Genomic DNA, 142,478 nt, shown 5'->3' with positions numbered 1-142,478 from the left:
AGAGAGAGAGAGAGAGAGAGAGCGAGAGAGAGAGAGAGAGAGAGAGAGAGAGAGAGAGAGAGAAGAGAGAGAGAGAGAGAGAGAGAGAGAGAGAAGAAGAGAGAGAGAGAAGAGAGGAGAGAGAGAGAGGAGAGAGAGAGAGCGGGTAGAACCAGTCTATCACAATGGCCCCGAAAGCATTTTATACCACAATTTTTCTTAAGCAATGCGCGCTTTTCGCATTTTGCAAGAGTAAAACTAATTATATGACCAGAGTGCTTTCCCGAGATTTAGTTTGCCCGTCATCCTGGCGCCCCCCCCCCCTCCTCCCATCCTTCTAATCTCAGAGATGCCTACGCTCATGACCGACAGCTTAGATTTATTCTCCATTTTGGTGGTCGATCTGTGCTGGGGTGTCACGAACTGAATCAGAGAGTGCGAAGGATGAAGATCGCAATGAGTAATAACACAAAAAAATCTCCATTTCCCAACCGCATAATCTTATCAAAACCAATCGGACAATCCGACTTTACAGGAGCGAACCGAATCGGACCGAAGCCAACCTACCGAGCGAGATCTACCCGAACGGAACCACATTGATCCGAACCAAACAACACTAAACCAACCTGAATAAAATCAAATACAACCAAATAAACAAAACAAGATAAAGCCAAGCCAAACCAGAGCAAACTAAACAAAACCAAACGCTTGCAAATCCAACCTAACGGAACCCGATGGACTTATTTTAGCTTGAGGCTGTGTCTGATAGATGTTTTTATGGTATTTGTGGCCAATCTAATTTCTGTTCATAAATCTTGAGTCCGAGCTCAAACCCAGAATAGATTCGTGCGTGCTGAGTGGGATTCTTGGCTCAATTCATCTGTGAAATGAATCGGTTAATTTCTACGTAAGGCCATTGCTTCCCATTTGCCTGTAAATGTAGTCTAGCTCGGGCCTTGCCTGCTCACAAGAGAAACGAGATTCAAAACCGTCTTAGATAAGGAAATTGACACATGAGCGCTGATTTCAGAGTGTCTATTTCCTAAAATAGTGCCGAATTTCCGAACTGCTGGATCTATTCGAGTATTTTCAAGCGTCGGTATGGTATATATAGGATAGACATGTGACAATTCTGATTCCTTTACCTCGAGGCCTTTTGATGAACTGTACAGTTCATTTTAGCACTTCATCGTACTCGTGAATTGAAATCAAGCGCGGAAGTCTTCATCTATTTCCAAATATAATTGACGACCAGCTCCACGCATACCGTGCTGCCCCCACACAGCTCGGCTCTGCGAGTGAACTGTGGCGATTACTCCGGTTAACAGATGGCGCTGTAATTTTGGTGACGCGAATGGAGGGGCGATGGTGGTTTTGATGGTCAACGGCGTTTCGGCTGCCAGGGCCATTTTGCGTTGAAGGCGTAGTGCGAAGCACATGACAAAACATGATATGATTCATGATGAGTCCATACGCATAATGATACATATAATTATTATGCAGAGGCATGCATACACGTGAATCATTTACATCATACATTTTACGTAACACCGGATTCTCCGCAAGAGTTCTCTGAGGAAGATTTAGCGTTCAGTATGTTGTCAGTAAGATTCCTGTGTGTGGCACCCCATCATAGCATACATGAGAGTGCGTGCTGTATACCGGACCAAAACACGTTGTTGACGTGTGAAAATGAAAATGCATTGAATGAACATACCAATGCCGATACCTGTGCCCAATGATACGACGCAATGGTGTGATCGAATGTCTGTAATGCCATCTTGTGATTGAACATTGCTAGAAGAGAACGACGTGCTGACAACTGCTGGCTGGCAGCAATGGCCTTCAGCGAAGACATTCTACGGAATTAAAACGTCTGGCAACAAAAATGTATTCATTGCACCATTCACAGAAATGATATTTCGAAAAGTACAAGAAGCAGCCATAAACGGATGCAATGTTAATGACAAATTTGACTCTTAATGTCAGCAGTCTCTCATAAATAGCTTAAGCTAAGTAAGAGCAATGGATGGGAATAGCGTATGGTAGTTGAAGCAGGCACCACGCTAACGCTTGCTGTTATAAACACCATTTTAGTCTCATACCGTTGAAAGTTATTTATTCCGACGGCTCCGACACACTACCCTTTTGCCCACGCAAAGAAAGTTGTATTTCACGTCCATGCCCGTACGAAGTGTATGTATTTCATGGTTTGGAAGATTCCCTAAATCAATGGAATCAACTCAATTGAGGACGATTCCAGAATCGAGCCAGCGATATGTGGATAAACATGTAAAGTGATTCTGCTAAAGCTGAATCAAGTGCAGTCCAATTAATGGTAACCTGAAGCAGATCTCTGACTTCTTGTGTGATAGTTAATGCTAGTGGAGACCTCGCTCGTGTCGGTCTTTCTCGTGAGTACCATAGAGAGATCTTATCAAACCGGGGTTCTATTTTCTGGTCACTTATACGCAGTAATACTCACACCACAACGTTCACACACACACACACACACACACACACACACACACACACACACACACACACACACACACACACACACACACACACACACACACACACACACACACACACACACACACACACACACACACACACACACACACACACACACACACACACACACACACCACACACACACACACACACACACCACACACACACCACACACACACACACACACACACACACACACACACACACACACACACACACACACACACACACACACACACACCACACACACACACACACACACACACACACACACACACACCACACACACACACACACACAACCGACAGCGATTTCGCGTCTTGGAGCCTGGAGAGAGTAGCGAGCTCTGCAGGGTCACCAGAGATACGGTTTATATACGGTGCGCGTCGGAACTGATTCATGGCCGTAGGGTCCAGAAATGACGTGATGTCAGTCAATGAGATTCGAGTGTGACGTCGTCCGTTGGTCGCCTAAACCAACCAAAAAGGAAGGCTTCGCCTTGCGATCCCAGAACTGGCTGATGCAACTGACAAGTAGTAAGACGCTGAGGGCGACTTTTTAAAGGAGGTATCGGATAGAATTTCGGAAGACAGACATAGTTCAGGCCCCGATGGAACAGATGAAATGCGGTCAGTGCTCATGCTTGAGCTCGAACAAAGGCGAGCCTAATAGCTGCGCATAACCCATCCGGCCGCTGTCTGGCATGACGCAACAGTGCGCCACTCGACCGAGGATGAGTCATTCGGCCGGCGAGTGCAACGTATGCAACGTAAATGCAACGTAAACATGGTAGCTGGTATCTGTCACAAAGGGGCTTGTTTTGATAATGAAAAGTGGATTTGTGGTACACACCCTTTTCTCAAAGAATGAATCTTTCTGAAAATAATCTGGAAAATGGCAACTTGAATTCAAGAGCATTTCCATCCAGATAGCGTTCACATACCTTGTTCCAAAGTTCGGAATGATCGGAAAGCTGACTTTCCAAGTGGGTTGCAGTGGGTTAAGCCCGTGTCTCTTTCCATTTCTCATGTACCTTTAAGTTTGTAAACCGTCCACGATCAGGGATAATGGCTCCGCGATGAAACAGATAAAGTACGCATTTAATGGCACCTGACCTCCGAGTTTCCTTCGCGATCCGTCGCTGCCCACCACAAATGGGCCCCGCGGGGGGGGGGGGGGGCGCTTGAGGCCGCCTCATTTGGCGCCAGCTGCGGATGGCGTCAGGTGGGTCGTCGATCGGTCGTCAGCCGGCAGAGGGCGCTGCACACCCCGCCCGCAGGTAAACAGACGCTCCTGTCCGCTGCGGACGGAGACCGGCTATACATAGCTGGCCTGAGCGAGTTCAGCATTCGGATACGGACCACGCCCGGCCCGCGCGGCGAGGACGCACGTCAACACTGAGTAAAGCTCCGCACGTGGCTTCCGCCCGTTTGGTCCAGCACGTGGCTTCCGTCCACCTGGCCCAGCATGTGGCTTCCGTCCGTTTGGCACAGCACGCATCTCTAGACAGCGCAACTACAGAACAGGAGCCCGATCGCCGCATGTTGGCAGCAGATGTAAGATCGTGATCAGTCCGGCAGTATTATTCTTTTTTTGTCGCTGGTCTCCAAGCGCAAGTCTCGTGAGTGTTGGGGGAAGGTCACAGAATCCCGCAGATGAAGCTATTTTGCATTTGTTTAACCTATTCATTATACTTTCGTAATCGGCATTGTAAACCGGGTAAGTCAGTTCGATTCATGGGGATCTATATCTTACCTACATCTGCAACCTTCCAGGGACAAATCCAAAATGCGATGGGGGGGGGGTAGGTCCATCTCAATCTTTTGTCCCATTCAACGTTCTTCATATTTCAAGGACATTTGGTGAGGCAAAACTATTGCAAAGAAAGTCATACAGTGGCGAATCAAAATCTAGCTCAATCCAATATCCAATATCCTCTCCAACGTTTTTGGGGAAAGTCTGTGCACGTAAAGTGACCTTCATCCAAATCGTCGCACTGTTAACATGTCGCCATTGAATGGCTTTCGTTGCGGCAATTTTTCATGTTTCCGAAAATTTTCATTTTCATCTCGGCCGACCCACTCATCCGATTTCACCTGCCCAGATTTAAGAAATCCATGGGCTTATCTAAAAAACCTTGGCGTACTCAAGCAAGCGATCCGCATTGTCATAGCGGAACACCGTCGGGTGCCCGTGCTCGCGTGCCCTAGGACGCCAAGAGGCGTGTGTGCCACCATGCATCTTGAATAGAAAGGAAGGCAATGGGACCAAGGGCTTTTCAGCGCCACACACGGGCGAGGATTTCATTATTATATGTGAACACATTTATCAGCATCATCTTGCAGACTGATACGCATATTGTTTCATTTGAGTTCTGGGTAAAGAATCTGTGGACAATGTGGTATTTTTGGGCCCGGTACTATTATTAGTACACTGCATGCTCACGACGAAAAATGATATAATCGTGCATTGTTTACAGAACATATCATATGTATAACTTAGGTCTAAATCATACGTACGACTGGTATGAATCAGTGCCTGTGACGCACGCCTCAGTATGAAGAAATGTAATTGAGCACGGGTATGTCTTTTAACAATGGTATGATGAAAGAGCGCCATATGGTGAAAGTTAGCAACACACAAAGGTAAGTTGTATCAGTGACGATCATTGCAACCTACATTAGCACTCATTCCTAACAAGCAATCATGTTTAGATTGGTTTTGACAAAGTGGGTCTGGTAGTGAGGTCAGCGCTAAAAACTATAGGCCGTTCGAGAAAAGGTCCTTACAGTTTACTGTCGGTCAAATCAGAAAACCGCACGATGACCGAAAATCGCGAATATATTCGGACAGACTTAATGCTATAAAAAGTGTTTTTAGTTGTTTAAAGAGTGGTTGCTCAGATGATCCGCTGTCGAAAATAGCACCATAGTATGCAGACCGTAGGGATTGACGGAGCTAAACAAGCATACGCGGGCATTTGAGGCCTGTAACACACCGACTGTGTGGCCTAGCTCTAGTGGTGCGAAATCAAGCTTTGTTTATGTAACAGATCACTGGTCTCAGACGCGTCAAACATATAAATCAGTGTGATAAAAACTCCCTTCTCATTTAAACCAACCTGTTTATATACTGGCGACAAGTCTTTGGCCTTTGATCTTTATCAAATTTGAGCATTGATAACGATGCACTGCCTTATAATAAAATTGATTCGAAAAATCACGCTCCCTTATCGATGGTGACTACTAGATAATAAATCGTGTTTTTGAACATGGTGTGGCACTGGCAGATTAAAAAGAAATATTACGCTTCGACTGCTCATATATTAAATCTAAATGCCCAAAGCACAGAGAAAGTGACCTATATGCCATTGCCTTTCACTGATGACAATTTCTTAAGAAAAGTGCAGGCAAAAATCAAAGCGTCTGACCCGCCCGTTAAGATAGCGCGCGAATCAGGTAGGACCACACCGGACATCCTGGACCGATCAACTCCACCTCCACTGCCTTGTTCATCCGGCAACGAAGCACACATGCGTCCAGGGCAGCTGCAAGCAGAGCAATGTATACCAAACTCCATGCAAGTTGTGCCACAAGGTTAAGCACTTGGAGAAATCAACCACTACCCCAGATTATGCTTCAACGAACGTGTTCGTGACGCTAAGAACGAACCAAAGACACATCTTTGGACGCCACGTACAACAAAGCTATCCCCACGCAAATTTTTCGGAAGCTTCACTTTATGTCAAAACCCTTCGTGAACGAAAGTACGTGGTCAACCTCGCAAATGCGGAGCCTCAGGGCATCCGAGATGGAAAGCCTATGCTGAACAACCTGACGCTTTCATGGAAAATACTTGCACCACCATCGCATGGTTCCCAGTAGACATTGTCAATCGATACCTTGAGCCCTGAGTGTCGCTCCATCCATGCATTCTGCGATTGCTGCTTTAGGCTTTTAGTACTGCGTACCGCACTTAACGATACTACGCTTACGGAAAACGAGGGAATTGTGCGTCGATGAGCGATATGGATTATAGTTGATGGACTTAAAACGGTGTGCTGCGTTGCAGACAACCACGGTTTTAATTTTTCTGTGAATTTTGTCCTAGTGGACGCTGAATCAATGATTGTATATTGGTTGCACTATATTATGTAAAGCGTTCAGGTGTCTATACAATCAGCCAGCACGTTATATTTTTGTTGAAAAAATAAAAGCCTAAAATATTTGTTTATGAATACTCAACATCGACAGATTGCCTGGTTTTTATGCGCGCAAATTTGGTTGTTTGACAGGAATGTTTAAGTGAATGCATACGCTTAGAAGAATGTTTCGCATTTGCAGACATTGAAACAAACACCAGATATCATGGAATAAGCGTATCCATAAATACTGATATACTTTTAAGCGGAAAAGGCTGCTCTATACGACACAATGTCTCTGTTTAGCAAATATGCTCCTCAATACGCAATTGTTTGATTACGTCATGGTACACTGCACAGCACTCATTGAGAGCCAATTGATGGCTCTTATGTCAGGAAATTGTGCTCACGAAAGCCAGATATGATTGATTCGACAATCATATTTTTATCGGGCTTGATCACCGCTTGGCTAATGGAATGGCGTATTATGGCGCTTGGGTGCCTGGGTAACCTTAAGATAGCCTCCCCGAAAAGTCCGCATATTTTCGCCGGCGTGTACCTCAAAAACTGGAGACATTAGGTCTGGAGAAGGGCAGGGATGTGAGCGACACCGAATGATCTTTAAGGTGGCTATGTCAGCTCAAAACTCCATACAGATGTGGGACACTCCCTTCAAGGAAGGCCAAGGGCATGCTTGTTCTCAGTATAAAATACGAATGCTTTGGGACTGTTTTTTACATTGTGCTGCCGCGTGCTACTTATTTTACGCGTTAGCATCATATTTTTATCTGTTTTATTCTTATTACTTATCTGACATCGCAACAGGCATAGTCATTATCGGGCCTCGCCACATGGTTTTAGTAGCAAGCCAAAACAAAGCTGCAAAACAGTCCCAACCCAACCGTCTCTCATCAAAACATCCGGCTGTCTGGTAGAAATGTTTATATAATCTTATGAGCCCTTTGGGCTCAAGGAGAAGTGACACTGCTAGAGCGGAAGCATGCCATGACTTCACGAGCTTTACGGGCACGTGGGCCGAGCAGCGGGTGTTTTCAGTCATGGAGACTGACAAACGTCTCCGCGCGGCAGCCGGTCGGTCGGCAGCCGGGCCCGAGCAGCTCGCCGCCACTTACCCCGACTCGCGGCATGCTGCGCCTCCTCGAGCGGACCACAGGAGTACCCACTGGCTGGCGCCGGCCCGCTGGCAACGGAGTGGTGCTGGCGCTCGGCACGGCCACGTCTTATACCCAGACCGGCCACCTGCACCTGGCTATTTACGGCTGTGGCCGCCGCGGTCCGAAGCTGACCAGAAGGCGTTCGGCAGTTTATCACAGCGCCGACGGCAAGGTCCGGACATCGCCCGTCAAACTCTCCCGGGGCGACACCTGGTGGCGCCAGCTCGGTGTTTGTGAAATAACACACCGGCTCGCGCACTACCCAAACACAACCAAACAGGCCCGTGCAGTCTCCGCCCAGCGGTCCTGACGTCACGAGATCCTGTGATTCAGGGCGCTGACGAACCAGATGATCGGTCCTGCGCAGTCACGGCCCCAGAGCAGTCCTGCATAGCATGGGTGTGAGTAAAGCGCCGAGTCGGCCAAACTATTTACCTTTTCAGTTTTATTTACTCTGTCATTTAACTCTTCAATATCCCCAGCGCTTCCTGTTCGCCACCGACAATCACCGCCCTGGAATTTGACGGGTGTTCATTTGGGATTGTTTGCTTTGTAATCTGGATGCAGACCGGGATATTCATGGCATGCGTGGAACGTCTTAAACAGATATTCATTCCGATGTGCACTGCAGGGCCACACAAAATTGCAAGGCAACACGGTATGTACCTATGACTTAAGAGTTGGCATTGAACAGCCATGGGCAGCGACAGGTCTTGTCGGCTGTGGGAGACAGGGACACACAGCCATGTGTGACCTAGGTCATCTCGCACTGCGGAGCTTCTGAATCTAATCTTCCATACCCTTGCTCGCATTTATGTCCTGAGTACTTCGTTTATCCCCTCAACTGGTATGATGATGGTTATTATTATTTTCTGCTGGCGATGCGAACAAGCACAATTTCATACCGACATGGGGCACTCTAGTTTTGAAACGCGTTCTGCCAATTATGACGAACACGTGGTTCTATGGATCGTAGACGATCCGGTTACGATGGAAGACAGGGAGGAGACAGGGCACTGAAACGGCACCGAAAGCTCCACAGGCACACTGCATTATCACATAGCGCTGCTAAACTGCAAGCTACTGAATCGCGTCAAGTGCGCAAGTTTGGAAAACCGAGCTGCGATAGTAAAAAGACTTGGCCATCGCTGAATTCCAGTCGGTGCTTTAGCGCTGTGACAGTTTAAGGTTCAGGTGCAGCTCCGCCGGTCCAATCCCATAACACGAACACCTCCCAAAGCGACCTGCGCTAACGTTTCCTGCTATTGCCTTCCGGCACATCTGACACATTTAAAGGGAAATTTACGTAACTCAACTCGTTTGTGGTGCAGGTGCAAATTATTGCGCGTCTTTGCAGTGTTTGCCTTTTGGGGCGCCTAGAGCCCTGACCAGTGAGCTGCACGGCACGATACGGTACGAGACAATTGGTACCGAGTAGACCGTAACCGTATGGCGTCCACAAACACGTTTTAATCACGCCGTCGCAGGTGCGCCGATTATGAAGACATGCCTCGATTTACATTTGCCTCAAATGCGGTCGTGGTGCACAGTGGGATATGCAGGATTCTTGCCACGGGGACAACAACTCGAAACTTTCAGTGGCAAGCTTAATTTAACTCACAGGAGGCGCGATACATTTCTTGCTTTGCGTTAAACATTACGTGCTCTCAATATCATCAGTTCTACGTTTGCCTAGATTTCTTAACTATCGCGACTCCTACATACACATATCAATGCATTAAACAAATTGGTAGGGGGTCCCACATGCCCCGATGCGCCTTCCTTTGATTACACTCATGTTTTGGCATCATTGCACGTAAAAAACACAAGCACACTTTGCTGAAATGTGGCTCATCCAAACTTTTTGTAGCAGGCCGATCCCACTAGCGCCTGTGCATGCCAAGTCTCATCAGAACCAGAGCAGCGTGCGATTCCGTCAGAGCCAGCACGGAGGCCGGGCTCACATGAGCCAGCTTAGCGATCGATCTAGCGATGATCACGGAGCTGGCAAAGAGCCGAAGGGGCCCAAAGACACATGGAACTATGACTTGTATGCAGTAGCGCAGGCAAGGGGGTACAGGGGGCGCGTGCTCCCCTCTCCTAGGTACGAAGGGGCCCTTTGGGCTCCTCCGAACCTACGATTAAGGCCCGAAAGGTCAGGTACCACCGTACCACATAAGCTCCGTGTCGGTATGGGCCTGAGAACCCACTTCCAATCAGCCATAAAGCCAGGGCCAATGATGTACACTGGTCTGGGGCCTTGTATTTGTCAGGGGCCCCCACAGTAGCCTAAGAAAGGGCCCTGCGCTCACAAGGGCCCTGAGCCGACCAAGAGAAGTGTTCGATGAAGCCCGAAGAGTGACCCGGGCGGCCCACCAGAAGCCAACGATGAAAGGCCCGGTTGGAGGGCATAAAGACCCAGGGATTGGCTATAGGGTACAAAAAAAAATCGCGGCCCATAGGGCCGTGACCGGAAATATTAGTCAGAGGTCCTCTTGCATCGTTCGAGGAACCCCTGAGATAATGCGGGTGTCTAAGCCGGTCAGAGACCACTTGCATCAAGCAGCCGGCTCCATGTCCACCTGAGACCTTGAAACCCATTTCCCGAGCAGAAACAATGCCGGGGCTCGCGATTTGCAATGTTCTCGGTCCCTGACACAATGGGGGGGGGGGGGGGCTCCTGTGTCGGTTAGGGGCCACAGTGCCGAGCAGGGGTCCTGTGGCGGCAACTGACCCCGAGTTGGAGCGGTATTTGAGGAGGCCCGAAGAGGGGCAGAAGGGTCTCTCGAGACCACAAATCAAAGGTCCGGTGGGGTGGCTGAATGGTTTGTGGGTAACATTAAGGACCCCCGCCCATAGGGCCGTGATCTCAAATGCCAGTGAGATGATACATTACACCGATAGGGATCCCTGACACAGAACGTTCCTCTATTTCGGCCAGAGATCACGAACAACGAACAGTCGGCTCCACGTTGGTGTGAGCTCTGGGGGACCATTTTCCAAGCAGGGACAAGGTCGGGCCTACGATTAACATTGGTCGGGCCCCTGTATCGTTCGGGGGCCCACAGTGCCTAGCAGAGCACTGTAGTCATTCTGTTTCAACAAGGGACCTCGAATCGGTCAGGGGAAGACTTGCTCAACAGGGACGGAGACAGGAGCTCGAATGGCAAAGGGTCTCTTGCATTGGTCGGGGATCTCAAGGAACTTGTAATGAGTGCTCACATTGAGGTAAAAGAAGAGTCCTGTGCCATTCAGAGCCCCGGTACCGAACGGTAGGCCCTCCAACCCTTGTCCAGCATGGGTCCGTCAAGCCCAACTGGAGTCTACGTATCAATGATTCGATCACCTGCGACGAACAAGGATGTCGCCAGGGCTGAAAAGTGTCTTTTCCGTCACCAACGAAATTTTGAGCCGCCTTAATTGTCAGCTAGAACCAAATTTCTCAGAAACCATTGCAACACAACTCTAACTGCAATAAACCACAAAAACAAAAACAAGTTAAATGCAATGCGGCGTAGCAACCAAACATTTTTGTTTTGGGAGTTCATTTTCACTAAAGCATCATTTACTGGCCATCAAACACTGAATGATGGTTGAGACTAGACCAATAAAATCATCAGATAAAGTCGTACTTAACATAACCAGCCTAGAGGTGCTTTGTTTCCTTTTCAGTTGAGGGGAGGGTGAATTTAGCCTTCTAACCAGTGATGAAGGCTCCTAATTTTAGTTGGAATTTTACCCATTATGTTTCATTATTCACAGTTTTGAGGTTTAGCCCCACAAAACCAATTTTGACATATTATATCACTGCTCTCAACTGTGGAAAGAAAGCGCGTCATATTTGGGGAGAAAAATGATTTACGTGCATTTCTGAGGAAGGCTCAGTCATTTTCTTTCTTCTGCACCCTCCTCTCCCTCCCGACCTTACCCCTATGCATTTTGCAAAACTACATCCCTGCAGCCCTATACTTACCGACAGCGTGGTTCTTCAAGCACCTGACAACATTATCACCTTTGGTTTTGTGGCGTCACTGCAAAATCAGCTGGAAGCATTCGCGACCTTCACTATCTTCGCATGATCATTACCGGTGCAGAACTGCCATTTCCTAACATGACCCCAAGCATTTAGAGCAATACATATGCATATTGGTATCAAAAGACGTAAACAACATTTTTGAACAGCCCGAACACCTTAATTGATGCATTAGGACGAGAGTTAAAAGCGTTTTATCTTACGTGTGGCCACCGATCAGTACGCTAACTCTGAGGTGCAACGGGCAATGGGAGGGGCCTACACCCGCGATGCTCGGTCTCTTACCTCAAAGACGCTGCTCCTCTCAGCGGCAGGAAGCCGCGGATGAATCCTCGACGCGTGTCACTCCAACGTCCTCCGTTTATCTCTGCAGCTATAGCTCAGGTATCCACAAACAGCAATCCTCCTAGGTCAGCAGGGCGTTTTACGCCATTGCGTAAAAAAACTGACGACTAGCTATGTTCTTCTAGCTTTTCAGCTCCTCACAACGTGAACACAACCTACAGCAGACCGCAGGCCGCAGGCCTTACCGCGCTGCGAGCATTCACGTACATCTGTCTCAAAATGGCACGACGCTTTAAAACGCTGCGTGGCAAACTGATCACATTCGTTGCAAGATGCTGGGGCCAGCTGCAATTCTTGCGACTAGTGGTAAGCCTAGTTATTTGGTATGTTATGCTGTTTCGTATGTCAAGTGAATCTTGGCTGAAAATTTGTGAAAAGCACGGATCTGAGGGCCATTGGAAATGCACGGTGTCACAGTTGACCTGTGGCGTCAGCACTGATATAGTATAATTTGTATCATATTTCTGTCAGCTACTGAAAACCATCCGGATTAAAGCTCCAATGTTTGGCAGCATATTTTAACCCAACTTGCTGATAAAGCGAAATGTCAACATTTTGACATGTGCTCTGCACATGCTCACGTTCTGAGCGTTAGCGAGCAAAGACCAATACTAAACTTTGAGTTTCATCTCGCTGAGGTAGTCTGTTGTAATCTGTTCTGGTATGTTGATATTTCTTTTCATTCTCTAAATTTTGTCAACAATTGGCTTGCAAAAGTCTAAGTTTTTGTCATCTTCCATATGTGGTAAATCAGAGGCTTTTCACCCCTGCTGCTAATGCTGATGTCGGATGTCGCTGCGCTAATGACGGCTCATGCGTCAATCTAAGGTCAACTGTGCGAGTCAGAGAGCTCCCGCGTCAGGGAGCGGACCAATGTGAGGTGATGTATCCCTCTATGGGCAACCGGATCGACCAGGGATGCCGCCCCGCGTTGCCAGGATGTCGGCCGGAAAACACATGGCGGTGGAACAGAATGGCCTTGCCCTTGAGCAGTTTCAGCTATTGACCGGGAGTGGCAATGTGCTCCGTAGTGATGTACTCACGGGGGCCTTTTTACCGGAAATGAGGGATCTTATCAGTGTTGAATGGAATGTGTCGAAATGAGTTCGAGGCGCACAACGCCACCCCATGTTTTCCTGAGAACGTTCACTATTTTGCAGAATCGACAGGTGAAATAAAAATAATCAAGAGCTTTGATCCTGCGCGCCGGGTGCTGATAGTGTAGTCGTTAACATGACTGCGTTAACCACGACGCGTCTGGGAAACCACAGGTACGGGGTTCGATTCTCCGCGGTGCCCACCCTTCCCGCCAGGGGTGGGAGGCTGGCGGTGCCATGTAACCCCAGCAGCTGAGTCTGTCATAAGGCGTCAATGATGCCCCGTAATCTCGGGGAGCAAGGATAGCGATGGCTCGGTTCGTAGCTTTTGTAAAACCGAACCGCATTAACCACTGCAAGTAGCGCCAGGCGACGGGCGCCGAGCGCCTAGCAATGGCCATCGTAAGCTTATGTTTCTGAATGTCTTTCAAAATTAATTAGTAGAATTTAAAGATTAAACTGGCGAGTCTTGTCTAACAAATTTGAAGTTTTCCTCCGCACAGAATAGGGCTGCTATTTTTCTGTGCACATACGCCCACCAATGTTCACACCACAACCTTCACACATACGACCGACAGCGATTTTGCGTCTCCGAGCTTGAGGGGTAGAAGCCTCTCACGGTCACCAGTGATACAGCTTACATACGATGCGTGTCGGAACTGATTCATGGCCGTAGAGTTGACGTGATGTTGCCCAATGAGAAACGACTACGACATCGTCCGATGGTCGCATAAGCCAATCAAAAACTAGGCGCCACCTTGCGATCCCAAAACCGGCTAATGCAACTGGCAGGTGGTGAGACGCTAAAGGCGACTTTTTAAAGGAAGTATCAGATAGCATTTCGGAAGCCAGGCATAGCTGAGACTACGATGGACGGTTGCAATGCGGCCAGTGAGCTCTTCCCCAGGAATTTTAAATGTCTTCTAGTGCTTTTTCGTCCTTGACACTTTTGTGGATACTAGATGCCTTAAACTCTTAAATGTCTAGAGGTTTTTCAAAATTGTATATATTTACTGCTGGGAAATGTAACTTACGGTCGATATGCAGTCGACACAGTCGATACGCATTCATAAAGGTGACGTAATACACTACAGAGCATTCTCTTATTACAATATGTCCCTTAACAGCATTAAGATGTGAGACTCGTCCTATTCTCATTCACGGTCAAACTTTCCAAGCAAGCGGTGACGCTTGTTGCGCAGGTCACAGACTGTGGCGAGGGCGTACCGACTTACACCACGGAATTAGTTTCGTGGCATATCAGTGTAAAGCGTTAAAAGGTCATAATTCCTATCCCATTGTGGTAAGACGACAAGAAACACATAAACATGCTTATCAACGCACCAACGTTAATGGGTCATTATATCAAACGCATTTACTAACAATGATCGTTACATTGTGTGGCCGTTTATAATAACTAGAAGCACTTTTCATCGCAGGCTTACACCCTTGATTACTTCAGTGCAGACTAAGTGTTCATGCACAGCCTGAGCGGCAGGACTGTGCCTGAGCACACGCCCCCTCCTATGACGATAGTGCGGGCGGGCTCACTCGGCGCGCGACGGGCCGGTGAGGAATGCTGGCGCGGCGGCGCGGTGCGGGGCGGGGCGGCACGACGGCCAGGCAGAGAAGCGCGGAGCGGCGCCCGGGTGCTGATTAAGCACTTGCGCTCGCAGCGGCGGCCACTGCGGCCTCTTCAGTTGAGTCAGTTGATGCGCAGTTGAACAGTTCACTGGAAATGCAACGCCTGAGCAGTTGAGATGGCGTTAAGAGCAGAGTGCCCACTGACTGCCGGGGACGGGCTACCTGAGACGGTCGGTGATGCAATCATTGCAGGGGTCCGTTTCCGCTTGCTCGGGCCGGCGGCGGTCGGAGTCGACTCGGTCGAATCGGCCACGGTGAGTCGGTCTTCAGCTGATGTGGCGACTTGGTGATCCGCGTGATGCTGCATGATACTTGTGATGCTGCGTTGTCCCGTGATACTGAATGATCCGTTGGCCTAGGTGAGCTTTTCCCAAGCTTGTCGGATGTTCTGTCTGTAGTGAGACCTGAGGCCAGTGCAACTTCAACACAAGGATCGGGGCTGCATCCTGGGTAGGGCTGATGCCGGCGGGCTGTACCCAGTAGCCCGATCGGGTGAAGCGGCGTAGCGATGGTGCGATGGAAGGCGAACAGCCACTGCCCTGATCCAGGTGCGGCGTTCGAACCGTGGGACCAGAGCACGATCATCGGCGTTCTCAGGACATGTGACCCTCTTTCGTCAGGCCCAGCATGGATTACATCATTTGCTGGTCTTCTTGGAATGTCAGAGCCAGGTGGGGCGTTCGGATTCCGAAAGGATATAGGCGGTATGGGTCTCATACACCCCAGCCGGACGCTGAAGCGACAAGGAGCGCTCTGGAATGGCAGCTGAGATAGTTGGCACCGCGGTCAGCGTGTGAACAGGAAGGTATGGTGCTGTGCGTGGAGTGCATGTGCAATTATGGAGTTCGGTCAGTGTAGCTCTATTGTCCGACAGACGGAAGCGTTTGTATCATCATGCCCGGTGAGGTGCTGTGTCGCTTGAGATCGGTTAGTACATGACGTTCCAGAGATCGACGGAAGCTAACTGGGTGCGATCCCATGCCTCGAACGTATATAACGCAGACGGGCTGGAGTGCTGGCAGAAGCCACCTAGCCTTGGTAAGGGCTGGTGAGCTTTTCATGCAAGGTAAATCGTGCAATGCTTATCCAAGAGGATAAGTTACGTTGAATGCTATTTCTTAATTGTTACGTTGCTCATCACTGTTCACGAATGCGCAACACCTTTTTCAGCAATGAAGGACGTTTATACATTTCACTTTTTCGTCAACGTCCGAAGTCGTTGCATTGTCGAGTTAAGTCAGAGGAATGTGCCCGACAAAAGGCAAGCTGTGTTGTCTTAACCTACGGCGTGTTACCCTGTATGTTGAGAGGCGCGAAGCTGTCGTTCGTTTCCAAATGAAGAGTGTTTTGATACTTATCGGAGTGTGCATGTCCCATTCATCAAAGAAATGGTTAACATATGTACGGTGTAGGACAGTAGATTGGGTTAGAGGCCAAGGATGGGAAGGACGAACGTTTGAGTCTGCATCGTGTGTAACTTACAGCATTTCATGATAACTGTGAGTTATTCCCCACTGCACACGGGCAGTGGCTGCCCATCGGCTGATACTTGAATGCTACTGCTCGCGGGCGGAAAGTAATTGATGTTATGGTGGTGAGAGGTTATTACGGTGCGCATGCAGCGGCTAACCATTAGCGAGTCTTACAATGTATCTGCTCACGGGCAGAGTCAGAGTGGTGGCAACAGGTCAAAGGGTAAAACGTTATCCTTCTCACGTGCATTATCGCGAACGTGTGCAATGTGTGTTTCGTTTTCAGGCGCATTTACAAAGCTAAGAACATTTCCTTTTGTTTTTCTAGCATTTGTGCCACAATTTCAATCGGCGTTGACAGCATGTGTTTGAACACATCTACTTTACTATTTTCCCTACTGTGTGCGTTGCGAGTGTTACATGTCTGAACTCTATCGACGTCAGACGCGTCTGTGTCTGAATCTCGGCAAGGATTTTGTCCGGAGGACGTCCTTCGTCCGAATTATCCGCTCGCAATCCTTTTTAAAACTCCTCCCGTGAATATTTTGTGCCAGGTGTCTTATCCTCAGAATCCGATTCTGGGTGAGGTCTCTTCAGTGGTTCGACTTCGTTTTGGTTTCAAATCTGTTTTGTCAATTCAGCAAGAGGTATATTCCCTTCTTCGTCTTTCAGCCGACGAGAAGCTCCGAACACGGAATAGCACCTTCACCGTTATCACTTGGACAATCTGACAGATGACCTTTGGTTTTTGGAGATATTTGACAACTGGGGTCAGAATTGCAGCTGGGAGCTGATACAGTTGGTGGACTCGGATCCAGGCGTTCAAAGGAAGGTTCATAGTCCGTTGACAGTTTTGACTATCTGGGTGGTTAAACACGGAGGGGAATGCACGACTTCCGCATCGTTTTGAACTTTTGAGTGATATGACCAGGCTCATTGGACACGTTTTGCCATGGAGTGTCTGGATGAGCCAAACGCAAATTTTGAACGTTGACTACTTTCGTTTCGTTTGACAACTGTTTTTTAATGAGGAACTTGACATCACTAATGACATCACGAGTGTTAAAATGAATTTTAACACTTGATGAAAGGGGTTCCAGTGAGAGATAGGCTTTGTTGAAGAGTTTACAGCAACTGAAGGATCCTTGAAAAATACAATGTCTCGTCCTTTAATCTTTACTGGCTTTGCCTTTTGATCGTAGGACAATTTGCTTTTGTCATGGCTTAAGGCCAGGTTACACCGAACTTGGTGATAGGAGCGGTGAAGATTTTCCAGCATTGTGGGGACGTACTCATCTCCTTGATATTTGAACTTTGGAGATAGAACTGTGTCCATGGGGGGAACTGGATCACGACCATACATGGCGAAGAATGGACTCAATTTTGTACTATCGTTTTCGCTGTTCTATATGCCGAAAGAATAGCGGGAATTTTGGTGTCTCAGTCTCCTTAAGAGGGGCTGATGAGTTTCGCCTGCATGTCGTTTTGGACACGATTAAATCGCTCATACTTGCCGTTTGCTTGAGAATAATAGACTGAAGTGCGAATGTGTTTAATGTTGAAGAATGCGGAATTTGCTCGACTACTGCACTACAGAATTCAGCACAGTTGTCAGATACAGTGACACGGGGACAGGCATGACGTGGGATAATATTCTCAACGAGAATTTGCGCCACGGTTTCAGCACTTTTTGATTAGGTGGCAAAAGACTCGGGCAAGCCAGAAAACATGTCAATTATGTTAATGATGTACCGATTACCGTTGTGGCTTTGTAGAAGTGGTCCAGAAGTGTCTATCGCAATTATTTCAAAAGGGTATTTTGGAACCTGCATGTTTTCCATAGGAGGTCGTTTTTTTCGCAATTTTCGGATGTTACAGGCTACACAAGCTTTCAAATACTTAATTACGTCTCGGTACATACCACACCAATAATAACGTGAACGGAGTTTATCATATGTCTTGTCGATGCCTACATGGCCCACAAAGCATCCTAAATGTGTCTCTCCAATGAGAGGGCTTGGAAGGATCCGAGGAATGAATAACTGTAAGCCAGAAAATGGGGTACACTTTTGAGTGTCTGTAACACGGAACATTAAATCGTCTAAGATCGGATATTTTTCAGCAAATTTAGGATGTTACTGATTCGTAAGATTGTCACGAATCGTCATGATATCCGTGCCATTCCCCTGCAGACTCTTAAAGTCGGAATGCTGGACAGAAATTTCATAAAATTTTCCGGATGATACCCCTCTTCTGTTGGACACTTCTCCACTTCGGCGTCCATCAGTACCCTAGGTGTCGTGTTGGAATCTGTAATAGTTACGTCTGATGGTGGTTTGAGACGTGAGAGTGCATAAGCGACAACATTTTGTTTGCCAGTAATATACTGGACATCGCAACCAAAGTCATCGAGAATTGTGGCCCAGGGTTGCATTCTTGGGTTTCTTATTTCGCTTGTAAAAGATGTTTTAACGGTTTGCGGTCAGTCATTACAGTGAATTTTGAGCTGAGAAGGCAGCGTCTCAGTTTTAAGTGCCGCAAACCATCGCATATCCTTCTCTTTCGATAACATGCCACGTTTGTTGTGTAGCTTTCAATCGATGCGAGAGATACTGAACCACTCCTCACCTTCTTCTGTGTCCTACCTGAGAGCAGCACCAATAGCGTGGTTTGACGCATCTGTGTAAAGCTTATATGACTTTGAGATATCTGGGTAAGTCAGCACAGGGGCCTCAGTGAGAGCTTCGCGAATGCTTTCAAATGCCATTTGACATGTTTTTCTCCAAAAAAGTGCCTGTTTTTCTTCGTTAGCTCTGTGAGAGGTTTTGCAATTTTCGCAAAATTTGAAATGAAGCGGCAATAATACGAGCACATGTCAATAAATGAACGCACGCCTTTCACATCAGAGGGATGATTCAGGCCTCTAATGACTGCCACCTTACCAGAAGCTGGCTTGATCCCACTTGGCGAAACTATATGACCTACGTATTTAACTTCCTGTTGCAGAAATTTGCATTTTGATATGTTGAGCCTGCTCCTGAGAGCCTGCGTTACATAGGCGTTCAAACACTTTCGATGTGACTGAGATGTTCTTCAAAGATTTTCGACATAGTTGCGATGTCATCTACGTACGCAATTGCAAATTTATGTTACATACCTGCCAGAACTTTGATCATAAGCTTAGAGAACAGTCCTACTGCATTACAGAGACCGAATGGAAGCACTGAGAAGGAAATTAACATAGAAAACAAGTGAAAGCTGTCTTATCTATGGAATCAGCGTCCATAACAAATTGCCGATAACCACTTTTTAGGTCCAAACAAGTGAGATGCTTCAGGGGCGAATCCAGGATTTCGTCAAGGGGGGCACGCAACATTGTGGGCCCCTGGAGTTTGGAGCCCCCTCCCAAAAATTGTTGTACTTCGATCATTAAATTCTAAGACAAGTCGTAAGTAACATATGTATATATATATATATATATATATATATATATACATATGTATATATATAATGTACATGTATGTCTATATATACCTGCATATATACATGAGTACATGTATTTCGCTATTCATTTATTTAATAAACACGGAAACCCATCTTACTGTGCATAGCCCCTAAAGCTAGGCGTGCTACGCATGCATACGCATGGGGCTCACTCATTTTCTACGGATCACGTTAAATGCTGTGATTTGGGGGCTAAATGTTTCAAAACAACAGGCAACATAAACTGAAGTTGGCTACTAACAACCATTAAAACCAAGCGTGCACTCTATTCCCTAGTTTATGTGTTTACGGCTAGCCGGCTGGGCGATGTAATAAGCTAATGGCTGATGACTAATGCAAAATTTTTGCTTTGCTTTAAAGGAGTACAGCATATCCTAGCATCCAAAATGTGTTAAGAACATGATGCACTAGTACAATGAGTGCCATACGCTCAATGGCCTATGGAAATGAGGTATACGACGTCGGCGGCATGTAAAATTACGTTCGGCAATTGCACATAAAAATTTATCGGCGCATATTCCACTGCTGCGAAGGCATTAAGGCCAATAGGGACGGAACCTGGGCGGTCATGGGTGCCGCGGAACGCTAACAAAGTGGCTCCCGGCAACCAGTATAGGGCCGAGGGCAAAAAGAACCCGACACCAATATGGTGGGCCCTAGACAACTGGCCCTGCCAGGCTGACATATAAGGCACCGGCCAGAACACTGGACCCTCCGAGCAAAGGGGAATTATCCAAGGCTTATCCAAGGCCATGAATTAATTTTCCTGTGCCATCAAGAGTGTGCGAGCAGGCTAACAACACGAGCCTCGAGAGGAGTGAAGAGCCCCCCGTGAATGAGACCATAGAGAGAGGGTTATCAATCAAAGTAGAGGGCCCCTGAGCATCGTTTGTCTCCGTGCCCTACCTTATAAGAGCCCTAGCAACAGCACAAGGCTCTCCAAGCAAGTGGAAAGGACCCGAGACTTATATGAAGGGCGCCTAAGCAACTGAGTATACTCTGGCATATGGAGCCCCGGAAAAAGCGTATAGAGCCTCTCGGGCAAATGGGAAGAATCCGTGGAGGAAAACCTGGTCGATCAACAGTGCTCAGACGGGGAGGCAGACAGCGTCCTGACAGCACATAGGGCCCTACGAGAAAATGCAAAGAGATCAAGGGAGACGTGGAAAGACCCTTAGCGATCAGATTGGCTCGGCAAGTGAGCAAATAGCGCTAAGGCAACCAACGGTGTAACGCCTCTAGACAGCGTAATGAGAGCCAAAATTTTCCCCCAGCAATACTTTCTCAATCAGCAAAGAATGGATTTCGTCTGCTTACGAACTCTTTACTTTTGCTAACAACTTGTTGTCTGTGGGCCAAAAGGCATCCAATTTTGTCGTGTTTATGTAAGAAACTGCGTGCGTCCGGGTGGTCACGGGCCACTTTGGAGCCTTTAGGTGCCTTCGGCATGGTCCATGGGGCATGATAGCGTGACTCACACCCCCAATCGCTCCACATCCGCCACCGGCCCGAGCAGCCTGACAGGTGGGGTCCGCCAAGAACATAAGGTCATCCATTCAAATAAGAAATACCCGCGACGCTATGTGCAGGGCTCTGAACGATCGAGTGCACCCGAGCAGGTTAACATATAGGGTCCCTGTCAAGAGCGTGGGGCCCTCCATTCAAATAGGAAGTACCCAAGACGCAATGTAGACGGCCCCGAATGATGGAGTGTGCCCGAACAGGTTAACAGATAAGGTTTCCAAAAAGGGCGTAGGACCGTCCAGTCAAAAAGGAATTATTCAAGACCCAATGCAGAGGACCCCCGAATGATTCATTGCCTCAGGGCAGGTTGGCATATAGAGCCCCCGTCAAGAGCGTAGGACCCTTCATTAAAATAGGAGGTACCAAAGACCCAATGAAGAGGGCCCGAGTGATCAAATATGCCCGAGCAGGTTAAAAGATAGGGCTCCCAATAAGAGTGTTGGGCCCTCCATTTGGTTGGGAAACACCGAAGACCATATGTGAATGGCCCCCATGATGAAATGTGCCCGAGCAGCTTATCAAAGGGGGCTTGACAACAGCGTGGGGCCTTACATTTAAATGAGAAGCACGCAAAACTCAGTGTGAAGGGCCCCCGGAAGATGAAGTATACGCGAGCAGATTATCAGGTGGTCCAGACAGGAGTCCAGGGCCCTAAATTCAAACACCGAGACCCAATACATAGGGCCCCCGAACAACCCAGTGCAGCCAAAGCGGCGAACAGATGGGGTCCCCAAATGCGTAGGGCCCTCCATTCAGGTAGGAAGTACCCAAAACACACTGTGGAGGGCCCCCGGATATTCGAATGTGTCCGAGCATATTAACAGATAGGGCCCCGGCAAGAGCATAGGGCCTTCCGTTCAAATATGAAGTACCCACGACACGATGTAGAGGGCCCCGAATGATCGAGTGCGCTAGAGCAAGTTAACAGATAACCCCTGAAAAGAGCGGAGGGCCCTCCATTCAAAAAGCAAGTGCCCAAAACCACATGTAGAGGTCCCCACGATCGAATGGGCCCGAGCATCTTATCAGAAGGGGCCCCGGCAGGAGCGTAAGGCCCTCCATCCAAATAAGAAGTACGCAAAACCCGGTGAGGAGGGCTCCCAAAAGATGGAGCGTACCCGAACACGTTATCAGATGACCTCGGTAGGCGCAAAGGGCCCCAAATCCAAACACCAAGGACCAATATGCACGGCCCCCGGCACCCCAGTGTGACCAAGAAGGCGAACAGAGGGGGGGGGGCTCCGACAAGCGCGTAGGACCCCATTCAAATAGCATGTGTCCAAGGCCAAATGTAGAGGGCCCCCGAACGATCGAATGTGCCCGGGCAGGCTATCAGATAGCCCCCCCCCCCCCACAAGAGCGCAGGGCCCCCATTCAGAAAAAGTACCCAAGACCGAGTGTGAAGAGTCCCCAAACGGCTGAGTGTGCCCAAGCAGGCCATCAGGTGCCCCCCCCCCCCCCCTCGACAAGAGTGTGGGGCCCTAAGCAGGTGATAGAGAATTGGAAGCGCCCTAGATCAATGAAGAGGGCCCCTGGGCATATCGCAAGTGTGTCGGTAGGTAAATAAGACCCACGTTAAGGGCCCCTGAGCAACCGAGAACACACCGGCAGGCTAAGATATGAGACCCCGACTATAGCCCAGAGCCCTTCTGGCGAATGGAAAGGATCCGTGGAAGGGCCGGTATTTGACAAGAGTGCCCCGGCACGCTAGCAGGAAGGCCCCAACAACAGCGCAGGGTCCTCCGGGGAAACGCAAAGAAATGAAGGGCAACGTGGAATGCTCATTAACAATCGAAATGGTCGTGCAAGTGGACATACAGGTCCCCCAGAAACAGCATGGGGCAGCTAGACAGTGTAGTGAGGCTTTAAATGACCAACTCACAACTTTTCCAATCATTGCATTTTTTTACTTCTCATAGGCATTCACTTTCGGATACAACCGTTCTTGGTCAGTCGGAAGTCCAGAGATATTCAGTTTTGTTGCGTTTTGTGTTAACAAAACTGCACCTGTTCGGCCAGCTATAGGCCCCCTCGGAGCCAGTGGGCCCCCTCGGGGCCAAGGGGGCGGCCATGGCCTGTGACCCCCCCCCCCTCCCTCCCCGCTCTGGATCCGCCCCTGAAATATTTTGATCCTCCACGCGAGGCGAGGATGTCACCAATGCGAGGGAGCGGATGGCACTGTTTCACGGTTACTTGGTTCAGTTTTCTGTAAGATACAAAGCATCTTTTTCATTCATCTTTCCTGTCAATTATGGCAAGCGGGCTAGACCACGGACTTTGAGTGGTTTGAACGATTCCAGCCATAAGAAGTTCAGTTATGTGGTTTTCTACCATCTGTATCTGACCGAAAGGAAGCCTGTAAGGATATTGCTTCATAGAAGGATGATCCCTTGCATCTATCTTCACGGTCACTAGGTCTGTACGGCCAGTATCCGAATTGCTTTTGGCAAATATGTTCGAATGTTTATCCAGCAAGTTTTACATCTGCTGCTTTTCATAGCTAGGTACGTGAGAAAGGTCGGCCTTTTGAATTTTGGAGATGGGATCCAGAGAGGCCTTTTCCTGCTTCGAGTCCTCGTTCAATTCTACGCTGCGGATTTCAGCCTCTTCTAGACTTTTAGCAACGCCTATAACATGTCGAGCTGCCAAAGTGCTGTCTCTGGTTGAGATATCAACCAGAGCAGTTGGGATACGTCCACTCCTATTCGGACACCCCACAGTATTCATCAGAAAAAGGTCTGGCTGTTCACTGGTGTACGGAGCGTTGCTCAGCGGTCCGATTGAACAATCTTACCCCGTAAGCTGTACACGGTTGGTGAAAGCGGGCAGTTCTACGTAAGACTGCGCGGGAATTTTTGTTTTCTGGAGGTCCTAACTAGCAATGCCACTGGCTGACATGTAAGCTGCTGAGGACGTACAGGAATGACGTTATTATGAATGTTAAGAGTCTTCCTGCCAAAGGCTAATTTTGCACAAAACCAACTGAAAAAATATTTTACCAAACTACAACGGTTTTACCAACCTTGTATAATTTGGAACCGAAATGTTTATGAAACTTTAATATCGCTATCGGGAAAACAGCAGTTCCAAAAGTGTTAAGCCTATGTCTATAAACGTACTGAGAGGGGGGTAAAATCCTTTGTTGAAAACTCATAAACATTTTTGCGCGAGATTTTGTCAAAAGCTCCGAGGGGAAATAAGAGATATGTCGGCGCCCGCATCTACAAGAGAATACACTTCGCGATTGCCAAGGTATATCCAGCAGATCGGAGTGTCTGGTTTGATAAGGACCTGCGCAATTTTGTCAGCGGGACCATTTTCACCTTGACTTTCCTTCTGCTCGGCTCATGAACAGAGAACTGATTTAGTTTCCCTTGCGGGTATTTTGGAAGTTAGAGCCCTGGGGGCTGTTTCAAGCGCAAAAATCACGTTGAGTGTGGGCTATTTTTGAGCAACTGGTGCATATGGGGCAAACATCACTTGTCCATTGATAACGTGAGCGCGTTTGATATTGCCTCGTGCTGCAAGTTTGGAGGTTAACGCGGGGGCTGAAATGAACGTGGGCCGACATGTTGGAAACCCCGTTGCTGGCATTTATTATTTTCAGGCCGTTCAGACGGCTGGAAGTGACGAGTTGGTACAAAATTTTGTGGGTGTCTCTGCGACCGTCCATTTCGCGGGGTAAATTCTGGATTTTGTGGAGGATCTTGACCCTCGAGGTAGTGTGGATGCCTATTCTGTTTGGAAACTGACGCCTGATTCGAGACTTTGTCCAGTTTTGAGTTTAGCTTTTTAACCGACTCCTCTAACTTTTCAACTTTTCAGAACCAGTTACGTCACGGACAATGTCAGTATCCTTGGGTTCCTCAATGGGGCTTGTTCTTCCTCTACACATTTGAAAAGTGCGGTCCGTTTGCTGTTCCCGCACACGCAAGATTAACAACTTCTTGAAGCGTATGAAATTATTTGCGGATGATGCCGCGGGCTGAGATGTCGTCAGCTACTCGTTTTTAGAACACTCCCACTAGAAAACGCTGAACCTCCGGACTAGACACATCCTCAGAGCCCCCAGATATTATCGCCTGAAGCCTCTCCGAAAAAATTGCACAAGTTCTAAGGAATGTTGTCTAACCCGACGCAACTTCATTTGAGCGCAATACGGATCCTGTAGCTCACTGCCTCGTTCACGCAGTCACCTACGGAGATCTTTCCAGCCAATATATGGATTTTCATTAACAAGCCTACTGGCGAATTTTCCGGCAGGTCCACGCAGAGTGCGGGTTGTCAAAAGTCGCCTGCGTTCATCGTCCCTTGAGCAAAAGATGCTGTCCATATCCCGTGCCCAAACATGTCATTTAGACGAACTTTCTCCACTGGATGTCCTCAACTGTTGTGTAAGCCCTTGTACGCTAATTTCGTGAAGGATTTCCTGCATGGTTTGAGCGGTAATCTTTCCCTCAGTAGGTGAATGTGTAGGTGTGGTCACGTTTGTCGGGACGCAGCAACACACACAAATACGAGTAACACTCCGTCATACGCTGATACAGGCTCAAGCGTTCAAAGATGGGTTGAAGATGGATTGGTTCACGATTCCGATGATTCTCTAAAAAAAAACTTCAAGTCCGGCGACTTGCAGACAGATGTTTGCGAATCCGGGTCACTTGGTGCCAGTTTGTAGCAGATTTATAACTGCTGGTGTGATAGTACCAGTGGAGACCTCGCTCGTGCAAGTCCTTCTCGCGAGTACCAAAAAGGGATCTTGGTAAACGGTGCTTTTATTTTTCTGTGCACTTACGCTCGCCAACACTCACACCACAACGTTCACATATTCACGACCGACGGTGATTCCGCGTCTTCCAGCTTGGTAGAGTAGGAGCCTCTTACAGTCACCAATGGTACAGTTTACGTACGGTGCGCGTCGGAACTAATTCACCGTCGCAGGGTCCGGAAATGATGTGATGTAAGCCAATGTGAAACGATTACCACGTCGTCCGATGCTCTCCTGAACCAATTAAAAAGTAGGCGTCCCCTTGCGATTCCAGAATTAGCTGATGCAACTGACAGGTGGTGAGACCCTGAAGGCGACTTTTTAAAAGAAGTATCGGATGGCATTTCGGAAGCTAGGCATAGTTCAGACTCCGATGGATAGTTGGAATGCGGTCAGTGAGCTCTTTCCCAGAAGGTTTAGATGTCTTCTAGTGCTTGTTTCGTCCTACAGACTTTTGAGAATAACAGAGACTTCATCTTTTAAAACATCTGAAGTTTTTTTAAAAAAATTTGAGATAATTACCGCCGAGAACTGCAACTTCTTTACAAAAATAGAGATTTTACCTTTTCTAATCCAGTTCCACCACCAGATTGATGTACCACTTGGCGGTGCTATAAACGCTGTTGTCATCAATCTAAGAACGGCACAGGTAAAAGATAGGCCCGAAATATTTCTAAATGAGATACTTTTCAAGATGTGTCACCATTTTCATTCACCTGTTGGCCACAGCCTAGTATCAGCCGCAGGTTCAACGCTGTGCGGCACAAGGAGACTGCATCGCCTGTCATCGAATTTTTGTTGCCGAAATACGCAGGCGCGCATGCACAAAATTGCGTTGCATAATTTGTACCACTAATCAATTGTGACTAAATGTTGAACATACCAAAAAAACATGGCTTGGCTATGTTAATGTAAGTTGTTGACCCATTTTTACCTTCAATCTATATTCGCGGAATCCTTGCTATCTTTGTACAACCCAGTTAGGAATCCTGACAAAGTTTCTGAGGTCTTTCGGTGTGGAAGGAGTCCACTAGACCATTGTAAAATGAAGAGCGTCGGAGATTTATTTCATGCCGCCATTCAACGCATGATGTTGTGAGTTCATTTAATATCAAGTTAAGGTAGAATTGATCCCGCGGTAGCGTCTGCCCTATGTTCAATTAATAAAAGGTAAAAATGTTTAACATACACACACACACACACACACACACACACACACACACACATATATATATATATATATATATATATATATATATATATATATTTGTGTATATATTGCATATATATTATATCTAAGTATACATGACCTCAATAAAAATCGCCCATATCCGGCGATTTTTGGGGGGTCCTCTTACTATCAGGGGGCCTTTGCCAACACTGTGCCCCTTATGCCGAGGCTCTGACTGTACTCCTGCTTGTATGAATATATGACTCGCTAAGGTCTCAAGTATAAGATATCTAAACACTCCAAATTCACCGGGTAACTTGGCCTGTACGCAAACAAAGTTGTGCCAAAATTCACGAGGCCTAGCCTCAGACCTTGGGGTAAAGTAAGGTCGAATAAGTTCAAACTCCAGATTGGTGTCTCAAGGGCCACAGACAAATGCAGCCTGCAACCTCATGCAACCACCCTGAAGATAGATACCTGCTCTAAGGCAAAAGGTTATTTATGTTCAATTGAGCTTAGCGACGTTATTTGGCCATCTTAAAGGCAAGGTGATTAAATACCTACGGGTTTACTACTATTTTGCGCTTAGAATAAGCGCCAGGAACAACGTTAGGTGGTATGCTCCTAAAAAACAAAAATGACCTGGGTCGCTTTAGGTTAGTGACCTATTCTGACCGCTACATGGTCAATGGAATATTTCAGCCGCGCCCCCTGTGATAAAAATCTGCGTTATTAACTTAAGGAGATGTTATCTTCAGGAGAGAGATCCATCTTGCACTTAGATAACTTAAGATAAGCAGAGAGAGATATCCTTATCTTAAGGAGAGATCTTAAGGAGAGGGGCAACTTAGACCCACCCACACAAACCAAGCGTGAAAAACTCCTCGGCGGAGAAGGGATCTTCACTTTTTTAACAGAAATTTGGTACGCCAAAGATATGGCAACATTAATCGCAAAATGTGATGATACCAGATACTTGGTTCCGGAGAGATGAGCTTAGACCGTTTCACGGACAAAAAATCGCCCCTTTTCAAAAAAGGAGAATCTTATTGTGTTATATGTCACTAGATGCGGAAATGCATGGCCCATACGATGGTGTGATTAAACATTTTTTCCAATTTCGTAGACCGACAGTTATTTCAGCAAAAACTTGAAAGATAGAACACAAAAGGCACTTCTCACAGAAAATGGTAAACATGGACATAAAAGCATGCCACTTGAGACACGCACTAAATGTACTACGAGTTTCAATATGTAATTATTCCCAAGAATGCCACAGGTATTACACATACCCTGTCAAAAAGCTCAAGAGAATGCCTAAAAACCGATGCATTACTCTCTGTAGAGGCCACTCCTAACGACTGCGCCAATGTTAGGTATGTGGCGCGCTCCGCCACCTCTGTCCGCCGACGTCATTCCGCACACGTCCAAATCTCAGGCCAGAGCGCATTTTCCCCGCGAGCCGGCCGGCCGGCCGCCGCATGGTCCATAGCCCCAGGCGGCGGGCCGTACGGGCAGGTCCAGGCCAGCTGGCACAAGTGGAAAAGTTCAAATCACACCATCGTATTGTCCGTGCAATTACACGTCTAATGACTTAAAATACAATGAGATTCCACCAAAATGAAAATAGACCATTTTTGCTTCCCACAAATTTCAGAGGTTTTCTCTCCGAAACCAGCTTCGTTCCAAAACAATTTGCGCTTACAAACCATACACAATGATGTAATACACATTCATTGCCCCTGTTGTAAACATGGAAAAGGACACGCATTTCACCACGGCCACTTTAAGGCGGAAAATGTCAATATCTTGAAACGGATGTACTTTGATTTAAAATGAGAGCCAATAGAAATTTCTGTGCGTATACTAAGAGGGATAATTTTCTGTCCAGTTTTACGCTTTTTTGACGAAACGGCAATTTTTGGACATGATTCCAGGTTTGTGTTATCTTACTCAAAACTATCAGCATTATACAGTTTCGGTCACACCATGGCATGTGCCAGGCAATTTTGCCTATAAACAGGCATAATGCAACAACATTGGTAGGGTTTGAAAGTGGCCGATTTTTCACCTAAAATGGCCTGAGTTCATGTCTCTGCAACCAATTAAATTACAATGCTAATTTTGCTTACAAACTATATACAACGATGTTAAAAGTTGTTGACTGCATTCTTGTTCACTGGGTAATGAGAAAAAATAACCATTACTATATTTTTGGGAAAGGAAAAATTTTGAAACTAAGACATCTTTGTGTAAAATGAATGGTCGTGGCTCAAAGCAGTTTCTTCAGCAACTGAAAAAATTCATTTAAAGACTGCTGTCTTCTAAGATTCTCCAAGAAGAAAGACTTCTAAAGATTGTTTTCAAATAACTCCAAAACTATAAAAGTGAGAAAAAACCAAATCACACCATCGTATTGTCCGTGAAATTACTCGTCTAACGACGTATAATACCATGAGACCCCATCGATTTGAAAATGAACCATTACTGGTCCGCGCAAACTTCCAAGGTTTTGTCTGCGTAACCAGCTACGTTCGAAAGCAGATTGCACTTGCAAACAATACACAATGACCTCAGAAACATTCATTTCGTTGTTGTAAACATGGAATGGAGCACAATGTTCACCACGGCCACTATCTCGCTCAAAAGGTCAAAATCACGAAGCGGCATTATAATAAGCGGCAAATAGCTATGGTTCAACAGCATTGGAAAGATTTGGAACCGGCCGATTTTTTGGCACGTAAATTTGTTTTAATCCCAAATCCCTCAAAACAAGTTAAAATAGAAGGCGGATTTTACTTGCAAACAATGTACAACGATATTAGAAGTCGTTGACTATATTCACGTTAGCGGACCGATGAGAATAATTTTACCATAACCATCTTTTTGGAAAAAAAGCAAAATTTTCAAAGTGAGATTTTTGTGTATGGAACAAAAGATCGAGGTCCATTTGGCGTGTGCATCAAGCGGCAAGTGATTCTGTGCACTAAACAGTGTAGCAAGTAAGGAAAATTCAAAGCACACCAGTGTAATGGCCATACAATCTCGCCTTCCATGACGTGTATTACAATGTCAATCCACCAAGTTGAAAATGGACAATTTATGATCCGCGCAAACGTCTAAGGTTTTGTCCCTGAAACCAGCTACGTTCGAAAGCGGATTGCACTTGCAAACAATACAAAATAGTATTACGAGCATTCGTTTTCGTTGTTGTAAACATGGAAATGAACACAACCCACACCACGGCCGCTTTCTTGCGGAAAAGTCAAGTCTTAAAACGGATGTATTTTGATGTGAAATTACAGTCAATTTTGTGTCCAATGTTTGTGCGAAGCGGGAGCGTTTTCTGTCAGGTTTATGCTTTTCAAACGACCCGACAATTTTTGGACAGGATTCCAGGTCTTTCTCATCTGACTCAAATTCTATTAGCATTAGACAGCTAAGGTCACACCATCGCATGGGCCAGGTAATTCTGCGTCAAAACAGGTGTAATGCAACGACATTGGCAAGATCTGAAAATCGCCGATTGTTGGCACATGAAGTGGTCTAACCTCAAATCTCTCGAAACAAATAAAATAGAAGGCTGATATTATTCTCAGACGATGTACAGTGGTGTTACAAGTTATTGATTACATTCTTGTTCACCGGGTGATGAGAGCAAAGTTGACGATGGCATTTCTGTTCAAAAATAGTCAAAATTTTGAAAACGAGATTTTTGGGCAGAAAATTAAAGGCCACGGTCCACTTAGTGTGTACATGAAGCGGCAATTGTTACTGTACATGTAAACAGTTTCTAGAACAAGTGCAAATTTTAGCGCGGCTTCTGAAGGTTTTTGTAACATAAATAAAAGCACTGCAGTTGTGAAAAACTGAAATCACACCATCGTACTGGCCGTGCATTTACGCGTCTTGTAATGCATATAATAATGAAATTCCACCAAGTTCAAAATAAACCACTTTTGAAGCGCAAAAAAATTCCAAGGTTTTGTTTCCGATACCAGCTACGTTCGAAAGCACACCCCACGTGCACACGATACACAATGATGTTACAACCATTTATTGCCGTTGTTGTAAAGATGGTAAAGAACACACATTTCACCACAACCAATTTGTTGCAGCAAAATTCCATCTCGGTTCGGATGTTTTTTGGTGTGAAATGAAAGCCAATAGTAAATTCAGTGTGTGTACTAAGCGGGAACATTTCTTTCCGGGTTTACGCTTTTTAGACGAAATTACTATTCTTGGACATGATTCCAGGTGTATTGCATCTACCTCAAAAAGCACCAGCATTGGGCAGTTTACGTCACACCATCGCAAACCCCAGGCAATTCTGCGCCTAAGCAGGCATAATGCAAATGCCTTTGCAGGATCTAAATATGGGCGATTTTTGAAGCGTAAATGTTCTGAGCACGTACCTCTCAAACCAATCCCAATACAAAGCTGATTTTAGTTTCGAACGATGTGCAGCGATTTCAGAAGTTATTAACTACAATCTTGTTCACCGGGTAATTAATTTTTGTTTACCATGACCATTCGTTCCGAAAAATGTAACAGTAATAAACCTAGCATTTTTGGGCATAAAATGATGGCCGTGGTTCAATTAGTGTGTGTATAAGCGGCAAGTGTTTCTGCGCATGTAAACAGTTTCTGGAGCAATGGCAAGTATTAGCGCAGCGTCTGAAAGTTATTTCAACTAACTCTAAAATTATGCAAGGGAGAAAAATTGAAACCACTCCATCCTATTGGCACTACAAATACGGCTCTAATGACATGGAATATCATGAGATTCCATAAGGTTGAAAATGGACCATTTATGGTCAGCGAAAACTTCCAAGGTTTTGTCTCCGAAACCAGCTACGTTTGATGGCAGATTTCAGTTGTAAACGATACACAATAATGTTGCAAAGATTCATTGCCGTTGTTAAAAACATGGATAAGGACGCAAATTTCACTCCGGCCACCTTGTTGCGGAATATGCCAAGGTCATAAAAGGCATGTTTTTCGGCGTAAAATGAGAGTCAATAGTAACTTTAATGTGTGTAAAAAGCAAACACCTTTTCTATCCCTGTTTTAGACGAAATGGCAGTGTCTTGACATGATCTCGGATTTGTTGTGTCTAGCTTAAAACCTATAGCATTACACGGTTTAGGCCACAATATCGCATGGGCCAGGCAAGTCTGCGTCCAAACAGGTATGAGATAACGACATTGCTTGAAGATGAAAATGGCGGAGCATAAAACGTCAAATGTTGTAATCTCATCTCTCTTGACCCAACTAAAACAGACGGCTCATTTGACTTCTGAACGATGTCCAGCCATGTTATAGATGTTGACTGCATTCTTGTTCGACGGTTCTTGGGAAGAACATTTGATCATGACCTTTTTATCGAAAAAAATCGAAAGCTTTAACATGAGATTTCGTTGCATAGGGTGTAATGTTGTGGTCTAGTTGGCGTGTGCATGAAGCGGGAAGTTTTTCAATGCATGTAACCAAATTCTGTGGCAATATCAACTTTTGCGCATTTCTGAAGGATTTATTTTTCAGATTACCCCAAAGCTATGCACTTGAGAAACATTCAAATCACACCATCGTATTAGCCGTGCCTTTATGCGTCTAATGGCGTGTAATATAATGAGATTCCAGTAAGTTAAAAATTGACCATTTTAGGTCGTCTTAACCTTCCTAGGTCTTGTCTCCGGAACCAGTCACATTTCCAAGCAGATTGCATTGGCAAACGATGCACAATAATGTTACAAACATTAACTGCTGTTGTTGTAAACATCGAAAGGAACACAAATTTTACCCCGGCCACTTTGTTGCGAAAAATGACCATGTCTTGGAAAGGATGTTTTTGGTTCGAAACGGGAGCCGACAGTAACTTTTGTGTGCGTGAGAAGCGGGAGCATTTTCTGTCCAAGTTTATGCTTTTTTAGCGAACTATGAATTTTTGGACGTGATTCCGGGCTTGTTGTATCTGACTCAAAACGGATCAGTCTTAGACAGGTTGCGCCACACCATGGCATGGGCCACGCAATTGTGCGTCTAAACATGTGTGATGCAAATGTTGCTATTTACTAACATTTGCATTACACCAGTTTTATACCTAAACATTGCCAATATTTGAAACTGGATATTTTTGGGGCGTGAAGTGGAACAACATTTGGCCATGACAATTCCAGTTTGAAAAAATGCAAAATCTTCAAAACGAGATTTTTGAGAAAAAAACGAAAGGTTGCGGTCCACGCAGTGGGTGCATGAAGTGGCAAGTGTTTCTATACATATAAACAATTTCTTGAGCTGGTGGAAAGTTTTGCGCGGCTTTTGAAATTTTTTTCAACTTGACTAAGAACTATGGAAGTGAGGAACATTCAGATCACACCATCGTATTGGCCCTGCAATTACGCGTGTAATGAGGTATAATACAATGAGCTTCACCAAGACGACAAAGGACATTTTTGGTAAGAAGGAACAACATTTGACCGTGACCACTTTTTTTCGAAAAAATGTCTAAGCTTTAAAACTAAGCTTTTTTGTATAAAATGAGTCGTGGTCCATTTAGTGTTTGTATAATGCAGGAAGTGGTTCTGTGCATGTTAGCAATTTCTAGTGCAATTATAAAGTTTATTGCTGCTTCTGAAATTTGTTTCAACTACCTCCATAACTGTACAAGTGAGAAAATTGCAAATCACATCATCCTATTGTCCGTGCAGTTATCCGGCTAATGACGTATAATACAATGAGATTCACCAACATGAAAAACGACATTTTTGGTCCGCACAAATTTCCAAGGTTTTGTCTCCGATAACAGCCACGTTCTAACGCAGATGGCACGTGCACACGATCACAATGATTTTCCCAGCGTTCATTACCGTTGTGGTAAACATGGAAAAGAACGCAAAGTTCACAACGGCCACTTTGTTGCGGAAAGGTCAAAATCTTGGAGCGGATGCCTTTTGGTGTCAAATCATAGCCAATAGCAACTTCAGTGTGGGTAAGAAGCAGGAGGAACTTCTTTCCAGGTGTACGTTTTTCGACGATGTGGCAATTTTTGGACATTATTCCAGGTTTCTTGTACCTAATTCAAACATTCCAGGTTTATTGTATCTGACTCAAAACCTATCAGGATTAGACAGTTCGAGTTACGCCATCGCATGGGCCGGGTAATTATGTGTCTATACAGGCATAATGCAACGACACTGGTAGAATTTGGAAATGGCCGATTTTTAACAGGTAAATTGGCATAAATTGGCATTGGTAAACAGGCATCTCTCGAACCAATTAAAAAGATGGCTGATTTTACTTGCAAACGGTGTGCATGGACGTTCCAAGTTTTGGGCTACATTCCCATTGACCGGGTGATGAGGAAAAAGTGTGACGATGACCACTTTTTTCAAAAAAGATAAAAAAATTTAAAACGGACATTTTTTTCAGAAAAACTAAAAGGTCGTGGTCCGGTTATTGTGTGCGTGAAGCGTTAGGTGCTTATATGGACATAAACAGTTTTCGGAGCAAGTGCAAACTTAAGCGTGGCTTCTGAAGGTTTTTATAAAATAACTCCAAAACTATGCAAGTGAGAAAAATCAAACCACACCATTGTTTTAGCCGTGCAATTTCGCGTATGACGTATCATACAATGAGATCCCACCATGTTGAAATTTAACCATTTTTGGTGCGCGCAAACTTCCAAGGTTCTGTCTCTGAAATCAGGTAAGCTTGAAAGCAGATTGCATTTGTAAACGATACACAACGATGTTGGAAACATTCATCGTCGTTTTTGTAAACATGGAAAAGAGCACAAATTTCACCACGGTTACTTTGTTGCGGAAGATTTCAATATCTCGAAAGGGATGTTGTTTGGTTTGAAATGGTAAGGAATAATAACGTCAGGGTGGGTAAAAAGCGGGAGCATTTTCTGTCCGGGTGTACAATTTTTAGACGAAGTGGCAATTTCTGGGACTGATTCCAGGTTTGTTGTATCTAGCTCAGAACTTATCAGCATAAGACAGTTTAGGTCACACCATCGCATGGGCCAGGCGATTCTGCGTCTAAACAGACATATTGCAATGACATTCGTAGCACCTGAAAAGGGACAAATTTGTGCACATTAAGTGGTCTAAGCTTCTACTCCTCGAAACAATTATGATAGAAGGCTACATTTTCTTTCAAACAATATATAACGATGTTACAAGTTGTCGACTGTAGTGCTGTTCATCGGTTAATGTAAAAAACAATTTAACCGGGATCATTTTTTTCCGAAAAACGTCCAAATTCTTAACATGAGATTTTTGGATACAAAATGAAAGTTTATGGTTCATTTAGTGTATGTATGAAGCCGCAAGTAGTTGCAAAGGTTGAACTCGGCTTCTCGAGGCCTTTTCAGTTAACTCCAAAACTATGCAAGTGAGAAAATTTAAAATCCCACCATCGTATTGGTTGTGCAATTATGCGTCTAAGTAATCATATGACGACGAGATTCTGCAAATTTAGAACAGTACGATTTTTGGTCCGCGCAGATTTCTATGGTTTTGTCTCCGTAACCAGGTACGTTCGAAAGCAGACTGCACTTGCAAACGACAGAAATTTTACCGCAGCCACTTTGTTTTTTAAAGAAACGTCAATATCTTGAAGCAGAAGTTTTTTGCGTGAATTGAGAGCAAATAGTAACTTCGGCGTGACTGCGAACCGGGAGCATTTTCTGTCCCGGTTTGCGCTTTTTAAATGAAATGGCCCTTTTTGGGCATGGTTCAGGGGGTTTTGCAACTAGCTCAAAATCTATAAACATTAGACACTCAACGTCACACCATCGCATGGGCCAGGCAGTTCTGCATCTAAGCAGGCATAATGCAACGACAATGGCAGGATTTGAACATCACCGATTTTCAAAAACGTAAAATGGCTTAAGGTCATATCTCTCCAACCGATTGAAACATAAGCCTTATTTTACATGCGAACGATGTACAACGGTGTTACAAAGATATATATTATTGTTCACCGGGCAAAGATAAAAATTTTTACCATGACCATTTCTTTTGAAAAAACTAAAATTTTGAAAAAGAGATGTTTGGTATCAAATAAAAGGTCGTAGTTCTTTTCGTGTGTGTTTAAAGTGGCAAATGTTACTGTGCATATCAACAGTTTCTAGAGCGAAGGCCAATGTTTGCGTGGCTTCTGAAGGTTTTTTTAAAAAAAACTCTCTAAGACTATGCAAGTGAGAAAAATTCAAACCACGTCATTGAATTGGCCGTGCATTAACGCATCTAATGACGCTTAATACAATGAGATTCCACCAATTTGAAAAAATGTCATTTCTCTGCGCAAACCTCCAAGGTTTTGTCCCTGACACCAGCCACGTTCAGGGGAAGATTTCACTTGCAAACGACACACAGTGATGTTGCAAACATTCATGGCTGTTGTTGTAAACATGAAACATAACACAAATTTCATCAGGGCCACTTTGTTGCGGAAAATGTCAAAATTTTACATTAAATGCAATTTTTGACAGGGTTCTAGGTTTGTTGTATGTAGCTTAAAACCTACAGCAGCAGGCGGTTTAAGGAACAACATCGCATGAGCGAGATAAGTCATTCTCTAATGCGGTATAATGAAACGACATTGATAGGACTTGAAAATGGGCGACTTTTTGGACGTAAAATGGTTTAAGCTCATATCTCTCAAACCAATGAACATTGAGGGCTAGCTTTACTTGCGAACGATGTACATCGATGCTACATGTTTTTGGCTACATTCCTATTTACTGGTGATTTGCTGGATATTTTTTTAATTCAAAATTTTGGACGTACAATGTATTGGTAGAAAATGAAAAGCTGTGATCCATTAGTGTGTGTATGAACCGGCAAGTGTGTTTGTGACATTTAACAGCTTCTACGAGTGCCAAGCTGAGCGGAATTTTTCAAGGTTTTTCAAATATTACGTAAACTACAAAAGTGAGAAAATTGTGAATCACATCACTGTTTTGGCCGTACCATTTCGCACCTAATGACATGTCATACAATGCCATTCAGCTAAGTCGGAATTAGATCGCTTTTTGTTCGCGAACTTTTCTGCTGTTACGTCTCCCGAACCAGATACGTTCCAAATATAATTACCCTTCCAAACGATACAGAACTAGGCTAGAAATTTTGATCCAATTGTTGCATACTTGAGAATGAGAAAACTAACATGGCCACTTGTACGGAAAGCCAAACCTTTTAACCTGACTTTTGGTTGTAAAATGAGAGCCCATGGTTCCTTTAGCGTGTGTACGTGGCCGGACCATTTTCTTTCGATGTTCAACACTTTTTTTTAGAGAAAATGCTACTTTTTGGAAATTTATGCGTTTTTGTATTTAACGCAAAAACCGTAAGCGTCAGAAAGTTTTAAGTCACACCATCTTATGGGCCGTGCAATTCTGCGTCCAATGACGTATATTGCAACAGGATTAGAATTAGCTGAAAATTAAAGATTCTTGGGACGCAAAATTGTCTACTCACATCTGCCGAACCAACTGATATATAAATCTGATTTCACTTGCAAACGATGGACAATTTTAGTCGGATTCGGAACATTTACCCGAACGCTAGCCAGTTCGTAGCTACGTTCCAGCAGCGTGAACGGACGCAGCAGGAAGCTCACCGGGCTGGATCCCAATCCATTCTAGCTGTGGATTACAGTCCCAGTTAGCGGGGTGCCGTTGGCACGCATGCACCGACAGCACCGAGGCGCTCGATATACTGGGCGATCATGACTACCGACCGCGGCTGTCCTTTGTGGTCGGCAATGCCGTTTTCCATATCACCGTACTCGTCGTCCGAAGGGCACTGGACAGAGCAGGATGCCCCACCTGCCAAGAAGCGCTGGCGAGCCGTCGGGCGTCGGACGAGCCCACATTCCACATTATGACGCCGTCTGTAGCTGAAAAATATTGACTGGCCGGTAAATCGCTCCGCTGGAGTGGTCAAGAGGTCGTCTTGAGTGCTCAGGAGGAGCTCCGTCGCTACATTGTGCAGCTGGACGCGGCTTACCATGCAGTGCCCTGGCGGCTGCTGGGGAGTGCAGTGGCGTGTCGCGTCGGTACCGGTGAGGTGTGGGATTGCGGCCGTCACCTCCTGGAAACTCAGCACGGTTTGGAAAGCCACCACACCGAGCTGATCAGGATACTGGTGGCCCCCTATAATGGGTGTGTCTTCATCACCAGGCAAAGCTGTGCAACGCACGCCTGTAGTGGAGCAAGATCCGGCAAAAAAATAATAATTAAAGCATTGCTGTTCATACGCCATTAGGTCACCTGTGGACAGCGTTATCCTGTATTCATTTGTCCGGTGGCGTATTTAGTAGTTACCGTTTCTTACAATTATCACACCTCCCCGATCCTTGGGTTCGTCCAGCCTGCTCCCTGTTCTCTGTTTAGGCTTTCGTTGTGTGATAATTGTTGTGTGACGTTTCATCGATGTTTTGTACCAGTTAGCGTTAAAATTGTTCTAATTAAATTTTAACTGTGAGTTCGCAGAAAAGTGTGCGCGAATCCTTGATATTTTTCTTAGAGGAGTTTGCGGCGCCTTGTGACAATCCGATCGTTGGCTCGCGCGTACCTGGGAGTTAGTCAGGCGTCGTGAATAGCTCGTGAAGGACACTTTTGGGGGGACGATAAACCGCTGCAGGTACCTTATTAAATGATTGATGAATATGTTGATTCAATGAGTTTTGCGGCATTATAAAGTATGTGAAAAATGAATCCCATGCATTGTCTGGCGCTTGATACGTGTTAAAATACAAGACATCATGATACTGTCAGATAGTTGGAAGTGGACCTGTGTTATCGGGTTATTCTGTTATGTTATGACTGTAATTATCTCACCGTGTAAGATTCTAGCTGGTCTTGAGTGCTTGAAAACATTCATTCCATTTCTTAAGAGCTGGCTTACCAATCCCTGATCTAGATGGGCGCCTGCTCGTACGCCCAATTATGTTTGAGCGTGGCAAGTTCTTGTGCTTCTCATCTTTCTGCGAATACCCTGGAACTGACGTAGGTAGTGGAGGACAATATATCACTCCCCACACGATGCACATCCGGCACTGACTCGTTCGTTGGCGCCACACACGCGGCTGCCGACCCGTGGACACCGGCAGCATCGCCGCAGCACCCATCACGGGATCCGGCACAACGGCGGGTGAACCCTACGCCATCTGTCACACGAACGCCAGGGAGAACGCCAGTCCCGCCGATGTTTGACGGGAGCGCGGCGGAACCGCCCGAGCCAGCGGCGGCGCCGCGGCGACCGGCACCAGCGACGGTCTCACGCTCCCCAGACTCGCCGAATTTCTCCATGCAGGTAACTCAATAAACAGTGAAATACAAGGAATAGGTATGTCAGGACCGTTGACACGCGACCGTATCTGGTAAAGGCCGTTAAAATCGGCTCTAGCTTTAATCTTTGCTTCCGCCATCTCTCACGGGAACCTCGCCTCAAGCGTTACAATGGTCCTGCCAGAGCGAGTCTGTCTATTGGCAATATAAATAAAGTGACCGGCTTTACGTTCTATGTCCTGCCCAGTCCTGTATGGCTATGGATACAGTGTACAGCAAACCCTACTGGTGCTTTGATCAGCCAATGATGTGGCAGTCTTCAGTCCGTATGAAGCCACACACTTTGTTGATTGGACCCATCACTTGTTAATGAAGTAGCTGTGCGAGATTCATCGTCAAAACTCTGTTTGCAACACCCACCAACGCTGATTGTGCGGTGTATCCTTCAACGGTACCACGCACTAATTCAAATACAACCGCCACTCAAATATTTGTTTTCGCAGCACTTTTGTGGCGTTCCTAGCGCATTGTTGCTACCGTATATATACACGACTCGTATATCTGGACCGGAAGCCGAGACTACCAAGACTAGTATGCGGTTAGCTTGCAATATAACGCAAAGTTGGGTCTGCCTGTTACTGGATCCAGGCCCCGCTTTCTTCAGCGGCGTCCATGTCGCGCGCCGCATGCGTGGCGACACTGGTTCTTGGCGGTCAAAAGCAACAGAAGACAATTGCAGGGCACTCAGGCGTCCGGGTCGGCTTCCGTGGGATAGCTTACTCAAAAGTGACAGTAAACACCAGAGCTAATATGCGCGCACTATGCCGCACGCTGCGCCCGCGGCCCCTCTTATCCATGTGATAAGGCTGCGCTAGTCACCGACGTATTGCATCGTTGCAGATTCACAATGGATCTGAATGATTGTTCTTGCTTGAGCATCAGTCTAAGAGGCAAATTTACATAACTGCATTAACCATTACAATGTCCATTTGCTCTCTAGTAGGCACTTATGGTTTAGAACTTGCGGCCAACCCCTGAAGTTATCATTTCCAACAGTGACAGAATTACTAAGTGCAGAAAATGACATGAATTCATGCATTGCACATTGCAGACATGTCACTAAATGACAAACTAAAGTATGAAAAAAAAGACAGTTACAACTGGCTTTTGAGCTGCAACTTCTGGGATGCATACACCACACAAAGCCCAGTTATACATGTGCATGCTGTACTTCATACCCACATGCAAACAGACAGTATACATCGTCAAAGATAATCTCCACAATGGGCCGCCCAAATAATGTACAGCTTTCACGTTGCCTTCCCCCTCCCCACGCAGCTAAAGCCTCATAAGATCAATATGCACCTTAACAAAGCAAAGTAACATACTACAGCTCTTAAGCAGCAAAATACATGAATAAGCTTGCAGTTTCAGGAGGCATAAACATAGATACTGGGTTTTTCGACTGGTCAGTCACCATCCACTGCAGTTTCGTATTTCACAGCGATAGTTACATTCAGCTCTAAACTCGGCGGCCCAACAGCGATCCACGGCCCTCTTTCCCTTCTGCATACAAACGCAATACTATAACAGGGCACCACTCCCAGTATCACTTTCCCAGAACCGTTCCACTGCGCGAAATCACCTTCACTTCGCTCCGAAGTGGGAGCAATGGCATCAGCCAGTTTGCAGCGACGTAATAGGCACTGTAGGCCTCAGTTCTCCCACAGATGGCGATCCCTCCCTCCAGGACCCCTCACTATTTATCCTTGAACACTGCCGTGGTGACGCTGCCAGCACACGTCACCAGGCACACGTCGTTCTCCGTCTCCATGGCGACCAACGGCGGCCGGGCCGCGTCTGGCTCGACGCGGCGAGCGGCGGCGGCCAGCGCCGCCAGCTGGCCACTGGCCGGCTCCCTGAGGCTGCCGTCGGCGGCCAGACAGAGTCCGCTGGCGTCCACGGCCAGCAGGCCGGCCACGCCGGCCGCGCGACCTTCCTCCAGCGCCGCCCTCACTGCCGCGTCCATGGTGACTGGCGGATGTACTGGTGCAGAGATGCTGAAAGAGATGACCCACTGGTATGGACTCGCTGATGCCAAAGCAGCAGTGCACTGATACAGGCAGGTGCTGAAGCCAGTGGCATGTTGGTCAGATAGTAAACCTGTACAGGAAGTCAGCTCCACAGGTCGATACTGAAACAGATCGTACGCTAGCAAAGACTATGACTGGAATGCGTTACACTCTGGCACATCTTGATGCTTCCATGGATGGATATGATTCTCAAATTAGAAGTAATGGTAGAGGTAATGGGGCTTTTGGGTGTGTCAACTGCACAGCCATGTAGCGCCCATTATTCTCACTTTGTGGCACACCTGCAGTCTGAAATCAGCCAGCCAGCCGGCTCTCTAACGACACGTCTGTTTTGGAACATGAATCATCCATGGGTTCCATGGTTTTTGGAATGAACCGTGGGCTTCCTTCCCTTTCTCAGCTCGCCAGGGTCATGCATGGAGACCAGTAGCACGGTCTAGATGCTGGATGACTGCTTCAGTATTTCCCACTACACCAGTTTGAAAGGATGCAGACATCAATGACAACCGCTATCTGTGCTGTAAAATAACCTCCATGCTAGTAAAGCACGGGGCAAACAAGGTTGCATTCACATAAAATAACAACATCACTTCAATGTACTGAGACTTACAAAAGCATGTATTCAGACCTTGATTTAAGCCTACACAAGAACATGCTGGGTCAATAGGCATTGGTAACACCCTGGAAGCATCATATTTGGTCATGTTTATTCAAGTTACCTTACTGAGCAGCAGTTAATATTCAAGGGTGCCAGAATTGCCATGCAAGTGCAGATTCAACCTGAATGCTTCCATGGCCAGCATCCCCAAAAAATTACTTCTAGCCAGATTTGCCTACCCACGAGATTTGATCTATCCCTTGAACAGGCCTTACAAGCCCCTTGTAATCTCTTGTATTGTACTAATCCCACGATTTTATATGGCGTCAAATAGCAGGCAGTATTGCATGAATTCAAATGCCAAGATAATAGAAATATGATTAAATATGCCCAGGAGTTTTTAAACTTGTTTTTAGATATTTGTCAGTTGCATGCACACATTTGCCTTACTTTACCTCATGGTGATCGGGAAATACAATATGCCACTTGGCCTGTCAGTCCCGGTCTCGTCAGGCTCCCGGTCCGGTAACCAAACAGTCTCAAATTATGGGCAGGTCCAGCGTGGGGTGTTATACATGACGTCAGCCAAGTGCATAACAAGCCTAGACTTGAACTGTTCAACCGAGGTTGATGACACAACTAGGTGTGGAAGAACGTTCCAATCGTTGACGGACGGACGAGAGTCCCAGCTTGAGGCTTTCTCAGCTTTCATTAGTGTCCTCTTGTCACCTCCGAGTTGTCTTGACAGGAACTCCTCTTCCGACGGCGACAACAGCGACATACCTCCATGACACAGCTGTTACACTGTTACCATGTCTTCCCTGCGACGACGGTAGTACAGCGAGGGCACCTGGAGGAGTCTGAGCCTCTCGGTGTGTGGCTGGTGCCTCACTTCATAGACAAGACGGGTAGCTCGTCTCTGAACGCGCTCCAGCTGCTTTGGTTCAGTTTGCCGAACGAGCCCCAGATGACGTTGCCATACTCTAGTACGGACGTGCTAAGATCTTAAAGGGCAATGGTAACGTGTGAGCATCGATGTTGGCAAAAGGCCGCCTCACGACCGCCAGCATCTGGTTGGCCTTGGAGATCGCTTCCACCGTCTGCACATGGAGCTTGGACCTATAATCCACGAAGATCCCGAGGTCCTTCTCGGTGGACTCTACCGCGATTTCGGCGCCGTCCAAGAAGTTGGTCAACCTCGGGTCGCAGTTCCCATATGCATTACTTTGCACTTTGCTGCACTAAAGGGGAGCAGCCACTCCTTCGGCCACTTGGCCAGGGTGTCAAGGTCAACCTGTAGAGATGATACCGACAGGGGTCTCGGGACACGACAGTAGACCCTGGTGTCATCGGCGAACATCTTGACCACGCTTCGCACTTGTTCTGGCAGATCGTTCACAAATATTATGAATAGCGTTGGTCCAACCACTGACCCTTGCGGGATTCCGGTGACGACGTCGATCCAGTCCGACTTCCGAGCCCTGGACCCGCACGCCCTGCATCCGGTGAGTGAGAAAAGCCCTGATCCAGAGTAGTAAGTTACCTCTCACACCGTAAGCATGGAGTTTGGAGAGAAGGTGGTTATGACGCACAGAATCAAAGGCTTTGCTTAAGTCCAGATATGCCACGTCCACCGGCTCTCCATCCCATACCGCAGCGCTCCAATCTTCCGTGACTTCTAATAGCTGGGTGATACAGGACCGCTTAGAGCGAAACCCATGCTGGGTTGCATGCATAAGTCCAGACTCCGAGAAGTGATGAATTAGGGCATCACGGACAAAAGATTCGAGTATCTTGGAGGGAACGGCAGTAAGGTTGACTGAGTGGTATCTCACTGGGGACCGTCGGTTACCTTTCTTAAAGATCGGGACTGCCTCGCCAAGCTTCTACTCCTGGGGGTTTTCCGGCTGCCAAAGATTTTCAGAAAGCGTGCTAAGGGGCACTGCCAGGACGTCTGCGGACCCACGAAGAAGCCTTGGGTGGATATCGTCTCGCCCAGAGGCGCTCGAGGTTTTTAAGGCAGCCAATCTGTTTGCCACTGCCTGGGTGGAGATGTCCACGTCATCCCGAGACGGTCCAGTAAATTTGCAAGGCATCACAGGCATGGCGCTATCCATGAAAACACTGGCGAAGAATTTACAGAGGACATTGGTCTTTCCTTCGTTGCTGCTGGTCAACACCTCATCATCGTCAAGAAGGTTTTCTACCCCGTATCTTGTGCATAGTCAAGAGTTGGCATACCTCCAAAAGGCCTTAGGGTTTCCTTTGAGGTCTGTTACTTATTTCATCTTATACTATTCCCGAAGTTTTCTGGTCAACTTCGGAGGGTCATTGCGACACCGCACAAATATGGCATGGTCCAGAACATCCCGAGTCCGCGTGCACATATGTCACAGTCTTTCCTTAGTCTTCTTAAGCTGCATGGCCCTTGGGTTCATGTACAAGTTCTTCTTAAGTTTAGTCCTTCTCTTGATGGAGCAAATCTCAGTAGCCCTAGTGATTCTCTCCTTGAAGAACTTGTAAGCATCTTTGACGCTGAGGTTCTCCACCGGGGACCAGTTCATTAACTTGGGGGTGTCTGCCAGATGCTTGTAATTTGTGTGTGTCAGCTAGCCTGGACAGGGAGTTTGCAGCCCAGAGAGACAGACCAATGCACATGATGACCACATGGTCGCTGTAACCTAGCCCAGGCAGGTATTTGATTTGGCTCACCATCTCCTCCTCGTTTGTGAAAATAAGGTCCGGAATGCTTGGGGCTTTACCCACCCAGTAACATGTCTGCTGTTGGACATACTGAAACAAAAAACAGCCCTGGATGGTGTCCATCAGTGAGTTGGGTGATATTTCAAATGACTTGAATTTCTAAACCCAAAGAGTCTGCCCAAATCCAACACTAACCATGTCAGTGGCTACCTTTTTTAGCTGATGTGCTGATCAAACAGTGGTGGCTGAAGGCAGTCCAAGCCCAAGACTATTACAACTATAAATATGTTTGTGGGTACCCAAGGCAAGAACAGCATTGCATGGTCAGAGGGAGATCATACCTATGGAATATGTGAATTGCAGTTATTGTATGTGACTAGTGAGTCTACATCTGAAGAATGACAGAGCATTATAAGAAGACCAAGAGCATGAGATAGATGAACTTTATTCTTAGTCATTATTACTGATTATCATTATTTTCAAGTCACTGCAGTATTCTAACAGCTTTACCAATAACTTATTTTCATCATGCTCGAGGAACTGCACTGAAGTATAACCATAGACCAGCAAACTTGCTGGATTAAAACCCCAAAAATGCAATTTTAAAGCTGACTTCCAACAAGATACATACACAAGTTCACAAATATACAAAAGACTACACTGAGATTATTTCAGATCATGTGGGCCAGACTAGAAAAGAACTTCACAGGACATGTCAACCACAGCAGCAGCACTGCCACAAAACTGCCTCATGCCTGCAGTAAATTTGAGCACCATGAATGTACCAGAGCACTCAAGGTTTCCAAAAACTGCTATTGCAAAGTGAGTTTTTAACAGAAATGCTAAAATATAGAAATGCCAGCATTTTTCCATTCAAATGTAATTTAAAAACTCAGCACAGCTAGATCTGGCCTGAACTCTGTGGACAAGCATAAATGGTTCAGGATACGGATGTTGCACAGGGATTGGGAATGGTGCATGCTTTTCAGGCTGCCATGTGACCAGAGAAAAAGCAGCAAACTTAAAAAAATGTGAATTACCTTATTGATGACTGGCATAGCAGTAAAACCATGGTAACAATTTCAGCCATGCACTCTGTAAGTCTAAGAACCCAGAGCTTCAACAGATTTATGTAGGCTTGACAAGGCAAAGACAAACATAGCTCCTTTGACATGGACATAAATATGAGTCAAACCAACTTCCATGATGAAATGAAATTGCCAGGCAGCATGCATTCAAACAAAGCACCTCAAGGCATGTGCAAGCAAGCAAAGTACCCTGTACACCAACAACCTCACATAACATAAAGACAAAGATATCTGGCCAGTGAAGAGCCACAAGAACCCATTGAGGTTGGTCTACCCGAAGTTACATGCACATCCTCAAAACTAATTACTTGGCTTACATCAATTTAGTTATAAATAAGATCTTTAGACCAATAAAACATCTAGATAGAACTTGCCCAAACAGTTTTTGAATGTTGCTATAGAGGGACTTCCTACAACTTTGTTTGTCAGCCCATTCCAATGGTTCACTACCCTTTGACTAAATGACACCTGCCTCTTCACAGCTCTTCTCCTACCTTTTAATAAATGAAAGTGGTTTCCTCTATGTCTCGCCCTAATTTCCAGCGCTCTATGTAGATCTACCTTGTCAGTCCCCTTCATAATCTTGTAAACCCCTACCAGATCTTCTCATCTGTGATATTTCACCAAATACAAATCCAAGACCCAAAACATATCCTTGTGTAAGTTACCAATCACCAATTACCAATAAGTTGCCAACCCCATTGAGCATCCTAAATGCTTGTTGCTGTACTCTTTCGTCATCTATATATTTTTGGAAGCATGAGACCAAGCAACATTCCTACTCTTGTAATGGATGCTCCTGCTTAGCCTTAACCCTTGCAGCCCCACAGTGTTTTTCACCATCAAAAACCCTATAAATTATAACCCTTCAGTCCCTTTCTTCTCTGATCTGGTCAAACTCCCATCCATTCAATAGCTAGTGCCCTCACCGCTATAACTATCCAAATGCATCACCTGACATTTATCATAGTTGAATGACATCTGCCACAGAGAAGCCCAGTTCACTAACTAATTCAAGTCAAGTTGAACTTGGTTCGGCTATCAGTATTTTTCGACAGCCCTTCTTATAAAAGATCGTCGGCTAAATTCAGCACTTGACTAATCCTATATCAACATAATTCACTGAAATAAGAGCGTTTTCTCACAAAAATAATCACGTTCCTCCGCCGCCGACACCTTCATATAACACCTTTATTCCCAATCCCTTACTCAGTAATCAGGGATAAGACAACGCTGAAATACAATGTTGATGACTTACACGTAGAATTTAAAACTGTCGTAGGTGCGGTGCAAACGTCTGTTATTTAAATATCTCTCTATGATGTCATAACTGTTTGGGCCAATTGCTTGTCTAGTACGAATTGCCTCTTGTCAATATCCGAAAAAGCTCAATAGTTTTTGACATGGTGTTGATAAGTCATGTTTAATGATACCGGAGACATTAAATTGTAGTCGATTTCTCGAACATAAATCAAGATGTCGCCCAAAATGATTATTTTGTGTGGCAAATAATATCGTTTCTACATTTGGCAACACTGCGTAAACAGCGTCCTTTTTCCGGTTGCTTGTGGTGAGGGACCGGACGGTAAGAAAACTGCTGAATTGATTGCATGTGCCATTGGTGTTACGTCGCTGGCTGGATGTGGATATAAAAAGCGATAAAACTTCAGAATCCCGTGAGGCGTTGCGTACTGTTGACGTGTTCATGTGTTTGAGTGGCTGTTAACGAGCATTTGTAGAGAGCGTAGTACTTTACTTTGAGAAGAAATCATGTTTTTACGGTCATTTCCTCACACAATTCATTTCTACAATATTCAGCTTCATTGAGAGGAAAGGTTGTGTGTGATGGTGCAGATTCCACTAAAATTCGCAAGCAGTATCTCGTTTAGTTGTGTGAGAGGCGCCCGATGCTGTCGAGATTTCAGGAACAGGTTGCCTTCGTCTCACATTGCTCACAGAGAACAATTTTTTACATTTTCCTCAGTGGATATTTGTAGAGAACAAAATTTATTGTTGCTAAAACCGCCTAGAAGGGGGTCAGGCAGAGAACCCTGTAATGTTAAGCATTTGCCTTGATTCAACTTATGTGCTGATGGGCTCAGAAAAGTGATGGGCTATTGGTCATCAGTATGCTTGTCTTCACTATTCAGAGCATAGTATTTGTTGTACATCATTGTGGGCTGTATGATAGGTGAGCCACTTTTTGTTTTGTTTCCCTGGCCTTGATGCGGGCTAACAGGCTGTTAGCGACACAGGCTTCCTATGTTAACAGGCAGGGGTCAGTCATTCAACTTGTGTAATGCCCTTATAAGGTGATCCATGCAGCAATAAGTAATGGTTAGGTTGAGCTTTATTACTACTATACAAGCTTTTTTGTGTTATTAAGAAAAGTCTAGTAGTCAAAATTTAGGTGCATACATGTGACAATGCATGTGGTACACACATTTTAGCGGGGGCATGGAAGTGCGCTGTTTATAGGTGGCTGGTGTGAAATGTTGTCAGCTAGGTATCAGAGTTCAGGTTGGAACCAGGGGTGCAGTTGTTAGTCCCAGGTTTTAACCTAATGGTACCCCCTGTCCCGAACTTTGAGAAGGATGTGTGCTGAATTTGAGGACAACCCATTTTATATGAACTTGGGGGGGTGGTCGGAGCACTTTTCTGCACTTGGTCCCCACTCACCTGCCTTATGACTACAATCCTATCAGAATAACTCCAAACCTTTTGGTTACACAGATGCTGGGGTGTTTAACCCTCGCCATAGAGCACTTATGTGAGGCATGATTCTACCATCTAGCATTTTGGGGCAATTTGATGTAATTCTTAGTGCAGTCTTCAACATTGTCTGTTGTCACCTGACCTGTAGCCAGGCTGCTATCGCAGGCCACCATTTCCTCGGTCTCACTTACATGCAAATAATTGTCCATAAGCAAAATATTTTGTGTGCACATACATGTGATTACTGTCGAAGTAGTGCAGTGAACAAGCGGTTAATGCTGTCAGGTTTCACATGGGAGGTCTGGGGGCCAAATCATGGCTGCTATGGACTGATAGCCAGTGTGGCTCTGCAGTTGCAGGTGCTTTGTTAGATGCAATGCAACGACATGTCACATTTCTTAAGAAAACAGAGAGGTAGTGAACAAATTTGATGCAGGATTTAATCATTCAAAATTATTGTCCATTATGATTGTGTTCATCACAAAGTTTGAGGACTATGTCTGTCATACCCATATCCAGACCATATTTTCAGAGGTTTGCATGGTGATACTGGAGGTGCCCTGTGTATCTCAAGGCTGCATCACTGTTGGCAGCCTGTATCAATTAAAATCAATGTCACATCAGGTGATTTGGCAAACCTTCCTGCCATTTGGCCTCCTCACACATGCCTGCCTATATGTGTTCACCTGAGGGGTGAACACATATAGGCAGTGTTCACATATGTGTTCACCTGATGCTGAGCTCTGTTGTGACAGTTACAGTCATGGCCGATTGGGACGAGGAGACGGCGGCCGACACGGCCGTCGCCGCCGGAGATGAGGAGATGGCGCCGCCCACGGCCGACATGCCCGAGATCCACCTGTTCGGCAAGTGGTCGTGCGAGGACGTGCAGGTGCCCGACATCTCGCTCCAGGTGGGTCGCACGTCCGTAGGGAACAACTGTGGCATTGCTGTGATATGTACTGCAAACAATATGGAGTAGTGATGCCCGGGGTCGGGCTGGCGGTCACGTGTCCACTCAGTCGAGGATCGCGGAAGCGTTGTGACTGGAAGCGACAAGCGCGTGGGCCATAGGTGCGACATATATGTTGGTCTGTCAACGGCGCGCCCCCGCCAGCCTGTCCGTGACGCGTGATGTAACGGTGAGCCCGGCCGTGCCACAGGACTACATCGCGGTGAAAGAGCGTCACGCCCGCTACATGCCCCACTCGGCCGGCCGGTACGCGGCCAAGCGGTTCCGCAAGTCGCAGTGCCCGATCGTGGAGCGGCTCACGGACTCGCTGATGATGCACGGCCGCAACAACGGCAAGAAGCTGATGGCCGTGCGCATCGTGAAGCACGCTTTCGAGATCATCCACCTGACCACGGGCGAGGTACGAGCGCCGGGCACAGGCGGCGTCAGGCAGGGAGTGTACGGGGACGGTGAACGAAGGAGCTCAGGAGATGCGCCTCCGTGAACGGAGACGGACGGGGAACGTCGTCAGTGTGGCGTCACTTGGGCACCTGGTTGGAAAGGATGTCGATATGTTTGCATGTCACTGTAATCGTGGCTCGGTGCCGACTGCCTTTTGCTCCTCCCGTCGCTCCAAATGGGCCAGTCGGCAGCCAGCTAGATGGTGGTCACCCGGCGTGTGGGCGCCTCTGACGGGGTGAATGGGGCGTGGTGGTTAGAATGCCAGTGCTTGGGGCCCATAGGGCAGTAGATTAATAGTGAATCGCTTTGGTGGCAAAAGGGGTCTTGGAGCCATAAGTGTGGCGGCATGGACTGATATTTACATCTGTGGCACCCTGCTGGGCAAATTAGGGGTGCTGGCAGGAATGGCTGAATGTGGACTGTATGGACTTGTTATGGAATGGTAACTTGGTCATCATTTCAGTATGGTTATATGGGCATCATGCATTTATGTCATGACTGGTACTTAATTTATCTTTTTTATTTATTTGCAGCATTTTGTGTATAAAATGCTGCTAATTTGTTTGCTCCAGTTTGTGTGGACATCTATATCACATGTTATTTATTTGGGTCACTCCAGTTTATGTTCATTTCAACTCAGCAATGTAGATATCCTTGAGGTAAACCTTGGCAGTGAAAATGGGTTGAGTGATGATAAGAAAATTTTGTCTCATCATGGTAGCATTTTAAAATCACCCAGTTGGATACCACAGATGTTTGTATAAATTTTGGTCTGTCAGACTTAAAGCTCCCGAACCATTCCAATCCCACAGCATTTTGTTGGCCGTTAACCTGCTGCCCTCTGACCCCAAATGCTGACCTGGCTTGCCACCTGATTAAGGCATGCCGAGCTTGAGGCGCCCGAATGCTGTACGCCTCGTTGCCGATTCGCCAGTCACGGGTGATGGGAGGAGAAACAGGCGGTGAACGCCAAGCTGGGCTTGCATGACAAATATTGACATCCTTGTTCACCCAGTGGGCTATTGCTGCAACTCCGCGTAGCCATTGTGGGCGATTCATGTCCGGATAAGTTATTAGCGATGATCCTCGCAAGTCGCTGCACAACGCCGTCATGATAATGTCCTATTGTCTGATCGCGAGCCAGCGCGTCCGGCCTCTGTTCACGTGTCCGCTGTGGGCCGCTCCTTGGCCGTGCGGGGCGTGCCTGCCAGACCTGACCCGACCCCGCCCTGGTCCGGCAGAACCCGCTGCAGGTGCTGGTGACTGCCATTGTCAAGTCGGGCCCGCGCGAGGACTCGACCCGCATCGGTCGGGCCGGCGCCGTGCGTCGTCAGGCCGTGGACGTGTCGCCGTTGCGTCGCGTCAACCAGGCCATCTGGCTGCTGTGCACGGGCGCGCGCGAGGCTGCCTTCCGCAACATCAAGTCGATCGCTGAGTGCTTAGCCGACGAGCTCATCAATGCCGCCAAGGGCTCCTCCAACAGCTACGCCATCAAGAAGAAGGATGAGCTGGAACGTGTGGCCAAGTCGAACCGTTAGCTATACGCGCTGTGTCGCCGCGGTGCGGAAATACATCGGACTGCGGAGCGAGGCTGTCGCGTTTGTTCGGGACGGGAAGAGCTGAGAGCTGGAGCTGATGGCCGGCCGCTCACGGTTGGGCTGGGGCTGAGGGCCGGGCCGGCTGTGCAGTGCCGGGCTGGGGCCGGGGGCCGGCTGTACAGTGCCGGGCTGGGACCTAGAGCCGGCTGTGCAGAACAGGGCTGGGGCTGAGGGCCGGCTGTGCAGGGCCGGGCTGGGGCCGAGGGCCGGCTGTGTAGAGCCGGGCTGGGGCCGAATGGCGGCTGTGCAGAGCCGGGCTGGGGCCGAGGGCCGGCTGTGCAGTGCCGGGCTGGGGCTGTCGCCCACGTAAGTCGCGCGCCCGGCATTGCCCCCTCTTGGGGAAATGGGCCTCCAGAGCTCAGACCACCACGGCACCCATTGCCCGTTGTTCGTGATCTCTGGCCGAAATAGTAAAGCGCCCTGTCTCAGGGGTGCCAGAGATGCTCTTACTGATATTTGAGATCACAGCCCTATGGACAGGGGTCCATGATGCGACCCACAGATCTTTCAGCCATCCAATCGGGTATTTGATCTTTGGTCTCCAGAGACCTTCGTCCCCCCTTAGGACCCTTCAAACGCCGCTCTGAATCGGGGCCACTTGCCGCCACGGGACCCCTGTTCGGCATTGTGGCCCATAACCGGCGCAGGAGCACCTCATTGTGTCAGGGACCCTGAACGTTGAAAAGCGTGGGCCCCGGCCTCGTTTCTACTAAGGAAATGGGTATCAAGGGCTCGACGGACATGAAGCCGCCTGTTCGGTGTTCGTGGTCTTTGGCCGACTTTGACACCCGCATTGTCTCAGGGGTTCCTCAAACGGTACCAGGGGAGCTGTGGCTCATGTTTCAGGTCGCGACCCTGCGGACCGCGATTTTTTGTGCGACTTACAGCCAGTCTTTCGGGCCCTGATACCCTGTAACCGAATCTATTGTAGCCGTTCCCAGTGGGCCACCCGGCCTGCTCTTCGGGCCTCATCAAATACTGCCTTTGGTCGGCTCGGGGCCCCTTGCTAGCACAGGACCCTCTGTTAGACGCTGTGGGCTCCTGACAAATACAAGGGCCTTGACCAGCGCAGATCACTGGCCCCGGCATTATACCTGATTGGGAGGTGGGTCCTCAGGCCCATATCGACGTGGAGCCGACTGTGCAGTACTGATAGTACCTAACCGACATTTAGGCCCATATAGACCCAGGGGTTCCCGATCGGCGTAGAGGGCCCTCTGACCGGTATTCGAGGGCCCGTCTTCGTAGGCTGGGGCCCTTGAAAATACTCCGACCAGCCCTTTGTGCCCTCAGACGCTTCAATCGGGTCATCGATCGTCGGGCCCGGTGGGCCCTCTAGGCTCTCTGGCTCTCCTCACTCACTGCCTCTGGCTGACTCGGGTCCCTTGCCAACACAGGGCCCCTGTAAGGCTCTGCGCGGCCGCGGGCAATGTAAATCGCTGGCTCCGGCTCAGGCCCTGGTTAGGATATGGGCCTTGGATATGGGCCCGTGTTAGGATATGGGCCCATGCCGCCACGGAGCCGACTGTTTGTTGCTGGTGGTGTCTGACCGGAATATAGACCCGCATCAACTCGGTGGGTCCCTGATCGGCGCGTAAGGCCCTCTGGCTGGCACTGGAGTGCCCGGCCCTGCGGGCCGGGCCCTTGAATGCGACCTCTGGCCAGTCTTTCGGGCTCTTCGGGCTCTCAAATCTGGCCCTTAATCGTAGGTTCCTAGGGACCCAAATGGCCCCTCTGAACCTAAAGGGAAAGGGCTCGTGCCCCCTGTGCTCCCCCCCCCCCTCCGTCTGCGCTACTGGTCTGTATCATATTGTCCAAGGTGCAGAATGGCAAAATGTACAGAACATCCAATGTACAGAATGTCCGATGTACAGAATGTGCAAAGTCCGTAATGTCCAAGGAACAAAATGCCCAAAATGAGAAATCACTTCCAAAATGAGGGGAGGTGTTCATAACGCCCAAAGTACAGAACGTCCAAAGTACACAATGTTCAAAGTACGAATGTCCAATGCACAGAATGACCAAGGCTCATAATGTCCAACATATGTGATGTCCAAGGTGCGGAACGTCCAAAGCACGCAATGTCCAAGACACACAATGTCTAAAGTACAGGATGTGCAATGTATTGTCTGGGGCGGCCGTCAGGGCGCGAGTCCTCGCCCTTATTGACAGGCAAGAGCACACTGGGCTGCGTCGGCTGTGCATATACAGTCAACACCATTACTGCCACTCGGCGCGCGGTCCGCCGCCTGCTGTCGGCCGGTGACGTGGGTGGTAGGCAGGATGACGTAGGAAAGTATTTATTCAATGAAAGAACGGCTGGTGACGGGGGGCACACCGTGAGCTACCGCCGGCGATCGGCACCGCGACGCTCCCGACGCCTGCGGAGCCGCTGATCCACACAGCGCCGCAGCCCTAGCGTCAGGAGCAGATCCGCTCTCAGTGAGCGCCTGGGTGGTACCCAAGGCCCTGTTGTACCTAACGTCGTGCACTGTGCGTCACGGTCTCCTCCGCCCCTCCACCCATGACTACTCGGCTTGCGCTCCCTCGTCATTAGTGCCACGCGAAAAACTACAAGTGCACAGAAATCCCGCCACGCGGTCCTGTTTTTCATTCCCAGGGTAATAGATCCCGAACGTTTACCTTTCGACTCTGCGTCCCTGCCATGCTGGGAAGAGGCCTGTGGCGTGGCTGCGCCTGTGTGACAGCAGTCGTGGGATCGGCGGCTGAGAAGAGCACAGCGCCGCTCCACGCACGCTGTGCAGGCATCCACCTTCGCCCGATTGTGCCGTATGTACGTGTAAGGCCAAAACGTTATGCATGTGCAGTGAGGAATTCAGATTCCCAGCTCAACGAAGCCACAGTTAACGGCGGCTGGGTGTCTGGTACCAACGCGGCGGCAGGAGGTGATGGAGTGTGAAAAGCGTACGTTGCAGCCCAGGCATTGTCAAGCTCTGCTGAAAGCAGGAATGATGCAATATTGCTGACATGTCTTAGCTAAGTTGACTGGTGTCTTTATTTCGGACATCAACATCCATATCATGTAGGTGAAATATTCCTCTTGCATTTGGAGCACATGCAACATTGCTGTCCTTGAACCTGTACATTTTGTGACAGTTTGTTCATTGTTTATGTTACTGATGATGACAGCTTATGTATTGAATTGCTCTCAGCACAGGGAAGGTGTTCCAGCAGCATCTAGACCAGCTCCCAAACCAGAATCTAGATCAGTCTATTTTGGAGGTTAGGTTTTGAACGTCAGTTCACTTTGTCGACAATAAGCTTGAACTTTGTCTAGGCAACAAGAGTAATAAGACATGAATTAATAGGAAAGAGGTGATTAAGTCAGCAATAATGAGTAATATTGTCATCACCCAAAAAATGATATTGTTTCACGTCAGACACAAACACCAGGTTGTTAGCAAGTCAACCACGACAGCGACGACGGTGTCAAGTTGCTGTCAGTCAGACTTGCTTCGTAGCATGCCCCTGTGTGCTGTGCTTGGGCCCCCTGTGTTGCCTCATGCGTTTCCTGGTTTCTCTATCAGTCATGTGTGTTTTACAAAATGCAGAATGACCATTTTCTTCATCACGCTATCCCAAGTTAACTGGGTAGTTAGTATCCCGGGTACACGATTATCACCAAAATACTTTTTGTTCCACTCCCATAAATTCAAGCCCTGTCCCTTACACTGAAATAGCTGTCACGTGTCGGATCGTTGGCATGATAATCGAAGTCGTAGGTGGTGGCGCCGCCTGCGGCAGTGCCGCACCTGCAGGTGACGTCCCCTACATAATTACTTTCATCATTTTAGGGCAACGTCTACCAGAAGCACAGCATTCGTATGACGTTTCGCACGCTGAAAAGAACGACGCGAAGCGCCTGCGCAAACATGCAGCGAGGGCTAAAAACCGAGACCATGAGACCATGGCTGCGCCACGTCAAAATCACGGCTGGTGGTGCGCCCAAACATCACATGGAGATATCGACCTGTTCAAGGTGACGTCAGTAGCAGCATTGAGTATTGGGGCCATCAACTGAATACACTTGGCGCATGCCAGATAAGGAAAGCGACACGATATTGCATACGGGACATGGCAACGCGTGGAGGCCGGGGCTGGGGAGTGATAGCCATACCTGACCGGGGCTGGGGAGTGACAGCCATCCCCAGCCGAGGCTGGGAGTGACAGCCGTTCCCGGCCGGGGCTGAGAGTGACGGCCGTCCATGACCGGGGCTGGGGAGTGACAGCCGTCCCCGGCCGGGGCTGGGAGTGACAGCCGTTCCCGGCCGGGGCTGGCAGTGACGGCCGTCCGTGACCGGGGCTGGCAGTGACAGCCGTCCCCGGTCGGAGCTGGGAGTGACGGTCGGCGGGCTACCCGTCAGATGACGTCAGGCGACGACTCTCAGGAGTTTGGCTGGAAGCTGACGCATCGCGACATGTTCCGACCGCCTGGGCACGGCACGCTGCTCTCCATGCTGACCGGCTCCGGTGCCCAGGTGCTCTCCAGGATGCTCATCACACTCGATGGGTGACTGGCGGCCGCTTTGGTGGCCCTCGCGTCTGAGCCGTGTTTGGGCCGGCCCAGCGGTGATGGTTGTCCGTGCCATGGTTGACATCGCAGCAACACTGTCCTCACGCCTGGCGCTCTTTCAATGTGTGGCACTGTTAGCGGGACTGTACGGCACCCGTCGTTTGAAGAGGATTGTTTTGATTTAGTGGTCCCTGTAGCGGTTTGAGCAGGGCGGCTGTGTGTTTTAATGTTGCTGTTAAGGCCGCTTTGATTTTCGAGAAGGTAGTTGCATCATGCAATGACGTGGGCACAAACCGTTCATCGTATACTAAAAAAATCGTTAAAGAAATTTACATCTCCCGCATAATTCACTCAATTAACTGCTTTGGTCCTGCCTGTGCTGCGTCGCTGACCTTCTGTACCAGCACCGGGGCTGACTTCTGACTGCCTGCACCAATGTCGATGCTGACCTCCGACCGTCCATATCAGCGTCTTGTGTTGACCTCTGACCGGCCGCTGCAGTGTTCGCGTGCCTGGCCCTGCTGACACCGGTCAACTGCGGCTCACTGATGACCTGTGGGCTCGTGCTGTACGTCTGCCTGGGTACGCCCACTGGTTACGTGACCGCTTGAATCCACAAGCCGCTTGTTGGCGAGAAGTGGGGACTCTAGCTGCCGGCGTCGGGCCGCCGCTCTCTCCGGACAGAGGGCACCGGCGCTGACGAGTCGGCTTCGACCCGCACCCACCCGCCGCGCTGGCACAGAATTTGCATCGCTCATGCGTGCATCCTATTTGCGCTATTTCGGTGTCGCTGTAGATTTAGAACGTGATGGAAGCACTCCCGACCGTGAAATGCACCAAGCTGGGAAAATCGCCACATTTGAATTGGCTGATGATGCGGTGTGTGCGGGAGGCTGTGTCGTTGAGTCCTGCTCCCAATCGCAGTGGAGTCGGTGAATGCAGCCAACGTAATTGCCATTGGTCATTGGCAAGGCCTGTGCCCAGAGAAAAGAAATCACTGCTGTCAGGGTCGGCTGGGACGTCTGTTCCGCTAGATGCCGTGTCTATCTTGGGTGCAGTCAGACTGCTGTGGAGTGTGTCGACAGCGCTCCCGCTGAGCCCCCGCCCGCCTCCCGCCCGCAGCATTGTGTTCAGCACCACGCTGCTGCTGAACTTGGTGCTGTGGGCGCACGGCTCATCGGCGGCGCTGCCCGTCCTCACCACGCTGGCGCTGATCGGGCTCTGGTTTGACCTGTCCGTACCACTCACATTCGTCGGCGCCTACTTCTGTTTCAAGAGGCGCGTGCTGGAGCACCCGGTGAGCGCTAGGCGCGGACGGAGGGCGGCCGCGCGGCGTTACCGGCAGCTGCCCTCGAGCTCCCACTTTGCTTTCCAGAGGACCGGAAGCTCCTGGTGAAATGCCACGTGATATTTGTGGGCAAGCGCAATGCTAGTTCCCATTATCGCATGTGGAATTTTCCAAATGCGTGCTTGCGTCTTCGTCACCTTCGTTTTGTCTAAAAGTGCAAAACGGGCTGAGCAAGTGATGCCACTTACTTGTTGTGTGCCTTGCTGAAAGTGATTTGTGCATTGCCTTATGTCTTTTTGGCCAGTCACATGCCGTATGCAAAGTTGGTACAATAATTTACGCTCGACCCATCTTCTCACTATAGAATTTATTATGAAAGCAGCAGAGATTGCAATGCAAAAACTATATCATTGGTTATTATGTCATGCTACAGTGCAGCATTGAGGTAGTGCCATAACCATGCTGTTTGCATTGACCAGTGCCATTATATAACGTGCCACCTTGGTTGACTAGTATATGTCAAGCCCTTGAGTAACGGTTCATAAGTTACGAGAGACCGCTAACAACTTATTGAACACTGCCAAAGGAACATTTTCAGCAAGAATGTGCTTGCATCACAGTGGTTATGTCGGAGTTAACTAGTGATTTTATAACTAATCCTGAGCAAGAAAAACATTCTTGATGGCTCAATGTTCTCATCTTTATGGAAGCAATAACAATGCTTGGGCAGCCAATGCATGGGAATGTTACAAATTATTGCTAGTTTTTGGATGTGATCCCATTTCCAGCTACAAATAATAAAGCAACCATTGTGCACACCACAAGATAACAATGCCAGGACTATAGCACTGCACGCAAAGATAGGTCGAAAATACAGCACCAACATCCTCGACAGTCCTTGGCAGCTCACGCCGTTACGGTAAGAGACCCATATGACACTATATGACAGCTTTTACAGCATATCCTGCTTAGATATCAATAATCTGCCACAAAAACTGGCGATTGCTACATTATGTATGTCAAACAGTCCCCCAAAACTTTTCCTACGGACAGTACCAAGACCCAAAAAATCCACAAACAACCCAGCCATCCAACCGCCACCCGGCGCAGCACTCGCCTCGAGAACGGCTGGCTGGCGTCAACCAAAACCCCATAACCACGTCATCTTGCACGCGTTTCAAAGTGTTTTGCACGCTACCCATTGACCACTAACCGACGGACCTTGCCACGCCCTAGGAAGCAAGTCGCATTGAAATGGGCATTGGGATCCCAAAATGATGAAGGTTTTCTAGGCTCATCGAGCGAAAAGAAATTCACGACGCTTACCTCTAAACAACCTCACTTCATCTGTCGAGCCTCGGGTTGCCGGAGCGCGTTGTTTTACATCTTTGCGTGCTGAACTCCGCCGATTTGAGTATAAATCGGCGCTGAGCACCCCTTTCCTCTTAGTAAGGAGAACGGGTGCGGATAAACCCTTTTCAATCCTCCACCTTCCAAGAGGTTTTATATGGGTGAGGTTTTAAGACAACATAAAGTACATCTCCGGTAAGAGGGCGTACCGGTCGGATACTTTATACTCATCATGCTCAGGAGATTAAACTGCATTTATAGATAAAATTTCAGGCCAACCCGAAGGGTCCGCTGATTATCGAGCATGAAACTGGGTCAAAGACATTGACCTATAAAAGACCCGGCTCCTCTGCTCGCTGGAGTGTTGCAAAGGACCACATCCGGATGAGGGTTAAGAACAACTGTTTCCAGCGTTATCGTTATGGCGTCTTTTCTGTCTAACAGAGGCCGTCTGTTTTCTTCTGAGACCAGATATTACCCCGACTCCACCCACCTCCCCCACTTCTGCTACGACGCAAAATCGCAAAATCAATGTGCCTGGATGAGTCTGTTCAGCCGCTACCCAGGCCTTCAGAGCAAACTTTGCTGTGCCGTATTGCGTAAAATTGATGTCTTTGACAGCCTCATAATTTCCAAGGCCCTCGCTCCCATCATTTCCTAATCACACGCCTCCGAAGGTCGGCCATCCGCCATAGGATTGTCATTGCGAGGCCAACTTTCGCCCCTCTGCGTGGTGGCGCTAGTGTCGCAAGACAGGAACAACCGGCCGGTCGCGGCGGCAATGGAAGCAGGCTGTCCAGACTTGTAAAGGTCAATGGTCAAGGATGATAAATGCAATACGTGCTGGTTCACGACCTGGACATTAGGATAGCCATAACTTTTTGATGCGGCGTACCGGTTCAAGATTTTGTGTTAATCGTTACCAAGAGGTCAACGTCTACCGGCACACGAAGTTCAGAAATAACCTGCCTTTTTATTGTGACCTTTCGTATTAATATAGGTCCCTTAATAGAGCGTACTGGTCCGAGATTGTGTGCTCAATGTGCTCAGGAGATTAAACTGCATCTGTATACAAAGTTTCAGGCCAGTTTGAGGAATCCGTTGAATCCCGAATATAGACCTGAATCTGAATGCGAATGTGGTGCCAACTAGACGAATGTTGCTGTGGGCCTTGTCCGCTGGAGATTGCACCAGTTGTCATCAGCTGGCATGATGGGTTATAAGATTACTGGTTTATAAAGTTACAGGTACATTAGCAGTCTCCAGCTGCATCAAAAGCTGTAGCTGTTTTGTATTTCTTTTGACGGGCTGCTCCTCTGCTTTTTTACATTGGGTGTTTGCAGGAGCTTTGCTGAATCACTTTCTCTTCAAAACTACGAAATGTCTATGTACCTTCAGTGCAAACAGATCAGTACGATGATGGCGCTGCGTTCGTGGCAGGTTGGTGTATTGTAGAACATTGTGATCAAGGGTCATAATTGCTACATGATTCAGACATCTGTCCATTTCTTGTCAGTCTGTGTTTGTTCAGAAAAGTAGCAATGCTTCCAGCCCATGGACACATATCAGCCACATACTTGACAGAAAGTGTAATGCTTCATGAATATATTGCAACCTATGGTGAAAAAACTGGCATTTCTCCTTAGTTTGAGCATGTATTCATATATTACAGTGGTGTTCACGTGAATCAGTGTTTCAAACCAGTATGGATGGCCAGAAAGAATAATGCATTTTCAGATGAGGACAACACTTTGGGCTGCATTGCTTACCTTGGTCCATAGGAGTTTTATAGCTGATCTTTTATTACAGATCTATCTAGTGTATTTGAACATGTGTTACTGCCCTAAATCAAATGCATCTTTGAATTCTCAGTCCCTAAATGTTGCTCCACCCACATGGCACAAGAGATGTTTTGCAATGTGGCCTGTTCCTACCCTCTTCTGCTACTGTCCTCCATTGCACTCTTCTGCTGGGTGTTGTGTATCCTGAGACTTGAAAGGATCAAACTCTGGAATAAGAAAATATAATTTAATTTATAATCTTGTTCCAGACAGTGCACCCACATAGACCCCTCATCAGATTCAGAAATGGACCCATGGCAGGTAAGTGGATATAGGGAAGTTTGTGTTGCACACCACATGTGTTTTGTGCATTTTCCAGATATTTATGATCATTCTGCCATCATGGAGCCTATTTGCAAAACAACTGAAGGTTCATATTTTGATTTTAAAATGGTTGATGCATCCCAGATGGCATCATTTGAATATGGAACTGAATGCACTGAAATGTGCATTGGGTTGAATTTTTCTTTAGATAGACTATTTGTAGCATGTATGATGGTGCTGCATGAGACAGCATCACTGTCTTGCATGTTTTATATTGTATTAGGTTTTTCAGACCTTACTGCCATGGGTGCTGTTCTTACACTGCCCCCACCATGTTTTGTTGTTTGGTTTTGGAGTGAAAAAACAAAACAGCTGTCATAGTTGCTTGAGTAGTAAAAAACAGTGCCATAGGGTTTCAGAAGGGGGGATGACAAGCATAAATCCAGGAGGCCTTCACATGGCAGGCCTCCCCAATGTTATGGGCTCCCCCTGAATGATACTCTGCAGTGCCAAACAGTGCCACAGGGTTTCAGAAAGGGGGATGGCAAGCAGAAATCCAGGAGGCCTTCACATGACAGGCCTCCCCAATGTTATGGGCTCTCCCTGAATGATGCTCCACCCTGCTTGAAGTGGATATAAAGTTAGTAGCTTAGCCTGATTTGTAAGTTTGATGGAAGTGATCACAGCTTTATTGAATAGTAGGACAAAATTAAAGTTTCACAGCTGAGCAAAATAAGGGGGACTGAGCAGAAAATGATGTAACCAATCTACAAATGGGTTTTTCCAAGGACTTAACACACTGTCTCCTCAGTTGGGGTTTTGTGCCCCTCTGCTACAAAGGTGGGTAGGCAACTATACCCCCAGTTAATGCTCTGTCACAAACCAAGGAAGTTTGTTGAAAATTGGGAGGTACATGTGTAAGTTTCAAGATTTAAAAGCAAAGATTCTAACTTGATTGCAATTTTGAATGTGAATCTGCCCAACACAAAGAGGATTGGAATCCCAAGATGCAGTGGATCTCATCACCAGAAGAAATAGAGGAGGTCTTGTTCCATGTTAGCTACTGGGCTTGTAATGCTGTGTTGTTCGGAACTACTGAATGTGCCAAGCTGATGCACCTATTTTTGAGTATTGAGTAGGAGCAAGATAATTTTTCCTGCTTGGTGAGCTGACAGCTGTCTGAAGTTATTCAGCCCCAGTCAGCGCCCATAGACCCATTGCCAAATTTTCAGATCAGCTTTCCCCTCCCCCTCCCTGCAGGTATCTGCTCCCTGAGATTGAGACAGAAGTGAGACCAGTCAGTTTTATAATCATCCTTTTCTGGGTACATGTTGAAGTATATTCGGGCTGGTGGATCAGCTTCTGGGGTTTGCTTTCCAGTGTCTTCAGAGCGCCCAAGTACCATCTCATCTGTTCAGGTGGCAGCGCCACCCAGCGCCCCTAGCGCCCCTAGCGGCGGCAGCAGGAAGTGGAGCGTGGTGCACGCCGGCCCCGTGCTGGAGGAGTGGCAGGTCCCGGCCCGCTACCGCCGCCTTCCGATGGACGAAAAGGAGATGGAGGCTATCAATGTAAGGAAATGGCGCCTGCGTTACGTGATGCCTTCCGTTTTTCCTGACGAAGCAGCGTTGGGTTTTGGATCAGATACGGCTGTTGGCATTCTGTAGTTAGTTATTGGATTTAAGGGCGCCAACCGTGGTGGTTACCGCGTGATGATTGTGACGTTTCGCGTTCGTGAGTTTCACTGTCGTCAAACCGGAGAAAAACAAACGGTTGGGCCGGTATTCCAGATATTCTCCACACATTGTGCGAAATGTGTCTGTTTTGTGATGGGACATTTGGGCGGCTGATCCGTGCTGTCTGCGTGCCGACGCGCCTACCCGTCCCCTCTGCGGTTCCGCACAACGGCTGCTAAGCGTCACATCCGATAGTTCGCGTTATCCGCTCCGTCCAGCCAAATCTGCAGCATATGAGAATCCCCGGAGCCTCCGCTCTGGAGATGTCGGACTCCACCACCACGCCACCGCCGTCCGGGTTACCACGTGCGTGATGACGACCTGTTGACCCGCTGCTGGGCCGGCCATCGTCACCCGAGGGCTCGTTTCAGATGGGAGGCTCCGCGTAGCGCCGCGGTCGGCCGGCGGTAGCAGCGACGGCGCGAGAGCGAGTGTGAATGACGGGTCGACTCCGAGTCGACCGGGCCGTCAGCGGCCGCCCGAGGCTCACCTCTCCCCAGGGTCCGACGGGTCACTGGCGCCGCGGCCGGCCGGCCGGCGGTAGCAGCGACAGGCGCGAGAGCGAGTGTGAGTGACTAGTCCACTCCGAGCCGACCACCGACCGGGCCGCCGTGCCGTCAGCGGCCGCCCGAGGCTCACCTCTCCCCAGGGTCCGGCGGACCACTGGCGCGGCGGGCTGTTTGCGCGAAACCAGAACTATTTGTAAATAGCGTGCGAATGTAATCGGGAACGCGCTGGGCTCGCAGGCGACAGCGGTCGGTACTCACCAAGCCTGGGAGAGGGGAGGGGGGTCCTGTATTCTGGAAGCCTCTTGTTGAAAGTACTTCGTACAAGCTGCTGGTAAAAACGACCGGTCATACTCGTATGCATTGTAGCTGAATTGCTGGTGTTTGTTATTCTGCGTTGAGTGTGCTAGGTCACGTAGAGAATACACGCGCATTCGGGAATTATTTTTGATGTTTGGTAAGCGCTAATCGATACGGGTGGCAGTAACGAAGGCACGACGTTTGTAGTAATTTATTACAATCACCCTGCGGTCCCCGTGATGCCCCGGACCGTTCGAACCTACTGTCTAGGCGGCGGTTTTCAAAACAGCCGTCCCAGCGTCCGGTTGTGTCCAGTTGTGTACGGACGCTCTTCAGACCTCACCCAGACGCCCGGCCGACACGTATTGACCCACCCCTGCAGAAAACACTGCTAAATAGGCGTCCACGCAGTGGTGCCTTATTAATGATTATCTTATGCGGTGGTGCCTTATTGCTATTACGGTACTTAATCCGACGGTTATCCACCGAGCGCTAGTCACGGTCCCGCGACGGGGCGATTTGTTATTCGGTAGACTCACATGACGCACACACACACACCCCAACACCAGAGTTGCATTGATAGATGACAAGGCATGCCAGTCAGGTCCCTAAGCTACAGCCAAACAGCATCCACGACCGAAGTCCGTCTTAGAAAACGTCGTAAAGTAGCACAGCACAGATCACCATCCATTGTTTCATGGCCCGACGGACGCGCCGCATTCCGTGAAAAAGTTCATTCCGGCGCATCGCTTCACAGTTTTCCCCACAACATACTATTTGGAAACTGCAATCACTGCTCAAAAGCAGTGGCACTTGGAGAAAGATAGAGCAATTCATCTTGCATGTTGCAGCAGAAAACGATTGCGAGCTTCTAGATATACTGGACGCGTAACGTCTTCCGCGGCAAGTAATTTGTTACGGCTCCCAAATGAAAGCGCTAGCCAACAGGTGCACGATGAGCTTCGTATAAAGGAAGCTGCCCAGAACAAGTGGGCATACGAAAGATCACTATGCTGAGAAACGATACAAATTCGTTATATCTTCTGAAGTCAATAAAGGACTGTCCGTCATAACCAAGTTGTGCGTGGCTATTATAGTGCTCACATCGATATTGTCGCCTTGTCGCCTTCACAGTTCACCGATAGACACCTCCGTTGTTTTTTGTCGTCGTCACATGCCGCGATCCGCCCGTAGACGTTGCCGTCATCAGTTGCCGCGATCCGCCGGTAGATGTCGCTGGCATCGCGTTCACATAGCCAGCAGGCGGCGGTCGCTGGAGCCGGCCGCCTTGCCGAGCAGCACCCCCTCGACCTGACGCGGGATGTCGGAGGAATACTTGGAGCCGACCAGCGACGACAACAGCTCCGGGAAGGCCGACGGCAGGATGGAGCGCACCCACTCGGTGCCGGTCATGTCCTGCGGCCGGGCGCTGTCATCAGCGCTCCGCTCACGCGGCATGGAGCAACGCTGCCGTCACAGTCGACAGACGCACCACAGAAGCACAGGTGCCGGGGCCCAACGCGGCGCAGAGGCGAGCCAAGCGGGGATATCGAGACGGGGCAGAGTACTCCGGCGTGGGGCGAGCGCCGTCGCGCGCGCGACCTCGGGTGGGCTCGGGTCGCTCGCGGGGATGGACGCCACAATATGGCCTCCAGCGATTGTGACTGGTCGTCTGGGTTTGCTGGGAAATACTGGAACGTTCTAAACAACTAGGATTTATCATTGAAACCCAAAGGATTCGAAAGGCAGTCGAATTTGCGCTCGGTGGTGACGCTTTTTCCACGCCGCCACCATAAACGCCCAGCCCAGAATGCCACTCTGGCGGCGTACCGACAGCCACATAAAAACTGAATTTTCGTGTTCAAGCCCCGAGTGATCATGTTGTTGGTTCTCAAACCACATCAACCGCTCAGGCTAAAAAACATTGGCGCACAATTCTGCAGCATCAGGTTCAGCATGTTCCGAAACCAGGGCCCGCGACTGCAGTCCTGCATCGCTCACTTCCACCGGCACACCCTTTGAGCAGGTACAAAGACGACCCCTTCACGACGCTTCATGCGAGCGCACGCTCTCTCCTACCAAGCACGGCAAACCCGCGCCCCATGCGCCGACGGTCACCCCGTGGGCCCGACCGGCGGCGTATCACTCACGGCGCTGTTGTCGGGGCGGAGCGGCTCGACGGCGGTGACCAGGCCACCCTTGACCTCCACCCGCACCTCGACGTCCGAGCAGGCGGGCAGGCGGAACGTGTGCCAGAACTGCGGCGTCTTGCCGTACACCCAGGCCGGTGCGGCCAGGCCCCGCTCCAGCTCGGTCAGGCCTGGCAGCGCACGTCAGGCAGTCAGGAATCAGGACCGGGGGACGCGGGCGGCAATGGACGCCAGTTGCCCCGGCCACGGGTGCGTTAGCAGGCGACACTGGCGCGTGGCCAGCCGTCTGGCAACAGTCACCGGTCGCAAGAAACAGAGATGATCTGAGAACCACTCGTCGGTGGGGCTGACCTAACCGACCTGGGACCCACTCGTCGGTGGGGCTGACCTGACTGACCTGGAACCACTCGTCGGTGGGGCTGACCTGACTGACCTGGGAACCACTCGTCGGTGGGGCTGACCTGACTGACCTGGGAACCACTCGCCGGTGGGGCTGACCTGACTGAACCGGGAACCACTCGTCGGTGGGGCTGACCTGACTGACCCGGGAACCACTCGCCGGTGGGGCTGACCTAACCGACCTGGGAACCACTCGTCGGATGGGGCTGACCTGACTGACCTGGGAGCCACTCGTCTGTGGGGCTGACCTGACTGACCTGGTAACCACTCGTCGGTGGGGCTGACCTGACTGACCTGGGAACCACTCGTCGGTGGGGTTGACCATCTGGAAGCCGCGGCTGGCCTGGCGGCCGGCCTGCTTCAGGTACAGCTGGCCGATAGCGGCCACTATCTTGTCCATGCTGACGCTGGGCGCGCCGTCGGCCAGGTTACGCACCTGCGCCGGCACCGACTCGGTGGCACGGCTCTCCAGGCCGTGCTGCCGGGCACAGGTCAGCGGGTCAGGCGCGGGTCAGCGGGTCAGGTGCAGGGCAGGTCGGGGAGCCGCTGTCATGACGTCAGCCACTAACTGCCGCGGCTGTCTAGCGCAGGGACAAACAGCAGGCGGAACACCGACGGCAAAAACAAGACGAGGCCATTCGTGCCAACACGAGAAGAGAAGGCCATGTATTTGGGACAAGGATGAGGGGAGAGGCTTATCACAGGTAGCGTTAGTATAATGTTTCTGCACTCGCACTGGTCGCCGGTCAACAGTCCTCTTTTCGTTGACGCTGCATCCGTGCGCGCGCCTTGTCTTTCCCGCCCCCTCAACATTTTTTTTTTTCAGCGAGCGGAGTTCACGCGGCACGGCCGCCGGTTGTCCGTCGAGGCCGCGCGCCGAGCCTGGTCAATGACCTTGGAGGAGCGGCGCCGTGATCACGATCCCGGGCCGTGGAGTCCGCTGGCGCGCCAACATCAGCCGCGCCCGGCGCGCCGAAATAGTGGCTGGCAGTGGTCCACCGGAACGCTGCTGGAGCCCGTTCCAGGCGTCCGCGCGGTCACGGCCGGCCGCCCCGGAGCGAGACCGTGACCGTGATAGGGAGGGGGAGGGGGTACCGTCGCGGGCCGGGGGAGGGTCCGTGAGGGGGACGCTGGCCGGGCGTCCGAGGAGGATCCATCGCCGGGGAGGAGATCCGAGGAGAGCACCGGCCAGCTTGAACGTCTAACCCACGCAGCATAGATATTTCTGTACATCTGGCACGCCACCTCTGGCTTCGACTTCGAGACAACACTCTGCTCCAGCCAATCTCCGGCTGGGACTGGCCCGCTACACCCCCCCCCCCCCCCCCGCCGTGCCGAACTGAGCCGAACGCGGCCGCTTTGCCAATGAGCCGTCCGTGCAGTGAGTTGCGTATCTGGCTATTTTCGACCCTCCCTATCCCCTCATAACGCACTGGTTACGCTGCGTTAAGCGTGACGTCCAGAGGGTAAAGTTCGCTTGGCCCCTAAATGGGATACGAAACAAACAACGGCGCGTCCCACGTCACGCTTTAAAGTTGTAATTGTCTTCAAAGATTTCAGCGCGATTGGCAACCATACCTGAGCGCAACGTCACGCTGTCCAAGACTTCCCTCCATGCCACGTGGCACTTCCGTTCCACTTATCACAGCCTCCCTCCCCCTCCATGCGCAGCGTAATTTGTGGACGGCCCCGGCGTGGCGTTGCTGGGGCGGGCGGCCGACGCCGGAGCGGCAGGTGGGCGGTTTCGTCACCCAGCATGGCAACTCCCCATCGCTGTCGTCCGTTACCGGAGCTCGGTCCGGCCGGCTGGCGGCCGACCGTCCCCCGCCGATCCCATCGCTATCGTCCGTTGCTGGAGCTCGGTCCGGCCGGCTGGCGGCCGACCGTCCCCTGTCGATCCCATCGCTATCGTCCGTTACCGGAGCTTCAAGCTGCGTGACTGTACGGCAGCTTGACGCCGCTCAGACGGCATCAACAGGCTGGATCGCAGCGACAAAAAAAAACGGCGAAATAAAAATACACGCAGACGTCGGGTGGCCTTGGCTGACCGGGCGCACCTAACCAGAACTCTGGTGTACATGTGCTTGTCAGAGGTGCCTGTCACGGCAAGTCACGTGACAAGGCCGGGCCGTGCAGAGTCGGTGCCTGCCGTCCCTGGTGCCATGACCAACGGAGAACGAGTCGGTGCACACCCGTGACTCAGCCGATCAGCTCCGCTCGAGACCGACTGACGAAAGAGCCCGCCCGGCCGGTCGGCTGCGCCAGGCAGCGCCCTGGCTGGCGCCCAGAGCCACAGCCATGTCGCTCCGGTCCTTCGAGGAAGCGCCCGTCCAGCGATCGCGGCGAACTTGGCCAATCTGACAGGCCAGCCGCAGCGGCGCGGCGCCGGGTCAGCTTCGCGCAATCCACAGGGTGGGCTCACGCGAACGGTACCCGGCGCAGCGTCCACCGGAGCTTCCTCAGTCCTCCCGCAGCTGACCGGAGCCTCCGCAGTCCGCCCGGAACCTGCCCGGAGCTGACCGGAGCCTCCGCAGTCCGCCCGGAGCCGACCGGAGCCTGACCGGGTGGCACGGGCAACGTGTCTCGCGGTTGGTGAAGACGTCATCAGCCGGTCTCGCGGTTTGTTGGCCGCCGTTCTGCCCGTCCAGCCAACTCCAACGGTCAGAGCCGGGGACTTGCTCACTGCCCCCCCCCCCCCCCCCCCCCCCAGGGCGAACAAAGGCGAGAACAGACCCATAACGGCCGAACAAAGAGACGGCCTGACCTGCCGCTGACGCCGGCCGGCCGAGGCCAGCTTTCGCGGTGCAGTTTCCATGCCGATTGCCTGCGGCCGCGCTGGCTGCGGTACTGCCCGCTGCAACCAGCCTTGATAAGGCGACCAACGCTGGACGGAGTCAGGTGCGGCGTTCGCAAGACCTGCCTCCGACCGACACTGGACGGAGTCAGGTGCGGCGTTCGCAAGACCTGCCTCTGACCGACCCTGGACGGAGTCAGGTGCGGCGTTCGCAACACCTGCCTCCGACCGCGCTGAACGGAGTCAGGTGCGGCGTTCGCAACACCTGCCTCCGACCGACGTCCTAACACCCAGAGCTGCCCGGTCAGCGAGCCATCCTTGCCACCCAGCAGTCGGAGGCTGTCAGGAGTGAGCCAGCCGCGTCCGCGCGCGTCCGGAAGGGTCCTGACGTGTCCGACGGGGAGGGGGGCAGTTCCTGTCCTGACGTGTCCGGCGGGGGGCGGGGGGGGCAGCTCCTGTCCTGACGTGTCCGGCGGGGCGGGGGGGGGGGGGCAGCTCCTGTCCCGACGTGTCCAACGGCGGAGCGGTCGAGCCCGGGCCGTGAGCCGGCCGTGCGCGGACGTACCGGCGGCGGCTGGAGCGCGGCCTGCAGGCTGTCCGTGTCCACGTTCACCATCAGCGTGCAGTGGTGGTAGGCGCTGTCGCGGGTCAGCTTGGCCGCCGTGCCGGAGATCTGCCGGACACACACAGGAGTTCAGCGGGGCCGCATCGCGCCGGCGCGAGCCACCACAGCAGGCGACCACACGGCGTCAGGCGCACAGAGCACAAGACGCGGCAGGAAGTGCATGATCAACGTGGGAAAAGCTGGAACATGGGCTGGCAGTCACGAAAAATATGGTTTGTCAACGATGTGAGAGCGTCATTTACAATAACAAACGGCCGGTGTCTAAACAGGATCCAGCTAATACAGCCGGCCAACTCGTTAAAATTCTACGCTGGCTTATACTCAAAGCACGACACAGTCAGCCAGTTAAGGCGCATCAGAACCACACCAAAAAACGGAGCCGTTGCTAAACACTATGTCGGCGAAGATCCTCCGCCACAGCTTTCACGTCCTGCGGCTCCCGCAGCCCTGTGTGCACAGTTCACTGAGCACGGGCGTCACTTCCAGGCCGCAGTATAATGAGGTCGCGATCAACCGCTTCTGCGCCGCCATTTACATCGCGGGTGACGTCATAACCAACAAAAACAGCGAGGCCAGCGGCAGCTGAGGCGCAGTAGCCGTCGGCCGCCCGACGCCACACCTGCCGTTCACCGCGGGAGGGGGAGGGGGAGGGGGAGGCGATCGCCATGCTTCAATGTAACTGCAGAGGGCACCCCGTCCATCGGTCCAACCAACGGCAGTGGGCAGTGGGCAGTGTTGTCAGAGGGCAGTGTCACGAAGGCAGGACTCAGGTGTGGCGGCGGAGGCCATGGTCCTCCACACGGAGGCTTGCGGCAACGAGGCTCACGCCATTCTAGGTGTCCGGCCTCAGTGCATCAGCTCAAGCTCAGGGCATCACTTTGTCATCCCCTCCCCGAGCACGAGACGGTCCTCCCTTGCGTCAAAGCCTGACAACGCTCCTGACGGAAGCCCGTCCGCGGCGGCCATTACAGCGCCACGCCACGCTGTCCCGGCACGGGCGTATACTGCGAAGACAGATTGACGACTTGACGCCAAGTTAACAAACGAGTGGTTCATTTCATATGCCCGGCGGGAGAGAATTCCACGTGTCACTGAAATTTGCAGTCAGGCGACTGTGTTTTCATTGCAGAACCGGACTGATAACATACCTGCACGAACTACAGGAATTGTGAATACAGCGTTCCCCCAGTCATTCCACGAAGAGTTTGGTCGCCAGCGGCACGTCATTCCACGAAGAGTTTGGTCGCCAGCAGTACAGCCATCTGTTTTCCTATTTAATCTTTTTCAGAGCCCTGCCTTGAAACCACGTTACTGACACCAAGTGATCCCCAATGGCCGAGCAAGCGCCAGGGCCCCTCCCGACAGCTGTGACTTGTCCTGGGACGGCACCGCCCGCCGCATCGGCAGGCGAGGTGTCCGCCGTAGGCCGGAGCCAGGCCAGGGCGCACACCGGCACACCGGTCACAGCCGGGCTGTGGGCGAGCAACGAGCACTTGTTGTGCCTTCAGCGCTCGTCTCAGGCTGTGCTTGAGATCCGTGCAAGGGCGATCTTTTGAGTTCGCTGAGGACTGTCTCGAGCTTCAGTCGGCTCGCCACTGCGATCAAGGTTTTCCGTTGATGCATGGAAACACCCGACGTTACACCATTCACCTCCTAGTCGTAACTTCTCGGAACGTCAGCCTGGCCGCAGCACCCTGCCCTGGCCGCCAGTCATGAGCCGCCACCATGGCCACCCTGGCATAAACGCCGCTCGCGCGCCCCCACAGAGTGCGACAGAGGGGTCCCTGCGCAGAGTCAGGCTCAGCAGCTGGGATCCCTCAGACGGCCACAGTATTGTCCTCTATCCTTAACCACATAGCTCTGAAAACGCCATGCTGACCAAAAATAATAATAAAACCAGACCATACACAACCACAGTAATCGGCTATCACACCTATGTATCAATTTGCCGCGAGGGAAATGGGCGCTACATCATTTAGTTCCGCGTCGTAGCCAGCCCGTCAGACTGCATTCAGCACGGGGAGACTCTCGCTGCCAAACTACGCCACGCCCTCATTCAAACGAATGAAATAATGAAATACAGGGGACAGCCGTGCCTTTAAGCTCGCGGTGACCACGGATGATCCTCACTAGCCGAGCACGAGGAGCTCAAAACAGCGCGTGGGCGGGGCGCAGTCTGCTGTCGCGTGCGGCGTCTGGCCGGGTCCAGACTGGACGGGCGGTCAGACCCGTCGTTAGTGCGGGCCGCCGCGTGGACCGCGCGCCGCGCCGAGGACAGCTCAGACGGACTGAGCCGGCGGCGCCGGCGGCGGTAGCGGAGGCGGAGATCTGGACGGGGCCGGAGCGCCAGGTGGCGCCAGGGCGAGCTCGCCTCCCACAGGGGAGGTCGGCGGGGACAACAGCGCCACACGGCGCCGCCGCAGCCCGCCGGGGCCCTGTCAGTCGCAAACAGTCTGCAGCCGGACCGGCACGTACGAGACCGGTCGTCTGTCGCCCACCAAACTGACGAGAGACACTCAGCCATTCGAGCGGCGGAGTCTCCGCTGCTGACCGGCTCTCAAACACGCACCGCGGGCGGGCGGCGACAACGAAGAACGGGGCGTAGCAGGCCAGTCTCCGACTCTGGCAGCGGGCCAGCTCGGCGCCACAGGGCCTGGAGCGTGATGTTCCGTCGCGTCGCGGGACGGCGCCGGTCAGCGCCAGAGTTAATGCGGACGGACCAAGCGTTGGCCGTCACCAGTTCCCGGTCAGCAAGCGTGACGTCAGACATGACGTCAGCAGGCCAGTTTCACCCGCGCTCGGGTCACAGACTCCATATGGAGAGTGGATTGGGCCGCCGACGGTGCGGCGTTTACTCTGACACTTATTTTAACACTGCGGATGCCCGCAAACACGCTGATAGAATACCAGTCACCCTAAAACGCTGCCAACGTCCTGTCCTCCAAGAGGAGGGAAGGGCAGCTCCACCCGGACAGCAGCATTGCATCGTCCGCCCGGAGAGGCGGCCTGACGGGACATCCCACCGCTCCTGGCGCCGGGAGGCGAGCGATCTCGGCGGCCAGACCTCGACCGGCCCGGCCGCCCTGGCAGCCGCCCTGATCACGCGCCGGCCGCGTGCAGTGTCAGTCGGCGGCCGCAGCCACTGTTGCCACCCGGCCGCACCTGACCTCGCCCTCCGACGCCACCCATGCACGCGCGCACCGGCCTCGGTGTGTTGTGACGGGCCCGTGCCGTCACTCTGGTCGGGCCGAAGCGCTTCGCGAAGCAGACCTCCCAGAACAGTAGCCACCCAGGCAGACGTCAACGTCATGCAGCGGAGGCCCTCGGGAACCATCGCCAGTCCGGTCGGCGCCGGTGCAGGGCCGGACAACTCACAGGCCCCGCCTGTGACGCGCCCCTTGTGTTGAACGCCAGCCTGGCCTTGAACGGCGTTCGGACCGAAACAGAGGCACACAACTGCAACTCGGTGCGCCGCTGCGCCGGGCCCGATGCGCGGCCCGCGGACGACAGTTCACACGGAAGTTGGTGCTTAACCACCGCTGTATCTAGCATCAGTCGATTAGAGCTCGCGTTCCCCGGCGCATTGTGTTCCCGAACCAATGACCCGAGGTACGTTGCCGCTCTGGGCGCGTCGCTGACGCCGCCCCTGCTTGCAGCCAGCGGTAACAGAGCGGCCGACGGCGTCCTTCGGACGGCGGCAACGAACCGAGCTCTGCGCGGCCGGCCGGAGGAAGCGCCACTCGGCAAGGAGGAGACGGCATAGATTTCACACCGAGAGGACCGGAACAGCGCACTACCAAAGGACAGACGACGAGCCGAAGGCTGCAGAGCGGAGGTGACCAACCGGGGCAGGTGGGCGGCGGGGGAGCGGGGGAGCGGACAAGCGGTGCTCGCCAGTCAGCGACGGCGCTCCGCCGGCCGCTGGCCGCCTGCCCGGGCCGCGGGCCTGAGTCCGCCTCTGCGCCCTCGGCGTCGGCACCCGGCCGCTTTCCCGGCCGCGGTGCGTGCGGGCCGGGAGCCGCCAGCTGGCCGGTTCAGACACTCAGCTCGCAGCCCCTACGCGTGGACGGCGCAGCGATGCCGGCCGGGCTGAGCCATCAGCTCCGGATGCCAATGTGTGGGCAGACTGGGCGGCCGGCCGCCGGCCACCGTCTCGCGCCGCGGAGGCCGTGCGGCTCCTCGGGCCCGGAGATGTTGGGCAGGTCAGGTCCTCTGTCAGATGGGAAGGCAAGGGGACCGCAAGGTGGTGAAGCTCCCCCCCCCCCTCCCCTGTTCTTCCCACGGAAGAGCCAGTCACCTTTGATCAGGGAGGAGAGCCACCAGCGCCTTTAGTACGCGTCATTGAGGCTTTAAGAAGCACTTAGCTGCTGCGCCAATGTGGCGTCGCCCGCCTTTCACCCTGGCAGGAAGGGCGGGCATCGCCCGGAATCCACCCCCTTACCTCTGGTTTCCCAGACGCCGCATTCAGTACAGCCAAATGTTCTGTTGGCGTTTCCTGGTACTCAATTCACATCGGCTGACAACATGTAACAATGCATTCCGCCTGTTCGGTGGCCACCCTCCACCGCGGCAGCGTGATACAGGGACATCGGCTCTCTGACGCCTTGTCCGACGCCTCGCCCTCACACCTCCCGATGTCGCTGACGCTGACTACAGGAGCGCACACCGCTGCCGCCCGGCCGCCCGGTTGGGCGCCAAGCACGCACAAGGAAACGACCTTGAGCACGCACTGTCCTGAGAAGTGCGCACACGCATCAACCGCTGGCAACCGGTTTCGGCCCCGCAATTTCCTGGACGGCTCACGGCCGACGCATCGGATCCGGGAATGGTCATCATGCAGCCCTGCAGATCAGGAAGGCCCTGGTCATCATGCAGCCCTGCAGACCCGGAAGGCTCTGGTCATCATGCAGCCCTGCAGACCCGGAAGGCTCTGGTCATCATGCAGCCCTGCAGACCCGGAAGGCTCTGGTCATCATGCAGCCCTGCAGACCCGGAAGGCTCTGGTCATCATGCAGCCCTGCAGACCCGGAACGCTCGGCGACGCAAGCCTCCACCGTGTTCAGGAGGCGTCCGTACCAGGCAGGCAGGCCAAGGCCGTGATGCGGACCCTCCCGCGCGCCCACATCGAGCCTCGCCCAGGCGTCTGCGGCGCTTGCTACTGACCTTGTACACGTTGTCCAGCAGGATGTCGTCGCGGCCGCTGACACTGATGTCGAAGCCCCAGCCCTGGCGGAGCGCCTCGGCCACCAGGGCCAGGTTGGCGCCGCGGTCGTACTGCTCCCGGCTGGTGAAGAACGTCAGGTTGAGGTTGCCCATGTCGTGGTAGACGGTGCCGCCGCCGCTGTTGCGGCGCGCCAGCGGCAACGAGGCGGCGCGCAGGTACTCGGTGTTGACCTCGCGCCACGGGTTCTGGTGGCGGCCGACCACCACGCATGGCGAGTTACGCCACACCATCAGCACGTTGTGCCGGCCGAACCGGAAGTTCTTGTAGAGCCAGTCCTCCAGCGCCAGGTTGGTGAAGACGTTGTTGGACTGGGAGAGGAACACGGAGAGCGCCTCGGGCGGCGGGCCGGTGGTCAGCGCGCGCCGGCCCAGCCGGATGGCAGGCGCGCCCAACACGCGGCGCACGCTCAGTAGGGAGGACATGATCCGAGACGGAGCGACGGTCGTGGAGAGCTCAAGCTTAGCAACGAAAGACTGCCGTCTTATTCTAGACTTATGCTAGGTTTGCCAAAACGCAAACAATTTGTTGAGGCAGGTGGAGGTCTGGTTCAGTACTTCAATCCGTCAAAGGACATGTAAACAAGGTAGGAATGGAGGGCCACTGTTAGGTGAAGCCACTTGAATGTCTGATGGAGGCCGTTCAGCTCCCTGTGGATGCCTGAAAAGTGTAAACAGTGGCATTACGATGGATGAAAATACACCAAAATGATGCGTTACTCGGCTTTACTAAATCACAACTGTTTTAAGATTTGGAAAACTCTCATTCTCATGCAGTAATGGCAAAACCACTACGCAGTATGCCTAAGCTTGATGGCAACAATTGTTGAAACAAAAACATGTAGTGAATACGTTTTTCAAGATGCGAACTGCTAAGCAACCACCGGGTATTTAGGACAGGCAGTGTTGTAATTAGGCAGTACGCATACACTCTCCAAATTGGAGGATGGTTACGCACTGGGCTTAGACACCCTCCAAGACAGAGGGCGGGTACGCACCTGGCTTATACACCCTCCAAAATGGAGCAAGACTACGCACGAGGCCTTTACAGTGATACACCCTAAAAATCTCCAGATTACGATTTCCGATTAAAAAAATATCCGATTCAAAATCTCCACCCCAAAAATCTCCACTGTTCAAAAAATTCTAAACTACACAATTTATTCACTGAAATAATAAAAAGCTAGAGTTGTGAGTAAAAGAAAGCAGGTAATATTGGCTATAAACACGAGGCGGTCATCAAATTGTCCCCATCTACTTCAAACCAATTTTCTGTGTTTCTGCACTGTACAGAATTGAACCCGAGGGTGCCCTGGCCGGGTGATTACTGCATCTGGCTCTCACGCAGTAAGCCCGGGTTCTAATCCCGGTGGCGGTACGGTCTCAGAACGGTGATGTGATCAATGCGGACGCCCTCATCCCATGACATCTGAATGGTGACATAAGTAATGGCCATATCACACCTGTCTGAAAAGGAAAAAAGCTGAAGTCCATAGCACTGGACAGTGGCGCAGATTTCTGTCATTGAAGACCCCCATCCCCCTTTATTTGGGCTCCTCCAAGAAAGTAGACCAAAGTCGAGGAGGAACTGGCTTGTTAGCGCAGATTTGGGGGGGGGGGGGACATTCTTGTTCCTTCCACTTTTTGAACCTCCCCAAACTCAGTTTGCCCTCGATACCGGAATGTCGTCAGAGAAAGTGACTGATTCCAGGCCTGAAGTGCCATTCAGGTGACCACGAAGAAACCTCAAATGGGAGCACCGTAAATCCGATTTGAGGACCCGAAGGCTGAAGTGAGAGAAGGCTGGCTGGAGGTCATTAAAGGGGCGCGAATCGGACCCTCAAATATCAGTCAGGAGGCTCGTCGCACCGACTGGGTCCCGTGGGACGATGAGAGCCTCTATGTCGCTAAGCCTCTACCAACACTGAACAGTCGGCTCAGTGTCGGTCTGGGTCTGGGAGCTTATTTCCCCAGCAGGGACAAGGCCAGGACCCGCAATTTTGATTGGCCCGTGCACCCTGGGTCAATGAGGTCCCCTGTGTCGGCCAGGGGCCCACAGCGCCTAACCGGAGGTCCGGTGTTGAAACGGGCTCCCGATTCGGTCCTGGAGAATGTTCGAGGGTGCTCAAAGAGGAACCGATGTGCGTTTCAGAACTGACGATCAACGGCCCGATGGAAAGGCTGAAGGGTCGTAAGGGTCGAAAGTCTGCAGGTCATCCCGGCCCGTATGGCTGTGATGCCAAATGACAGTCAATATGCCTATTTCACCGACTGTGGACCCCTGTGAACAATACGGGCCCTTATTCCGGCCAGAGATCACTTCACCGTTTAGTTGACTCAGTGTTGTTCTGAGCCCTGGGGCCTCCATTTCCTTAACAGGAACGAGGTCGAGGCCCGCGATTTGCATTGGTCAGAGTCCCTACAACGATGCGTGGCCTTTTCACGGTGAGGCACCCAGAGTGCCCAACATGGGGTCCCTGTGACGCAAGGAGTCCAGAGTCGGACAGAGGTGACCCGGGGCCCTTGCGGGGCCCTTCACCCAGTTTCAGCCAAGGGCCCGTCTGCCAAACATGGGTCTCCGTGCCAGTTATTGGACCATCTGCGGTTATCAGGGATCTTGTTGCACTAATGAGGGCTGTTGCGCCTATCCCGGGCCAAATGCCCCGGCCAGAGGGTCTTCCACGCCAGGGAAGGCACCAATGTAGGATGCAATCTGTGAGGGCCTCCGGGAGAACCCACCAGACGAACCCGTCTCCATGTCGCCAAAATAGCAACCTGCCGACACCCCGCGCTAGGACGGAATGACCTTTAAGCGATCGACCGAAACAGAAATGTGCACCGAACTTTTCACTAATTGATTCTGATTTACGGTTCAACATTCTCAGGTGAAATAGGACTGCCTATGTTGCACAAGTTGCTGGCCTCATTTATATTTACGGCCAACGTTCACAGGATTCTCACTATCTCTATTGAGTGTGGACTTCGGCATTATAAACTGCGCTGCTGTCCGATATAAAAAGCCCAAGTTAGCATGTACTGCGTTTAAAAGTGAAGCAAGCGTCATCATCCCACGCCGATACATCATAGTCACCCACTAAACAGCTGCTACCGTCGGGATACCAACTCGGATCTGCAGCGTGTGAAACCGGGGCGCTAACCACCCAGCCATCGTGGATCTGGACCCTGCGGCTGATAATTTATGACCAGAGAAGAACTGGCTCAGCGTGGGTTGATGAATTTCACGACCGTCTGACGCATATAATACACTGAGCTGAGTTTTCGCACGGGATTCTGCATACTCGCCTCTGCTTGAGTTAAAGACCAGCAGTCCGTGTATGCTGGCGCGTGCAACCCTCTGAAAGCTTTTTGGAGGGTGTGTGAGCCCAGTGTGGAGCCACCCTCCATTTAGGAGTGTGTATAAGCCAGGTGCACAACCGCCCTCCGTTTTGGAGGGTGTACACATGCAGCCTTGCAATTTAGGTATGGTGTACTTACGCAAACAATCACAGAACCACGGATATTGCTGGTAAGACCTGCTCCACATCTGCAGGTAAGCCAGTACTTGATGAACTACAAAACAACCTGAAAAGACAGCAGCTTAATTAATTCATGTCATGGTATACATTGGAACCTGATATTGCAAAATTAAATTGTTCACCAATTGTATTTTATGATATGACACCATAAATAATCATAAAACAGGAACATTTCATGGCCAAAATACCACCTTACTCTCTTTATCACAATTACAGCAACTGCAGGGGTTGGTTAAATGCCAGTATGTCACACTGATGGCACTGATCTTAATAGGACATGGGTGGAAGGAGAGTGAGTGGGGAGGTTTGTCAGGTAGCAATGCTATGGTTGGGTTGAGTTAGGTAAGGTTAGGTTATGTAAGGTTAAGTTAGGCTAGGTTAGGTTAGGTTGTTAGGCTAGGTTAGGTTATGTGAGGTTAGGCTATTTATAGGTTAGGTTAGGTTACATTAGGTCAGGTTAGGTCAGGTTACATTATGTTAAGTTATGTTAGGCTAGGTCAGGTTTGTCAGCAATGCAAGATTCCAGCCTTTTTGAATACTTTCTTCATAAGACCGCATTCTCAGAAGAATCACATGCTATGTCCTAGCAATCTCTGGAGCACTCAGGCATTCACCATTGTAAATATTAAAGTTTGAAGGTAAGAGTGTAAATGTAGCCGTTTTATGATTATATATTATATTTGCTATCTTATAGAACACAAATGATGTACAATGCTACTTTGTAAATAAGGTACCAATGTCAACCTACACCACAAATCAGTCGTATTATGCGCCCAAGTTTAATTCGCACGCCACGCCATTGTTGCCTAAGAGGCAACACAAAAATGGCAGGGGAATGCCAAACGTGCACGTACCAACAATTCCACGAAGATTCGAACGTCAATTGATCTCATCAAGCGAAGAGAAGAAAAACTCCGAAGCGCTCCGACGGCGTAGCCCAACACGGAGCACCTCGAAATGAAACTGGCGACCCAGTCCCCAGTTTTCTATGACGCGCATCTACAAAATTACCTACTAAACAGCTGTCGAAAAATAAATCTGAAATATACACGGAAATGAGTGCAGATTCAAATAAAATAGTACTCCCTAACAAGAAAGAATTTGCTATAACTCTTATACCTTGTCTTTATCTTGCTAACTTTTTTCCCAGCTGAAGATGAAATTGATGTAAAACGTACATAAAATGTTCATGACGTCATAATGTACTGACGAAAGGATCAAAGTAGCACAACTTTGGAGTATTCGCTAGATATTTTTATTCTAAATATTCGTTGGACACAATCATCTCCACTCATGCATATCCCTTTTTTGACGCCGGGTGGGTAGACCCACGGGTGTCGATTCGTATTCTTTTATCAGGGCCCTGGCCTCCCGATGTTGAGTTGGGCCCCCCAATGTTGACTTGGCCCCAATGTTTTTGGCTGGAGCACTACAAAAAAACGTGGGTAAAAGATGATCATAACACAAAAACTGTCTTCTTTGATATTTCTGCGCAGTGGCATCTCGTACCGCTCTCATAACAAAGTCATGCCTACTCTCAACACAAGGCAAAATCGTAACAGCTGAGCGAATGAACGATGCAATAAACTTCACCTACCTAGCGCCATAAGGCACGCGATGGCTTGTGAGGTTCACGTGAAAAATCTAGAATATGGGGACAACCTGAGTCCTTCTTGGCTAGCCCCATCCCCGCTCCCCACAACCGAAATGCGTGCTGCCTCCCATGACCGTCATAAAAGAGCGCCACCGGCGCCCTAAAGTGGCCTCTAAAGGGACGCCTTCACATGCCGATCAGAAGGAACGCATGCGCCCAGCGCCTGCTCCCTGGGTCCATCCCTGCATGGCTTTTATACTGTTTAAATTAAAGACTTTTTGAATTATACAAACATTAAAAACATATATAACGTTCGATCAAAATAAAATGGGGTGAGTCCGGTGAAATACAATGGGGGTTGATTGTCGGTTGTTTGGCTCATCCCTCTCCCCCAATAATTTACAAAAATTTGCACCCCTGGCTAGACCTAAAGGTGTTTGGCTCGTGTTTCGGCGTCCCCTTCCATCAGCTGTCTAATAAGTGCGTTCCAGTTCGTGTAATAGTTTTCCTCAAAGTTGAATGCCTCGCCACACTGGGATCCGTCCGGCCATACGGTCGAAGAGGTGGTCGCGGGGGTAGCTTGAAGCGCATGATTCACGACCTTGTGGCCTCTGATTCACCGGGTACGGATCCTGCACGGTAGCTGGGATTTTGGGGAGCGGCGGTGGGAGTGCGCTTGCAGTGATAAGGGCGGTGGTGACTTATTAGGTAGGTGGTGTCGGTGTGGTTCGTTTTTACCTTCTTTGTGTCTCTGTGAGAACGATTCAACCGGAACCCGTTTCGGCGATCAAATTCAACCTTTTTTGCTAAGTAGTGCCCGCAGGGATCTTGGGGTTTTGCTAGGAAGATAGGTTGGCGTGGTTACATACAAATCATAGTGTATACACCTGTGATCTCTACTTGCTTGCCTATCAACATTCTGGGGCTGCTTATCCCTACATGCCATGAATTTCATTGACCATGGTTACAGTCTGAAACATGTCTTATCAAGATAGCCAATGCTTGCCTGATAGTGTAGGTTTACCATTATCTCTTTGTACATTGAAGGTCGATTATGAGCCCATAATAATTCCCAACTCATGTAACTGGAAATTTTGATTCACAAGCAATATAAATTACCTTAGATATGATGCATGCCTCTGCAAAGCCACTATATGCATCAAGATACAGACAATGGCTGGCAAGGATGCTGGTGGGGGATTGGCTGACATGTCTGTGTTAACTGCTGTGTGTTTGGGAAACCAGACATACAGGGCTTAAACCCTTGGTGTCTGCCCTTCCTGTCAGAGTGAGAGGCAGGTGGTGCCATATAGCCTCAACAGCTGAGTGTGTCATTGTCCCAATGGCAACAAGATGAATGACACTGCTGGTTTTTCACAAACTTGAAAGGTATTAAAACACATTGCTTGTTCAGTCATCATCGTTCTGTAGTAAGGTGAAAGATGATCACTGGTGTGTCGTAAACTCTGAGCTGCCCTCAGTATGTTATACTATGTTGTAAATGATAGCTTTGCTTATTCCTTTTACATCATATTTGCATATAATTGTCAAGACCATAAGCAATTTATACCAACACAAAATTTCAGCATTATTGAATGTGTGAATGAATATGTGAAATAGCTGTGACTTTTCTTGATTATTTCATTCAGCTTTGAAAATATTTTGTGAATATATTGATAGATAATTGAAACTAGACCATTTTGAAATAAAATATCTGTATAGGAGTCCAGGGATAGATCCAGGATTTCTGCAAGAGGGGCATGTAACATGGTGCCCCCTGGAATTTGGGGCCCTGACAAAAAATATCCTTACATTCTGGCCATGAAATTTTAAGATAAGTGTTAAATAGTGTATGTATATACACATGTATACATATATATATATATATATATATATATATATATATATATATATATATATGTATTTATATAGTAAATATGGGAACCCATTGACTGTGCTAAAGCTGAACATGTTATGCATGCACATACATGGAGCTCATTCATTTTCTCAAGATGACATTAAATCCTGTGATTTTTAGGCTAAATAATTCAGAAAAACAGGCAAAATTCATTCAAGTTTGCTGCTAGATGGCATGAAAACTAAGCGCAGACTTAATTCCTAGCTCATTTATGGCTAACCAGCTGGGCATTGTAATCAGCTGGGGGCTGATGACTAATGTGTAATTTTGTATTTGTTATAAACAAGTACAAAATATTCAAGCATTCAAAATATGTTAAGAACATCGCACACAAACCTGATAGCTGTCGCACACTCAATCCCCGAAGGAAATGACATGTGACGTCGGAGGCATGTAAAATTACCTTCGACAAATGCGCGTTAAAATTCATCGGCGCATACACGACTGCTGCCCTGAGGTTAAGGCGCCAGGGCTGACAGGGATGGAAGCTGGCTGATCATGGGTGCCCCACGAGGTTTACAAAGAGGCTCCCGTCAACAAGTATAGGGTCCTCGGGGCGGGTGAAAAGAACCCAAGACTGACGTGGTGGGCCCCAAAACGATCGGTAGTGCCCTGGCAGGCTGACGCATAAGGCCCCGGCCAGAGCACAGGACCCTCTGAGGGGAATTAAGCAAGACCTGTGAATTGATGCCGCCGTGCGATCGAAAGTGACCGGGCAGGTTAAAGGAAAGAGTCCGATGGAAGTGAAGAGTGCCTCTGCAAATGAGATCAAAGGAAAAGAGCCTCTGATCAAAGTAGAGGGGCCCTAAGCATTGATTGTCCCTGTGCCTTACCTTATATGACTCCAGCAACAGCACAAGGCCCTCCGAAGAAGTCGAAAAACCCGAGACTAATATCAAGTGCCCTTGAGCAACTGATTGTACCCCGGCATATGGGGCCGTGGAAAAGGCATTTAGAGCTTTTCGGGCGAATGAGAAGAATCGGTGGAGGGCCCCGATCGATCAAGAGTGCCCAGGCAGGGAAGCAGATAGTGGCCCAACAGCAGCGTTATGATCATCTACCAGAAAAATGGAAAAATAATAAGAGATCCAGGTTAGCGTGGAAGGCTTCAGGAAGGCAATGAAATCGACCAGGCATGCGGACATATATGGCCCGGGCAACAGCGTAAGGCCTCTGAAAAGTGCAATGACCCCCACAATTTCCCTGAATCACCACCCTTTAATCAGCAAAGATTTAGATTTGCTTACCTACAAACTTCCTTACTTTTCGTATGCAACCGCTCTATGTCGTCTGTAGGCCCAAACACGTCCAGTTTTGTTGCATTTTTATTAGGAACTGTGTCCGATCAGCCAGTTATCGGCCACTTCGAAACCTATCGGTCCCCCCGTCATGGTCCATGGGGCATGGTCCAAAACTCCCCCCCCCCCCTTCCCTCTGTACTCGCCAACGGTCCGAGCAGCTTAATAGATGGGGCCCGGCGAGAGCATGGGGGCATCCTTTCAAATAAGAGGTACTCAAGACAGCATGAAGGGCCCCGGAGTGAGCTGAGTGTGCTAGAGCAGGTTAATAGGCAATAGTGTAGGGTCTTCCATTCAAGTTTGAAATTCCCACTGTACAATAAAGAGGGCCCCGGAATGATCGAGTGCACCACAGCAGGTTAACAGATGGAGCCCCATCAGGAGCGCAGGGCCCTCCATTCAATTAAGAAGCACCCAAACCCAATGTGAATGGCCCCCGAACGGTTGAATGTGCACGAGCAGCTTACCAGAAAAGGGCTCGACAAGCGCGTAGGGCCCGTCATTCAAATAAGAGGTACTCAAAACCTAGTGCGGAGAGCCTCCGAAAGATGGAGTGCGCTCGAGCAGATTGTCAGATGACTCCCAACGGGAACGTATGGCTCTAAATTCAAACACCAAGAGCTAATTACAGTGTCTCGAACAATCCAGTGTAACCGAGGAGGCGAGCAGAGGGGGCCCCAACAAGTGCGTAGGGTCCTCAATTTAAATAGGAAGCGCCCATGATATAATGTGGGGGGCTCCTGAACAATCGAGTGTGCCCAACAGGTTAACAGATAGGGCCCTGATAAGACTGTGGAGCCCCATTCAAATAAGAAGTACCTGAGACCCAGTGTGGAGGGCCCGCAAAGGATCGAGTGTATCCCACCACGCTATAAGATGGCCCCCGACAGGAGCGTAGGGCCCTGCATTAAAATACCCAATGTGCAGGGCTCCCAAACAATCTAGCGTGCCAGAGCAGGTTAATAGATAGGACTCTGATAAGTGGGTAGGGCCCTCCATTAAAAAAGAAAGCACCCAAGACCCAATTTGGTGTGCCCTGAACGACCGATGTGACCAAGGAAATTAGCAGGTGGGCGCCCGACAAGACTGAAGGGCCCTAAGCAAGTCAGAGAATTGGATGCGCCCTAGACTGATGTAGCGGGCCCATGAGCATATCGCGAGTGTGTCATTAGGTTAAGTGCGCCTTAGTAACCGAGAATACCCTGGCAGGTTAACATGTAGCTATAGCGTACAGAGCCTTTCCGGCGAATGGAGAAAATCTGTGGAAGACCTCTGATTGACAAGAGCGCCCCGGCACCCTAGCAGGAAGGGTCCAGCAACAGCGCATGGTCCCCCGAGCAAATACTAAAAAGCAAGGGCAAAGTGGAAGACCTGCTTAACGATCAGAATGGCCCTGCAAGTGAGCATATAGTTCCCCCGGAAACGGCATAGGGGCCCTGGACAGCGTAATGAGGCTTAAAATTGTCAAATAACAGCTTTGCAATAATTTAAGTTTTGTTTCGGTCTTCTCGTGGGACTCTTTACTTTCGCTTGCGGCTGTTTTTGGTCGCCTGCAAGTCCAAGGACGCCCAATTTTGTTGCGTTTTGTGTTTTAAAAATGCACCAGTTGGGCCGGCTACGGGCCCCTTCGGAGCCACTAGGCGCTGGCCCCGTGCCTCCTCCCCCCCCCCCCCCCCCCCATGAACTCAACCCTGTAGGAGTCATTCATGAGCCTTTTGTTCGCAGAAATAGTATAGGTGGTAATGTGTGATGCTAACATGTAGTACGTGTGTACTATTGCATAGTAATGTTTAATCATTTGTGTGAATGCTGCTGTGTTTGCCTTTTGTTGGCATCTCTGGTTAGAAGTTGAGGCAAGATGCTGGTCAGTGGACACTTTTTTATCCTGTGAACGAGTGATATCCCATGGCTCTGTTTGGTACCGTGATAGACCATTATTTTCCATCCTGATTGATGTCCATTTCCAGCTCGCAGCATCTCACACAAGTTGTGCTTGTACATGTGTCTGAGAGTGCTAGAATCGTCACATACCTGGCTGAATTTATTGGCTGGCAGATCTTTGATGTAAAGGCCAGGAGCTTTTTTCAGTATTTTATTCTTGACTGGTGCATTGTATCTGAGCAATTCACTTACAAGTAATAAGTAGTAGTGCCAAATGACAGCCGTGAGTGCTCCTGCAAACATCCATAAGTGTATAATGTATGATGCAGGGACTGTTTGAAATGTGCTTTAACCAGCAGTGCAGCACATCATAACATAATAAAGTTATGTCACTTCAGACTTAATCGTGAAGCCTCCCCCAAAACACAGAAGCTTAAGACATGTTTTCCTGACGCCAAGAACGCTGAGTAAGAAGGCCTGCTTAGCTTGAAAAATGACCTGCTTTGTTCCTTAAAAGACGTGATGCTTGGCTGAACTCGAGCAGATGAAAACCGTGTTCCCCTCAGTCAGCCCAGCCTACCCCGCCGCCACCTCCCTGCAGCGGTGCGGTGGCCCCGCGCCCGCCCGCGCCCCGCCGCTCACCTTGTGGCGTCCAGGCGCCCCTGGCGTCCGGCGGTGGTGCCGCACGTGGACGCCGTGCCGCTCTGGCCGCCGCGCGGCCCGTCGACCGACGCTCACGCCGCGTCGCTGCCGACAGGCTATTTATAGCGTGAGCGGCGGCGCGCGCACGATGGCAGACCAGTTGGCCCCGCTGGTGCGCCGGCTCGAGGCGGTGACGTCACGGTTGGAGCGCTGCTCGCCCGGCGACGGCGGCGCCGCGGCGCCCGGTGAGTGCCGAGCCCGCGCCCCGGCGGCCCCCACGTGCCCTGCGTCATGTCCCTGTTCGGAGCCCCCGGCGAGTTCTCCGCCCAGTTCAGCGGCAAGTACAGCGCAGCCTTGTGTGTGCGGGTGTGTGCGGGCGTGTGTGTGGTTGTCGGTGTGGTGATGCCAGCGTCCGGCAGCGAGGGCTTCGCTCCGCTCTGCGGGTGGTCCTGTGTCTGTGTGGCCGTCCGTGCGCGGACGCGTTGGCTTCCGTGTGCCGGCGCGTGTGCGTGCTGTGGTGTCCGGACCTGCTGTGCCGTGGGGTCCTGCGCTGTGTCTGTGTCGGATCGTCCCTCTGCCCCGGGTGCGCGCCCCCTCCCCTGGCGCCGGTGTGTGGGGCGGTCCCTCGCCGACCCTCCAGCGCTGGCCGTCACCCGTCGGCTGCGCTGGAGCTGGCTGGCTGGCCTCCATAGCCCGCGTCACCCAGGAATGGTGTCGTGTCGGGCCGACAGGAGAGCTATGGGCGTGGGCGAGGGCGTGGCCTTACCTGGGCTGGTGGCTCCTCCGGGTCAGCTGGCGTCCTCTCCGGGGAGATCAGCTGGTGACCGCGGCTGAGTCAGTGCTCTGCTGAGTCACGAGCCCCGCTAGAGACGGCTGATCCTGCACCAGGGCCAGCTGATGTCCTCCGCCGCAACCAGCGCTCTCTCCGCTGCACTCTGCTCTCGTCCTCAGCTGCTCCTCGCCGGTCGTCGCGGTTGGTCCGGCCGAGGGACTCGGCGCCGTCCCGGCTGGGTCCCTCGGTTCGGAGAACAGTGCGGTGTGTGGGCGGCCGGGATGGGCGAGCCTCCAGCTCCCGGGCTGACTCAGGCCGTGTGGCCCGAGAGATTGTTCTCCCCCCTCAGCCGTCCCGAGCCGTGCCCTTTGCCCCTCCCCCCCCCGTCCTCCCCGCGTTGGAGCGATCTGCGGCCGAGAGCATAGGTCAAGTGGGACGCATGATCGCAAATGCCGATATCGTGGTCCGCGGGGCGGAATGCTCGAACCATGTTACCGTTTTCAGGTTTTTTTTCTCGCTGGGCTCGTCGACCAGTTACTCATTTCCAGATGTGCGTGAAGTTTCCATCGTTTGGCCTGACGTCCGGAGTGGGGGGGGGGGGGGGGGGGGGATTAACGCTGAAGCCGTGCTTTGTTTTCCTGCCCTTTCGTCAGGCCTCCCCCACAGGCCAAATGGGGCTGTGCTCCACGCGTGGCATTGCTGTTGCATTAAACGTGGCAGACGATGCATTCTTGATTCGGCTTGTGCGTCAGCCCGCTCCGGCACGTGCTGCGTCGCGTGATGAGCTCACTTCGCCACCTCCGGTCTACCGCGCCTAGCGGACCTCAGGCAATCGCCGGCAGCGTCCTCGGCTGGTATTCGGGTCCTGGTGCGGCCGGTTTAGGCCGGTCTTGCGAGACCGCGCACCTCTCTGACTCAGCGGGTCGGGGCGGCGCGGTGACGCGTCCTGGCCTCGGGTGCGCGGGGGAGGCGGCCGCGTCGGCGGCGCTGGCCGGGCTCCAGTCGATCCGGCGCCGCCACCTGCGCCCTATCGTCACCCGCCTGGAGTCGGCGACGGGCGGCCGGGTGCCGCTGAAGTCGTCTGATGACGCCGCACCGCGGCGCCAGAGGCATGCTTCTCGCCGCCAAGCGCCGTCCAGGAGTCGTCTACGACGTCGCAGTCGGCTGCCTTGGGACGGCGCGTGCCAGTGAGGGGGCGGCGTCCCTGGCGGGGTGTCGGGACTAGGTACAGAGCCGGCGAGAACGCTGCCGCCGGCGCGGCAGGCCGACCCGGCCGGGCCGGCTGGCAGGGCGCCCGGCCATCCAGGTCCCTTCAAGCTGACGAGCCTACCGGCAGGCTCCCAGACCGGCCAGGTGCCGAGGGTTTGCTTATGTCATGGATGGGCGCTTTATTTGCTCAGTGGATTCCGGCCCTCAGCGTCGAATGGTCGGCTATTACCGCAGCAGCCGAGTGCATCGTCCGTCAGCTGTGTGGCTGAGGTGGAGGATGTGTGGGTTCTGTCTCAACTACGGGATTGGCTGTAGACGTCGGCGTGGTGACTGTCAAGGGGGAGTCGTCTTATGGGGCGGGGGGGGGGGGGGGCCTCAACCTAAGACAAAGCAACTTACAGTTCATGATGAACTGAATCTCCAAACGCCTTTTTGTGTTGGTTAAGTGGAACGAATTTCTATGTAGTTTAGTTTTAGCCTGGTGAAATGCGGTAAGTAGATTAGCTGACCAGTTATGGTGCGCTTGATGAGTTCACTTGTACAGTGCCCGGTGTATTGTTTGGTGAGCTGTGGGTGCCCGTGCCGATATCCTGTCAGTACCTCACTCTCATGGCCGGGACGCCCGTGACGGGCTGGGCCGCTGACCCCCGCTTGACGGCGTGCGTTTCCTGTTGGAGGGTTGCCATCAGCCAAGCGCGCCGTCCGCTGGCGTGTATGACAGGGCTGGGGTTCGCGCTGACTCAGACCCGTCTCCAAGGGCAGGCCTCCGCGGCGGTGAATAACGGCGCTGCCTGACGTGGTTCTGCGCTGCCGGCCGGGTCAGTGGAGGGTGCGGGGGAGAGGGGTGAACACAGCGCCGCCTGACGTGGTCCTGCGCTGCCGGCCGGGTCAGTGGAGGGTGCGGGCGGGGGGTGAACACAGCGCCGCCTGACGTGGTCCTGCGCTGCCGGCCGGGTCGGAGTGGGGGGGGCGGGGGGGGGGGGGGAACACAGCGCCGCCTGACGTGGTCCTGCGCTGCTGTCGTCAGTGGAGGGGGGCGGGGGAGAGGGTGAACACAGCGCCGCCTGACGTGGTCCTGCGCTGCCGTCGTCAGTGGAGGGGGGCGGGGGAGAGGGGTGAACACAGCGCCGCCTGACGTGGTCCTGCGCTGGCCGTCGTCAGTGGAGGGGGGCGGGGGAGAGGGGTGAACACAGCGCCGCCTGACGTGGTCCTGCGCTGCCGTCGTCAGTGGAGGGGGGCGGGGAGAGGGGTGAACACAGCGCCGCCTGACGTGGTCCTGCGCTGCCGTCGTCAGTGGAGGGGGGCGGGGGGGGGGTGAAACACGCCGCCTGACGTGGTCCTGCGCTGCCGTCGTCAGTGGAGGGGGGCGGGGGAGAGGGGTGAACACAGCGCCGCCTGACGTGGTCCTGCGCTGCCGGCCGGGTCAGTGGAGGGGGCGGGGAGAGGGGTGAACACAGCGCCGCCTGACGTGGTCCTGCGCTGCCGTCGTCAGTGGAGGGGCGGGGGGGGGGGGGGTGACACAGCGCCTGACGTGGTCCTGCGCTGCCGTCGTCAGTGGAGGGGGCGGGGGAGAGGGGTGAACACAGCGCCGCCTGACGTGGTCCTGCGCTGCCGTCATCAGTGGAGGGGGGCGGGGGAGAGGGGTGAACACAGCGCCGCCTGACGTGGTCCTGCGCTGCCGTCGTCAGTGGAGGGGGGCGGGAGAGGGGTGAACACAGCGCCGCCTGACGTGGTCCTGCGCTGCCGGCCGGGTCAGTGGAGGGGGGCGGGGGAGAGGGGTGAACACAGCGCCGCCTGACGTGGTCCTGCGCCGCCGTCGACAGTGGAGGGGGGCGGGGGAGAGGGGTGAACACAGCGCCGCCTGACGTGGTCCTGCGCTGCCGGCCGGGTCAGTGGAGGGGGGCGGGGGAGAGGGGTGAACACAGCGCCGCCTGACGTGGTCCTGCGCTGCCGGCCGGGTCAGTGGAGCGGCGGCTGGCCGCGGACCGAGCACAGCGTCGCCGCCGATCTGCCTCCGCCAGGCGTCCTCTCCGAGCCCGGTCCAGTGTGCGGGCCCGGACAGTCCCCGTGTGGGACGGACGCGTCCGCTGTCTGAACCCGACGCAGGGAGGCGCCGGCTCTGCCCGGCTGGCCGCCGTGACGCCGGACGACGAGGTTCTATCGCGGCGGACGGTGACCGCTGCTGGCGACGATTGCACCGCTTCCGTCTGGCCGCTGGCCGGCCTCGCGCAGCGCGGCGGCGGTGACGTCGCCGGCCAGCCTCTCTTCCACGCCGGCGCCGGTCGGCGGACGTCACGTGCAGGCGACATCTCCGCGGGCCGGAGCTGCTCGCCAGGTGACGCGGGTCGCCGGGGTGCGGCGCTCGTGGCGCCCGCTGCGCCGTCCGCTGGCGGCGGGGTCGTGCCCACCTGGGACGGCAGGTCGCGCGCGGCGGCTCGCTCGTCAGCATCGACCGCGGCCGGTCACGATCCGCCCGCCTGACTCGCTCGGCGCCGGCTCAGGCCGTCGGGCCGACACGGCGTCAGGCCGGCGGCAGCGCGGAGCCTGGCGTGGGGCCCGTTGAGACGCGTCGGGCTGCGCTGAGAGGGACGAGGTGGACGAGGAATCGGCTGTGGACCGGAGCGGCGGGCCGCGGACGGGCCACGCTGCATTCCCCGGAGCGGCGGCCCGCGGACGGACCACGCTGCACTCCCCGGAGCGGCGGCCGATGGAGGGCTCTCCCGCCGCGGCCGAGCACGGCCGCGTCATGGGTCCGGAGCTGTGCTGGGAACGGATCCCGTGCTCCCGTATCTGGCTGTTGATTACGTCGAAGGGCGCCTGGTGGCGGTGCTATCTGGGTGCTTCGACCTCGGACTGTCGTGATGAGACGACAGACGTGACGTCACTGATGTGGGATGGAGGGGATTATGTGACGCAGCGGTTTGCCAGGACACTCCCGTAACACATTAATTGCGAATCTCTGATCCACAGGTTACGGAAGGTTTTTTGGTTCTGTAAACATATAGTTAAATGCTAAGAAGTGGCGCAAATGGGTGATTGCAGTGAATCTCATGCGTTGTGAAAGCTGTTCCCTCTTTCTCCGCTTATGGAGCGATGTCAGCGTCGCGCATCTCCGCCGCGCCTATTTTTCTTCTGCCGGAGGCGAGCCGTATGAGTGCCGGACTCATGGGGCGAACAGACTACGAGTGATGGCACGAAACGACGCAGAATGAGGCACTGACGTTTTCCGCCATGTGTTTTTGTGGGCTTCCTCGCCGTGACAAGTAGACTATGGTGAGTGTCAGATGGTTGTCACATGACCAGCGGCGGGTCAATGACCTCCTTCCAAGTGCAGTCTAACAAGCCAAAGCCGACCAGTTCGGTAATCCTACCCAGTTAAGTAATTCCCGTATTATCGCACGATAGCCATCAGGACACTGGTGACGCCATAGTTCCATGCAGCTGCAGAACGCGAGCCAGAGCGCGAATGGCCGTGTGCAGTTCTTTAATCCTGATCCCGTCGAACCGGTCGAGTCCTGTTGGTAGTCCCTGTCTCCTGGTCTGCATCTGTGCCCTCGCCAGTCTCCATGCCGTGGCGGCCCGCATGCGGTGGTACTGAGCCGTGCCCGTCTGTGTGGTCTTACGTCCTGGTCAGCTCCGGCGGTGGGAGGAGGGCAGCTGGGCACCACACCCAGCCGGGCACCGTCTGCTGCCGCGGGCGGGCCGGGCCGAGCGGGGCCGCCCCTGACCGGACGCGGCCGTCTCCGCCGCGGGCCGGCCAGGTCAAGAGCGGCCGCTCCTGACCGGACGCGGCCGTCTCCGCCGCGGGCCGGCCAGGTCAAGAGCGGCCGCCCCTGACCGGACAGCCGTCGGACATCCCTCACTATCGGACGTCCCGCGGTCGGCCGGCGCCTTATTTGGCGGCGCGGCGGCCCTGGCCGTGTACGGTCGGCGCCGCCTGCCACCTGGACGGCGGGCGGCGGCACTGTGCGCCAGACGCGTCGGTGGGCGGGGCGGGGCGGTGCTGCTGTTGGCTGTGATCGCGGCTCCAGCTGATGCGGTATGGCCGGGGGTTCCAGAACTCACGGTAGGTGACCACGGGCTGGCGTGTCCGACGTTTCTGGCCACACGCTCAAGGTCGTGTCGCAGTGGTTCGTGACGACAGTCCATACCAACACGTTCTTTGTCACGCAAAGCATAAGTCCTTTGTTAAGGTGTGCATTGCGTGTGCTGTCGCACACTTGATCGTCCCAGCAGGACTTTTGCACTTGAGACCTGTGTTCTGTCAAGGAACAGAGGCTCTGCTGATACCACATAATTGTGCTGCCTGGTCTTGGGAATCCTCAAGGTCACAGTGTCATTAGTGTATTCGTGACGTGAAAGGGTAGGTGGAGCGGAACACTACATGTTGGTTGCCTGTTCAAGTAAGCTTTTGGAAATACTACGTCACATGTTTTGGGAGGATTGTTGTAGGAAGCTTCGCAGTAATATAAGTTAGGAGTGAAGAGCAAGGCTGAAGAAGCAACTTTCTGTATTTTGTTCCAGACAAGTTTATCAAACTAAGAATGGTTTCAGTTCTTTTCCACTTAGTAATGCGCTTATCTGAGTAAAGTAGCTGTTCCCTTATCAGCAATTTCTGAGACCTGGTTGCAGTCATAAAAACTAATGATAAGCTTAAGGATGCGGGAGTAAAAGAAATATTAAGCCTCGGTTGGATTGGGAAGTCATGATAATTTTTCCTACCATTACCTTTTTAAATCAGGGTGCACTGGCTGCATTTTCAAACCTGTAGACTTCTATAGTGAAGCGTGTAGTGTGTAAATGAGTTTGAGGGCGAATGGCATCCCTGAATATGACACACTGAGGCCGATACGTCACGAGGGCTGCGGGGGACCCACCAAGCCGGCGAGAACAACATACACGTCCTGTCACCTTGGCTTGGTCCGCCGCTGTTCTGACCAAACTCATGAAACCACAGTCACACGCGTGCGACAAACACGTGTTACCGTAAATCGGTGGAACGTCATCCTTCTCACAATAACGCCGGCGATCCACACGCACGTCCTCACTCGCGCCGCGTGCTAGCGCGTGGAACATGGGTACCTGGCACGTGTGCACCCTGGTCCGCGCGTGCTGCACCTGACAGGAACGGTGAGACATTGAAGCATTTTGGACGACTCGAAGGGTGATGCGCGACCGCTATGTTGGACGTCAAGTTGGTTGAGTTACGGAATCATCGAAGGCTGTGTAGCTGGTTGCTTCGTTTCACGGTAGTTACGTCTAATGGAGCGCCACTACATTTGTCAACGTCTCTGGCACTTCCGGGATGTGCTCGGATTGCCGATCGGCGCCTCGGTGGCTGTTGGTAACGCTGGTACAGACCTGGTAACGCTGGTACAGACCTGGTAACGCTGGTACAGGCCCAGAACACGACGCGTGCGAAACGACAGCGCTTTGGTTACTTCTCTTTTATGATTTCAATCCATTTGTGCTTTGTAAAGGAGCTCACGTCACGTTAAAACGGCAACATTTTAGATATGAACGCAGTGGGAGCGTGACAGGTGCGCAGGTGTCGAGCGGCGCGATAACTTTGCATTTATAAAGCTACAAATAATTCATGTACATTTCTATCAAAGGAGCGCGGTAATTGATACACATTCCAAAGTCATTGAGTAGCATGGACACCATGTGTCTTTGCACTCTGTTTTGTGTGCTATGCCGCGTATTGGTGTAAAATAACAATGTCAAACACCTTAAGCATGTCATCAACGATGTTGTCATGAGCATACAATAGCAGTGGTTTGCTGTCCACTTGACGTGTCTCCATTTATCCGTCCGTCCACACTGCAGTGGCCGTGAGAGTCCGCGCGCGGGACGGCTGTGTCGCCGTTATCGCTCGGGACAACGCTATCTCGTCGATCCGAGTCCCGAACAGTGGCAGTGGCGCGCGCGCGTCCCCGGCCCATCGGATCGGCGGTCCGTGGCTGATCTCTCCATCGGTCCGACAGTCTCCGGCTGATCCCGCCACTTTTCTTCTTCGGATCGACAGTCCTCGGCCGATCGTTCTCCTTTGGATTGACAGTTTTCGGCTGATCGCTCTCCTTTGGATCGACAGTCCCCGGCTGATCGCTCTCCTTTGGATCGACAGTCCCCGGCTGATCGTTCTCCTTTGGATCGACAGTCCCCGGCTGATCGTTCTCCTTTGGATCAACCGTCCCCGGCTGATCGATTTCCTTTGGATCAACAGTCCCCGCCTGATCGTTCTCCTTTGGATCAACAGTCCCCGGCTGATCGTTCTCTCTTGGATCGACAGTCCCCGGCTGATTGTTTTTTTCTCCTCTGGCTGTCCTGCGCGGCCCGAGGTCGGGCAGGTCACCGACTGACCGGTGTCGGCTCACAGGGACCCTCCCGTCGCGTCGGAGGGGCAGGCCGTTTGCACCGCCTAAGGCCTGACAGGTCACCGACTGACCGGCGTCGGGTCCGAGGGGCTGTCCGTCTGCGCCGCCCGAGGTCAGACAGGTCACCGACTGACACGCCCGGCTACGGTCGGCCCGGGCCATCTGTCGAAGCCAGACGGTGCGTGCCACAGGAGGGCGCGCACCTGTCACGACTCGCAGCGGCCTAGATGGCGAGCTCTATACGATTTTTTCTTGGCGAGCCCACCTGGTGTCCGTCGTTTCTTCTTTACATTGTGCGCATACCCTGGTGTCGCTGATGGGAAGCTGTATGGTTTTCTTCTCACGTGCATAGTGACTGGCGGTTCCGGCTGGTGGCCGATTAAAAACAGCCGGATGGGGAGAGGAGGAGGAGGCCCCTCGGAACGGCCGGCCTCCCACGTGGCACCGTTTATCACGGTGGAAGATTCTGCCGCGCATTAGGGACCCTCCCACGTGAATGGCGCGATCTCATTTTCAGCCGTGTCCTTAATGTACCGCAACAGTGGCAGGCGCGTGCCGCGGACCATATGCCGCCGGCGGCGGCAGCTGCTGGCCAGGGAGCTGGCTGGGCCAGGAGGACGTCCACCAGCGCCGGGCTGCCTCGGCCGGCATGCACGGTCAGCCGACACCCTGACATCGCACTGATGTGGGCACCTCGTGTCGGCCGGGTCGAGTCGGCTCAGCTCAGCTGAGCTCCGAGACACCATCCGCTTCGGTGAGAAGCGTCGCGGTCGCGCGCGCTGGCGGCGGGCGAGACGAGCATGGTTGCTGCGGCTTCAGCTAGCTCCAGCTCTGCCGCCGCCCGACGCAACCTGAACATCGCTTCGACGCCATCGCGTCTCGAGCTAAGGCCAGCTAAGCATCAGCTTGTCTCCGTCTGAACTCCAGTTCAATCCGAGATAAGCGGCCCGATCTCGACACCTGAATTCGAGCTTATCTGTAGCTAAGCGACAGCTTGAAGTCCTTAGTGCGGGCGTTGCTTTAGATCGTCCCCCCTTGCTTCAGTTCGACTTCATCTCGATTTGACCTAGTCCAACCTCACCTTGACCCCACCTGGGCTTCATCCCGACCGTAGCTCGGTCCCAGCCCTGCCCTTGTCGGACCCGGCTCTTCCCCGTTTCGAGCGTCGCCTGTCCCCAGCTCGACCTCAGCTCTCCCCCCGCCGACCGTGCCGCGCACGGCGGACGGGAGCGGCGGCTCCGGACACCTGGGCGGCCGCGGCGGCGATCGCGACGCGGTCGTCTCCCGCCGCCGGCCGTCGCCTCGTCGGCCGTATGGCGTCGCCTCGCGAGTGTGCGCGCCATCTGCGCGGCGAGTTCCACTTCGGCCGTCGGGCTTCGGACACCGGCGCCGTAACGGTGGCCGGCGGCGCGCAGACGACGTGCGACGGCCGCGGCGCGTGCACCGATGCCGCCGGCGTGAGATCCGCGCCCGCACCATGGGCGGCAGCTCATCGCGCTCCCGCGGCCGCGCCTTCAGCTCCAGCGTGTACTTCTCCGAGTCGGAGTCGGAGTCGGCGTCCGAGTCGGAGTCCTCGTACTCGGCCAGCTCGCTGGAGAGTGTCGGCGGCGGCGGGCGGCGGCCGGCACCGTCGCGGCCGGCCAGTGGACGCAGCTGCAGCCAGTGTCGCGACTGCTCGTGCTCGGACGTGTCGTCTGTGCGCGCGGCCGCGCCCGCCGCCGCCGCCGACCAGCGCATGGAGATGCTGCGCCTCTGCCTGCGCCACGAGATCGAGCAGCTCAATTCGCGGGCGGCCGCGCGCAGGTTAGAGTAGCGGGCCCCGGTGGCGGCGGAGAGCGGTGTTCTCCGCGTCTCCCGCCGGCGCGTGTGGGCCCGTGTCGCCGAGTCTCGGCCGTCCTCACTGCCGCCGTGACCCGGCTCGGCCCGCCCGGCCGTTCGGGGTCAGCGGTGTCGCGGCTCGTTATCTCGCGGTCGGACGTGGTCGTCCGTCGGTGGATCAGCAGCCGTGCCTGGCCGTGGCTGATCGTTTGCTGATTCGACCTGATGCTGTGGCTGACGGTGGCGGCCGTGACCGGCCGCGTCCGCCGCCGGCTGACCGTGGCTGTCCCGACTGACCGCGGCCGTTGGGCTCACGGGGCTCCGCCTGTGTCCGCAGCAGGGCCCGCACCATCGACGGCAGCACGGCGCCGGCGCGCCGGTACGCCGTGTACCGCCAGCAGAAGCCGTTCCGCCGCCAGCGCGGCGCTGAGCCGGCCCTCGCAGGTGTGACGCCCGCCCGCCCGGCCGGGGGCTGGCGGGAAGGGGGCTGCGGTCAGCCGCGGCGGGATGCACGCGGGTGGTTGGGTGGTGCCGGCTCTTTTCTGGGCAGGCGTGCTAGACGTCGGCCGGGCGGCTCGCCACCTCGCCAGCTCAGCTGAAGGTGAAGGCCAGGCCAGAGGTTCCCTCTGTAGCGATCCCGTCGTGACGTCATACGCCTGCGAACGGACACGTTCACGGACACGGACACGGACACACACGGACACGGACACGGACACGTCCAATTCGCGCCAGCTGATGTCCACCCCAAGTTTCACTGAGCAAATCGAGGCTCGACCTCGAGCGTTCTGTGCGTGTCAGAGTCAAATCTGATCAAGCTGCGATCCCAGTGAGGACCCCAGCAGCCCCATCCTGGTTCCGTCTGGCAGGCCGGACCAGCGGCGGCGCCGGTGACCCTGTTCCTGCCCTCTCACCGCCCGATGGATGTGACAGCGCGGACGCGTGGTGTGCTGCCGCCCCCTGCCGCGCGCGCGCGGCGCACGTGCACGGATGAGCGCCCCCGTAAGGCGCACACCGTGCACCCGGCGGCGTGCTGCGCCGGCGGATCGGCCGACGCGCGGCTCTGCCGTCCATCACTGCTGGCGCGAAGGATAGCGGCGCGCTATGTTTGGGCCTTTGGGCCTGCGCAGGAGTGCGCTTTGGCCTAGTTGGGCTCGGGGTGCTCAGAAGGAGGATGCGCGCTGCGCATGCGCAAGGATTGCGCGGGCTCATGGATCGATTCGGCTGGCGGCGCTGTCCTGCCTTTGCGGGTCTCAGGTTCTGGTAAGGGTAAGGTTTTGGTGCAGGTTGGTGTACGGGAGGCTCGGCGATCGCTCGGCCTGACATACGGGGTCCGGCAAGGTCTGACATCAGCCACGCACTGCGCTGCCCATGCGGCTCTCGGTCGTTGCACCCCTCAGTCCGGGTACTTGGAGCGCGGCTTATTCCCTGGTGTCTTCCTCGACCGGTAGTGGTGTTGCGGAGTGGTCTGGCGCCACAGGCTGTGTGTGATCTCTGGAGCCAGTGTTTGGCGGGCGGGCGAGTTAGGACGTGAGCCTGAAAATGAGCAGAAAAAACACTATGGTGTCCACTACGGGGCTATTTCCATGAAGCATGCGGAATGGCACAGGGGTGTTATTGTGGACGCATCTGGGGCCTGAGGGAAGTGTTGAAAACAGGTCCATGTCACGGCGTCCGCCAGCGACATCTGCGGGGACCAGAATCGGAAGGGAGTTACCGAAAACGAGCCAATCTGCAACGAAATCGCTGAAAGACGCATCAGGGAGGTTTGTCCGAACGTTTTGGGTCGATGGGATCGCACTTGAGTGGGAAGCTGGTGCTGAAGGTGTACGATATGCGTGTTAGACCAAAACTGACCGGATGAAAAATGAACTAAATTGCGCAAGGAGCGGAAGGAATGCGATGTTGGCTGCAAACGAGTTGTGTTCAGTAAGCAGTCATCATTGAAACTTTTTCCACGCACCAAACGTTCTGCAACGACCGAGTTTTCGCTCATAATCCGTCGAAAATGCGCGGCAAATGATATGCTAGTTCCCTCGGAAACTGATGGTGTGGGGCATATGTCGTAACACCGGACTCCCAGCGAGCGGCCCATGTTCCGGGAAGACGCATCCCGTGATCCCGAATGCTCCGTAGAGAACCTCGGGGTCATGTCCGCCTGAGGATAATGAACAGAATGTCCATGTTGGACATGTTGTGACGCTTCGACTCGACTCTGTTCTGTTATTGTCTGGTGAACCCGGTGCTGTGTTCGGTAGATGTCGGATTGCCGTGCGCCGTCATGCAAGATGGCATCCGTGCTCCTCGCTCTGTCAGGGCCTAGGAATGGTGTCAACGGAAGCCCCCTCACCTCGGGCCAAAGGGGCGTCGTGAACAGCAGCATGTACCTGAACCTGGTCCGAGGGACTGTGCGGTACTGGACAAACGCAAACCATTAGCAAACCACCTACATCTCTAGAGGATTCACAAAAGGCCTGATCTGGCGTGAAGCCCTCGGTGTTGGGTAATCTCACCTCCAGCACGCCAAACCGTCTCCCGACCCGCGTGGGGATTCTGGGAGAATGCATTGGCTGTGAAAGACGTGAAAGGATTTCAACTGTTTTGAAAACAAATCGTATTATTGCGGCTATCAAAACCTATGCGGGGAGCCGTCTTCGTGCGAAGCCAGGCATTCCGCCGCGGGTGGTTCTCCTCATCTCTCCACGTCCGTCGACCTGCGTCAGTGGCACGTTCTGGGGCAGGTTCGTTCAGCAGCGGCAGCGGCCGCCGTCCCCGCCACGTAGGGTTGGCTGAGTCCTGAGACGGTGGGGAGGGGGGGGGGGGGAGGGGCGCCGAGGGTTGTCTGAGTCCTGATGATGGTGGGTGAGGGGGGGGGGGGGGGGTCGCGCCACTCGCGCCGCGCCGCAGAGACCGAGCGAGTCGCTCCTGGAGCGGCGCTGGCCGTCCGCCGCCGGCCTCACTGCTCGGCATGAGGAGGAGCAGGGCTGCGCCGACCGGCGGAGCGCCGCTGCCTGGGCGACCGTCGCGGGACATGGCGGCTGGGTCAGCGGGAACGACGCAGCACTGGCCGAGGTCTTGGAGGGTTGCGCCAGTATCAGCCTGGAGGCGTGCGTGTCGTGACATTCGCCGTTATGCATTTGACGCATGGAGTGGTACACACTTCACCTTGTTCCCATCCATTCTCTGCGCTGGGATGGCTGGAGAGGGATCCTGTAAGGTCACGTTGATCACCGGAGGAGTATCGTGCCCGTGCGGACGCTCATGACCCATGGCCCCTGTGTGTGCGTGCGTGCGTGCTTGCGTGCGTGCGTGTGTGTGCGTGTGCGTGTGCGTGTGTGTGTGTGACGTGCGGGTATCACGTGCCGACAACACTCCGCACCGTGGGCGTTTGGTGCGCGCCCTGATAGCTGACTGCGTTAGGTGTTCGCCCTCGACCCTGGCTGGGGTGTCGTCGCTCCGCTCTGGCGCCAGGGGTCTGCCTGTATGTGTTCCAGTCTTCGCTGCCGTTGTGCCTTGCTGTTCGTCGCTGCCCTGTTGTGGCAGCTGGCGCTGGTTTGCCTCGGCGGCGCTCTGACGTCATCAGTCTGACGTTAGCTGCTTGACGCCGATGTGTCACCTCCCAGTGTGAGAGGAGCCACATTCGTCAGCTGGTGTGCGTTCTCTGTTGTTGCGCTGTACATGCATTCCATGACCAGCCGCCGTGCCGCACCCAGTGCAGTACCGCACCCAGTGCCGTACCGCACCCAATGCCGTACCGCACCCAGTGCAGTACCGCACCCAGTGCAGTGCCGCACTCAGTGCCGTACCGCACCCAGTACCGTACCGCACCCAGTGCAGTGCCGCACCCAGTGCCTCACCTAGTGCCTTACCGCACCCAGTCCTGCACCCAGTACCTTACCGCACCCAGTGCCGCACCCAGTGCCGTACCCAGTGCCGTACCCAGTGCCTTACCGCACCCAGTGCCGCACCCAGTGTCGTACCCAGTGCCTTACCGCACCCAGTGCCGTGCCCAGTGCCGTACCCAGTGCCGTACCCAGTGCCGTACCCAGTGCCGTACCGCATCCCTGTGGCCTGCCGCGCACCGTTAACACGACTGTATCGCACGTCCTGCGCCTGCCCGGTGTGCCTCCACCAGATGGGTGTTGCGTGTTCTCTGTCTGTGCAGCGTTGTGCTCGGCCAGACCGTCAGCTCGCCGACCGTGCGGCTGTGAGATCTGTGGCCCTCTGATCGTGCGGCTGTGAGATCTGTGGCCCTCTGATCGTGCGGCTGTGAGATCTGTGGCCCTCTGATCGTGCGTCTGTGAAATCTGTGGGCCCACTGATCGTGCGGTGGTCAAACCTATGGACCCTCTGATCGTGTGGCGGTCAGATCTGTGGGCCCTCTGATCATGCGGTGGTCGTTTTTTGGGCCCTCTGACCGTGTGGCGCCCCTCCAGCCGAGGAGTTGGCGCCGTTCGTGGCCGCCTACGATGAGTTCCTGTCGGGCCCGCTGGCCGACTACATCAAGGAGGCCAAGAAGGTGGGCGGTGACGCGTCCACGCATGCCGACCAGGTGCAGCGCGCCTTTCGGTGAGCCCCCCCCCCCCCCCCTCCTGCTCCCTCGGTGGGGAGCGGCAGGCAGGATACACTGCACGGCCGTCTGGCGCAATAGGCTACACGTGTTCAGCGCGGGACGGGCGAGATTGGCATGTGCCGGCCGTTATGGGTAATGGCCATTATTGGCGTCTAATGCGGCGGGGTTTTAAAGTCGTGTCAGGGAATGAGTGGTCGGGTATGAAATTGCCTGAGATTACTCCAGCGTCATATGGCACGGCTGTACACCGTCTGAGTCAGCCCGAACCCAAATCACACACTCGCTTAGCACCGGTGCCGCAACCGAAATTGGATCAGATAGGCCGTGCGGCGGACGACGCGGCTGGATCGGCTGTCGTCGGTGCCGGGCGGGCCGGCTGGGCGGGCCCATTTGCCACGCAGCTGACATCCGGCGGCGGCCGGCGCGCGCGCCCAGCTGTCGCGCCGCTGAGATGACAGGCGTGCGCTCGCCCTCCGCCAGCGCCCAGCGCGACTTCGTGCTGCTCGCCTCCAAGTGCAAGAAGCCGGACGACGCGGCCGTGGCCAAGCTGCTGAAGCCGCAGGCGGACGTCATCACGGAGATCACGCAGTTCCGCGAGAAGAACCGCCGCTCGGCGCAGTACAACCACCTGTCCGCCGTGTCGGAGGCGATCGCGGCCCTCTCCTGGGTGATCACGGTCAGTTCGCTAGCGATGGTGAGCTCCAGCGGGCTGGACGGTCCGAACGGCGGGGCCGACCGGTCGTCAGTGGCCCTCCCTCTGTCCCGGCGGCTGTCTGGCTGGTGAAAGTAGCACCGGGCATTTCGTGCTTTCCGTTGCGGCACGTTTTGGCTGGCTTTTTACCGGCCGGTGGCTGTCCGGTGACTGGCGGGTCCATGTGTGCTGGTGGGCATCCGAGCACCCGGTGTCACGCGTGCCGTATATGGGGACATTGGGCTGCGTGCGGGGAGAGGATGTGCGCAGAACATTCGTCGTGATACCGTAGACGATTCGCAGATCGGTTTGCTCTTTCCGTGCCGTTTCCCGCATTCGCCGTTGGCAGGGCGGGCACCGTAGTGCAGCGGTGGAATGCATGACTCACGAGCGTGGGGGGGAGGGAGGGGCGGGGCGGGACACCCTGCCGGCCGCGTTCCCCGTGGCAGCGGGCCCGACATACGGTCGCGCCGATCACTCCCGTCGTTACATGCGCCGTCAAACAGGCCGGCCGCCGGCGGCTGCCACCCGGACCGCGGCCGCACTGTCTGACGAGCTGCCTCGCCGCCCCAGGCGCCGGCGCCGGCGCCCTTCATCAAGGAGATGAACGACGCCGGCCTCTTCTGGGGCAACCGTGTCATCAAGGAGAACAAGGCGCACCAGCCGTTCACGCGCGCCTGGTCGGCGGCCTTGTCGGCGCTGCAGGCCTACGTCAAGCAGCACCACACCACCGGGCTCAGCTGGAACATGCGCGGTGGCGACGCGGCGCTGGTGGCCGGCGGCGACGCCGCGCCCTCCAGGGGTGAGACGCGCCACTGACGACAGCGGGGGGGGGGGGGGGGGGGACGGACCGGACCGGCTGGGCGCGATTTACACCGCTGGTAAGAGACCGACCGGCGCTTGGCGGCAGTGGGCGAACAAGGGAAGATGGATGACTCGCGCAGCAGAACGGGCCTTTTTGTGGGTGCCTGTGCAATGACACACTGCTGTCGTGAAGCTTGTGTTGCCATCGCGCACGGACATTTTGTGAAGGGTGCCACGCCATGCTGTAAGTGTCGACGGCCACGCTGTGTGTTCAGCACCCGGTCTGTGTCCAGTGTGCGGTGCTGACGCCCGGTGCCCCGCCACAGGTCCGGCCGGCCCGGCGCCGCCGCCTCCGCCGCCGCCGCCCAAACCGCTCGCCTCCTCCGGACCAGACCCCACCGACCAGCAGCGGGCGGCCCTCTTCAACGACATCAACCGCGGGGCGGCCATCACGCAGGGTGAGAGCTGGCGAGAGCGCGAGCGGTGACGGGCCGGGCGGGGTCCGCCACCACGGCTGGATCGTGCTGCGATGCTCGATGTCCTTTGGTCTATTGGTGCTGGTGAGATCGTGCTGGGATAGAGCGTGCGTGCAGTTTGCTGTGCCAAATTCAGATCGGGGGACCCTCTCTGCTGTTATTTCGTCTCCGTTGCCATGACAACGCATCCTGAAGCAGTTTGGTTTTGCGCCGCAGCTGGGCCCGGATTGGCCGGAGCGTTCGCTGTTGTCGTCTGCATTCGCTCGCCCTGCTGCTGCAGTGCCGCGTAGAGGGGCCGGCCTTTGGTGACTGGTGCCCGCTCGCTCTGTCGCCAGGCCTGCGGCACGTGACGAAGAACATGCAGACCCACAAGAACGCTGAGCTCCGCTCCAGCGGCCCTGTGCCGGGCTCGAAGCCGGCGCCCAGCGCCAAGCCAGCCGGCGGCCGGGCGGCGCCCGTTAAGCGCGCGCCCGTCTGCGAGCTGCAGGGCAAGAAGTGGGTGATCGAGCACCAGGACAACAACCTGGAGCTGCAGCTGGACCAGACGCAGATGAACCAGACGGTGTACGCCTTCAACTGCGTCGACAGCGTCATCCAGGTGCGCCGCGTGACCTGAGGTCGGAACTCTGTGCCGGTCTCTGCAGAAGGGCGTCGGACCGACGTCCAAAGCCTGTGGTCTCGCGCTGGGAGGTTTGAACCGTTCGGAGCTGCTCGTCCGCCCGTTCGTCCAGTAAGACGATTCGCGCCAGGTTGTGGCGGCGCGAGCGAGGCATGGTCTTGCCTCATGCTGCCCTCGTGGTGCATATCGGGAACCTGTCATCATCGATGCTGATGGGAGAGTCCGTCTAGAGATATCTCCCAGTTGGTAATGCTATGTCGCATTACTGCATATGATGCCGACCGCCTCCTTCCCGTGCTGCCGAGTCATGCCGCTCCACTCTGCGTGCTGACCTGGCTCTGTCACCGCGCAGGTCAAGGGCAAGGTTAATTCCATCATCCTGGACTCTTGCAAGAAGTCGGCCATCATCTTCGACTCAGTGGTGGCGTCGGTGGAGTTCGTCAACTGCGTCTCCTGCCAGATGCAGGTGAGTGAGGGCCGCGGCCCGACTCTGCGGCACCGCGACGGCCAGAGCCGCCTGCGCGCCGGTGCTGCCTGCTGACGGCCGCTGGGCGGGCCGCGGGAACACCGAGCACCCTGCGGGCCAGACTGCTGCCGTGTCTGTCCGTGCGCGACCGGCCGACTGCCAGCGGGCGCCGACGCTCATGTGGCCGACGCCGCGACATCGCGGAGCCGATGCTCGCCTCCCGAGGACGGGCTGCGGCGGGCCCCGGCCTGTCATACCGGCCACCCTCCGAGGACGGGCTGCGGCGGGCCCCGGCCTGTCATACCGGCCGCCCTCCGAGGACGGGCTGCGGCGGGCCCCGGCCTGTCATACCGGCCACCCTCCGAGGACGGGCTGCGGCGGGCCCCGGCCTGTCATACCGGCCACCCTCCGAGGACGGGCTGCGGCGGGCCCCGGCCTGTCATACCGGCCACCCTCCGGGGACGGGCTGCGGCGGGCCCCGGCCTGTCATACCGGCCGCCCTCCGAGGACGGGCTGCGGCGGGCCCGGCCTGTCATACCGGCCACCCTCCGAGGACGGGCTGCGGCGGGCCCCGGCCTGTCATACCGGCCGCCCTCCGAGGACGGGCTGCGGTGGGCCCCGGCCTGTCATACCGGCCGCCCTCCGAGGACGGGCTGCGGCGGGCCCGGCCTGTCATACCGGCCGCCCTCCGAGGACGGGCTGCGGCGGGCCCCGGCCTGTCATACCGGCCACCCTCCGGGGACGGGCTGTGGCGGGCCCCGGCCTGTCATACCGGCCACCCTCCGAGGACGGGCTGCGGCGGGCCCCGGCCTGTCATACCGGCCACCCTCCGAGGACGGGCTGCGGCGGGCCCCGGCCTGTCATACCGGCCGCCCTCCGAGGACGGGCTGCGGCGGGCCCCGGCCTGTCATACCGGCCACCCTCCGAGGACGGGCTGCGGCGGGCCCCGGCCTGTCATACCGGCCGCCCTCCGAGGACGGGCTGCGGCGGGCCCGGCCTGTCATACCGGCCACCCTCCGAGGACGGGCTGCGGCGGGCCCCGGCCTGTCATACCGGCCACCCTCCGAGGACGGGCTGCGGCGGGCCCCGGCCTGTCATACCGGCCACCCTCCGAGGACGGGCTGCGGCGGGCCCCGGCCTGTCATACCGGCCACCCTCCGGGGACGGGCTGCGGCGGGCCCCGGCCTGTCATACCGGCCACCCTCCGGGGACGGGCTGCGGCGGGCCCCGGCCTGTCATACCGGCCGCCCTCCGAGGACGGGCTGCGGCGGGCCCCGGCCTGTCATACCGGCCACCCTCCGGGGACGGGCTGCGGCGGGCCCGGCCTGTCATACCGGCCACCCTCCGAGGACGGGCTGCGGCGGGCCCCGGCCTGTCATACCGGCCACCCTCCGAGGACGGGCTGCGGTGGGCCCGGCCTGTCATACCGGCCACCCTCCGAGGACGGGCTGCGGCGGGCCCCGGCCTGTCATACCGGCCACCCTCCGAGGACGGGCTGCGGCGGGCCCCGGCCTGTCATACCGGCCACCCTCCGAGGACGGGCTGCGGCGGGCCCCGGCCTGTCATACCGGCCACCCTCCGAGGACGGGCTGCGGCGGGCCCCGGCCTGTCATACCGGCCACCCTCCGGGGACGGGCTGCGGCGGGCCCCGGCCTGTCATACCGGCCACCCTCCGAGGACGGGCTGCGGCGGGCCCCGGCCTGTCATACCGGCCACCCTCCGAGGACGGGCTGCGGCGGGCCCCGGCCTGTCATACCGGCCACCCTCCGGGGACGGGCTGCGGCGGGCCCCGGCCTGTCATACAGGGCCACCCTCCGGGGACGGGCTGCGGCGGGCCCCGGCCTGTCATACCGGCCACCCTCCGAGGACGGGCTGCGGCGGGCCCCGGCCTGTCATACCGGCCACCCTCCGAGGACGGGCTGCGGCGGGCCCCGGCCTGTCATACCGGCCACCCTCCGGGGACGGGCTGCGGCGGGCCCCGGCCTGTCATACCGGCTACCCTCCGAGGACGGGCTGCGGCGGGCCCCGGCCTGTCATACCGGCCACCCTCCGAGGACGGGCTGCGGCGGGCCCCGGCCTGTCATACCGGCCACCCTCCGAGGACGGGCTGCGGCGGGCCCCGGCCTGTCATACCGGCCACCCTCCGGGGACGGGCTGCGGCGGGCCCCGGCCTGTCATACCGGCCACCCTCCGGGGACGGGCTGCGGTGGGCCCCGGCCTGTCATACCGGCCACCCTCCGGGGACGGGCTGCGGCGGGCCCCGGCCGGTCACACCGGCCACCCTCCGAGGACGGGCTGCGGTGGGCCCCGGCCGGTCACACCGGCCACCCTCCGGGGACGGGCTGCGGTGGGCCCCGGCCGGTCACACCGGCCACCCTCCGGGGACGGGCTGCGGCGGGCCCCGGCCGGTCACACCGGCCACCCTCCGGGGACGGGCTGCGGTGGGCCCCGGCCGGTCACACCGGCCACCCTCCGGGGACGGGCTGCGGTGGGCCCCGGCCGGTCACACCGGCCACCCTCCGGGGACGGGCTGCTTTGGGCCCGGCCTGTCATACCGGCCACCCTCCGAGGACGGGCTGCGGCGGGCCCCGGCCTGTCACACCGGTCACCCCCGAGGACAGGCTGCGGCGGGCCCCGGTCGGTCGCACCGGCCGCCGTCCGAGACGGGCGGGTTGGCGGTCGTCGTCGACTGCGCAGGTGGTCGCCTGTTGGCCACAGTATCGCGGTAACGCACAGCGTGTCCCGCCAGGTGAACGAGAAGGTGCCCACCATCTCGATCGACAAGACGGACGGCCTGCAGATGTACCTGTCCAAGGACTCGCTGGACGTGGTGCTGGTCTCGTCCAAGTCCTCCGAGATGAACGTGCTGGTGCCCAAGGGAGACTGGAGACTACGTGAGTGACGGGCGCGCGCGGTGCCCCGCTGCCCACCGGCGGGGCGTCGGCGTCGGGGCGCGCACGATCGCCAGCTGGCGATGGTGCGCTGCGTGCTTAGGATACGGCCTGTGGAGTGATGGGTTATCCTCGTGCGTCAAGGCACATGCCGTGTTTAATGGACTTGGTTGACCAACCAGGTACGGGTTTCACGTCCGTTTCGTGTTAACTGCTTGTGTTCGCGGTACTTGCGAAACACGAGGATGGCCACGCGTACAGCTTGGCTTCGGCGTGTAGCTGTTTGTTCAGTAAAATGCGCCAATCCACGGTGTCCTATGGAGGCAATCTCTGATGACGTTCACTGGAGGCATGCACTACCTGAGCTACGCTATGGGGGTGTGCTGTGCTGTCGTCTCAATGTGCGGGCAGCAGAGTGGCAATAGCGGGCGGGAGACAGCTTCGAACAGGTGATCAGCGTCGAAGCTCGTGCGAAATATTCCATTTGCGTCGCTGCCGTTCGAATTCCGCGAAATGAAGCTGTTGACAGCGCTCCAAGAGCATTTGCCTTTGGGGTGTGCAGACGCTGGAAGTGTCACTAGAGTGCGGCCTGTCGGCATGCACCCATAAATGCGGGTACTCACGGCCTGTTACACTACACTCCTGCAGCGTAGTTCGGCTGTGTTGCCACGTTGTACAAGACATCATTTTCCGCCATTCACGAACAGGCGGAAGTTCGTAATCGTTGTCTTGGGTCCGTCCGACAGTTAACTGACGTGTAGACAGCGTAACGTCAGCAGTCCAGCTGGACGGTACGTATTGACGCGTAGACAGCGTAACGTCAGCAGTCCAGCTGGACGGTACGTAGGACAAACTGCTATAGGTGTTCGTGTTTTATAGTAATTAATCAGGAATTATGTCGTGATTTGCCGGTGTTTTGCCATTTTCAAACTGCATGGCGCCACCTCTCCGCGCCGGCGACGCGTGCGTCTGTGCCAGGATCGGCGCGTTCCAACGTCTGGCAGCTCACCCCGCTGATGGGCTGTCCTCCCCCGCAGACCGAGCTGGCCGTGGCCGAACAGTTCAAGACGACCATCCAGGGCAAGAAGCTGGTGACCGTGGTGAACGAGTCCACCTAGGACGTCGGGGGAGGCCACGTGCGGTCCGGCCGCCGACAAAGTGATGACTTTTTATAACTAGTGATTGTGTCAAACGGTCGGTAGTGCCGCTGTCCGCCATTAATCGGTTCAGTATTTGATTGGCAACGACCTACATCTCCTGCGCCGTCGCGCGATGCGAGAAACACGAGCACAATGTCGTGATTCTACTGGAGAGCTGTTTGGACAACCGGTCTTTATTTAACTCGTAGTCCCGGGTATATCTGCTATGGAGGGGACAGACCTTGGGCGTAGGACCAGTGACAACAGCACTGGCCAGGATTCGGCATGCTCCCTTTTCGGCCAAAGGTGGAAGTCACGGTTTGCGCTGTTGCGACATGGAAGGACCCTATTTGCCCTGTTAAACGGTTACGCTCACGTGATCAGCACTAGTTTCTGTTATGTTTATGTACTCTTGCCCGACTGCTCTATCGCCCCCATCGCGCTCCATTGCCGTAGCCGTCTTCCGAGTTTGTTTATGTTTGAGTCTGACACGGCGGAAAACGTCGACTCATTCGCTTGTTTGCCGGTTTGACTGGCTGGGCCGCCGATAGCTTCATTTGCTTGTATGTTTTTTAATGTACGGAAAATACAATAAATCGAACACCCTGTTCTGGCTTCCAATCGCTGGAGAGCGGGTGGGGGAGGGGGGCCGTCATCACTGTCAGCGAGACAGCTGGTCCGATTCGCGGTCGGGCAGCTCGACGGGCAACCGCAAAACCGCAGCACGCGATAACCGCGGCAGAATATCCACTTCCAGTTATTATTTGTGTATTGGGCAAAGTAGATCACGAATGGAATATTTAGTGCGTTACTAAGTAATGAAAGAACAGAATACAACACTAGTTCACTGCGCACCAGTGGGTTACTGCCGGCCGGCTGCCGGCGCCGCATGGTCCCGCGTGCCGCTGAGTGCGGCACCTCCCTACACCTACCAGCCGCGAGCGGCCCGCCTGACTAGCCCCCTCCGGCGGCGGGCCGCGCCGGACGCGTCCGTCCGCGCGACGCGGTTAGTACACCGGCGGCCAGTGCCCCCGTCGCCGCGCTGCCACGCACCCGCGCAGACTAGTTAGTTGTGAGCGTCGCGGCGGCGACGCCGGCCGGCCGGTCCGGTCGCTGCCGCCGCGCCGCGTCCACGCACCCCGACGCACACCACTCGCAGACATTGGCATCTGGTGTAAATATGAAGATCTCTGCTGGACGGCCATGGTTCACTTCTTCACAGACTGGTTGCGCGCCGCGAAGCCAAGGCACTGGTAGCTACAGACACGCCGTGGCGGCGAATGTTCCGTGCACGTAACGCGCCGGCGGCCGCGGACCGCCCCCCGCGCCCACCGGCGTTCCAGCGCGCGCCACTCAGATGCAGAGCCGCTGGGCGCCGCACTGGCAGCAGAACCGGGCCGCCTGCACCGGGTACTGGCTGCCACACTCGTGGCAGAAGCGCGGCGTGGCCGAGCCGCCGCCGTTCTTGAGGTTCAGGTCGGCCACCTCGACGCCCATCATCTGGTGCATGTCGAGGCCGCGCATGCGCGCCTTGCGCGGCGAGAGGACACTGCTCTTGCGTTCGGAGGCGCGCCGCGCCTGCGCCATGATCAGGTCGAAGTCGGGCATCTCGGCCTCGTACAGGCTGTCGGACGGGCTGCAGTCGCGGTCGCCGCCCTCCAGCGGCGGGCCGCCCAACTGCAGCTCCGCGCTGTCGCCGTTGCGCTCCACGCTGGACCGGTTGGAGCTGGCGGCAGGGGGCGCGCGTCGTAGTCGCACGATACGGCCGACCGAGTGACCCGGCGGCCGACGAAACGCCAGGGTCGCCAGACGGCTCCCCGCCGCACTGCTCGGCTGCGCGGAGGCCGACCATGCCGCCGCATCACCGCCCGTCACCGTCACATCACCGCCCGTCACCGTCACATCACCGCCCGTCACCACACGACGCGCCACCTTCCCCAAACCGAACACAGACCTGACCAGGACCAGAAGACTCATGGTGTGCTTAGCAAGGCCGCGCTGTCAGCCACAAATTGTCAACCACACATACACCCCCACACACACCTGCACATGCCTGGCGATTGGAGACCTCTACTGCCATCACTTGGACGGCGTCTTCATATGATCTGACACCACTCGGCCTTCCGGTCCTCGTTTGCACACACAAAGGCAGTCTCACCGGAAGCCCGGCCGCCAAGGTCATTCGAAGCGGGCTTACCATCGTCGCCCTCGCCCTACTGGTGCTGTCCGTCGCGGTGTTCTCCGTGCTCCAGGACGGGACCCGGCCCAGCGCCTGAGCCGGGCGGTCAGTCGGCAGGTCCTCACCTGACCTTAGAGCAGCACGCAGGGACCTGAGGTCGGACTACGTCGTGCCCCCCCCCCCCCCGAGCCCCCCACTCCCGGCACACGCGGCGCTCCAGTGTCGGCCAGCTGGCACGCGCGCAGGCGCACTCACCTGCGGTGGCTGTCGGCGATCGGGCGCCAGGGCGGCTCGCTCCAGACGGGCGCTGGGTCGGCGCCGTCGGCCGGCGGCTCGGGGCTCTCGCCGGCCGCGCTCAGGCCGCCGCGGCTGTCGTGGTTAGCGGGGGCAGACATGTTAGTGGGGGCGGCGTCCGGGCCGGCCGGCTCCAGCGGAGGCGATGCCGGCTCGGCCGGCAGCAGGTTCTCCTTGTTCTCCTGGTAGGAGGCGATTGCGCTCGATATGAACTCGTACTTATTGACCACGGTCTGACTAGACTCGACGGAGGAGGGCGGCGACGGCGGACCCTCCTCCGTCGACGAGCGCTGCGCAATAGCGTACTCGTTAAGGATGCTGATCGCCTCAGCGATGGGATCTTTGCGCGGCGGCGGCGGCGGCGTCGCCGGCAGCGGGGTGGGCTTGACCACGGTGTCGGAGAGCGGATACAGGCTGGTCAGGGCCGAGCGAGGCCGCTCGATCTTAGCGAACGCCGAGCGGCCGGCGCCGGGGGAGGGAGAGCGCGCCGGCTGGACAGGAGGGCGCCTTGGGAGGAGCGGGCGGGCTGTCGTGGCCCAGCAGCTCCTCCAGCTGGCGCTCGGCCGTCGCGTACGGATCGTAGCCGTCCCTGCAACAGAGGCGGCGCCGGCGCCGGCGTCAGACGCCGTGGCCAACTTACGGTGGCAAGGTGCGGGCGTGCGGGGCAGGCGGGTGCGGGTGCGCGTGCGGGTGCGGGTGCAGGTCGCGCTCACGACGGCCCGACGGTGGCCCGGAGCGCACTTCCAGCGGCGGCAGGGTGAGCCGCTGACCGCGCCGCGGCCGCGGCCGGGGCCGCGGCGCCGGCGCCGGCGCCAGCGCCGGCAGGCTGACGCAGCCGGTCGGCGTCGGCGCGTCCGGCGGGCGGGCACGAGGCCGGGCGCCCCGGCCCACCGCCGCCTTCGGCTTGACGAACACCGGACACTCGGTGACGGTGATCAGGTCCTCCAGGCTGTCGGCGAACACCTCCTCTGGCGTGCGCGCCTCGCGCGGCTCGCGGCCGGCCGCCGCTGCCGCCGCCTCCTGCCGGTCGCCTGGAGCGCCCCAGCAGCCGGCGGCCGGCGCCGCTCGGCCGTGCGCGCGCCGACGCCGGCTTCTCGTCCACCGTCCAGGCGACCGGCTTGGCCAGCGGCGGCGGCGGCGGCGGGGGAGGCGCCGGCGGCTGCGGCGGCTCGGCCTCGTCGCCGGCCGCCACCGCCGCCGCTGCGCCTGCCTCGCGGCGCGGCGAGGGCCGCAGCGGCGTGCCGGTCAGCTCCAGCTGGCCGGCCAGGCTGCGACCGGAGCGGCGCGCGCCGCGCTCCTGCAGCCGCCGCCGCACTTGGCCCGAGGTGACGCGGTACGTGTCGGCGCCCTCGCCGTCCGACGTGCGCTCGGACGTCAGCGACGCGTCCAGGTCGTCCAGTGACGGCGGCGCGCCCGGCCCGTGTGAGGACGGAGAGGAGGAGGGCTCGGGTCTGCGGACAGGCGGCGGGCGGCGCGTGCCGCCCTGGTCAGGACAGGACCGCGAGGGCGACGCGGAGCGTGTGCCCGCCACGGGCACACGCTGCACCGGGGACGCCGCCTGGTAGCTGGGCCTAGTTTTATTAGTCGAAGCCATGAGCCTAAGCACTTTTGACGCGCACCACGCAAGTAAAGGGTCATACGCCAATTCCACTTGACAGCCTGCTTTGCAAGTCATTGGTGAATAGAATAAGCTCCAGAAACTTATTAATTCTCGATCCACAATACGTGTACGGCGTAATTCAAAACATAGCCATACGGCGCAATTCAAAAGTGCGTAGACTCCTCGTTGCGCGTTATGAAACCGAGCCCTGCTCAGCTCCGCGGGCCAGACCGTCACTGACCGCCGCCGGTCTCCACAGTGCCAGCCGTCCCTGCCACCCAGCCCCGGCTCCCCAGCCGACAACGGCCGGCCGGCGGGCCAGCCACACTCACTGCTTGACGGCATCGTTCAGTCGCTGGTACTCGTCCAGCTGGGAGCGCGTGATGTAGGCCTCGTCGGAGGGCGGCGGGGGCGGCAGGGGTGGCGAGGGCGACGGCGGCGGCCGCTCGCCGGCGTCCGGGTCGGCCGCAGAGAAGCTGGCGCCCGGCCGCGGCCTGGAACCAGCCCCGGGTCAGAGCCGCCTCATCGGCGCCAGCTCGAAACTGTGCGGTCCAGCCCACGCACCCGAAATGTAGCCCACGGGTGACATTTATGTGGCGTAACGGGCCTGCGAGGGCTTGGCGAGTGCATAACGTGGAAACAGCGAACATGCCGCCGAACTGACACCAGCCATCGCCATCACACCACCATCACACCATCAGGTCGAGTGACCCACTGACACCAGCCATTACCATCACACCACCATCACACCATCAGGGCGAGTATCCCATTGACACCAGCCATCACCATCACACCATCATCATATCATCAGGGCGAGTACCCCACTGACACCAGCCATCACCATCACACCATCATCACACTATCAGGGCGAGTACCCCAAATGCGGCAGAGCTCACAACGCAGAGCTGAAGGCGCCGACGGCGCATTGTCGCCGAACATTCTGCGGAAGGAGGGCTCTCGGGTGGTGAAGGACACCCACGGGCTTACAGACAGTGGAGGCCCTCCGGTTGATGACGGACCCTCTGAGCGGGAGCGGGAGTGGGGGGGGGGGGGGGGGGGGCAGAGCGGCCGTCCCTCTAATCCGGTCCGGTACACTCTGCGGCGCTCTTCACCGACCAGCATCGACCGACAGGCCTGCGTAGGCGAGGAGCACTCACGGGCTGGCGGCTCTCTCGGCCGGGCTGCTGACCGAGCGGTGGTAGCCACCACGGGGGTCGGGCTGTACGTCCTCGCCACCGTCAGGCTCGTCACGCTGCTGCTGCTGCTGCTGCTGCTGCTGCTGCTGCTGGAGCTGCTGCTGCTGATGCTGCTGATGCTGCTGCGCCGACGACTTCCTGTGGTGACCACGGAACGGCTGTGAGGCGGCCAGCTTCCACCTCCAGCCACGACGAACGCCGGGTGGTCGCGACCGACATCACGCACGGCAAACAATTTGACACGCAAACCATTGACAGGCAAACCAAATGCTTTCTGACTTTTGCTTGGAAGGCGGGGGTGCGGCGCATTCTTGCCGATGGTCCTTTCCTAGCCCGTTCGTGATTCCCAGTTCTCTGTAAAGATAGGTCAGCCGGCCGCTGAGTTGGACTCCCGTCCCTGCAGCTTCCCTGGGTACACCATGTCCCACCGCCGACTCACCCCAGCGAGCCGGCCGTCCTCTGGTGTTTGAGGCTGCCGCGGGCGGCGCCCGGGCGGGTCCGGAATGATTGGGTGCGCCGGAACGACTCCTTGGGCGGACTGGTGGTGATGGTGCGCGGCTCCGAGCCTGCAGCCAGACAGCACACCGGGTCAGCGGACACAACACACGGGGTCAGCGGACACAGCACACGGAATCAGCGGACACAGCACACCAGGTCAGCGGACATAGCACACGGGGTCAACGGACACAGCACATGGGGTCAGCGGACACAGCATATGGGGTCAGCAGACACAGCACACGAGGCCAGCGGACATAGCACACGGGGTCAGCGGACATAGCACACGGGGTCAGCGGACACAGCACATGGGGTCAGCGGACACAGCACATCAGGTCAGTGGACATAGCACACCGGGTCAGCGGACACAGCACATGGGGTCAGCGGACACAGCACACCGGGTCAGCGGACACAGCACACCGGGTCAGCGGACACAGCACATCAGGTCAGCGGACACGGCACATGGGGTCAGCGGACACAGCACACCGGGTCAGCGGACACAGCACACCGGGTCAGCGGACACAGCACATCAGGTCAGTGGACATAGCACACGGGGTCGGCGGACACAGCACACGGGGTCAGCGGACACAGCACACCGGGTCAACGGACACAGCACATCAGGTCAGCGGACACGGCACATGGGGTCAGCGGACACAGCACACCGGGTCAGCGGACACAGGACACGGGCCCGACGGACGCTTCAGACCGGCACACACACCAGCTGAACAGACGCACAATCAGTCGGCGGACACATCAAATCAGAGCCGCATCAGCTCAGGGCAGAGGGCAACAGGTCCGAAGACACGTCAAATCATCGGGCGGTACGCCATAAGATAGACGACCATGGATCGTTGGACAGAACATCGGAGGAGTTGGCGCAGAAGATGATATCTATTTCCAGGCTGCTGATAGTCGGCGCAGGTCGGTCCAAGAACACGGTCGCGAGGTATGAGCACGACCTGCACGACATGAAGACGGGAGACACGCCAGCTTCACGCCGCCAGCGCCCGAAGCGGGCCTCTCCGGTGACGATACCGAGTGGTTTATCAGCGGGTGTCATCTTCTTACGCCAAAGCGGATAGTCATTGACCACACGGCCACAAGACTGCCAACTGCGCCATTCACGCTTATCAAGGATGACGGCGCGCCAGCCCTGTACTGCTGTCTCGCACGCAAAACGGCGGCTGGACGGGCCAAACCGGTTTAACGCCAGCCAGTGGTGGCAGGGAATGGCCTCAGCCCGCCGCCGTGGCGGCCTCACTCAGCCGGAATGCTGTGTGCCTCCCTCCCGTGTTTCCGTGTGTTGGGCTGCACGCTAGCCTATCTCCCACGCAGCGTCCAGTTACTGTCAACAACGCGGGCCAGCGGGCAGCCGCAGGCCTCAAACGCAGATTGTTGCCTGTCGGCTGAACTGCACACTGCAGTCTCGGCAGGGTGGCGGCCAGCGGGCAGCCGCAGGCCTCAAACACAGACTGTTGCCTGTCGGTACACTGCAGTCTCGGCAGGATGGTGGCCGAGCGGACAGCATCCTGACTGATGACTGGTAAGTGGACTGACTGTTGCGACTGGACCATGTTGTGGACACGCCCGCACAGCGGACTGGACTGCAGACTGGCTTCATACTGGACTGCGGAATGGCTGCAGACTAGACTGTAGACTGGCTGCAGACTAGACTGAAGACTGGACTGCAGACTGGACTGCAGACTAGACGCAGACTGGCTGGCCCTGTCGAGGTCAGACCGCGTCCTGACCGCGCTGTGCACCGACCGACCGTCAGACGGGCTGCACCCCGCCCGGCGCCCAGGCAGCAGCGCTCTCACCGACCTTCCCGACTGAAGCGGCTCGCCAGCGGCTTCTGTCCGTATCCGGAGCCGACGGCGGCTGTGGCCGGACTCCGCTTGCGCTCCTGTATCCGCTGCTCGCGCTCCTGCGAGGCCCGCTCTCGGTACTCCCTGCGGCACACAGGGCACGCTCAGTCGGGGCACACACCTCCACAGTATCGCGGCAGCAGTGAGGAAGCGGCCCACACACGGTAAACATGAACGCCGCAATATGTGTCAGAGGAGCTAAATCTTTGCTTAATGAAATGCCGCCACGTCCCATCAATCTGTTGACACACCAGTGTTTTGTCACAGATTTCATGCATCAATCGGCAAAAAAATTACCGTCGCGAAGCTCCAACGGGCAACTTTTCCATCGGCATCGCTACCGAACTCAGTGACTGGCGCTGAGAAACCGATGTAAGGTACCCGAACACGGCAATGTAGAGACCCTGTGCCCATGAGTCTTCCTTGGATGTCCAGGTCCGCTGTTCATTGTCGCTGGCCTCAGATTAAAAACGACGACGTCACCACGACGCTTGCACAATGTCCACCGAGTCGCCATCGGTCATGGGATTACACTGCAGACCCGTGGGACCGCTGACAGAGCTCCCGCACAGCACGGCCACCGCCTGTCACCGCCGCTACAGCCGCTGTTGGGGTCATGGGATTACACTGCAGACCCATGGGACGCTGACAGAGCTCCCGCACAGCACGGCCACCGCCTGTCACCGCCGCTACAGCCGCTGTTGACAGGCGGCGCACGGCGAAATTATTGGAATTCTACCAGGTTCTCAGTCAGGTGAACCATTTTTGTCCATGATCAACTTCCTAGATAGCATGGAGGGCCTGACAGACGTCCGCCACCTCAGAAGGCTCATAAGGGAGTCAGGGGTCCTCGGCCCGAGCAGATCTGGCATTTTAACAAGCTACATTTATCAGGGGCCGTGAACCAACACGCCAGCGCAGCGTTGTGACGCCTCTCGGTACTTCAAAATCAGCAATCAGTAGTCAGTAGCAGCTTTGTAAACCAGGAAGGCGACAGCGTCTAAGCCAAAGTAGATATGAACAACATGCAATCACCAGTGGCCTTATGGCGTCGATGCGTCGATGGGATGGCGGGCTTAAGATAGCGCGATTTCGATGGGCATATCGGAATGAAGCCGTGGCGATCACTCTGCGCACATATCACTGCAGCCTTAATGAACTTCAAGTGGCGATAATGTCGTTGAGCAGACACGCCCACGCTTGTTTTGTAACGAGCACGCCTCCATTTCCCAGCGTGTCTGCCACCCGCTCAGCGGCTCAATTCTGTCGGAGTGGCGTCCGCAGCCGCCCTACCTCAGACTCTGTACCACGGCACGGCATCGCCGCCGGTCACCGGGTTGGGTCGGGTTGGGTCGGGTCGGGTCGGGTCGGGTCGGGTCGGGTCAGATCGGGTCGGGTCGGGTCGGGTCGGGTTGGGTCAGGTAGAATCGGATCGGATCGGATCGGATCGGATCGGGTCCAATCGGGTCGGGTCGGGTAGAATCGGATCGGATCGGATCGGGTGGGGTCGGGAAGAATCGGATCGGATCGGGTGGGGTCGGATCTGATCTGATCTGATCTGATCTGATCGAATCTGGTCGGATCGGATCGGATCGGATCGGATCGAATCTGGTCGGATCGGATCGGATCGGATCGGATCGGATCGGATCGGGTCGGATCGGGTCGGGTCGGGCCGCGGATGGACTCGGCCGGCCGGAGCCGCCAGTCAAGATATCAGCCGGGTCTCATCGCGCACGGGACCAGCGGCCCGGGTTCTGCGTAGCCGCGCCGGCACCGGTCGGAATAATCGGAGACGAGAGCGCTATATGGGGCCAACGCCGCGCACCTCACCCGAGCTTAGCTCGACGTCGCAGCTGCGGCATTTTATGACACCAGGCCGTCACCGCCGTCCCGATATTAGCCCTTCGCCCGAGCCAGCTGCGTCACCCGCCTGACGTGCCTCCTCTCGACCCCATCCCAGCTCAGCGGTCACAGGGGCCGAGATCCAGCCATAAACGGTCGCAGTCCGGTGTGTTGACAGAGCGGACGAGCGGCTGCGATACCCCGCGCTACGACGAACCAGACCACGCCGGTGTTCGGGGAGAGACCGGTCGATATGTCAGCTGTCGAGTGGGTGCCAGTGCGCTGTCTGACGCTGCTGCTCTAATTCCGTCCGCGCCTGTCCGTTCCGTCGGACCATATCTCATTCACAGACCGGTTCCGTCCGCCCCCGTCAACGCACTCACTGGGCGCGCCGCAAAAACACGACAGCAAACAACAAACGACGCGCACTTCTGCCGATGACATGAGCACAAACAATAGGATTAAGTGCCACTTGACGTCACTCTGTGACAAGTGAATCTGATAAACCGCAATGTGGACGGCGTTTCCGCCAAACCCGCAGCCGCTTCCAGGCATTTCGCGCGCGCACCGCCCGCCCAGCAGGGAGTCTCGGCCAACAGCGGCACGCGCGCCGTCAGCTCTTACTTGGCGTAGTCTCGTGTGGGCCGGCTGGGCGAGCGGACGGCCGAAGCCGGAGCCGGGGCCGGAGCCGGAGCAGGAGCCGCCGAGCTGGCTACCGAGACGGCCGGCGACGACTCGCGGCTGAGCCTCTCGCCAGAGACGCGCTTGGGCCGCGGCCGGAGCGGCAGCGGCGCCTGGTACTGCGGCGGGCCGGGGCCGCGGCCAGACGGCGTCAGAGCCCCGCGGGCCACCCGCCGGACCGAGCACCACAGCGGCGCACCCGCACACGGAACGCGGCCCACACACAGGTCCAGGCGTCCATGCGGCCGCCCGACAACCCACGCCAAGCACTCAGGAAGCCATGACCACGCTCAACAACTCGCACATTCACCAAACAAAACACACCCAAACGAAAAACGCACTCTCACCAACGCAAGCTCGCATGCAGACAGCTCATCACGGACCATGTACACCAGCGTACAGGACAACCCTTCTCCCGGACTCGTCACAACACAGCCAGGCAAAGACGGCGCCGCCGGCGACGGACGCCCTCATAAACAGCCGCCGCGGGCGGAGCTGGCTGGCGCCCGGAGGCGGCGCCATGGCCCGCCAACGGCCAGCTGTGCGGGCCGTCCGCGCCGTCCGTCGGCCGTTCCGCAGCCCCCCGGCGGCCAGACGGCAGCCGGCGTCACCGGCCGCCACGCTCTTCTAACGTCAACAGTTGCAGGCGCCCCTCAGTAACCAGACGATAACAAAACAACAAGCGCGCACACATCAGCACACAGCCGAGAGACACATAAAACACCCGTGGACAGGGGCGACAGGAACATCTTCAGCGACTGTAAACAAAGACCGAGTTCGCACGGAGCTGGATGTTAACGAGAAGACGGCGCCACCACACCAGAACACACCGACACAACGCACCCGCAACGTGTCGCACACAGGCCACCGCGACGGAGCCCGTCAACAAGCTGCCGCGCCGCGCTCCTGCAGAGGAGCGCAGGGTGCGCGACGTCGCACCCAGCACCACCAGCACCGCGGACTGCCGCGCTCCTGCAGAGGGGTGCAGGATGCGCGACGTCGCACCCAGCACCAGCAGCACCGCGGACTGCCGCGCTCCTGCAGAGGAGCGCAGGATGCGCGACGTCGCACCCAGCACCAGCAGCACCGCGGACTGCCGCGCTCCTGCAGAGGAGCGCAGGATGCGCGACGTCGCACCCAGCACCAGCAGCACCGCCGACACCGTAACGCCCCCGACAGGCGACCTCTTTCAGCGGAGCGAGCGCCGCTCGGACGAGCCCCGCACAACACGGCACGTCGGCTCAGCAAACACGGCTGACATGCACGCACACAGACGCACCAGCTGACGCACACGCACACAGACGCACCAGCTGACAACGCCCCAAGCGTGCGAGCCGAAGGCGAGGTGTGCGCTCGCCATGTGAGCACCGCTGCCCCTGAGTGCAGGGTGGGCAGGGGTCCTGTCCACGGACCCGGTACGCGGGACTGGCGGACACGGGCACCGGGCCGGCCGGCCGGCCGCGACCTCACCTTGACGCGGGCGTCCAGCCGGCCCTTGGCGACGGCCGTGGAGGCGCTGGTCGTGATGCGCGACTTCTGCTCCTTACACCAGCTGATGTGGCGGTCGGCCGCCTTCGGGCCGAAGTGCCTGCGGCGGCGGGCGCCGGGTCAGCAGAGCGGCGGGCGCGGCGAGACGGCGAGACGGCGAGGCGGGTGACGCTGTCCGCCCAGCCGGGCGCCGCGAGACGGCGAGGCAAGCGACGCTGCCCGCTCCGCCGGCCGTGTCGACACGCCGCCAGACGGCTCCCGGCGGCGGCGCCGAGTTGAGTCAGCCCCCCTACCGCGCTGCAGTGGCCATCGGCTTCACAGAACACGAGCGTGTACAGGATGGCATCCTCACCGCAGCCGTCAGCTGTCTCTCACACCGCGCTGCAGTGGCTCCACAGAACACGAGCGTACACAGAATGGCATCCTCACCGCAGCCGTCGGCTGCCTCTTATAGCGCGCTTCCAACTAACCCCATCCGGCTTAGCATTCGTCGCATGATGAATAGTTCAGCATGTCCGAGTTCTGTAACTCGCACATTACTCACGCCCGCTGTCTGAACACCTCAAACCCGTTACGCAACGCCAATTTAGCACGCCAGTTTTGCACTGTACAAACATCAACCGAGCACAGGCCTACGGCTGCGTGCAATTGATTGCAGCGCGCCGTTTGGCACAGGCCCGACGGCAATAAATCAGCGTCTCGTTCGCGTGCGCGCATGCACCCGGGAGCGGAGAGCGCCTGAAGCGCGTGTGCACCCGGGAGCGGAGAGCGCCTGAAGCGCGCGTGCACCCGGGAGCAGCTGGCGTCCGGAGAGGCCAGCCGACCGGCGAGGACAGCCGGCCGTCGCGGGCGGCGGCCCTCACCTGGCGCAGAAGGGGCACTGTTCGTAGTCGGCGGGCACAGTGACGGTGGGCGCGGCGGACGCGGCGCCCCTCGCCGAGCGGACCGTGTTCAGCAGCTGCGTGTGCTTGTCTCGCCACGAGGAGCGCGAGGCCGAGCGGCGGCGCAGCGGCGGCGACGGTGACCGGTGCACATCGTCCGGGTCGATGCCCGTGCCTGCGGACAAGCCGGCGACGGGTCAGCCCTTCACCCGGCTCTGGCGGCCCACCGCTCCGCAGCTGTGGTCTGGGTGCTAACAGTGGAGGCCTCTAGCCGCCCGTGGAGGCGCGGGACGGCTCACGCCCATTTCCGTCCCCCCATGGCGGTGGGCCACCACGAACCCTCCACACAATGTCAATTGGTTTTCAATGAGACGGGCAGCAGCCAGGACATGGCGGTATGCTATACATGAGCTTCCCCGTCGCCGTCCGGCGGCGGCGCGGGCTGGAAAACAACGCACACAATCTAGGCCGACGTGAGAAACGGTCTTTCCGGAATGGAAAAGCGTAAAATCGTCGGAGCAAAATCCACAAAGGTCGAGAAAGCGAGAGGCACGTGCATGATCAAGCATCGCACAACTTTAAAGGGGGTCCGGTAACATGTCATTTTTGTCAGACCAACCGGTTCCCCACCCCAAACACGGCTTCTGCACCGCCAGGTCCATTCATGGCAAATTAGATGCACATAGCTCGTCCGTGCGAGCCCGAATACAATGAAATTGCATTTTCCAGACCGTGTTTCGGCTGCAGTAAACCGGTCTTGCCTGCGTCCGCCGGCGGCCCACGCCGCCCCCGCGCCCGCGCGCTACCCACACCCACCCTGCAGCCGCTGTTTGGACGAGCTGAAGACGTTGCGCTTCTTGTTGGCCGTCTTCTGGCAGATGTGCTGGTGACGCGCCAGCGCCTCCGGCAGGAAGGTGCGGTTGCAGATGACGCATGGCAGCAGCGAGCCGACCAGCGACGGCGGCGACAGCTCTGCCGGGCACGGCGACGCCGGGTCAGACGCGGCGCGGACGTCCCCGCCGCCGCCGCCGGGGTCTGGAGAACACGCGGCGGCGCCGCCCGCGCTGAATTACGCCCATTTCCAGACGGACGGCTCGCGAGCAAACCATCCCCGGCGTACCGCCAGCCGCCATTGTGAGCTGCAGCTGCACGAGATCGCCTCCCACGCGGTCCGGCAGCCGGCAAAAACAGCCGCGTCGCGCGGCGCCGGCCACCCGCCGATCACCCGACGGACAGTGTCCGCCCGCCCTGCCGGCCGGCTGTTGTGCAGCTCGGCGGCGGACGCGCTCCGACACACGCCAGCACCGGTCAGTCGGGCGCTGCTACCAGTTGGCCCCGGCAGCGTGCGTGTGAGTAGAACAGCCCCGGCCACCGCCGCAGCCCGGCGCGTCGATCCCCGACGTGCGCTGACGGCCCGTTTCCATATCAATGCAGCGCCAACGCGGGAAGCATCCGGCCGGCCAGCGCCTCAGCATACGTAACGACAGGGCGCCGGTCCGAGCGAAGGCCGCACAAACAGATGGCGGCTTCCTCGGCGCGCCGGTTGCAACACGGATCGGCGCGCGCCGCACAATGCCGCTCGTCCGATCGGCCGCCGTATCCATGTCAGGGCCGGCTGGCCGGCCGCAGCGCGCGTCAGACGTGCGCGTCGGGCGGCTCCGCAGCCGCCGCCGCCTCGGCGCGCGGGGCGGCGCCGCCGCCGCCGCCCCCGAGCCGGCCTTGGCGGCCCGGCGCCGGAGACGGCCGGCCGCCGCCCGGCAGCGGGGCCGCGGCGGCGGAAGCGCCTGCCTCGGCTATTGACCGCGGCCCGCACGCCGGCCGGACACGCCGCCTAACCCGCTCGCGGCAACACGCTCGGCCGCAGCGCAGCTCCGCCAGCCTCGCTCACCGGCCAGACCTATCGACGCACGCGTCCCAGGGCGGCGCGCTATTGACTTCGTCGCGGGGGGGCGGCAGGCATCCGACGGCCGAGAGCCCGGGTCATCGACACTCGCAGGCGGCCAGCGCACAGCCACCGAGCCAGCCAATAGGGCCGGTCGGTTTGCCAGCCGGCGGGCCGCCACGCCGCGCCACACACGCCCATCACATCCGACCGCGCCGGGACAGGTATCGCTAATCGACCAGCCGCCAGCGTCGACAGCGGCGGCTCGCGCGGCCCGCCACACAGCTGACGAGAGGCTGACGAGAGGGCCCTCGTGGAAGCGAATGTGTAACCACGAGAGCCGATACGAACGGGTTAGAGGCTGGTGACGTGCCCTGGCATACCCAAGAAGTTCGATGGGCGACCTCAAGCCGGAATCATGGCGGCCTCGCGAGCCCCTCTGAGGGCACCACTGTCGGTGTAAAGGTGATGGCATGCGCGCCACCCGCGCAATGCTCACGAATCTTCTCACCCAAGTTGAATAACTGCCTGCTTGATTAGCACAGTTTCCATCACCAACACTGCATGGCTGTACTCATGAATATAACAGCCATCTGGATTATTTACATTCCAGTGATTAAAGGAAGCGAGCGGAGATGGGAGGGGCAGCGGAGGTCAATCAAGCCAAGCTGACAAGGACAGACGACCAATAGCACATGTTTCCTCAACCACAAGACGCCAGCACGTAATTGGGTCAAGGGGTTGTTAACGACGCACTGGTTTGTGCCCAACCCTCCCTTGAGGTCGCACGCTCGCATACCTTACACATATCTCGAAGGCCCGGCGCCTGCAGCCACAGCTTTACAGCAGTCGACAAAACAACCCAGCGCGCGCCCCCCCCCCCCCCCCCTTCACGGCTCGGTGTCCACCCGGCGCTAACAACAGCGAAGGCGGACAGCGATGCACGCTTTCGGGCCGGTAATTGCGAAGGAGCGGTTCTCGCTGACCGGGCCCGAGCCTGACGAGCGGCCCCAGCCGGCGGCCGCCTGTCGTAACTGGCCAGCACGGACGCCGGCCAACCAGCGGCGCCGCGCGCACGGCCGGCGCCGTCGGGGGCCGCCGACAGCCGCCCCGTGGAACAGGTGACGGCTCGCCCGGAGCCGCACTCATCGCCGGCAGAGGTCCGCCACAGCGGGCTGTCGGCGCGGAGGCACGGAAAGACGGCGGGTCCACTGAGGGGGGGGGGGGAGGGAGACCCCTGACCATCAGTGGCCGCCCGGAGGCAGGAAGACCCCGGGCGCGACAACGGCCGCCGCCCCGACCGTGACGGACGGGCACCGGCCAGCATCTTGATTGCATCAGGTCGGTGGTCTGTTTACTGGAGCGCGACGCCGGCGGCTGCAGCCGTGAGTGGTGCGATGGCCGCCGTCCGGCCGGCGCCGCCGTTACGCCGGCCGGACAGTGCATGCAGTCCATCCGTCAGCGTCAGCGTCGGACGGGCGCGCCGCGCTCTCTCCCGCCGGCCGACGACGCTCGACGCTGGACAACAGGCCCGCCCCCGTGTAAACCCACTTCCATAGCGGGAGCGCAGCGTGGTCTTGTCTGGGACGACGTCAAAAGTTTAATTCAAATCTGGCTCACAGGCATATTGCATGAGCTTGATACTTTCAAAGAGAGCACGGGCCTCCTGCGCCCGTCCTATCTACGCCTCTCTATCCACCGGGTCAAGGCATTAAGAAGATATAGTACTCTTCTGAAAGAGAATGTTTTACATTTGAAAATAATGAAGTAGGCATCAGATGTGATGAAATAAACTCGCTTCTAACTAGCGGTATGCTTTTTAAGTGAGAAATACTGCTCTAGCCATCGCAATTATCTGTTTAGTAAATATGCTCTTAAATATATCATGATCTGATTACGTCATCGTGCCTTGCACAACATTGACTGATGGCCAACTGACAGCCGTTATATCTGGAAATCGCGCTCACGAATGCTAGATATGAACGCCTCGACAATTATATTTTCTTTGGTCTCGATCGTCGCATGGCTTATGGAGTGGTGGAACTTGACTGAGCTTATTATGACGGTATAAATGCCGAGGTGACTTTGAAATACAATTCTCTAAATACCCTCCCATTTTCGCGGGCGTATGGCTCAGAAATTAGAGGGGCTTAGGTCTTAGAAAGGACGGGAATGTGAGCAGCACCGAAAGGTCTTCAAGGTAGCTAGTTCAGTTCAAAACCCCATATAAATATCGTACATTCTTTTCAATGCTAAGACTAGTGGAAGGACAAAACAGGAGGGCACTTTTAGTCGGCCAGGCTGGGAGAATTCTGACAGCCTAAAAATCTGGTTCAAGAGGCGAGTCCTAGGCCATTCCAATTCAAGATGGTTCCAAGATAATCCGCCTGGACGTGAACGTATAAAAAAACAGCTGAAGAAAGAGCCGACGACATACGGAAGCTGTTTCGACTGCTCCAAAGTCTACCCTTTTTTAGACTGTCTCGACATCGTGCGGAAGCTCTTCTAACGGTCCCATCCCTCACGGAAATTCCACGGCCGGTCCGACTTCCCCGCAGCGGCTCCGCCCGCGCTCCCAATACCCATGCAACCCTTCTTGCCCATCCGAGAAGCTGCGGCGGCGGCCCGGCCGGCGGGCCTGTCGCGCGTGATGCGGCGACCGCCGGGCGCGGCCGCTCTCCCACGGCCGGCGGCGTCGTGACGGTTTCTCCGTCGGCCCGATCTTACTGCTGACCGGCACCGCGGGGTGTCCGGCGGCGTCAGCCGGGTCGTGTCGGCACGCCGCCGCCGCCCCCGGACCGGCCGGCTCGCCGGGCGCCACTCCGGGCCGGCCCCCGAACTGAGGTCAGAGGTCAGGGCTGCCCAGCGGGCGCCGCCGCCGTGCGCCTGACATCGTTCCAGCAGCGACAAGCAAGCGTTGGAAGCGGTAGAGGCCGAGCGCGAGTAGCGTGAGCGGCGCGGGGTGCGGCGAGCGTGCCGCGGCCGCGCCGGCCGCCGCCGGCTGTTTGGCTTGGAGCGTCGCCACCGGCGCCGACAGCGAGCAGCTGACACAATACCTGCGTCGTCGGTCCACGGCAGGTCCGCCAGGGGGGCGCAGAGGCGCTCCTCGCCTGCAACCGACAGGCAGGCGGGCGTCACGCGGCCGCCCACGAGACCACGCCGGCCCGGGCATGCGCACAAGCTACAACGGCGGACAGCCGGGTGAAAGTGCTGGCGCATACAAACTACAGGTGCTAATGGTGAAACGGCAGAGCAAACGGCGATTATGTGGGCTCGAAAAGACAGAGGTAGCAGCACATCCGTGTGGCTGTCACAGGTCTCAATTAGCACAGAAGGAACATAAGATGTAGCACGATGCAGACGACTACGGCGAAATCTTAGAAGGAAAATATGTCGGGGATAGGCAGGGCACTATCTTTTCCTTCCTCACTTGACCAGGAAGATAGCACGTACCATGACCCGGATGGTACGTACGACCAGAAGTGCAAAAATATCATCCTTTCGAAGTGCGAAATGTCACACATAGCAATGCCCACTGAGTCATGCATCTTAAGAACGATAGCATGTGTTGATAGGCCGTTTCTCCCAATCAGCTACCGGAAGTCAAGCGGGGAAGACAAGAAGGTGGGGACATCGTGGCTTTGAAGCTTTTAAGCTGTTCTTTACATGGAACGCCACAGGCGTAGTGTTTCATTAGTCCGAAGATGAAGGGGCCGTTACCCTACTGCATGCAGGGACAGACCTAGAATAGGATCTTGGGAGAAGTAACGTTCGTTTGGGCAATGCAAGTTTCAGATTTGGTACCGACAGCACCAAATCAAGCGCAATAGCGTAAATTTAATGTTTTCAACAGCCTTCGGGGTACCTCTGGTACCACTTCCACACACTCCTTTGAATCCGCTGTTGACGGCGTAGACCATGCCAGACCGGCGAAAACGCGTGCGCCATGTGCAGGTAAATACACTCAGGTCAGCAGGCACCGAGACAAAACAAACACGCTGCAAAAGCCTGAAGTGCGAGCAGGGGTGCGCCCCACATGCACAAGTGGCCCACGGCGCACCACACCGAAGGTACATCGCAAAGGCTGCACAGCCACGGAGGCGCAGACGGCGCCAGACAAAACAGTCTGCGATACCATCCACTGCAGCTGACGTGTTCATGCGGTCGCCGGCGGCGGCTGCGCCGCTGAGGAGCGTGCAAAACACGAGGGGAAAGGTCAGCGTTCACTCACCTGACGGCTGGCACTCCGCAAAAACGTCACAACACACGGAAGAACCCTAGAGAGGCAAGCTTTCTCGCACACAGAGCACTCGGGCCTCGTCCGCACGCGATGCGACACAAACCACCCCAGCGGGCGGGAGCCGGCTGGCGGCGCTGGTAACCTGACCCCAGGTCAAGCACCGCGGCCAGCCGGCCCACCTGTGGGGCGGCCGGCCGCACCAGCCAAGGTCACCGGGCGCTCGCTACACACCGTTCAGCTGCGCGTCGTCGTCGACCGGCGCGCTGGCCACGGCGCGCGAGCCGGGCGTCCAGAACCTCCAGCAGGCGAGCATGGCGCGCCACACGCACTGGCGGCCGATTTGGCGCGACACCGGGGCCGGCTGCCAGCTCAGCGCGACCACAGGGCGCCGGCTGCGCCGCGCACCGTCAGCGCCCTCTGTACGCACGCGGCGCCGGCGGCGACACCTGCTGCGCCGCCCCCGCCCCCTCGCCGCCCGCCACCGCGGCCGGCGGTGGTGGCCGGCTCTGGAGCCGTGCGAACGTCTCCAGGATAACATCCCCCCCCGCCGTGGCCGCAGTGAGCGGGGTCGCGACCTTCTGGCGGCCCGTTGTCACTGCCACCTTTTAATGCGCTCCGTCAAAGTCGAGGGAGCCACGCCAGGACTATTTCCGTTCCGTCCTTCTTTATCTAGCCCTTTACCTATCTGAGATCTCAGAGAGCTGTCAGTCTATCGCTTTGATGAAAAGGGCGGTAGATCGGTCCGGCATCTTTGTCATCAGGTGAAAACAAATATGCTCATTCGAAAGCCTCTGCTGACGTAGTAGGAAAGGAAATAGGTATATACACTTCTACGAAACTATTCCGCAGACCGTTAATTGAACAGCACTTCTAAAATAAACAATGCTCGATTTCACTGCACTACATGCGTAGTGTAGTAGAATCAATAGCTCTTGGGAGTAGCTTTGGGCCCATAATCCCCTTCCCTCTCCCTGAGGTGGCCGGAAACCCTCCTACTTTTTAGCAGTGAAGACGTCCCTACGGCTTCTAAAATATAAAAAGCGGGATTATGAGCGTAAAAGGTCCTTCGAATAAAAAAGGGTTCCTAAGCAACGAAGAGGGCACCATCGGCTGGAAGGGTCGCCAGTGACACGAATCCTCGACCCCTGGGCGAAATCCTGGCCATGCCACTGCCTCCTGACACCAGTATTCCAGTGTTGTATGACCGTTGCAGGATTCTAACGCCGTTTTTCCGGGGCGGGATCGGTCTCGGCGACTAACAGGGATCGAGGGCAGAGCCCAAGGCGGTCATATGGTCAGCAAGTGGCATGACGAGTCCATACCTCGTGGCAGTGCAGGTCATCCGAGACGGTTACAATGATGCGTCATGTTAACAGGTCTCAATCGAGGGGCCCTGAGCAGCACCAACGGTGGCCAGCGGACCCAGAAATCGCCAGGTCTGGCCTGCTTCATGCTAGAGGGATTGAAATGTTCAATCCTACCCCTGTGGGGGGGGGGGGGGGCTGTCCGCAGGCTCCCCTCGGGGTTTTGAGCGGTGATTTTCGAACCGTGAGTGATACAGAGTTCAAACTTTCAGACTTTTCTCACCACCGTTATAACAAATGTACCTTAAGATTCAGACCCCTGATACTGAGAATGGCGGCTTCAGAAAGTGTTGGGGAGAAATTACAAAATTATGTGCATATTCGTAAGCCGGTAGCTAATGTGAAACAAACTGCATACTTAAAGGCAGAACACCTGATTCGCCCGTGGTGATGTGTTCACTTGACGCTTGGTGAAACAAACGAATCATATCATGATGATAGGAAAGTATCCAGGTATCGAAAGGCGATGATATGATAGTTGGGCTTAGCGCACGAAAATGGTAAAAATTCGGGTATAAGTGGCAGGCTTTCTTCCATGCTAATCTTCACCAGAATAGTAAGGAATTTAAGTGGGTCCAGTAATCATGCTTTCATTGAAAATTATTTTGCATTTTAGAGGCAAATGCAGGATACTCTGAAATAATTATTGCTATGCTATCGAACTTTCTCCGTCGTAAACATATGCAAGAACAGGCCCATGAGTTTCACTTATTTGACACAGAAACTGCGGGGTACAATGGGATCGTAACAATGGAGTGGGACAAGCCAAGCATCGTGTCTGTGCTACCTTTTTTCACACTTCCTGACACCACCCTTGTGAAATTTTTGTTCCTTTCGGTTACTGTCCGTCCCGGTGGCTCAGTTGGTTAGAGCGCCTGCCTCCCTATTCACCCACCCGTGGCGGGGTAGGTTCGAGTCGCTTTAGGCGCTCGCCATTTGTCCTTGACAGCTATGGCCTGCGGCCGGTGGCAGCGGCCGCACTAAAGGCCAGTTGACGTCAGAGGGCAGGACGGACCGTGCCGAGCATTGCGGCACGTTAAGCTTTCGCCACTAAATTCTGCCGTTGCCTGTAATTGCGCGATCGGATGGTGGGGTTCAGGGCTCACACAACAAGCACTGCTTAGCGTGAGCGCTGATCCCAGAAATTCATCCATTCAAAGGGTTCGGATCAAATTTATTTTTAAAAAACAAACTAGAAAGAAGCTTGAACCACGATCCGGCGCCGCAGACCCACCTCGTTCCACATCAGTCAGGAGCCGACCGGTCGACTCGACTCTGAGATTCGGGTGATCACACGACATCCGTGACACACCACGCCAGAACCCACTGCGTTCGCGTCTCGCCGCGAGACGGGGCGGCGTGCGATCCGTGACACATCACGCCAGAACCCACTGCCCTCGCGTCTCGCCGCGAGACGGAGCGGCGTGCGATCCGCGACACACCACGCCAGAACCCACTGCCCTCGCGTCTCGTCGCGAGACGGAGCGGCGTGCGATCCGTGACACACCACGCCAGAACCCACTGCCCTCGCGTCTCGTCGCGAGACGGAGCGGCGTGCGATCCGTGACACACCACGCCAGAACCCACTGCCTCTCGCGTCTCGCCGCGAGACGGAGCGGCGTGCAAACTGCCATACCAACGCGATGACAGACGGGTAGTCATTACGGCAAGTGGAAACGCAAATCAAAACAATGAAGATGTCAATGGGTTATCTAAAAATACCCATCCAAATATTTCAACAGCGAAACGTGGCGGAGTACCCCAATCCATAATCTGTCATCTCATGTTGACATCACAGGAAATCTAATTTTTTATAAAACATGCGTCAATATTACTGCGGGATTGCAAAAAAATTGCGATAGACATTGCAATCAATCTTCCTATGACACAATATGATGCAGAAATGAACTGCAAACGTAATTGCAAGAAAGGATTGATGAAAAGGTCACAAGCATTTCAAACCAGATTTTGTCTGACAGGCCTTTAAGTCATGTTGGTACCACAAAAAGCTTCACAAGTAGCACCCAACACTATCTTCAGGTGTACTGTATGTACAGTACTCATTGTTCAGATCACCTTGGCCCCTGGGTGCAGGTAATTAGCCAGCAAGGCAGAATGGTCATTATTGATATCAGAAGCACTGCCTTAAACAAAAATGTGCCCCATCCTGTAAAAGATTCGTGCATTTTATGACAGCTCTTAGATGCTCCCATGCCTTTATTTTCATCTGCAAACAGGCAACAGGATTTTTCCTGCGCATTTCATAGACTCTTCACAGAATGCTTTGAATTATAAGATTTTTTCCAAACAAAAGAAGGCATTGCCTGAACTATTTATTAGTATTGTATGACCATAAACCTTTCCTTTCATCCTTCTATACTAATCCATATCCTTTGCCATCCATATCACAATACATTCCACTTTTTCTATTTACCTTAGTCTCTGTAACAGTTCATTATCACGAGACGATCCAAAAGCTCCCAAAATGTTGCGTTAACTAGCCACTGAATACAGTAAAATAGTTACCCAGGTTCAACATACCTTAAATAGGCATGTCCAAAAGGTCAAATGGCGTGGTCAAAGGGGTAGCTGCTCCCCTTTAGTGCAGCAAAGTGGAAAGTAATCCATATCGGGAATTGTAGCCCGAGGCTGACATACTTCTTGGACGGCGCCGAAATCGCGGTCGAGTACACCGAGAAGGACCTCGGGATCTTCGTGGATAATAGCCTCGAGTTCCGCGTGCAGACGGGGGAAGCGATCTTTAAGGCCCAGATGCCGGCGGTCGTGAGGCGGTCTTTTGCCAACATCGATGCTCACATGTCGCGATTGCTCTTTAAGAACTTACCGACGTCCGCACTTGGGAGTATGGCAAGGTCATTCGGGGCCCGTTCGGCAAACTAGACCAGAAGTGGATGGAGCAGGTTTAGCAACGAGCTACCCATCTTGTCTATGAAATAGGGTACCGGCCATACCCTGAGAGGCTCAGACTCCACCAGTTGCCCTCGCTGTATTACCGTCCTCGCAGGGGGAGATATGGCAATCGTGTACAAGTTGTTTCACGGAGGTATGTCGCTGCCGGAAGAGGAGTTTCTGACCAGACACAACCCGGAGGTGGCGAGAGGACACCAATGGAAGATTAGAAAACCTCGAGGTAGGACTCTCGTCCGTCGTAACTCCTTCAGCACGCGGGTCGTCAACGATTGGAACGCTCTTCCACGCCTGGTCGTGTCGTCAACCTCAGTTGAATAGTTCAAGTGCAGGCTTGATATGCACTGGGCTGACATCATGTATGACATCCCACACTAAATCTACCCATAATTTGACTGTTTGGTTACCAGAACAGGAGGCCGACAACACCAGGACCGACAGGCCCACTGGTCTTTTATAATTGCTGATCACCATGAGGTAAGGTATGGTATGTTAGTGCACAAAAATCAAATTCTAGCCTTTCTGTTGCTGAAAATGTGTGTGCATACACCACAGGTAATACTTAACTGACCTAAAACTGACAAAAACTGTTTCTTGTAAGCATTCAACAATGCTTATATCTGGGAGGCAGATAAGGTATAAAGTCAGGTAAAGCCTATTACTTTTTACTCATTTCCCACAGCACAGTTTCATCAATTTGGCGGCAGTTTGAAAGTGGTTGTCAGGACACTCAGGAAACTAGCTGCCTTAGTCTAACCTATGAAGTTAAAAAATCATGCAGCATAGCAACCAATAATTCTTACAATTATTGAGCCTATTCTTTCCTTCTCATCTCACACACAACTTTAAACATCATGCCTGCCCTATTGCATGGAGAGCAGCATCACAAAAGACATGGATGTCCCATCAATGTTTAGCCTATGGCAGGGACACTGCCCAGAATAGAAAAAAATGTGCCTTTGCAAACATGTCCAGCACACATTTATTGTGACCATAATTTCAGGGCACATATGCTGCAAATCAGAGCACTCAGAGTTTAGGTCACCATCCCCACCGATTTCAGCGGAATAAGAGTGAATTATGATGTGAAAATAATGTCAGGCAAAATACCCTTAAACATTTTTACACAAATTAATTTTAAAATCAGCACAGTTTAGCATGGCCTTAGTTCAGTAACTGCAAGCATGAGGTTCAGTGCTCCAATGTTGTGTGTTTCAAAGCATATCAATTTTTTGTAGACTGGCCCACTGCCGGATGACTGCACCTACCTGCACCATGGCAGTCAAAGAGCAGTTCTGGAAGAGGTGGGCTACTGGATGCTAAACCTATCCCGCACTTCAGCGAGAATGATGTGAATCACTACCAACAATGTGACATCATGTCATCCATTGTCTCCCCAACACATTAGTATCAGCCCTTAGTTGAAAATATACCCACCACTTGCAAAGCTCAAGTATCACACCACCCATACCATCAAAATTGTTCATGATGTGTTATTTGTTTAGCGCATTTGCCAGGAATATCATTCACATGGAACAGACAGAAGCAATAGCCTCATTTCTCAGAGAAAAAAACTGACAGAATGGAGATGTAGATGGGTTGATATTTCAGCAACATGTCTTCACAGAAGTTCAGGTCTGTTCAGATTTGTTCAAGATATTGCAATGGCGCTGTCTAGCGCCTCACAAATGCCAAAACATCCAATTTTACGCATATTCAGTCGGATAAGACCTATGACCTTAGCAGACACAAGTGCATGCACCTGCTCGGACACCTTTGACGTGACCACATGTATCATCAACGCGAAAGGCCTCCTCCCAGGCAAATGCAAGGTCTTCAGGAAAATGTCACGGCGCTAAAAACAACATAAATTATTTTGCACACAACTGAAAACAAGTACCCACCTGTCACGCCGCCTGCCATCCTTCCGTTGCCATAGGCAACCGCTTCGTCCTTCAGCGATGGGAAATGCGACGCGAACGCAATCCTCTCACTGGATTGTTGTCGTCGGTAGCCCATTCATGAAAGAAAAACAAACGTAAATGATGACTTTAGTGACGTCATTTCCAATGTTTGGGATTATTACCATAATTTCTGTTATTTTCGTACTAACAGAAAACGTTTTATCTCCATCGCTTTTCTATTTCAGATTTCTAAGTCATTTACATAAAAGTAGGTTAGAAATGACGCAAGAATAACCGCACCACTGGTCGTAACCCACACTGCTGCTGGATTTGTAAATTCAAGGTTCTTCCTGGTTCCCAGTCCCTAATCAAAAATCCAGATTTGTAAATCAACGGTGCGGATTTGTAAATGCAGTGTATATTTTTCATCATAGTGTGAATACTGTGCATGAGGGAAATTAAATGAGTCGGTAAGGAGTCGCAAGGGGAAATGGCGGAAAAGTTTGAACGACTTAAATTCGGCAGAGTAAAATGGTTAAAGACCATTTCCAAACTTCGCTGTAGGTTTGTCAAATCTAAGGAACAAGCATGCTTGCTAGCGTGTTTTGGGGCAGGTTGAGTTATCTTACACCATTAATCTATCTCCTAGATCCTTTGGTGAAACTACGCCCCAGGTCGACAGGATTAAATGTCGAATCGCTAAAAAGTCGAAAAGGATCAAATTCGACGGGGAAAAGAGATTGGAAAACGCGTCACCACTGTAAATCAATATACCAGTGGGGGAAATGAACCGGAGCTTTGTGTTTGTAGTAGAACTGGTGGGGACCAGCGAGCCATAAGATATGGCGTTCGTGGAAAACCAGGAGTGGGAACCAGGAGCTGGGTTCTGGTGTTTGTGAAGGAACCAGCGGGAGGTTTTTCCGGAAATAGCAATGAGGATCAGGAGCCAGGGAGCACTGTTTTGCAAAGCAAGCAATGGGATCCAGGAACCGCGGGTGAAAGTTACGAAACAGCGAGCCGGAACCAAGGATCCTAGATGTCATTTTTAGCTCGGGAAGTTGGAGCCGGAAATCAACATTGGGAACTAGGCACGTGTCTGTCCAGCATCAGGATTAACAAAAAAAAAACAGACTTCAGACGGGCACCGCCGATGTGCGCGGTCTCTTGGAGTCGGCACCGGCAACCCTCGGGAATGTTCGAGAAAATGGCTTAAGAGCGGATGTGTATGGGTATCGATAGAAGCCAGTATGGTTTCCATAGCAGATCGGCCACCTGATAGCCTTAGGGCGCGCTCCGCATGGCTCAGTCGAAGGCTGGCTTCTGCCAGGTACGTTTGCCGGGTGAGCGCAGGCTTGGGCCTATTTGAACCCTCGTCCTGGTTTGACGTTTTTCATAACGTGGATTGATAGGGGGGGGGGGGGGCGAGTCGATGCGGCCCCGACTCTGCCGTTTCCAAACTAAGAAAGATGCAGCATAGCGAAAAACACCACTGTATTAGTACCAACGAAATCTCGCGATTGGTAATGAGTTTTATCTCTCTTATTCAAAATGGCCTCATTATGCCGGATCAAAGGGTTAAATTTTCCCGGAATTCGAGCTTATTCGGCTTTACGAGCTACTATGCACGAGACCATATCCCTTAGCGACACATAACTATAAAAGGCGTGTTTTGTTTTTTTGTTCAACTTTGAGCACAGTGTTGTTGCTGTTTATTAGAGTTTTAGGGCGCGCCGACTCCTGTGGTCATTTTGCGCCCATAACAGCTGAATGACTACCTACGGCGGTAAATGGCTAAATATATATATATTAGTCAGAAATGAAAACGGCTGAGTTGTGACAGGAACGCGTCACCAATGGTGTCCGAACACGTGAACCCATAATAATATATTGATACGAAATTTTCGGCGACATAAAAACTTCCTACACGCGGTATGAGCTATTCAGGCAGGTGTACATAAAGTGCAGAACTTAACATGCGACACGAACCTCAGAGTATGTTCGATATATGGTGAGCTGTCACATAGTAAATCAGAGAGCGTCAGGGACGGCGCCGCCGGGCTAAATTACCTCAGACGCTCGACGCGTAGAACGGGACAGCATACGAGCACATGTTCCACTGTGAGCGTGGTGTTGCAGCGGCGACGCCGTGGTAGTTCGTCGTGACATAGTAAGTATCGATGTGTAGCATAAGTATGGCCAATCCGCAAGCGACGCAGGATTACTTCCTCCCGTCTTGACTTTCGATGGGATGACTGCCATTCCTGAACAATCGGCTTAATGCTTTTCAGTTTACTGGTGCCCATCGTATCCCATGCGCTCTGCCATTCTCCGCGCAAAAAGGCAGAGATGGCCGAGTATAGGTCTGTAGCAGGTATCGGAAACGCTCTGCGACAGGGACGACGAGTAGCACGCTTTGCAGCAGAGTCAGCCAGCTCATTGCCCGTAATGCCAACGTGGCTCGGAATCCCGCAAAGTGCTATGGTCTTGCCAGCCCGGTACAGAGAGTCGAGACGCAGTAATATATCCTGTATAAGGGGATTCACCAGATTAAAACGCTTTAATGCCGAAAGGGCACTTAGGGAATCCGACAAAATTCCGTGCAGACTGTCTTCGCCCACCTCTATAAAGCATAGCGCCTTAATGATGGCCACACGCTCTGCAGTATACACGGACGCATGGGCTGGCAGTGTAAAGGATCGCGTATCGGGACCACACACAAAAGTGGAACCAACACCCGTATCCGTTTCCGAGCCGTCTGTATACATAATTGTGAAACCCCGGTATGTTTCGATATGCTTCAGAGCTGTTAACCTGAACATTACGAACACGCACACAGAACGGCGCCACACGTGTTGCTTGTTCGGACTGAAAAAAGAAACATTGGATGCGTGGCGTGAGAACACGCGCGAGCGCGAGCTTACAAGCGTACCGCATCCCAACAACTGCCTTCGGGTAGCCAGCGAAGGTTCGTTGGCTTCCACAAGCAAGCCGGTTGTCGGAGACGTACGAAATGCACCAGTAATGATTATCAATGCAGCATGATGGACCGCATTCAATGTACGTTTTGCGGACTCGGAGGCGCCATCATATACAAAACACGCATCGTCCAGCTTGGAGCGTATCAGTGAACGGTATAACAATAAAAGTGTTTTCCGATCTCCTCTGTAGGATGTTCGTGCCACGCATTTCAATATGTTCAGTGTCTTAAAACACTTGTCACGCAGAATGATAAGATGCTCCTTGTAGGTCAAACGCTTATAAAAATGTAATCCCAAATACCGTGCAGCCGTATTGCAGGGGATCGACTGTCCATAAAGCGTAAGCACCATGTCGGGACACTGACGCCGGCGTCGACAAAAGTGGACGGAAACTGTCTTCGATGTCAAAACCGTAACCCGTTGAGCATGCTCCATCTTTCTAAGCGAGCCACAGCCAACTGCAACTGGCGCGACATGGACGCTGCCGTGACAGAGCTGCACCGGATGGCGAGGTTATCAACAAAAAGCGAGCGACCGATCACCTGGGGAAGACTGTCCCCAACATAATTTATCATGACGGCAAACAACGCAACACTTAGAACACTGCCCTGGGGTATGCCGTTCTCTTGGGTGTATCCTTTCGAGCATATGGAATCAACACGGACGCGGAAGAAACCGTCAGCAAGAAAGTTCGCAAGAAAGGTACCCATAGCTCCGCGTATGCCATACTGGAACAGCTTCCGTAAGATGCCATACCGCCAGGTGGTCTCGTGAGCCCTTTCGATATCGAATCACACAGCTCCTACGTGTCGCCTTTCCCTAAAAGAAATGCGCACAGTTGAGTCCAAGGCTAAAAGATGATCAATGGTGTTACGGTTTTTCCTGGAACCGCACTGCGCGTTCGAGAAGATATTGTTGCTTTTTAAAAACCAAGACAATCGTGTTTGAACCATCCGCTCCAGAAGTTTCCACATAGAGGAGGTCAGCGCAATCAGACAGTAGTCCGATAGATCCTTCCCATTCGTACCAGGCTTCAGCAGCGGAGCTATTAGCGACTCCCGCCAAGGCGTGGGGAACCCTCCTGTCTCCCACAACTGGTTGAATGCCACCAACATAGCTTGTGTTGCTGTTGGTGGAAGTCGCCGGAGCATATAATTACGAATGAGATCTGGGCCTTCCGTCACGCTGCGCAGAGAGTTAATGGCAGACATCAGTTCAAGCATTGTGAAAGGTTTGTTGTATGAAAACTCTTCGGGTGTATGAAAGCTTATCTGGGCTGTCCCCAACATAGCACGATGCACGAGCACGATGACGTATGAAATCAGGAGCGGCAGTTGTTCGCCGACAACGCTCTGCGAACGCACGAGCCATTTCATTCGCCACCTTAGATGGGTCCATTATGTCCTGGCCATTCATGCAGAGCACGGGATGCGGCACTGAGGAGTGCTGGACTGCTATACGCTTCACCTGCGCCCAAACCACCGAAGCCGACGTTTGGCAATTAAGCTGGCCCGCATATAAACGCCAAGACGTGCGCTTGGCCTCCAAGATAGTGCGTCGGGCTGCCGCCCGAGCTCGTCGAAAAGCGATTCAGTTGTCCGTAGTGCTGTGTCAGTTAAAGTCTCGCAGGGCTTTCTACGTGCACGTATAGCGTCGCGGCACTGGTCCATCCACCCTGGAACAGAGGGACGACGTGGGGCACCGGATGTACGTGGTATGCTTTCTTCTGCTGATCGCAAGATTGTGGAGGTAAGTTCCTCTATCGATGCAGACATATCCACCGAAACGGAAGCCAACCTGGTTTCCACCCGTGCCTGGAATTCATCCCAGTCAGCCTTTCTAAGATTCCACCGTTGTGGCCTGGAACCGAGAGCTGCTCCGTTCTGGTAACGCAACCAGATGGGGTAGTGATCACTTCCAAAGGAGTCGTTGTCAACCGACCATGTCAGGTGTGCTGCTAGCTGGGCGCTTGCAAAACTCAAGTCTAGCGCCGATGTCTGACTTGACGGCAGCGTCATGTGAGTTCGGGCCCCGGTGTTTAAAAGAGAGATTCATCATGTAAAAGACAGAGATTCGTCATGTAAAAAAGTTTCGCAATGCCTGCCGCGAGTGTTGGTCTGGGCGCAACCCCAAGATGTGTGGTGATCATTGAAGTCACCCAGTAAAAGAAGAGGCGGGGGAAGCTCGGCCACCAGAAATATTATTTCTGACGTCGGAAATGATGTAGCAGGAGGTAAGTAAAGCGAGCAGACGGTTATTGCACGACGCCCGAAAAGTACCTTACCTGCAACAGCTTGCAGGTCAGAAAGTAAGACGACGCGTTGGGCGGAGACACTGTAGTGCACAGCCAAAAGAACTTCGCCATGTGCAATTGGATCAGCTGGCGTGTCCCGACGCATTACGATGTAGCTCGGGATACTAAAATGAGAGCCAGGTGCCAGTTTGGTCTCCTGCAGGCAGGCGATGGCCGAACAGCGCTGATTCAGAATGACTCTGAGATCGTGTAGACTAGTTCTCACGCCCCTACAGTTCCACTGTAAGATACTTGTCATAAAGCTAAGAAGTGAGGGTAGCCATTACACGCCTAGCTCACCGGCACAGCGAGCAGGATATCACAGTCAATACGCCTGCAAGGGGGCGTACTAAAAAAGGGGTTAAAGTCACACTTTAAGACGCGACACGGTTCAAAAGAACTGGGCTGCGCCTGTTGCAGGACCGGACACCTCGGTCTCGGAGTTACGGCTCGATTCCGTAGGGCGGTGCTCCACTCTGGGCCGAAACCCTTGGGCTTCCTCCGTCGGAAGGAGACGGAGGACCGGATGGGGGGCGCTTTGTGCCAGCGTGCCCAATCCTGGGTGGCGGAGGGGGAGGACCCATAGATGGGGCACTGCCAGACATCTGTGGACCAGCAGGGAGCCCAACTGGTCTTCTGGGCGATGGAGCACCGATGCGGGAGCCGGACTCCTTGCCCGCCCCGGACATGCGGTTCGCCGCCTTTGCCCGTTCTTGTTCGGCCAAGCGCGCCCGCTTGGCATCCTGGGCGCGCCTGTCCACCTCGTGCCGCTCCAACGTTTCTATCGCCAGCCCGCAAACATTCGCTAGTGGCGTCGGAGGTGACAAAGGCAACGAAGCACACGAAGCGGAGGCAGACGAAAGTAGCGAAGAAACCGACGCGGAGGCCGGTGAAGCCCGCGGGCCACGGCCGCGCCGGACCACCGCCCAACCCTCCTCTCCGGCAGGAGACCGTGGCGCCGGGGAGTCGGCAACATGGTGGATGCCGACCGGCCAGGCGCCGGGGATAGAGCAGGGGGCTTAGCCCTAACGCCAACGTCAGCTACAGACTGGTCGGCCGGCGATGAAGGAGTTCGGACTGCCGGCTGGGAGTCCGGCGCACGTGCTGAAGGTACAACAGTGAGACCAAACGCTTTCAAGAGTCCCACGAACTGAATGGCTGTCATCTGCTCGATGACGTTGTTGTGCGGCAAAGCAGTTTTTACTTTCGGTGCATACGAAAGCTTAGGATGACTTCCGTCATACAGGTCTCTGGCCTCTCGGAAAGATATGTTTGTGGACGTTTTAAAGGGAAGTACCTCCTTTTCTCTGACGAACGCTGGACATGAACGGTCAAACACAGCGTGTGGTGTTTGGTCCTTACCACAGTTGACGCAATAAGGCTGGCCAGCGGTGCAGTTGTCACTCAGGTGGGTGGTGGACGAACACTTGCTGCACACTGGCTTATTGCGGCGACGGGGCTTCGTGTGGCCGAACCGTTGACATTGGAAACAGCGCACGGGGTTGGGAACAAAAGGACAGACTTTCACGCGGGCATAGCCCACACGGGTATCTGATGGTAGATCCGGACGATTGAAAGTGAGAATATGTCGTTGGTAGCATTCAATTCTCTTCCTCTCCTAACCAGGATTCTAAGCGCGGCGGTTACGCCGAATTCCTAAAGCTCCTCGACGATTTCGTTCTCACTTACATCACGAGGGTCAAAACAATTTACGACGCCTCTAGATGAGTTTTTTTTGTGTTGTGTGGTGTTACTGCCAAAGCTACGGTTTTGTCATGTTTCCCGTTCTCATCACGAATACTATAAATGAACTCCTTCGCTTCTAATGCGCGCTTGGCCTCCAGACTACTGGCGAGCTCTACCTCGATGTTGCCATCCCTCAGCTTGTCACATCTCGTGATGTCTCCAAACTTGTCACAGCCCTTGCGTCGTTAGAACGGCAATAGGGTGGAAAGCTTTACATCTCCACTGGAGAAGATCAGAATCCGACGGCAAGGGGTGGGGCAGAATTCCCCTCGCACCCGGGCCTCAACGCTGTCCGACCTCCTTTCGAGGGTCGGGCGTTCGTTGAATTTTGAGAAGCCATGCGATTTCTAGCAAGCATTCGGCACCGGGGCCCCCCACCCACCTGGGAGCCCAACTGGGGGACGGTCCACACTCGGTCCACACTTCCGCGGGAGGTGGTCGCCGCCAGGGCTACCCCGGTACTACTAGGTACTCGCGAGAGGCACCATGCACTGGGCCTCGGATCCCAAACCAGCCAGCTGGCGACGAACGGTTGCCCCCGCCCCCCCCAAAAAAAAACAAAAAAACTCCAGGCTAGATCCGCCCCTGTGTCTTTCAAAAACATTGTGTACAGTTGAAGGATTACACTAGGCGAATCTCTTTTTTGGCAGCTTGGGGGATGTCCTCTGGACACACTAACATTTACAGCAACACGACAAATAGAAAAGTCACCTTCACTTTTTCAGTTTCATAACCAGATTCCAGCAGCATTTCGAGGCGCTGTTCAGACCAATACGTCATTGTCATTAATCTGAAAACTGTACAGGTGGTACATATGACCAGAATATCGCTAAAGGTACGATTTGGTGTCCAAAAGTGTTCAAAGGTTCTTTTTCAGAGGCGTCACTATTGCCGTCCATCTGTTAGTCACAGCCTAATGTAAGCCACAGTGCCGACGCTGCGCGGCCTAGGGAGAATGCAACGTCTGGCGTCAAGTTTTTTTTCTAAGATGTGCGAGCGCGCATGCTCAATACCACGTCTCCTAAGTCGTACCGATTCTCAGTTTTGTACTGAATGTTGAATATATCGGGACGAACGTGGCCTGGCTACGTTAATACAAATTGCTGACCCATTTCGATCCTCAATCTACATTGGCGGAATCCTTGCTTTTTTGTATAGCTCAAATAGAAATTCTGAAAAAGTTGCTGTGTTCTATTGGATTAAAAAAGTCCACCGGACCATTGCAAAATGAAGAGCGTCGGCAAATAACTTAAAACAGTCCTTTTACGCGTGATTTTTTCAGTTTATTTAGTATAAACTTCTGGTAGAATTTATCTCGTGGTAGTGTTTGGGCTATGCTCGAGTCATAAAAGGTACAAATGTGTTATACATATATATATATATATATATATATATATATATATATATGTGTGTGTGTGTGTGTGTGTGTGTGTGTGTGTGTGTGTGTGTGTGTGTGTGTGTGTGTGTGTGTGTGTGTGTGTGTGTGTGTGTGTGTGTGTGTGTGTGGTGTGTGTGTGTGTGTGTGTGTGTGTGTGTGTGTGTGTGTGTGTGTGTGTGTGTGTGTGTGTGTGTGTGTGTGTGTGTGTGTGTGTGGTGTGTGTGTGTGTGGGTGTGTGTGTGTGTGTGAGAGTGTGTTGTGTGTGTGTGTGTGTGTGTGGTGTGTGTGTGTGTGGTGTGTGTGTGTGTTGTTTGTGGGGTGTGTGTGTGGTGTGTGTGTGTGTTGTGTGTGTGTGTGTTGTGGTGTGGTGTGTGTGTGTGTGTGTGTGGTGTGTGGGTGTGTGTGTGTGTGGTGGTGTGTGTGTGGTGTTGTGTTGTGTGTTGGTGTGTGTGTGTGTGTGGTGTGTGTGGTGTGTGGGTGGTGTTGTGTGTGTGTTGTGTGTGTGTGTGTGTGTGTGTGTGGTGTGTGTGGGTGTGTGTGTGTGTGTGTGTGGTGTTTGTGTGTGTGTGTGATGCGTAATTATCAGAACCCATAACATCATAGCGGTTGTGTTTGTCGTTGCGCCAGGAAAACGTTTTGCACCCAGACGTACTCATTCTTTTGTTATCTCGTCCCGTTTTTGTGTACATCCACAGCTTTTTTCCAGTGTGCCATAATCTGGACGGCTTAAGGAGTCGGCTAACGGCCTTCGAGCACCGTGCTGTTTGCACCTTACCGATATTTACCGCTTAAGTTTTGCACATGGCATAAAACATGCAAGGACTGGTCAAACCGGACAAAATGGGGGACGGGGGGGGGGACACAAGTGGTCATGCTGAAGTATTGCACGGGTACCCACCCAGCATCCCGGCAGACCCTTCATTTTCTATGCAGTTAGCCTTAGCCCCGTTACAAATTACGGGAAAACAGTAGTAATACGTCCACACAATGGTTCCCCATGGTATATGTAGGTAAAAACACAATGGTGCAATATAATAACTATACAATTATGCCACTTAAATACAAGAATATGGTAAAATACGGTAATACATCTAGGCAGTCATGGTAGCCCTGCCCCGTTGCAAATTTTGGCTGCGACCCTGAGCCCTCCCCCCTCCCCTTGCCTCGCCAGTGCAGCATAAATAACTCTACCACTTGTGTCGCAATTGGGTCCCACTTTGTAAACAAAATTATGGTTGGAAACATGGGCATAGGAACAGGGGGGGGGGGGGGGCAGGGGAACCATGCTTCCCCCTACTTTTCAAGGTGCGGGAGGCCAGTAGTGTTAACTGCCCCCCCCCCGCCCCACACTTTTCAGATTTGGGTTGCATTTGATTTACTATTGAACTGTATTAAACATGCATGCCGATTTAACTAGTTCACCAGCCATCTCCCTTAACATGCGTCATCTTTTTCGTTTGCTCATTGGCCATCACTTAGTGTTACATCCGCAAGGCCAACGCCACACGGCCTGGAGACTGCGACACCGGGCGTCGAGGCTGTTATTGCTATGACTTGCGAGCACGCATGTTCAACACCATATTACGTAGTTTTCTTATCAGTAATCAACTCTGACAGGATCTTGAGCATTATAAGACGAACATGGGCTAGCCA

General features: G+C 54.2%; 4 protein-coding genes, 1 long non-coding RNA gene and 1 pseudogene across 11 annotated transcripts; 4 read left to right on the top strand and 2 right to left on the bottom strand.

Moving 5' to 3' along the window:
* Window positions 1-47,699: 47,699 nt before the first annotated feature.
* On the top strand, window positions 47,700-51,875 carry LOC119103949 (40S ribosomal protein S5). The gene is made up of 4 exons (XM_037227660.1): window positions 47,700-47,741; window positions 49,627-49,784; window positions 50,035-50,244; window positions 51,527-51,875. The coding sequence occupies exons 2-4, from the start codon at window positions 49,635-49,637 to the stop codon at window positions 51,821-51,823; spliced, it is 657 nt and encodes a 218-aa protein (XP_037083555.1). The 5' UTR covers window positions 47,700-47,741; window positions 49,627-49,634; the 3' UTR covers window positions 51,824-51,875.
* A 4,393-nt stretch (window positions 51,876-56,268) lies between these two features.
* Window positions 56,269-59,520, top strand: LOC119103217 (transmembrane 9 superfamily member 2-like; annotated as a pseudogene).
* Window positions 59,521-60,308: 788 nt separating this feature from the next.
* On the top strand, window positions 60,309-63,843 carry LOC119103948 (uncharacterized). The gene is made up of 4 exons (XR_005094845.1): window positions 60,309-60,495; window positions 61,106-61,157; window positions 62,541-62,728; window positions 63,265-63,843. It is a non-coding gene; the product is annotated as an uncharacterized LOC119103948 (long non-coding RNA).
* Window positions 63,844-63,895: 52 nt separating this feature from the next.
* Lipt1 (Lipoyltransferase 1) lies at window positions 63,896-86,810 on the bottom strand. 3 transcript variants are annotated; one of them, XM_037227659.1, is made up of 7 exons: window positions 86,523-86,810; window positions 78,383-78,469; window positions 74,831-75,548; window positions 69,608-69,715; window positions 66,543-66,726; window positions 65,850-66,019; window positions 63,896-65,115 (listed from the first exon to the last, which is right to left on the bottom strand). In XM_037227659.1, the coding sequence occupies exons 3-7, from the start codon at window positions 75,311-75,313 to the stop codon at window positions 64,948-64,950; spliced, it is 1,113 nt and encodes a 370-aa protein (XP_037083554.1). In that variant the 5' UTR covers window positions 75,314-75,548; window positions 78,383-78,469; window positions 86,523-86,810; the 3' UTR covers window positions 63,896-64,947. The 3 variants fall into 3 exon arrangements, with proteins under 3 accessions (XP_037083554.1, XP_037083553.1, XP_037083552.1); XM_037227658.1 differs by lacking the exon at window positions 86,523-86,810 and adding an exon at window positions 85,757-85,843; XM_037227657.1 differs by lacking the exon at window positions 86,523-86,810 and adding an exon at window positions 79,278-80,075.
* Window positions 80,255-108,196, top strand: capt (adenylyl cyclase-associated protein 1). The gene is given in 11 exon segments (XM_037227655.1): window positions 80,255-80,725; window positions 85,872-86,001; window positions 100,366-100,498; window positions 100,983-101,178; window positions 101,767-101,995; window positions 102,324-102,455; window positions 102,809-103,071; window positions 103,445-103,558; window positions 106,308-106,436; window positions 106,438-106,452; window positions 107,487-108,196. Coding segments are annotated over 10 exon segments (1,389 nt in total). The 5' UTR covers window positions 80,255-80,725; window positions 85,872-85,904; the 3' UTR covers window positions 107,568-108,196.
* Window positions 108,197-108,339: 143 nt separating this feature from the next.
* Window positions 108,340-132,511, bottom strand: LOC119103944 (zinc finger C2HC domain-containing protein 1A). Of its 5 annotated transcripts, none has more exons than XM_037227651.1 (12): window positions 132,431-132,511; window positions 125,051-125,104; window positions 120,929-121,084; window positions 120,095-120,287; window positions 119,214-119,331; window positions 117,687-117,862; window positions 115,177-115,304; window positions 113,297-113,423; window positions 112,819-112,995; window positions 111,994-112,155; window positions 110,023-110,136; window positions 108,340-109,314 (listed from the first exon to the last, which is right to left on the bottom strand). In XM_037227651.1, exons 1-12 carry the CDS (start codon window positions 132,447-132,449, stop codon window positions 108,942-108,944), a joined length of 1,797 nt encoding a protein of 598 aa, XP_037083546.1. In that variant the 5' UTR covers window positions 132,450-132,511; the 3' UTR covers window positions 108,340-108,941. The 5 variants fall into 5 exon arrangements, with proteins under 5 accessions (XP_037083546.1, XP_037083545.1, XP_037083548.1 ...); XM_037227650.1 differs by lacking the exon at window positions 132,431-132,511 and adding an exon at window positions 126,466-126,561; XM_037227653.1 differs by lacking the exon at window positions 125,051-125,104 and having other exon boundaries at window positions 132,431-132,503.
* Between the last annotated feature and the right edge of the window lie 9,967 nt (window positions 132,512-142,478).

Source organism: Pollicipes pollicipes, unplaced genomic scaffold (assembly GCF_011947565.3).
Source record: "Pollicipes pollicipes isolate AB1234 unplaced genomic scaffold, Ppol_2.1 Scaffold_5724;HRSCAF=6776_pilon_pilon_pilon, whole genome shotgun sequence".
NCBI classification, from domain to species: Eukaryota; Metazoa; Arthropoda; class Thecostraca; order Pollicipedomorpha; family Pollicipedidae; genus Pollicipes; species Pollicipes pollicipes.
Note: the sequence above shows the minus strand (reverse complement) of the source record. Positions and strands in the feature narration are given on the sequence as shown.

Coding starts and splice junctions, on each gene's coding strand:
- LOC119103949 (XM_037227660.1), top strand. CDS start 49,635: ATGGCCGATTGGGACGAGGAGACGGCGGCCGACACGGCCGTCGCCGCC. Junction 49,785..50,034: donor TGCCCGACATCTCGCTCCAG/GTGGGTCGCACG, acceptor GCCGTGCCACAG/GACTACATCGCGGTGAAAGA. Junction 50,245..51,526: donor TCCACCTGACCACGGGCGAG/GTACGAGCGCCG, acceptor CTGGTCCGGCAG/AACCCGCTGCAGGTGCTGGT.
- Lipt1 (XM_037227659.1), bottom strand. CDS start 75,313: ATGTCCTCCCTACTGAGCGTGCGCCGCGTGTTGGGCGCGCCTGCCATC. Junction 66,727..69,607: donor CCGCGCTCCAGCCGCCGCCG/GTACGTCCGCGC, acceptor TGTGCCCGGCAG/CACGGCCTGGAGAGCCGTGC. Junction 65,116..65,849: donor TCCGCCCCGACAACAGCGCC/GTGAGTGATACG, acceptor GCCCGGCCGCAG/GACATGACCGGCACCGAGTG.
- LOC119103944 (XM_037227650.1), bottom strand. CDS start 126,547: ATGCTCGCCTGCTGGAGGTTCTGGACGCCCGGCTCGCGCGCCGTGGCC. Junction 112,996..113,296: donor AGGACGGCCGGCTCGCTGGG/GTGAGTCGGCGG, acceptor TGGTCACCACAG/GAAGTCGTCGGCGCAGCAGC. Junction 109,315..110,022: donor ATCGCCGACAGCCACCGCAG/GTGAGTGCGCCT, acceptor CCCTGCCGCCAG/CTCCAACCGGTCCAGCGTGG.